Raw genomic sequence first — 111,268 nt, 5'->3', positions numbered from 1 at the left:
TTCATTGGAATTGTTTTCAATGATTTGGTTGCTAGTTCTTTTAGAGGTTTCTTGTAGATCAATGGTGTGTCACAACCAAGCTGTGTTTAGCTTTACGTTGTTTTTCTCGTATAGTGGAAATCGTAGTAACGCCTTCAGTGCACGCATTATTAATGATGGGCGTACAAGACCACATAGGTAGCTGTGATTGTACTCTAGCCTTCGCTTTATGGAAACCATCACTGTTGCACTATCATCAATGAAGCAAGGCAGTACTATTTGCGCCCTATCCATGTCCGCAAACACATTCACAATGCTGCCCCATAAGCCATATTGCCCCTCATACGATAGCTTTCGTATTTAGGAGAAGGGAATCCTGATGGCTATAAGGTGAGCCTCGATGTTGTTTAATAATGAGACATACTGTGTTTGTGTGGACATAGCCATGCTTCTAGTATTAAATGTTAGAGCCTTTCGGCTTCTAATTTTCCTGTTACAAAATTGATAGGAAATGCCCTGTATTGTTCATGCTAGAAGAAAAGATTTGTTTTGCTTTTAGGAATTCTCTCTTACTATTTGTTAATGCTCTTAATTTCCCCTTGAAAGTCAATGTTTTGCAATAAACACAGTGAAATTGAGGGGTGTCGCCGACTTTAATTTTGTATATTTCAATCGCACTTTCAATCGCACAGCATCGTCTTAGACCTTTCTTTGGAGTTGCGCTTTGTTGCAAAAGAAGTTGCTGTGATATTTCGTTCTATTGGCCTACTTCCATAGCATGTTTTCTTTTTTTAGCTAGTCTTGGTCTCGCCTCCATGATGTTTGAGGCTGTAGTCATACCGATGCCTTTAAGCATATGCACTTTATTCATTATTACGGCAAGCGTATGGCTCATTGAATGGGACGTTGATAAGAAGTTTTTTGCTATGTCCCTTACTAAACTATCTGCGTATGTGAGCACTATTTACCTTAGTTGTTGTTGGTCTTCAGTTGTCCATAGCACATATTTCCTTGTCTTAGTTCTCATAGATGGAATGGACTGTCTCATCAACTAAGATTGTATGTGTTTGCATTAGTGGCAGCCCTCCCACCTCGAAAAGTTTGACTACCTTGTTGTCATTAAAGTAGTAGTACTTCAAAGTGAAGTTGAAGTTCCTATGAAAAATGAAGAAGTGAATCATGTAGTAAGAATCAAGAGGATGATTCAATGCAAACAAATAGAGCAATATCATTTGGTGTTACTGAGGTGGGTTGTGGTTCACATAAGAGTCTGCTAAAGAAAAGCCATGGAGTTTTCTCTAAGGTCCCCGACGTTGCAATTGATGAGGTCAACAAGTCGAGTAATTGTTTGTGCGTACTGTGTGGGAGAAATTGTTGCACACACTTGATGATATCTATGTTAAATTGATTATGATCATTAAATGCCTCTCATTGTTTCAAGATCAAATTTATGTAGTTTCTTTGGAAATTCATTGCGATCAAAAAAATTATTTTACATTTGCAACTTTAAAATGTTTGGAAAAAGACACTAGAAAGATTTGAGCGAGATGGACAATGCTGTAAAGTTTCTTTCCCTTGGAAACTCAAATAGTGGCACTCAAAACTTCTTTATTCAAACTTGCAAGTACAACAACCCAAAATGAGGGCACCAATGCCTCTCGCACTCAATGGTAAGCAATAAGCCAAAAAAAAGATAGTTTTTGTAACTAATGTCACTCTGCATCAAAGGCTATGATGTGGCCAGAACTATTTATGGTAAAAAACCCAGTTGGCTTTAGCTCCAGCAGCATTGAGTGGACACGTAAAATGTTGTCATCATATAGTGCTATAAACGGGACCTCCAAGCAAAGCACATCGTCAACATGTGAACCTCAGACTTGACTACAATATCTGAGCCATTTTTAGTGAGAATTCTGCCCTTGAGGGAGGGTGTGCATACAACTGTGTGTGGATGGTCACATGTGAAACAAAATGGCCTACCTGGGTCCCTACTGCTGACACGGCTTCTAGAGTAAACAAAGGAGATGTAATTTAGCAGTTGCCCATTCAGACTAGTGAAATGCAAAATACCCTAGATGTGTAAAGCAGCGATTGTCGATTATGTTTTGGTGGATAAAATTTCAAGAGCATTTTCAAAAAATGAAGGAAAACTTACCCTTCGATCATATCCTAGACTAGAGACTTGGTTGATGAAGACCTACTGTAACTCCTCCCTCTGATCTCCTTCAAGAATGTCTCCCAAGATTGTAAAGTCAAAGACACACAATGAATCACGAGCACACATATATGACACGTTCCTGAGGGTGTGCATAGCTATGCCATTGTCATGGAATTCTTGGATAAGCTGTGCTTGGATACTCTTGTGCTCGTTGACAAAGGTTAACTATTCATACAAAATATATTAGCAAATTCAATATGCAACAAGATCTTGACCCTAAGAAAGAAGGTCACTGCTACATACGGATCCTATTGCGATGTTTAAGTACCAACGTTTAGCGCACGCAGGATGCTAATCGTCGATATGGGAAGCGCGTCTCATAAAGCATCGCTATATAGCGACTTTAAGTAAACGTCGCTATATACGAACGATTTCTAAAGTCGCTATATAGCGATGTTTATCAAAAATGTAAGTTGCTATATAGCGACATTGAGATAATATTTTATAGCGACATTTTCTAGAGAGCTTTTTCTCATATAGGCCTTAAAAGTTAGTTTTTTCCAATGACAAAATTGTTTAAATTTTCATACATGTTTGATCTTTTGAGAGGATAAAAGTATGAGAGCATGTATATCAAGCCTTTGAAGCTCATATATTCATGTCCAAGTTTGAGATGAAAAAAATCAATGAAGAGCATTTACATCAACTGTTTCATCTTGAGCCAAGTCTAACGTGCCAAACAAGTCTATCTCTAACTCTATACCGAGTTGATCTCCTATATCATCATCATACTCTAGCATCGTACGTTCACCTAAAAGTACTTGATCATCTTCTTCAATAAAGTGTGGTGATTCTTGATGATCGTTGTCTTCTTCCTCAATATCGTGATCTCCATCTTCCTTTCGTGCGATGTCATTATGTGCATCTTCCTCTTGGCTTATATTGTGATCTTCATCTTCTTCGCTAGATTCATCGGGATCAATTAGATCTGGCATTGGTAGTGGCATCTCCATATCCACATCTCTATCTTTAAAAATTTGCTTACTTCGTGGTGCAACTTGGATCACGTACCACCATCTTGGATCAGAACGATCCGGATGAAAAACCACCTATATTGAAGATGGGTGCCAGACATCGTCAATTATATATATGAAATTATACTTAAGTACATGTATCAATGGATCTTTAAAAATGAAAGCTTCGATTAATTAAATCATTAGTATGCACCTGCTCACAGTGCTCCGGAAGAACAAAAGTATCACTTTTATCGTTCCAATGTTGGTGGAGTCTATTGCAAAGAAACAGTTACTATCTTTTCTCACTGTCGCATGGGGACCATTGTAAATAGTTCTAAACCATTTTACATCAAGAATGAAAATACTAAATCATCTGAAATCAACTTCATACATTTCGCGTATGGTTCCACAATAATCAGACTGTGAGGAGAGAAGATTGGTATCCGAAGCACTTGCTCAGCTATCTTGTGTGAAGTTAGCCATGACTCCACAATCATACGTGACTCTCTTTGAATCGATGCGTTTCACGTGAAAATATCGTCCATATGACCATAATGCAATGTACTTTTTGTACTGTAAAAGAGCATAATTAAAACAATGAAGATGCATCTATTTTATAGCGTATATTGCCACAAATAATTACTTAATTACATCAAGAGGTAAGAAACTTACATGCATCATACATTCGAATGATAACTCTTGCTCGCACTCGTTTATTGTCTCTCCATCGTGTTCAGCTTTACGCGTAGAGCCAGTTGTAGCCAATTAAGTGACATGTGAGTGGGGAGAAGAGCCAGATCCTGTGGATATGGTTGCGATCGCCTATACATTACTCTAAATCTCGTCCTTGCATTTATTCTTTCTGCTTTGGCCACTTCATATCTCTCAATCCACTTCTACATCTCAAGGCTATTGAGGATACAAAACTTATTGAATTTCTCCATTTCCTCTTCGCTTATCTTTCTTTCAATCCCTTTTCCTTGAGAAATCTCGCCAATGATGCGATTATCATCCTTGTTATGCCAAGCTTGCGGCATATCGGGATCCGTGGATGCAAAAAACTCCGTGATATATACTAATGACTCTTGCACAAGCCATCCCTCTGCCATGTCATCAACTCTGCTATGGATTTGCATCGGAACATGTGCTGTATTCTTGTAATGATGGGAAAGTGTCTCAAGACCTTTATCGGTATCTACTCACCCTACAAGTTATCTCTATATCATTGTTTCCCATACTTCGGACAACCAACCAAATCTCCATGCTCACAACGAAAGAGAATACAATCATTACGATAAGCATGGATGGTATCATAATCCATACCCGCTGTTGTTAGCATCTTTTTCGCTTCATCTCTTGATGCAGGTATGGTATTTGGTGCAGGCAACATCTTCTGGAGCAACCTATCATAATTCAAACATACATAGGCTTCGAATAATAATGATTCAGTACATTAATCTATATATGATGATTCTCAAAACAAACAATATCCAAATAATGAGTCAAATTAATGCGAGATCTAACCTCATTAAGGCCGAGACACTTGTATCTAATCACCCATACTTTACTTACAGATTCAAGATTGAGAGACAAGCACGTAGTTTAGACATCCTAGTACCCTCGTACAATTGTGTTGATTGCAACTCTCGCATTTTGAACTCAGACTCTGACATCACGTGTATATGGGATGTAGTTCCCCTAAAAATAAAATCCATCATGTCGACCAGAATCCATCATGTCGACCATACCCTCTCATCATCCAGGAGACTATAGTCTTGCTCAAAGTGTGAAGGTATATGCGTACCCTCATTAGTCTCCTCATCCTGTTTTAAGATTTCATATAAATATAAGATCTTGTCTCAAGGTTTCGTAACATAATGGTATCCAATATTAATCGTGAACTTAAATAGCTTTGACTTACTGATAATCCATCAACACGTGCAACACCAATGGTAGATATTGGTTTGGGCTCCTCCCCATACATCCGCAAGTGGTGCATGATAATATGACCTTGATATCGTACTTCTCGCTTGTAATGAGTGCAATGATAATATAACCTCTCCATAAGTCACTTTGTGCTCCCGGGCATTGGCGCATCATCAGGCGAGCTTTCACTCATCCCTTCCATCTGCACTTATAAAATCACAATATAAGTTGTAAGGAAATATATTAACAGCTATAAAATAGCATCTATGAGCTCATGCATAAGCATAAGCATAAGCTTATGCTTATGCATGAGCATAAGAGAAGGAGACATATGCTCATGCATAAGCATGAGCATATGTCTCTTTTTCCCTCTTTCCTTTCTCTCTTCTTCTCTCTTTCCCCCTCTCTTTCCCCTCTTCCAATCTCTCTTCCTTTTTCTCTTCTTCCTCTCTTTCCCTCTTTCCCTCCTCTTTCCCCTTTTTCATGCTCATGCTCTTATGCTCATGCATAAGCATAAGCATAATGAGCATAAGCATAAGCATAAGCATGAGCATATGTCTCTTTCTCTTATGCTCATGCATAAGCATAAGCATGAGCATATGTCTCCTCTTATGCATGAGCATAAGAGAAAGAGACATATGCTCATGCTTATGCTTATGCATGAGCATAAGGGAAGGAGACATATGCTCATGCATAAGCATGAGCATATGTCTCTTTTTCCCTCTTTCCTTTCCCTCTTCTTCTTTCTTTTCCCCCTCTTTTCCCTCTTCCAATCTCTCTTCCTTTCCCTCTTTTCCCCCCTCTTTTCCCTTTTTCATGCTCATGCTCTTATGCTCATGCATAAGCATAAGCATAAGCATGAGCATATGTCTCTTTCTCTTATGCTCATGCATAATCATAAGCATGAGCATATGTCTCCTTCTCTTATGCTTATGCATAAGAGAAGACATATGCTCATGCATAAGCATAAGCATAAGCATAAGAGAAGGAGACATATGCTCATGCTTATGCTTATGCATGAGCATAATAGAAGGAGACATATGCTCATGCATAACTTCTCCTTCTCCTTGTCCTCTTTTCCTCTTTCCCCTCTTTGAATCTCTTTTTCTCTTTTCCCACCTCTTTCCCCTCTTTCATGCTCATGCTCTTATGCTCATGCATAAGCATAAGCATGAGCATGAGCATATGTCTCCTTCACTTATGCTCATGCATAAGCATAAGCATGAGCATTTGTTTCATTCTCTTATGCTTATGCATGAGATATGTCTCTTTTTCCCTCTTTCCTTTCCCTCTTCTTCTCTCTTTCCCCCCCTCTTTCCCCTCTTCCAATCTCTTTTCCTTTTCTTTTCTCTTTTCTCCCCTCTTTCCTCTCTTTCATGCTCATGCTCTTATGCTCATGCATAAGTATAAGCATAAGCATAAGCATATGTCTCTTTCTCTTATGCTCATGCATAAGCATATGTATTTGCCTTTCAATCTCTTTTTCACTTTCCCTCCCTCTTTTTCCTCTTTTCTTTCTCTCATGAGCGTGTCTCATTTTCGTCTTTCGATCATAAGCATATGTATTTGCCTATGCCTATGCCTATGCTTTATGTTTGTTTTTTGTTTTTTGTTTTCGTGTTCATGTCTATGTTAGACATGGGATCACGTCGCACGTCCGACGAGTATGGACAACCTCGCAAGAGGAGACATCATGATCTCTATGCTCCAGAGAACTTTGATTCCTCTCAAAAGGGTCAGGCGACACCTAAGGGAACTACCCCTGGTCCAACTCCTCTCGGACGAAGCACTGTGACTACCCCTACTCCGACTTCTCTTGGACCTAGCATTGCGACTTCCCCTGGTCCGACTCCTCTCGGATGTAGCACTGTGACTACTCTCGGGGAACTCTTTTGCTAGTAGCACATGGCTTTGTCGGGAGTCCTGATGAGTTTGTAGTGCAGATGATCGATGAGGAGGTAGTGAGATTCTTCTCTCTACTATCTCAGAGGACCTCAACCATTCCCTCTCCTACACCGACGGCTATACCTACTGCCCAACCGTCCCCTCATGCCCCTTTGACCGAGGGTCATTACGTGTGTGTGCCTATCGTAAGGGAAGGAAGAGTAGAAGAGGCCGCTTATGTTGTCCTGACTCGGGAGATGTAGACGAGTCAGCACACTCACATCCCTACAGGTCTCCACTTGGTCCCGAGACACAGTATCAGTCAGGTCCCTTGTCCTCTCCCACTCCCACTGCTACTTCTCGCTCCATAAGTGCTCGTACAGCTTCCACTCACTCTGATCAGCCGCTACCATCAGTCCTTCTTACCTAGACGAGGACCTCTCCTATCAAATCATGGCTACCGGAGAGATAATAGAAGATAGAAAGGGCAAAGCAGTGATGGCTACCATGAGGCAGTTGATGAGCCATCACTTCAAGAGCGGCATTGCTACCGATTGGCAATATCAAGATGACCAAAAGAAGTAGGCGGTCATTGATGAATTAAAACAAAAATACCCTAACCGACCAAATTGGGAGTTTAATGAGAATTATATGCGAGAGTGCATGGGTTTAGTCTTGAAGCATCATAGATTAACCTTGCGTACTTCCATCGCAAAGGGGATGGCTAAACCCAGCTGGGCAGACAAAGTTGATTGGAAGTTCTTCAAGAAGCAGAATAGGGACCATCCCGAAATATTCGAGGGTCAGAGGAGGGCTGCGAGGAGACGGCTGGACACCGTAGGTACTTCGCACTTTGGTACAGGCGGATGGTTGGCGTTCGAGGCAACCGTGGTAAGTCTACTTCTTCTCATTTAATGTATTGTTTTATTTTGTTTTACTACATATTACATGCACTTTATCTAACTCTAACTCTCGTAAATTGGATCTACAGCAAGCTGCGACGGGTCGTCTTCCTACAGATGCAAAGACGCGACACGCGTTTCGCATAGGAATAAAGCTATGGTTTATTGAGCAAGAGGCAATGGGAGCGATGGTCGATTGGGCTGAGGTGGCTGCTCGCACGGTATAAGTCTATTCCTACTTGTAATCTCACTTTTTAAATTGTTTTATTCTTTAAGTTCCAATCTATTTTTCAATTTTTATGGTTCACTCTTAGGGTCAAAGCTCAAGCATCCCATCACCAGGGCCAGGGATCAAACGCATGTAACGAGGGTCAGAGAGAAGGCGCAGCTCACGAGAACCAAGGATCAGGCCAACAAGACAAGGACAAGGACGATTCGAATGAGTAGTAGTAGTAGTAGTAGTAGTAGTAGTAGCAGTTTGCATATACTTCGCCATATATGTCATTTTGTGTATCCGCTCGTTTGAGCAATTTTGTATCACCCTTTTAGAAAGGGTAATTTTGTAACAAACAATGTTGGATATGTTCGACATGTATATGCTTTTGTTGCTCGATCATTTCATTTGAGCGATTTTGTATCACCCTTTTCGCAAGGGAATTTTTATAATAAAAACCTTTTTTTTGTAATTATTAAAAAAAAACATTAGTGGAGCAAAACAGGGCTTGCTATGGCCTTATTTAGTCCCACTAATGCTTTTTTTTTAATTATGTTAATCGTTGCTATATAGTGGCGTTTACTAGTGTCACTATATAGCGACGATTATCAGTGTCGCTATATAGTAACATTTATCAGCATCGCTATATAGCGACGCTTTATAACAACTGTTCTTTTCCGACGCTTTTAACAACTTTAATAACGATGTTTGCGCTCGTAAAAGAAATTTAATGAAAAATGCGTTGGTATTTTCATCGAAAAAGGGCCTATGCCTTGTAGTGGATGAAAGTATTAATGAAAAAGTTAAAATTATTTAATCAACTTACAACTACTCTATCCTTGTTGCGAGGTCCATCGGCAATAATAATTTGACTATTTCGACCGCCCTTGGAGTCGACCTTGATTACGACAAATGCAATCGTGCCAGCGACACTGGATATGTTGCTGGAACCGGACTTTATAGTTGATAAAGCTCGAGGGAAATATAACGCAATAGTCGTCTCTGGAAGAAAGGCAATAGTACCCTCAAAATGATCTGCACAGATCACTGCAATCGTGGCATTAATATGTAGGGAGTAGCTTGTTGTCCCACCCTCCCCAGTTGCCTTTGGCAGCACGGTCGCTCCCTTTATGCGATAGAAGCAGTCAACCTCTAAGCGCTCCCTATATTGTTCCACAAAAGCATGAGGAACAACTAGAGTTATGGTATCGCAATTGCGACGATCCGTGAGATCGGCACGAATGCATACTAGGTAATTTGGGTTTCATGCTCTAAAAGTGCCATACTTAGCCAACAGCTTACACCACTCAAAGGCAAAACAGTGCTGTATGAATTCAGATAGTAAGTCTATAGATAGTATCAGAAGTGAGTTTCCTTCGACTCTGAAGTTCTCACCTAAAGGAATAATTAGACTAGCACTATATTAGGTACTATGTAAAAAAGGTGTATTGGATAATCTATCTCTAAGTGGGGGTTTGAAGTTACTTCATCATTGGAGTCTACTTTCATGCATGATCTTTTGGATGCTGAAAATGAGCACAAAACATTAAAGTAAGAAGTTGTAAAGAATTTTATTAGAACAACAATTTACTTCAAAAAAGGTAATGTAATAGTTAAGTACAAAATTCTAGAGTTTTATTGTTGTGCTTGATAGGAGATATTTAAGATGCATAGGCATTAACAAGAACTAAATGTAAGAAATCACTTGGTATGGAGCAATACGGAGTGGAAAATGAAGTGTAGCGATTAATGATAAGTAAATGGAACTAATCGTGTGATATGGAGCACAACGCAATGGAGAAATATCTCATTTGCTACAAATGTTTCTATTATTTCCAGCACATTCAAAAAACTCAATACAACACACGATATATGTACAAAAACTGTGCTTGCACTGCATTCTAGGGGAAACACTATATCAAACTCTGTTGAACTCGATGTGGATTTGCAACCACTTTAAATATGGTGAGTACGTGAGAACATCCATAATGCTTGGTACAATAAGCAGAGAGGCGAGGATTTTTAAAGAAATACCTTGTAGGTCCAACATCAACAATGACTTGCTATGTGCAGTTTCTAAACCAACAACTGTATAATAGAATTTTTGGAAAGAATATATATTATAACTAGAGTGCTTGGCCAGCTGGGCTCTTGATGAATACTTCTCTCTTTTGCTATCTTGTTGAGGTTCACATGAGTCACGTTGTCAGAAATGATGCAAAAGATTGATGTTCAATTGCATGCAACCTTTTCTAGAGATTTCGTTATCATCCAGTCCTGCTTGCACTTGATGTTGTTCATGTCGACAGTAAAACGTAGTTTTTCTTTTTTTCGGAGGAAGACTAATTCCTATTCTTTGCACTGTAAGCAAATCTATTGTCATTCCACTTCGAGCGAACGACGGGGAGATATATTTCAGAAATGTATAAATAATAAATCAAAACCAAATTGAGCCAGAAGCATGCAACTATGACAGGAATAATCCAAACCCAAAGCTGCATTGCATGTACGACAAAAGTTCCAGCACCATTTGCAACTTCATTGGATCCCTTTTTTCGAAGGCACAAATGTTTATTTTTTGGGTCAAATTATGTTCCTACGCTTTAGGAAATAGTACTTCCGCACTCTAGCCAGATGGCCCTCGAGCATGTTGTAACCTAATGGACCTACTGTGTTGTGGCTCCTTATATATTACTGCTCTAAAGTTTCTGCTTTGTCTACAGTGTCTGTTGTTTCCAAAACTTTGATTTCGAAATTTTCTTTGAAGGGCTTGTAACGCTACAAGTCCTCCTTCATTTTCGCCGGTGGTTTTTTATTGTGCTGTTTGATCCTCCGCGGCAGGTCCGTCGTGCTCCCTATGTATTTTCTATTGTTGGGCTTACACGTGATGCAGTAGACGACGAGGCTCGCGCGATTCCCTTGCGCGGGCGCTTCAGTGGAGGCTCCTCCTTCATCTCGAGGCTCGCATCTTTCAATGTCGTACCTGCGTAAACATTGACAATTACACTAGTCATCGAGGTTTTCGGTCTTTTTTTTTCTGTTTGAGGTCCATAATAGAATGCATTTATTTACTTGCCCTGGTTTTTCTCTGTTGGCGTGAAAGGATCGTTTCCAATACTGAAGCGCTCCTCGTATAAGTCCCTGTCGAAAATATACGTAAGCTTCTCCATTGTCGTCACCGGGTGCGTCGCGTCGTGCGTCCCTCCAAATTGTTCCATGAATTGTTCGAGTATAGCTGTTCCTTGATCGCGCGTCGTGTCCCTCAACAACTCCAAGGATACGTTGTACCCGTAGTGTAGCAGCTCGCACGCATACGTTATGATCCCTTTCGTCTTCGTGTCTAGTAGCTTCTGCCCCTCCAAACTTTCCATCATCCTATCGGTCTCATCGAACTCAATGTCAAGCTCGACAAGGATCTCTTTGAGGAGTCCTGCAGGAGAAGTGCAATCCATGATGAGTTTGTTGTTCTTGCAACTCGTTAATTATTTTTCTCAATTGTTGCGGTTTTTTTTAATTTTCGGAAGCATTACGCACCATTTGCGAATCTCAAGCCTCCCGGCTCTCTTTTAGCTGGCAAACGCCTATTGCAGTTGTCAATGAAGTCGCGTAGTTCTACATACGTGTTGAAGTCGTTGATGTAAGCTCCCGGACGTTCTCCTGCATTGTTTGCTAGCCGGAATTGCTTTGTGGTTAGGAAGAACCTCCTCTTTGCTGGTGGAGGTTTTGTTGCCTTCGCGTTGCTTTTGTATAGCTCAAATAGCTGCTTGCAGGCACGACTTATTACACCGTCTTTTCAAATGAGCCGTCTTTTTAAATCTTCAAGAAAAAAAGATTCTTTCATGCTGGTGGAATTTACCTTGTCTGCGTCCATGTCTTATGCTGCAATGTCCCGAGCTTTCTGATTCTCTGCACCTGTTCTCGACAACAGACAAGATATTAAAACCATTTTCCTTGCACGCATGTTTGATGTAACATATTCATGACCTGTCTCTGCCTTGTTCAATCTCTGGTAGTGAATACCTTTATCCGCGTGGTTGTGTTGTCGGCTGTGAGAACTCTCGTGGAATTGGTCTGAATATGTCTGGATGTGGGCAATGTAGTATGCGCAGCCTCGTTCTCTCAGTCACTCTGGACAACATCACGTATGCTAGGCCAGGGGCAAACACTCCTCGGAATATGAGCAGCGCTTTGTTGGATATGGTTGCGCCTTGGGATTTGTGTCCCGTGATAGCGTATGCTAGGGTTAGTGAAAATGTGGACTTGTGGAACCATTTTCCATTTATTGCCTTTCGCTGATGCTTCGAGCGTCGTGATGTGAGCACGGCCGCTGTTGTGTCCACGACGACAGTGATACCGTTGATTTCTCCCCTGCTAGTTGCATTGATGCTCTTGATTTTGCACATTGCTCCATTTGCGGCACCTATTACAAGGTCGATGTTTTCCGTTATCATTGCCTTCGCCCCCACGTAAATTTTTCCTATCTCGTTGAAGCTTTTGTCCTCCAACCATTCTTTAAGAGCTGGTTCGCTCGCGGTGTTACTGTGTATTTGAACATGCACAATCATCTCGGGAGTGTTGAATTTCTCCACAAGCTCATCGTTGAAGGTAGCGACATCGACTCTGTGCGTGCAAATGATGGTTGTTTCGGCATCGATGAAGTGGCATGCACCTTCCTTGTCGACAATGCACTGCCCCAAACAGTCGTTAATCTCATCAGTTGTGGGCGTCCTGAGTCTTATGGTATGCAAGAATGCCAGGAACGGCATGTCTCGTGCATGTCGCACCGAGAATTGCATGTGGTACATTTTCGCTTGAGCCCAGTGCGCGGAGGACGTGATGTGGCACGGCTCGCAGAGATCCTCGCGGTGTTTGCAGACTGACGGTAATTGCGCCAGGTCACCAAAAATTATGAGCATTTTGTGTCTGAATGGCTCATGCAATGTGCCATTAGTCACATTGACGATTTGTCTTACCACGAGATCGAAAGTCATCCTTGTTAGCATGGACATCTCGTCAATGATGATCGCGTTGGCTTCCTTGATTGCGAGGTGTCGCTCATCCGTCTCATGGATGTTCAGTGGGTACTGACTGCTGCACACAGGGATCTTGAATTGGTAGTGTACAGTGGTTGCAATCCCGCTTAGCCGCGTCGCAGTTGAATAGCTCGACCTCTGGCTGCTTTGAGCGTTGACGAATGGTCATGTTCGAAGGAGTTTCGGTGGTCATTTCTACATTGTGACATGAATTGATGTCTTATGTTCGGGTTTAAACACCTATAGGGATTAATAATAAAAACCATCCGAAACTTTGCTACAATTTCACTCACGTGGTTTTGTCTAAACGCAACAGGAAAAACAAATGGACTGAACCTCTATCTTTAGAAGGTGAAAGAATTGATAAAATAACTTGAATCAACCAAATACATTTTGTTGTGCGTACCTTTAGGAGAAGACACTCGTTTGGAGGCTGCAAACATCTCGAAAACAGAAGTATTGCAGACATGATTAGTATGTTGGTCGAACTAAGCAAATGTAATGTTCCCTTGCGAAAACAGAATGTGCGAAGAAGTGTGCGTGCTGAAGATGAGGTGTTTAAAAAAAAAAACCATACGTAATGTATGGTGGAGAGCCGGCACATGTCTCTCCAAAAATTATATATCATAGGGGAACGTGCCATCCCCCCGTTTCGAATAGTCACCTCCAGTGTTGGAGGTGTAGCGCATTAATGCGGACCAGAGCAACAGACGGTGCAGAAACATTTTAGAATTGAAATGACCGTACATTCTACTTACGTGGAGTATCCTTTGTGACGTCCACAGCTCGACGAGAAGTCGCCTATTTCTTTGCTGGAATGTTGGAATCTGAAAAACAATCATGATTAGTCAATATGCATTCCTCATGTTCTGCATGTTTGGATATGTTGGTTAGCATATGTGCAATTTCCTAAAGATGAAAAATTCAAGCAGAAAAGCTATACACAATCCAACGATCAAAGATGTTGAAACCATCAAGGTAATCATCTTCGCACATCTTCGAGCAGTTGTAGTTACAATTTTTGCCTTTGCAAGATTCCAAAAAATTACGACTATGGAAAAATAAAAGTGCGTTCTCAAATCCAAGAGAAGGTTTGCGATAGGTGGAGGCTCCTCTCGTGCCCATCCAACAATGAGCTCCTGTCGAACTTGTCGACCCTACCAAAGATAAAATGTTCAGATAGCTTGCTATGTGCTCTTGCCCAGCTCTCTGACCTTCCCTCCCCCTCTCACCATTCCCTTCTCCTCCCTCGTATCCTCCCCTTCCACCTCAAATTCTTCTCCTAATTCACAAGTAATTTACTCCTCTCAACCACGCTTTTCGTGGTCTTTCCATCGCTTGTGGATACCACTAGCTCTAACGTCTCACTCCTTTGGCTATGCCAGCTGACACTTTCGTGTTCTGGTTGGGTACTCAACCCACTCTCGTCGTTGGCAACCCTGAGTACGTCAAAACTCTCCTATCTGCCGATGTGAAGCACTTTCAGAAACCTGATTCCATCTCCAAGTCCTTTCAAAGGTTGCTCGGCCATGGCCTTCTTCAAGCCAATGGTGAAGATTGGCACAACCAACGCAACATCCTTCGTCCTGCGTTCTTTGCCGAAAAACTCAAGGTTAGCCTCTACATTGCCTACAGACGTCAATATTGAACAACCAAATCCCTGTCACGAAACCGAGACCAGTTTCTCTAGTTTCTAAGCACGACGTGTTACCCACAAGAAATGGTTGCGGACATGTCCTCCAGTTCACTAGAAATGGTTCGATCCTAGGAGAAGCAGATCGGCAAACATGGAGGGAACTCGGCTGAGATTGAAGTTGCACGTGACATCAAGAATGCCACGGCGGACATTCTTGCTCGCACATCCTTCGGCTCCAGCTATCAGAAAGGGAAAGCTGTATTTGAAAAACAAGTGCTGCTTCTTCATCTCTTGTCAAAACTTAATGTTTGGAACACGTTGATTCCAGGGTATCGGTATGTCTTTCCGCCACGACCTAGCTTAGCTTCAATCTCGTGAATCCATTACTTGCAGCTCTTTTTAGTCATGAAGAGCTAATTTATACGGATGCCCGGTTATGCGACAGGCTTCTCCCGATTGCAAGGAATCGCGAGTGCATGAAGCTGGAGAGAAGCATCAACAAAGATCTTCGTGATATAGTGGAGTCGCGCCGCAAGTCTCGGCAAACATGGAGGGAACTCGGCTGAGATTGAAGTTGCACGTGACATCAAGAATGCCACGGCGGACATTCTTGCTCGCACATCCTTCGGCTCCAGCTATCAGAAAGGGAAAGCTGTGTTTGAAAAACAAGTGCTGCTTCTTCATCTCTTGTCAAAACTTAATGTTTGGAACACGTTGATTCCAGGGTATCGGTATGTCTTTCCGCCACGACCTAGCTTAGCTTCAATCTCGTGAATCCATTACTTGCAGCTCTTTTTAGTCATGAAGAGCTAATTTATACGGATGCCCGGTTATGCGACAGGCTTCTCCCGATTGCAAGGAATCGCGAGTGCATGAAGCTGGAGAGAAGCATCAACGAAGATCTTCGTGATATAGTGGAGTCGCGCCGCAAGTCTGCCTTTGATGGCGGTGCGTTATCATATGGGAGCGATCTTTTGGGTTTGATATTAGCTGCACAGGATCAAGAGCTGAAGGACAACAGCAAGCACAAACAACGATTGATGATCTAATAAATGAGTTGAAGGCAAGTAAGGAAGTAGAAGCAAACCTGATGGTGATGATGAACAAACAGCAACACACTTGAAATTACAATGTTTTTTTATGTATTTACCCTATATTTAAAGGTTTTTCCTTGGCTTTTTACGCAGCTTTTCAAAAGCTTTCAAAGCTTTTGGGCTTTCAGAATTTAAAAAATCTAAGGGTGTACATTGTGCCATGTGGAAGCACAGGATTTCAGAATTTGAAAAAACGTCCTAGTGCTGGCCAAGTAAAAATGTGCAACAAAAACAGAATACCTTCTTCGTAAGCAAACTTTGCTGCGCTCTGATATGCCCGCTTTAATGTTTTCCTATCCTTCTTCTTGTCCACAACTTTTGGTTGCTTAGCTCTCACATGTGTAGAACCACCACCTCCACTTTGGCGACCTCCAATAAGATGCTGACAGTCCAGGGGGCGGAAATATGCAGGGGAAGCTGCGTCAAAAATTAAAGAGATGTGAATAACTAGAGAAGGGGGCACGTAGTATAATCCTGGAGCAGCCACTGGAACGTGGACAAGGCGTGAATATAGAAACAGCAGCAAAGCTGCATCAAAAATAGGGAGATGTAAACAACTACAGAGGAGTGTGGATAATCCTGGAGCAGCCACTGGAACATACAAAAAGCAGCTACAGCTAGAAACGCGCGAACAAAACACAAAGAACAAAGACGGAGTAGACAGAAGAACTTTCCACCTCGGATGGTTTGCTTGCCACACACTGCATTAAATCGAATAAAGCCACGATTGGAATTTATAAACAGCAAAAAACAGAGGAGGCTAACCAACAATTACTTACGAGTCTTGCACATCTCTTGCATCACCTCGCTGAACTTATTCTGATTAGATGCTTCACGATCGGTGACACCAAAGTCAGAATTGTGGACCTCCTTCTTCACCTCGAATTCACTGTCCTCAACTTCCTCTTTTACCACCAAGCTCTCTTCATCTGCCAAATCGGTCATACGAAAATCGGAATCCTGTACTTCCTCCTTGACTTCGACTAAGCATTCTCTACCTGCAGAATCACAAAAGGATTTGTTAATCAACTGTCACCAGTGATTTACTAATCTAATCTTGTCGCAAGAATACAACTACAGTAAGTGCTACCAATGTTGTCTTCGACTTCTTCTTCAACAGTGACTATGTTACCACAGTCCAAATACTTTTCCAATTCTGCAAGCAAAGAAAGGAAATAGTTTATGAAACTCTGCAGTGAGAGATATATCTGAACGAAGGAAGAAAGCATAAGATGAAGCAGAAGGACAGAGTATCCTCTTCAAACTTCAGACTGTCACTCTCCATGGATTCGGTAGGGATAGCTGAATCGAAGGCCATTGTAAGGATGGTGGATAGATTTTGTAAGATGAGAGGGGTGCTGTGACGCAACGTAAGAAGTCCACAGCGAGTAGAGACAACGAATCCGTCAGGGAACGAACCGGTTTTATAGATCTTCTGCTGGAGAGAGCCAGGAAATAGCGCTTTGAAATTGGAAACGAACAACTACAGACCTTGAGCAACGTTGGTAGATCCATAGCTCTGACAACAGGTGTATTTCCGTCACTTCCATCGTGCAAAGGTCGAATTTGTGCATCACCTCTGTTGCCCAAAGGTCAAGTACACATGCAGATGCGTGAAACAGCGTTGGCGCATCGAACGAGCGATGGACATGTTTAACATCCCTTCCCCGGGTCATTCCATCTATGACGCTTGAGCTCCAGCAACCGTTGCGAGCTATGTGACGAAGAGCATCCATATCGTGCCCTCTGGAGGAAGAAAACCTTTGGAAGGTGCGTTGCTGGCATATCCAATGAGAGAAGCTGCATGCAGCTGATTCTCGGATTACAAGACGTAGCAATTCTGACATCAGACGCCACGTGCATAAAGTTGGAGAATTTCGCGACACGTATACATGTCAATCTCCCCATGTGAATCGTGGCCGTCCGATGTGCAAGACGAACTCAGGGTTACTAGAACATGAGCCCGATTAGGTGCCAATAGGACTCCTGTGAGAATGGATGGAAGGTAACGGGAAGCCAATTGTCGGGACCTCATCAAGTGCGAGGGTTAGTTAATTGACCTAACGTAGGCTTGATCGAGGTAAAGTAATTAAAATAAAGCGGGGCCACATGCGGGGTAGATGAAATTGCGGGGTTGGGAATATAAAATGTGAGAATTTTATTATTAACATCATGAACGTGGGGAGGCCATGATGCGAGGTCCTGGGCGGTCGGAGGTGCAAGGATGTACAGCGGAGGGAGGGCCAATGAGGCTGGACAAGCCGTGGCCAAGAGGGAACGGGGTGGAAGACCGCCACGTGGAGGGAAAGGAGGTGGAAGGCCAACAAGTGGTGGGAGCAGCCCGGTATAGTTGCCCTTCTACAAAGGCCACGTGAAGAAACCACCTTGGGGTTGGAAAGAAAGCATGCCACATCAGCGACATGGGGGTCCAAGTGGGGAGCACGACACGTGGTGGAAGGGGATAGGGATAGGCGGAGGAGCCACGTGGGAGGATGGGTCGACCAGGAAGGACGAGGGGAAAGAGGAGGGAAGCCACATGACTTTTTGGTTTGCCAAGGCGCTCGTTACCAATGATGGCAATAGTAGCCCCCTTGGGCGCAAAAATCCACCTCCTACAAGAGCTCCTATTTATCAGCGGAGTTCTTGGAAGTTCTAGTGTAGTTCGCAGCCGCATACCAATATATGTGTGCCACGTGGCAAATATCAACGGAGTTCTTGGAAATACGCTGCAAGTTCTAGTGCAGTTCGCAGCCGCATACCAATATTTGTGTGCCGCATCGCAGATTAAATGCCTGGGTCCATGATGTCGGACATCACACCAATGGGATATCTAATGGTCTGTCGCCAAATGCGCAACTCCGCAAACAAGACTGGCCACGTGGAGGGATGCCAAAATTAGAATCTTTATCATCTTTTTGGCCACAAAACGGACTCATCCCTATAGCCTTTTCTCCCGGGCAGGCCAAAAAGACAAGGCAAGAACATAAATTTCCTTCATGTGGCCTTGCCCAAGATGGTGCATGGAAAAGGGGCTACAAATAGTAAGATGGGGATACAAATAGAAAGTCCAACTTAGCCCAATCATAGAAAGTGAAACTCAGCCCAAAGGGGAGAGAGAGAGAGAGAGAGGGGGGGGGGGTGAGAGATGGAGGATTTCAAGGGATACAAATAGCAAGCTGGAGGATTTCAAGGGATACAAATAGCAATTGCAATGTAGCCCAATCATAAAAATAAAAGCCTGCATTTTCTCTTTTGGAAAACAAGCACCTGATCACCATACCCTACCCCTTCTAGGCAGGCTAAAAATTCAAAATTTTAGCTTCTTAGAGCATCACCTTCACTTACACCTACCCAAAGGGCAGGCCAAAAAACTTGCATGAAATATGAAAGCAAATTGAATTAGGGAAATTTGTTGGAATGTTAGCTATGCACAAATGCAAGTAATGGAGTGGTCACTATGCATATGAGGTTCCAAATGCTCTTTGGGAGTAATCTAGAACCTCGTATGCATATTGGAGAGACCACTCCATTACTTGCATTTGTGCATAGCCGTGCGAATTTTTGGCAATTGCTGAGACTGCCTTGGGGAGCACGACACCAAGTGACAGTGTCATCCGTGCGGGTAACACAACAAGAGTTTGAGGCTCCCTCTTATGTGGATGTGCTAGCTAAGTAGGTGTGAAGCAACTTCTCTATTCTAGATGATGAAATAGGGCTAAGCTACTTCATGCAAAAGCAGAGAGGAGATCGAGAAGGGTTGCTGAGAAACCGTGGTTTGAATCAGGGAAAAAGCATTCAGTATCTTGCAAGATCGAGCTTGGAGATGTTAAATCCAAACTTACTAGCTTGGCTAAAGGAGAAGGGTTTCTTCTCTGGTTGAGCTTGAAGAACTTATTTTCTTCAAGTGTGATACTCCGTCGATTGAGTTCTCTGCGAGATTTCTTGCAAAGCATTTTTTCTTATTGAGAACAACTCAAGGATAAGTTCGTGAGTAAGTCGTTTATGTTCTATGGAGCCACTTTTTTTGTCATTCCCTACACTCCCTCTTTCAGTATCAATGAGTTTCTATTTCGTGAATGCCTGATTTGGATTGACATCACTATGTCCCCTTCCAACCTCAGGAGAGCATGGATTATTTGGGACAGATCGTAGGAGGTATCGGATTACATGGAGATTGTTACCTCAGATGGTGTGGTCATTGCCCAATAGGTTAGATTTGGAACTTTCCCGTATTCATGTTTAATCTGCCGTGAGACTACTCATTTTGCATGCAACTTCCCTAAGAAGTTAGCCAATACTCGTCTGGCTATGGGTGAAAAGACTAACATGCCTTTTATGTGATGCTAAGAATGACTATTGAAGCGAGACCTGTCGCCCATGGGTGACATGCAAGAGGATTCTCCCCTCTAAATTGGTCTATTCAGATAAGGAGATCTCCCTCACGAATGTTATAGATGAAGACTCTAGGAAAGTGGTATATTGCAAGGGGAAGGTCAAGGTGTCACAATCCGGAAAGATTTCTCCCTTGTCCCGAGTCTCTAGTGTAGATGCTATGGCTGATAAGCTTGAGATGTCGAAGACACGCAAGGTCCGTGAGCAGTCTATTCAAAGCTTGTCTAAAGAATCTCTCAAGCAAAGTTCTAAAGGCCTAGAAAGGTTGAAGCTGGACATGCAGATCGAAGATGAAGGTATTCACAGTGATAATACCTCTAACGCTTCTGAGGAAGAGCTTCCTTCGAAGAAAAACAAGTTGAGGGAAAGACCCTTGGCGAGACTCGACAAAGTACCGCTAGATCGATGTCTAAGCATGTCAAAGATGCAGCACACTCAATGGGGCAAGGTTAGGTGAATAGGTTTCATTTTCTAGAGATGTCTATCAAGCATTGGCAACCAATCAATAAGGTGTGCACGTCAAGATCGGGTGGTGATCTTCATTGTGTCATGGAATTTACATGGGTGTTAAGCAAACGGGTTGTATAGCGGGTCTAAGAAAGATTAAGGCTCATATTTTTCTTCTAGAGATGACCCATTTTTGTTGGCAATTAGGAGTGTAGGGTTTAAGATCCTATGCAATTGTCTAGTAGGAGGTTGTGCTATTCTTTTTAGGGTTTGAGGTCGTATGCAATTGTCTAGTTAGAGGTCGAGGAGGTAGTGCTATTCTTTTGGGTCGTGCTCTCTCATAGAACTTTGTAGACATCCCCTAGGTTGGTTCTTAGGTGCCACTATGTTAGTCAAAAGGCTTCAATATAGCAAACCTATATGCCTCTAGGGATCGTGTTCAGTTTTGGGAGGATCTTATGTTTCAGATTTCTAATGGATTGGAATTTCAATGCGAGGTTATTAGGAGAGATATGGGGTCTCAAAAGGGCCTCCAATTAGTGTTTCCCAATTTTAAGGGATTAGAGAGGGATTTGAGGTATACCAATGAGAGTGCTCCTTTGTGTGGGGCAATGGTATGTTGAGCCCCCTTAACCCATGCTTGACGCTCCTCCCATGTGCACCTACACCAAATCAGTCCCAAATCTCATTTAAGTCTTTGTGGGCCCTTGTGGGTGGATTTCCCTTCTCCTTGGTTGTACCGTAGGTCCACCCCCTCTTTCTCTACTCCTCTGCTCTGGTCCAACTATCCTCTCCCTCCATTGTGGGCCCTTTTGGACGAATTTCCTTTGACCTCTAGCCTATTGAGAGCTTGCCCCCTCTTTCTCTTCTCCTTTGCTTTGATCCAACTACTCTCTTGACCTCTTACAATTGGTCTTCTCTCTCCTGCTCTTCCCCCTCTTTCTCCGCCTCCTCCTACTCTATCCTCTCATGCTTTACCTCTACCTTCTCTTTCCTCTCTTGATCTGCCCTCTGTTGCTCTATGCCCTCTTGCTCAGCCCCTATGCCCTCTTGCTCAGCCCTCTTGTACAAGTGCTCTTTCCCCTCCAATATTTGCTTTGTCCCCTCTTACTTTGCAATCTGCTACAGCCTACATCAACTCTTTGCCGTCCTATAGGTGCTTTTACCCTCTTATAGGCGCTTTCACCCTCTTGCTTATCCCTCTCATATAGGATACAACTGCTCTTTCCCCTCCTACAACTATTGTTTTCCCAACAAGCATGGTCTAGAACAAAGTGACACAAGCTGGCAATGTTGTGAGCTGTAGTGTGTTCTAGAGGCATGGTCAGGAATAAAGTGACACAATCTGGCAATATTATAACCTCTAATGTATTCTAGAGGCATGATCAGGAACAAAGTGAGTGTGTTCTAGAGGCATGGTCAGGAAGAAAGTGACAATAATTGGCAATATGGTGAGCTCCAATGTGTTCTAGAACACTAAAAAAGCATTGGATGACTTGAATTATAGTTTGACTAACTAGATAATCATGGATGGTTTTGCTAAGGGTCCACATAAGCTTCCCAACAGGAAGGATGTCTTGGCACATCTTGAACTTCAAGGCGAGGAAGGATCTCTTGCCAAGTTGCAACATGAGTACAAGGCAAAGGACACATGCCTTGCTTCTAGGATACCATCACATTGTCAGTCATTATTTCTATGTACCTTCCTTGCCTATCTTATTTACAAGTGTGGGTGTCAAGAACCTATTTTAATGTAGGAGTGGGAAGTAGTGGAATCTTTAATAGGTAAGTCCATTGCTCTTTGTGAGGGTTTAGATATTACTGGCAATGAACTCTCTCTAAATTATGTGCAGGAAGACCTTTTAGTCATGGATAATGAAATGTGAAGTCCTCAATTAAGCATGGTTGCTTGGAATATGGTGTATTTGTAAGAGAACCCGTAGCTATTTGACACCACGCAGAATCTAATGGGTGTAATCCCATAATCATAAGTGTATATTGGGGGGCCTTGGATATAAAGGCCTCATTTCCCCACTCTCTATCATCCCTCCCGAGATTTTTTGGGAGGAGAGAGGGGCATTGCATGTCTAGGGGGCGGGGTTTGAGACCCCCCGTACCCGATGCACATGTGGTGCCTTCTGTGCATACCAACAAGGATGCCTCTATATGGGCAGTGGTATTAGGGGCTAAAGATTGGGCCAAGAAGGACTGAGTTTCTAAGTGGAGGAGTGAGGATCTTATTGCTATCTAGTGTTCTCTGAGACATGCAGTGGTCCTCAGTCCAAAACATGCAGCCACTCTTTTGACCAAAGCTGAGCAAGAATTACAAGCTAGAGAATTGAAAGATGCTAATCACACTAGAGTACTTAGCTGGCGGACTTGGCTGGAGTTGGCCATCCAAGTTTTTTTTCCAAGTGGTAGAAGGAAACACCAGCAGGATACAATCGATAGAACCCTAAATCTAGATGGTAAAATAGAAACTGAGTTAAATTGGCATATTGCTAAAACTTTTAAATCTCATCTTTTTGACCTTTTAGGAGCTCTGGTGGTTCAAGATGCTGAATGGTATGATGTTATTTCCACTATACTTAGCTGGCGGACTTGGCTGGAGTTGGCCATCCAAGTTTTTCTTCCAAGTGGTAGAAGGAAACACCAGCAGGATACAATCGATAGAACCCTAAATCTAGATGGTAAAATAGAAACTGAGTTAAATTGGCATATTGCTAAAACTTTTAAATCTCATCTTTTTGACCTTTTAGGAGCTCTGGTGGTTCAAGATGCTGAATGGTCTGATGCTATTTCCACTATGCTTGATGGGTTAATGCCTCAGGTATCGTATTCCAAGAGAAGACAACTTGCCCACCCTTTCTCCCTTGTGGAGCTTGAGGTAGTCTCAGGTTAAATGAAGAAAGACAAAGTCCTGGGATCAGATGTGTTAGTTGTGGATTTCTTCTTGGCCTTTTGGGACATGATGCCTCAAATGTGGCAAATGATGGGAGCCCTCATCTCAGGGTGACTATGAAGGACCCTAAGACTCTTTTGGACGAAATTCTCCTCAAGACCCTTGATCGAGGAGAGCGCATATGGTAATACTACCTCAGGAAAAACATCATTCATCTTGAGATGCAAAGTGGAATCCTTTTGGGCAAGTTAGTGGCACTCAGCCTCACCCCAAGCTACGAGATCTAGAAGCTCTTGCTTCGATAAGTGAATCTCAGAAGCACCCCCACATAGAACATTAATGGCCACAATACCATTAGGTGATCTTTTCATAGGCTCCCTCATAGGGAACAAATCCCCCCCAATGAGGAGAATTCGCACTTTTGGAAAACATTTATATGGAGGACTCATTGGATCAACCCATGCACTTGGAGGATTTTTCAAGACAACCACTCTGTAGGTTGGGACTCATACTTGGGCAATGAACACACATTGGTTGGCTAAGTGAAACAATGGTCTATTGGGACTTGGAGCCACCTTCCCATGGAGGCAAAGTCATGAGGGAAATAGCCTCTCATCTAAGAGTTGTGGAGATTGATGCAATGATCCCTGAGGCATGGTGGGAGATACTATATAGTGCCTCATACACCTTTCATGGTACAAACAATTTTTGATGATAAAGGTTCCTCTCAAGAAGTAGTTTTTGTGGCATACCCTTGGTTGCTACTATTGATGCAAACTTTATCAATTGGGATGTAAAAGCCTTCTTCAGCACTGTGAGGGAAAATGACTAGTTTTTGGAATCACTCGAGTGGCAGAGGGACTAGACCATTGACCCCATTCCAGTCTCAACATGACATGAGGGATTTGGGAGGGCTGTCCTCTTTGGGAGATTCAATGGTATCTGAGTAAGTGGTTTTGGCACATTCATGTAGGAAACTTGGATAGGGTGGATGAGGTTCCCTTATTCACATACAGACTCAAATAGTCAGCGTCTTTAGATGGAGGTGGCAGCCTAGGCCTCCTTGAGAGAGTGTCATTGGATGGAGCAACAAGCTCCCTCGAATGTTATCTCCTACTTTTGGTCATGCCTTTGGACCAACCATAGGACACAAAAGATCTCCTGTTTCTTTTGAATGGTGGCACATGGAGGCTTGCCCATCAGCTCTTAGTTGGAGTAGATGAGGGTAGATGATAGTTGTTAGTATTGAATAGGTAGTGTTTTGGAGACCTTCCCACATTTTCTTTGTGGCTACTCAATTGCATAGAGGATTTGGATGGGAGCCCTCCAGATTGTGGCTAGCACACATAGGATGCAATAAGACTTCACTTGGAAGATGTTGACGGAGGTAGGCCACACATTTTCCATTGATTTAGGCTCCCTAGCCTATAAGATACAGGGCCAACAAGTTTTAAGATAGAGGCACAGGATGCAATGCCTCCTTCTCGCCTATTCCCAACATCACTGCCTAGAATGTATGGATCGATAGATATAGTTTGGTGATGAAAGGACAGTAGAATCCCTAACAACCACCATGGTAGCCACTTGGCAAGATAGCCTCTGCATCTTGCATGCCATTCGAGAGCAAGGGACTTTAAGTTTAGGGTGACCACTAAAGGTGGGAGCATTCTGCAAGGCTTGGCATACATGCATCTTTTATGTTTTTATTAAGCGAGGTATTTTTGGGATGTACATAGACCTCCAACTTGGTGGTTAGCCCCTATTCCAAAGATACCCTAGGCAATGAGATAGACTCTTTGGAACCAAGTTGGTTTCCCATGATTAGCGCCATAATTAGCCCCCCCTATTCCAAAGACACCCAAAGCAATGAGATAGGTTCTTTGGAAACAAGTTGGTTCCCATGATTAGTGCCACGTGGAGTGCTATGGTTAGTACAAAGGTCTTTTCTTTAGAAAAAAAATGCTAGCACATTGCAATAGATGGGAAAGTGCCATCTAAGGAATGGCATATATCTTTCACATGACCATTACGTCTCACCATAGTGCTTGAAATCCTTTTTAAGTGTGAGTACAAGTAGACCCTTCACATCCAATTCACCTTGATTAAATAAACCTAAGCAAGTCAAATTAGGTCAACCAAGGTCAATTAGGTCAAGCCAACCAAAGGTCCCATGCCACATCATCATGTAATATTTTGGAGAAGACTCCTCATCTTAAATCTATTCTCAAGATACTTTAGGTTCAACCTTAATTCAAATTTGAATCAAAAGGGATCAACATTCAAGAGATCATAACTTTTGAACCATAAGTCAAAGTTGCTTGAAATTGATTCCATTGCAATAGGCATAACATTAACTATGCATTCAAGTGTCAAACGATGATTTTTCTAGCACCAATCCTAGATGAAATCTGCAAAAAATAGAGAGAGGAAAATATAAGGTTTTATAGTAACAATGCAGATCCATCAAGTCCAACTAACCCTCATTAAATAAACCTATCTCAAGTCAAGTTATCTCAACCCAAGAGTCAAGCCAACCAAAGGTTCCATGATACATCATCATGTAATATTTTAGAGAACTCATCATTTTAAGTCTATTCACACTATACTTTAGGTCCATCCTTAAGTTAAGTTTGACAACAAAGGGATCAAAGTTCAAGGGATCATAAATTTTGAGGCATAAGTTAAAATTGGATGAAACTTATCCATTGCAATTGGATAACATAACTACACACTCAAATGTCAAACCATTCTTTTGCTACTAGCACTAATACTAAATGAGATTTGCAAAAAAAAGAGGGGAAAATAAAAGGTTATATAGCAAATTCAATATAAAGATCCCTCAATTCCAACCAACCCTAGGTCAAGTTTAGTTAGCTCAACTTAAGGTCAATTAGTTTAGTCTAACCAAAGGACCCATGCCACATGATCATATAATATTTTAGAGAATATTCTTCATCTTAAGTTATTCATACAATACTTTAGGTCCAACCTTAGGTCAAATTGAACCAGGAGGGAACAAATTACAAGAGATTGTAACTATTGAACCATAAGTTAAATTGATGGAAATCATGCCATTGTAATTGCATAACACCAACTACGCATGCAAATGTGAAAGCATACCTTTGCTAGTCCTAGTACTAAATGAAATTTACAAAAAATAGAGGGAGAAAATTTGAAGGTTTTATAGAAAATTCAAATGCAAAAGTTAATGTAGATTAGCTCTAGACCACTACAAGTCATAATGAGAAATAGTTAAGTGGTAGAATTTAGAAACAACAACCTTAAAAGCATCAAACAAATGCACAAATGGTAGAATGATCAATTGAGTCCCTATCAAAAAATAAATTGGCAAATGGAGATACAAATTAAGCAAAGAACTCAACATAGTGGAGACCATCAATGATAGCAAAGTGGAAAATACACTCCAAAGAAGGTAAAAATATTTGGACAAGGACTAGAGTCAGCACTTGAATAAAGTGGCAAGCACATTGACAATCAAGTCCATTTGAACTCAAAGCATTGTAGAATATGATAAGCAAAGTCTATGGCACAAGGAACATCCTACAAGATAAAGAATAATCCATCAAGACAAGAGTATTTTAGAAGGAAGAAGACTAGTAAAAGGAATCCAAAAGAGCAATTCATAAGATAAAGGAGAAATAGTTTGGATAATACTCCAATAGTGAGCACCATGATAGAAAACATGGATAAGGATATATGAAGAAGCATCACCAAATTTGGTAAGCCTCTAGTAGAGAACCACCATGAGAGACTAAGAAATATCATCAAAAGAGATACCAAAAGTAAGAGATTTTTAAAAACCATGCCAAAACACATGGCACATGATGAGTTGGTCAATACTACCACCAAAAACTTAAAAATTAGTGAGAAGAAACTTCTAAGATAATCCAAGGCTATTTTTGAAGAGTAAGAAGCAATGCAAAGGTAGTGACAAATCATAGCAAGTAATAAACAATGGAACATAGTACACTTTAAGTATAAATTAATCTTCAAATGCAAAAGTTTAGAACATGTAGAATGTGAGAAAGTTATAGCACAAGAGAACAAGACAAGTAGAATTTTTGTTTGCAACAAACACTATATGTGAGATGACACCAGTCATCTGTTCCACCATATGCACATACTACAAAGTAGTACAAAGAGAACAATTGTAAGCAAATATTAGAGAAGAACACCAAAATTATTGCCATAGCTAGAAGCATTGCCATAATTAGAAGTAGGCCAAAGACTAGAGAAGCACAGGAAAAGCAATGCCATAGTTAGAAGCAAGTCAACAAAGACAACAAAGTCATCATGGAAATTGGAAATTGCACTTATTTAGCAATTTATTTGAAATTCTTATTTTGTTCTCAGATGTACAAACCTTCAAATATAATCAAAGGCATACATAACATGCATAAACATTCTTAGTGAGATGAATCCAAAGATCTTACAGACATTGATATATACTTACGTTATGCAGATATGCAAACTGCATCGAAACAATCGATTACATGGTCAAATTCAAGAACAAGTAGGCAAACTAATAATGATGGTTTACCATAGGTCACCAATGGAAGGCCAACCATGGACTATTGCTAGAAGGAGCACAATCATTGCAATAGAAGAACCTACACCTATCAAGCATAAAAACATATTTGTTGATGGAATAACAACATATGGTTATTTTGTATGATGCATATAATTGAAATTAAAGAAGATTCATTAGGCATCCAATCACAACATGGATATTTTATGTAGCACAATAAACTAAACATTCAATAGCAGCACAAGTCATTTGATATCTAAACCACCAACTTCTATCGATCTGTGATCATTGTAGGGATCAAATAACCAAAAGAATTAATCCCAAATACACATCCAAATTACCAACGTCCATCAATATATAATGATTATGGTGACAATCAACAAGTAGTAGAAGTACTACCAATTACCAACTTCCATTGACCTAGTGATGATTATGATGATGATCAAATAACAAAGATGCCACAAGAAGAAGAAGACCAATAATATTTCTTCTTACTCAATGAGGACATCTCTCATGTCCAAGAAGAAGGCATTGACATTTGCAAACCTTGAACAACCAACAAAGGTAAGCATATCGTATGCAAAGGCAAAGTGCACAGCTCCTACATAAGAAATTCATCAAATAATGACAACCCGAAGAATGCAAAGATTAATATGAAAATCATAAAAATAATGACAATCCAAAGAATTCAAAGATACATAAGAAAGTCATCAAAATGACAATCCAAAGAATGCAAAGGTACATATGAATATACATATGAAAATTATTAGAAATCAAGTCTGACATAGTAACATAGAGAGATGTTACCATATTTCATGCTAACGTGAAAAGGCATACAATGTATTTTTCAACACATGTATACCATATATATCAAGATGATGATACTACTGATTTGGGGAATGAAATCACCCCAAACATAGTCAATGAATCTAAAATGGAAATTTTATGTCTTAGTATCATAATGACACATTGAACAAGATGCAAATGTAAGCAGCCTTGATAGCATATCAAGACACAAAGCCTTCTCGATGAGTATGCTAGATTATTCAAAGGTAAAAAGGTACATGCACATGCACAAGCACAAGCACAAGAAGGTGTAGAGGTTGGAATGTATGCCAAAAAATTTGGCATGACTTCCTTGTGCAGTTTAGAAGGAATAATCATTATGTCAACATTTACAACTACGATAACAATCATGCAAAGGCAGTGGAGAAACGTACAATTCTTTCTAATCTAGTAAAATATTGTAGACAAACAAGGTAGAAAGACAAGCAACATTTAGAAATTAATGTTTAGTTTTAATAAAAACAAGCATTGTGGACAATGCAATGCAAACAAAGTCAAAAGAGATTGACACTATTCACATTGATCAAGACAATCTGAACTTATGCAAATATGATAGAATGATAGATGAGACCAAATACACAAGCATAGGTGCAAAAGCCTTATGCAAAACACGATACAAAGCACATCAAGCAAGTGCTCAAAGAGATGGCAAATCCTCCAAATCCAAAAAATCTAAAGGAAATAAGATTTGAGATGCCAACCCATGATTTTGTAGCACATTTCCTTTATGAAGCAATATTTATGGATCATCCACCAGATTGCAAGATATCTTATTTTGGTGATACACTCATGTGTTCAACCATCTAGTGTACAAAACTAACTTAATAGGGATTAAAGCAAAAATCTCATATAGAACAAAAGATTAATAGGGATTGAAGCAAAAATACCATATAGTACGATTCTCAGGATGAGCTATAATTTTCCTTTTTATAGTACAAGATGAGCTATAATTTTCCTTTTTATAGTACATCAATCTAAGCTACCTAGCTCAATATATCAGACTTCAAAGCATTCGACTTCTTTGTTCCGTCACTTTAACAATCTCGTTAAACACTTCAGGAGAGAGTTCCTTTTCTAATATCTATAAGGACCTCACATGTAGATTCCCCTTTTACACTCTTATTATCATGCCTTGTGCCTTGAAGCTTTTAGATCTTTCTCGAATGAGCCTCAATTTTTGTCATTACGAGCTCTATCAAACCCATATTTGGGATAGTGCTATTGTGCATTATCAGCCTCCATGATGCTACTTGTAGTTGGACCCCACTGCTTGATTCATGCTTCTACATCACTCTAAAGCCTTGCATGCACTTTGTAGCCTTATTATAGGCTTAATTGGTCTCCTCAACTTCAACATCCACTTGTGTTGTGATTTCCACTGCAATTTCCCCCCTTTTGTCTGCCCCACACCTCTTGGCCTTGACATCCACTTCCACCCTAGACTTCCATGCCCTTATTCATTTCCCATTAGTCACTATGCCACCCTATTCTGTGCTCTCCAAAATCCTCTATGCATGCCATCTTGGCTATTGAGCCCTCTAGCCATGCAATTCTTGGACTTTCAAGCTTCTTGCCTTGTGAATCTTGCTGCCTACCTCTATTTCCTATTATCTTTGTGGAACCTACCTCCACTACCCATTGGCCGCATTGCTCAACTATGGAAATTCCATGACGATGTTTACTCTGCATTTGTGTCTGGTGAACATGACTTTGTTGTCCATGTGGTGCAGTGCTTTGCTCTACCCATTCTCTTGTGAAAGAACAATCCCTGCTCTTCCCTTCTATCCCCATCAATCACCTAAGCAACAGTAGCCATGTGGCATCGAACTGCCATGCAACAGTAGCCATGTGGCATCCAACTGGCACATGGCACATCTGATCACTCGTAGTTTGACCCTAGAGACATGCTACCCACTGGCACATTTGATCAATCATAGTCCATCCCTAGAGACATGATACCCACTAGAACATCTGTCCCTAAAGACATGCTACCCAGTGTTAGTGAACAATCTGTCTTGCAAAATCATCCAAACTGATAATCAAATAGTCAGACATAGACTAGTTGAATAGCTACCACTCTACTACATTATCATTACCATGTCAACACTCTAGCATGTCATTGTTACCATGCCAGCACTCTACCACATCAATTACCATGTCATTGGCTTCCACATCAACTACCATGTCATCACTACCATGTGATTGAGCACATGGGAAATTGCCATCTCACAGTGCCACCACACTACATAGGCACTTTCTCTCTATATAGCACATGCACACACTGTGCCACATTATCATATTTTGAGCATTCCTTTGGACAAAGTTTGGTAATTCTCAAACAACCATAACTTTTGATCCTTAAGGAATTTGGAGGATCTATAAAAAGTAAAAATGATCAACAACTCATGCTCTACACATATATTATCTCACTTTTGACCCTTAACATCCACACAATGAAGATTCACATAGCTTCATCATCAAAACCACTCTTGATTCATTTGCAACTTCTCCAAACCAACACATAAAGGGAAATTTATTTTCCTATATTTCTTGTATCGGTGTGTAGTCTGATTGTAACTAGCACATCCTTAGATGATATTGAACTACACAAAGGCAAGTTAGACCTTCCTTAAACAACTTGATTAGCTCACTATAACCTATCATCAGTATTGACAATTACACATCTAATTCCAAATCACCTTGGTAGTGGGCAATATCAAAGATTTTATTACTTAATTGGTAGTTTGAGCCTTGATTTAGACAGTTGCACTCATTTTTAGTCTACATACCACCCTTGTGAAGTCACTAGTTGGATATTTGGCATTGGTTCCTACACTTACTTACATCAGGTTTGTAAAGCCTTTTGCCAATACATAATACAAGTTTGATCTTTTTCGCATAGGTGTTTGATTATGGAAAAATGAGATTATCTATCTAGATCAACACAAGAAGCTATATGAGAATAATTTTGGCAAGTGGAAATATAAGATAGTGAATATCTTCTAGTCAAAGAACTTGTGGGATATTATCACAAAGATAGAGAAGAGACCTAAGCCTACAACAAAGACTTTCACAATTCCACTCATCCTTGACTAGCTTCAAGAAACAACAAAGCAATAGATGCATTAGGATGAGAAGACATGGTCAGCATTGTATAACATCCATTTCAATGTTAAAGATCTTATGATTAAATATCATTAGTTTCATTGTTAACATTAAATATAATCAATTTCAATGTTAAAGATGTTATGATTCCCATTCTCAAAGGTCAAACATCTATTGTGAGTGCATGGAAATCTCATAGCTTCTCTTACATTTCTAAAGGAGGCTATTCAAAATGGAGGTACGTGGGGGTTTAGAGGAGTGCCTTGGTCCTCCAGTGGAGCTCGCTGGAGGTTTGAAAGGTCTTGCAGCTGCACCCCGCTAGATTTGGATCTTGGAGAGGTTCTAGAGCTTGCACACCATTCGCATGTCATAGCGCAGATTGTGCACACATGGCCTGCTTCGGTGAAGATCTGATGATGTAGTGTTGCACAAACACAGACTGTACAAAGATGATGTGGTGTGATGCAGACCAGATGACGTACTATAATGTAGAATATAATATATAATATATATCATATAATACAATATATTATATTGTAAATATACAATATATATTGTATATTATATTATATTATAATATGTTATATATTATATTATACAATATTATATATTGTATAATATAGTATAATATATATATATATATATATAGAGAGAGAGAGAGAGAGAGAGGAGGAGAAGATACAACCATAGAAGAGTGTGAGCCTTCAGGTGAAAGAGTAGGGAGTTGAGTGGTGGATGCAGTGAGACAAGAAGCAATATGTGGGGGTGTCTTTTGCAGGTGGAGCAATGTGCCCATGCCAATGGTGTTGATGGCATCTCGAAAGGTAATGAAGGTGGGATATGTGATTCTGGCCTAACTATATGTAGACAGCATGTTAGTGGGCAATTTTATATGGTGTGTGGTTGGCGGCTTCCGTCACCTTATATCGGACCTTTTTGGTCCCAAAATATTTGAGATCATCTACAACCTCCTCATCCTCAACTTTCTGTTGGGCTCCTTCCTCTTCCTCCTAGCAAGCTTCTTGTATGACCAACAAGTTGCTAAGGACGACTCTAGGAGTTGCCTCCACACCCGTTGATACCGTTTTGTCTTTATCATCATATAGTTGCCATCTTTGCCTTGGGCTTCCTATAACTCAACTACATGTTGGTGCTCACGAGGAGAAACCTCAACTAGAGCATTCAATAGGCCAAGCTTGCCATGCAATGGTGCCTTTCCTCCTCCTCCTCTTTTTCGTGCAGTCACCCAAACTCCCCTTAAACAAAATGTGGAAAAGCTTCCTTATCTTTCTATGCTATTAATCAATTTCAGAAAAGCTCTCGAGAGCTTTGTCTTTCCCTAACTTTCTCTTGTCTTCTAGAAATCGTACCACTACAATGCACAAGTTCAATGAATGCATTGGGCCTCCATTGGGGTCCAAGAAATAAAAAGAATGGAATTCAAGGTAGCAAAACAAGAATTGGTCAAATAAGAAGCATGAAATTGTACCACTCCAATGCACAAGTTCAATGAATGCATTGGGGTCCAAGAAACAAAAAGAGTGGAATCCAAGGCAATAGAACAAGAATTGGTCAAACAGGAAGCATGAAAATTGGTACTACATGGAATTAAAAAATATGACATGTTGCTTGAGCTTAGAGGTTGTGATTGAATGTTAGAGGTTGTGGTTGTGGTTGAATGTTAGAGGTTGAATGTTAGAGCTTAGAGGTTGTGGTTGAATATTATAAAGAAATGAAAGAGTTGACTTTGATGCGGAGCTCTAGATAAGGGGCAAGGAACAGGGAAAAGGGAGTGCCTTGGGTCCAAGGAACAAAAAGGTGACTCCAAGGATAGAATATATTAGTAGTTGAAAAATTAGGCACAAAGATCGGCACTATTGAAATTTGAAAGATGGAGAAGGGCATGCTTTAATAGGGGATTTTTTTCAATATAGCATTGAGAGTTAGGAATTGAGATCACTTATGCTTGAGCTTTTTTCCAAGCTACATCTTGACAAGAGGTAGTTTAATTCTCTAGGTATGATTGAAATCTCCAAGAGCACTAGAGCACACAAGTTTGACTCTACCACATTATTTTTTATCCCTTAAAGGTGGGTCTAAGTTCATTGACAATCCCCAATTGACCTCCCTTCCGCTGTCCTCACCGTAGTGCAATCCAAGCGTACTAGATAAGCCCCTTGAGATGTTTCTTGTTGACAATGGTATTGATCCCACAAATGGTTCAGGGGTCAAAACCCACTTAAAATCAAGGAGACTTGTAGAAAAAACATCTAAGAAAGGTATTAAGGCATTGGCTAGCTAAGTGCTTGCTTGACTCAACACCTTTTAGGAGGCTATTCTGAAATCCTCAAGCCATCAACGGTTCATTGATACATTCCAAACTAAAAGCAATGGGGCATCACCTCACTACCACCAAAGATGCTTGGTCTCCGCCTTCTCAAGACGTCCATGAGGGGTTAGTAAAAAAGGTGTGATTACCTACAAGTCATTGACATCCACATGCTTCAACTTAGGGCCCATTTCCCTACATACCCACCAAAAGGAATATCTGACACTAGGTGAGTGGATCAATATTGTAGGGTGAAAAATTATAGCCATAATGCTTATGGGGCATGACATGCTCATATGAGATGAAACTAGTAATGATGGTAGGGTCGCTGCCCTTGGCCCTCACTACGTTTTGCCACCATTCAGTTACCCCTGAACGCTCTTTGGTGTGTAGCCAAAGGGCATTGATGGCAAATCTTTTTATGCGACACCTTTAGGCCTTGCAAATTGTTTTGGAGCTGGGGCATGGAGAACTTAGTATACATAACAAGAGTTTAAGCATGCAAGGATTGGCCATTCACCCATCGATATTCATAGAGTTTGTTGTTAGGTGTTGCATAAATTATGTGGTGCCAATTGGTCATTCTAGACCTTAGGCTCTCTAAGCAAGAACATATTAGGTTAAGCATTGCCTTGATTTGTGCAACCTCCCACTCACCCTTAGAACGAGTCACTTTTTAATTGGCCTCAATTAGGCTAAAATCAAGGGATATGAATGATCATAGAACTTTGAATCGAGTGGGCATCCCTTCTCTCTTGGGTTGTGCAATATTGGTTCACATGAAGTGAAATGGAATGGTCTTCCATGAGGTTGACACTCACATCGTAATTGCGTATACACTACAATCATAGAGACTTGCGCATTCATTGACACTTTTGTTAAAAACTCTACTCACCCTTCAATTCAAGCTTTCATTCCCTTATTTGCCACATGGTTATCCACTTTCTATGACTATCTAAGGCAATGCTCCTTGCAATTACTTGTACTCCCTTATTTGGTCCTACTACGTAAGGCATCGAATACATGTCTGATGAGTGTTTGTGCCTACATAGAAAGCTGGCTCTCAAAACAAGACATGAATCTATTAGGTTACTGAGTGAAAGATCTCCATTAACACTTAGGATTATTATTGAACCCTTGGAGTTTGAAAACCTCCCCTCCTTCCCTCTTTCTCCCCCGCCCCACCCTTCCCCCCTCTGTTGCAACTCATTGAATCCAAAGAGCTCTGTGAGTAGACTCTTGGGTTCCCTCATCGCAATTTTAATGTTAGTTGCAGGGAAATGGGCCTTTCTAACCTAAGCATGTAGCCAACAAACACACATGTCGCAGAGATGTAGGCATGTAGCCAAAACAACACACACACACACACACTTTTTTTGTGTGGTGATGCACACACTTTTTTTGTTGTTGTAAAACTACTGGAATTATATTATGAATTTAGAAGAGCTGGCTTCAGTGTGGAGTCCAAACTCAACAAGTTGAATAAACTCAGGCCTGCCCTGGAAGCTGAGAGAGAGAAGAAGAAGAAGAAGAAGAGAGAGAGAGAGAGAGAGAGAGAGAGAGAGAGAAAGGGGCAGAAAAAAAAAGGGGACAAAAATAGCAATCATAAAACATCCACGTCATTTTCCTTTCTAAAGGGAAGTAGCCTTTACTAAAGCCTTCCCTCCTCAGGGCCACGCCATTTTCCATTCCAAAGGGAAGTAGCCTTTACTAAAGGCTTCCCTCCTCAGGGCAGGCCAAAAACAGCGGAAAAACAAGTGTAAGCAAGAGACCATGACAAGCATCATATATCGATCACCGCAAGGAGGCCCGAAAAAACTCATATGGCTGTGTGTCTGACCCAAAACAACACACACACACACAGTTTACACATACACACAATCACAGAGATGCACATTGCACACACGAGTGCGCCGTGCACGTGTGCATGAACTCGTGCAAAGGGGCCACACACGTGTGTGGGACTCAATCCACACGCTTGGAAGTGCTGGACAAAAAGCAAAGCTTTTGATACTTCTCTTGTTCTTCCAGAGATCTGCTTCATTTTTTCTTCCTCCGACCAAAATTCCGTCAAGATTTCATTCCGTTCATTGTTCGGAGTATCAATCATCACAAGATTTCCGGCTCTTTTTTCTTGTTCGGTGCTGCAATTCTCTGGTGCTTCTGTGTTTCATTCCTTCCTCCGACCAAATTGTCTCAAAACAGCCCCTTTTCTCTTCCGGAGGATCACAAGATTTCCGGATTTTTTCTTGTTCGTGGTGCAATTCTCCGGTGCTTCTGTGTTTTTGGCGTGCTGGAAGCTTTGCAGGCTTGGCTTTCGAGTATATTTCTGCTGCCGTTGTCTTCCGTTTGCTTTGCGACCGCCAACAATTCCGTCCGTCTCTCTTTGAATCAGCAGAGAAACATTCGCTTGGGACTTAGCTCTGGAATGTCCCTTGCTTTGTCCTCAATCTGTTGCGTATCCATAGTCAATTCTAATTGAAGGGACGTACCTAGAGTTTCCCCCGATTCGGAAGCTCCTGCCACCCCTGCTCTGCTGAATGTGCTTTCTATGGGAAGATACTCGCCGATCTTATACAAAGGCATCCTAAATTGTGACGGTTGGAAAACTCATTTTGTACGGCGACCTTAGATAACGTCGAGAATGAGCTCGGGAACGCTGCGGAGGAGAGTTCGTCACGAGGATGTTGGAGGCTCGAGGTATGAAAGAATCGATTCAGGAGGATCGAGCGATCTCCAAGAGCCACTGCTGGGCCGCGATGACGACAATCCATCTAGAACTCCGGATGTATGTTGCCTCTATCCCAGTTTCTGAGCGTCCGCGTTGTGCGCGGTGGCGAAATTCTTTTGTTCCCGTAGTTCTACAGCACAATGAGGTTGAATGCCACGTAAATTTGTTCCGTCTATTCCTTCTTATGTTTTCTAAGATAAGAAATTCGACAATTGAACTTCGTAATTTTGACTACTACATGTTGTTGGTTGTCAACCAAGGAATCCCCAGCACGGCTGTATGGATTCAAGTCCAAAGCACGGTTAAGATAGCTGTGTTCCTTATTGCTTCTTTATTCTCGTGCACTGTTTCTTTCTGTGGGTTGCAAAGCTTTCCAGAAAGAGAATATGGGGGGTGTAGAGGAATTGTAGCCAACAGCGGCCAGTTATTTCTCTCTTGGTCAATACCTGTGGGTCGTACTATTGTCATGTGAATGGTCGTTGTCACTTAAATTCTTAATTTTTTGAATGCCAGCTTACGTGTTTTCCGCTGGCGTGCTTAGTTTGATGAATTGGACGATGAATGGATGGACAAGGGGCGGCAAGCACAGCTGGTTTGGAGCCAAATCTTCCTGCGATTGCTGGCACAATGGGCACAATTCTTCGGTCAGTACATGGCTGAAATCAGAATGCTTAAATTATCAATCTTAGATTTTACATGTAGACCAACCTTCTAAGTGATAGTCATATATTGGTGATTAACACGGTTGCTGCCACAGCTATTGTCTTTGGTCATGGATCGTGGCCTAGGAGCATGCTTTTTCGAACCACAACAAGAAATGAAGAACCTGTCAATACCCCTGTTCTGACGCCCACACAGGTTTATCTTCTCTCCTCTTGATCCATGGCGTGTTGAAACTTTCATAGGTGAATATGGACTCTGGAAAATAACACGTATGATATTTCGAGATATCTTGACATCTCTCCTGCATCCCTCAACTGAGGGGATCAGTTTCTTCCTCATGACCACCTTTATGTGCAGAGGCTCTGAAAGGCTGGCGCTGTAAGACAATGAGGATTCTTTCTCTTATTTTCTCAGTCTCTTATGTTATCCAAGCCGAAGTTATTCCTCCAAGTCAATCGCTGGATTCCTCAAATTGTGCAAGCACACAATTTCTGCTTGTGCGTCCGCTAGCTACATCCCTTTACTATCGTTTCCATTGCCTTCCATTCCTACATGTTTCATGGTAGCAAGTTGCCGTGCAGTTCTCATTGTTGCAAACCAAAAGAGCAGTACATCTACGCCGTCACAAATTTTCCTGTTTCTTGTGCATTGCCGTCATCACACATAGTAGAGTCATTCATAGTGTACGTGATTTTTTATGTCATTCATTAAAGGAATTAAATACAATATAAGGCAGAGGCGATGCCAGACAGTTTGATCCATCACAAGGATTAAGGACGTCTTGAACAGAACTGAGACATGCTGCACAAAGAGATCTTAAGACAAACTTTCAGTGGTTTGCCATAAGGGTCGTTGATAGCTGTCTGGACGTCTTGAACAGAACTGAGACATGCTGCACAAAGAGATCTTAACACAAACTTTCAGTGGTATGCCGTAAGGGTCGTTGATAGCTGTTACTGTTATGCCATAAGGGTCATTGATAGCTGTTACTGTTGTGAGTTGCTTCGTGATTACTGTGGTTCTGTGGTAGGCACACATTTGACTCTGGAGACACTTCCATGATCAGCACAGGGTATTGGGGGAAGATGTTGATTACAAAATGTTTCCACCTTGGTGGACAGTTTCATCTATCTCCCTTCTGCCCATTTGGAGACACTATCTTCAGAGTCTTCATCTTGTTATTTCGGTGGAGCTACAAGAGTGGTGATCTTTCTGGCTTGGTGACTTCGGCAACTAAGGGCAAACTGGAATAGTTATTTAAGGGCCTTCCAAGTATGGTGCCAGCAGTGTGGAAAAATTTTAAGTTGGAATGTCCCACCTACCAAAGCACAAGATGAAGATCCTTGTCAAAAAGTTTTTTTTTTTTCAAAGAATCCTTGTCAAAACGTTAAATACCATGGATGCCATTGAACAAATGCATGATGGTTAGTTAAATCACTCAATGCAACCTTGGGATAGCTAAATTTTATCCGCCTCCAAACGTGGACAAAACATGTTGATGGGTTGAACAGGAATAAATTGACAATCTAGATATGCCACTAGTGCAACTGATCCAGTTGCAAAAATCACAATGCATCCCCTCAGCACACCTAAAAATCCCTGAAGAGGTGACTCATGGAAGCCCAACACAATTACCAAAATCTTATCTAGATCAGAGCACTTCCATGTATTGCGCATCAAGCAGTGGATCTCTACTTTGACGTGGCTCAAAGGGGACGGATTGAGTTTGCCTAACTACCCACCTCTCCTGTTCAAGTTGCCCTATCATTGTCCCAGAGTGTCCTTCCACTTATAAGCACTCTCCCACAACAAATGGCAGCACCACCATCTCAAAAAAAGCATGCTGACCTCAATTTTGAGCATAAGCATCCTGGCCTAGAGAACAAAATTCAGCAAATGAAAGGTAGTTTGTGAAGAGCCCACAACTCGAAGGTGTCAAAGAACAATACACATTGCACATAGTTGTATGAGATTAGAGCCCAAACAGGAGCAAAAGCTGAAACTCAGCGAGCCGACAGCCCGTGGCTATCTGTAATATCCGAAGCATATATGGGAACATGGACAGGAAAACATAGAAGCATTAAAGTACAGCAGAAGCAGCAGCTCAAACAGATTAAAATGTACAGCAAAGAGCCTTTTAGACTATCCACATAGCCCCCATGTTCTTCATATGGCAAAGAACTGCTCTCATCAAATAGAGGCTAGACTGAGCGGGAATGTGTTGCTCTGCTCTAGGCACCACTGAAGCCTAGATTTAACCTTGCATTGCTGAGATCTAAAAGAACCTTGACCCAGAAGCCACACTGATATGTACATTGGAGCTTTAAGGATGCACTAGACTATCCAAGAGATGTATAATGATGCTCAAGGCCAGGAAGGCATACCTTAACAATACACAGAAAAGCAATTGCCCAGCTTGACACTCGGATGCCAAGAAGAGTGACATCATCAATCCTAATGACCAGCGGCCACCATGGCACCAATGCCACATAAGTGATGGCTTGTCCTTCTAATTCTCCACATAGTGTTTGATCCTCAGCTTGGATTTTCCTGGTAATTTACAGGTAATTATCCTGGTAATTTACAGGTTTTGCTAGTGGTTGGTTAGCTTTTTTGTGGTGCTAAATACAAATTCACATCTAAACATACATGTGGTATTGAGTTTATAGAGTGGCATTCTTGATATTGTGGTTTGGCTTGGTTTTGTTGTGGCCATTGCTTTGGCCATCAACCTCTAGCAGTCCATTGTGGTTTACCAAAACTACCATTTTAGCTTCAAAGTCTCCTATCTAATTATCACATTCCCCTAATGTGTGTTTAATCGAGCCTAGGCTGCCAAGATTCAACTAAGGTTATGCTTGCCTTTAAAATTATGGAGTTCGTGAACAAATGTAACATGCAACGATTGATGAGGTGTAATGCGCAGCAAGACCTTCTTTAAACCTTTGTGGGAAGGGTATGCGTATGCACCATAGAGAGTTTAGGTTTAGAGAGAGAGAGAGGGAGAATGTAGACAACACTAGATTGGGTCTGTGTACCCACTGAGGGCGCCCTTCCCAAAATAGGGAAGAATTTACTTTATACTTGGAGAACTGCAAAACATACAAATAACACTCCTTCAAAGAGCACTCGAGGCAACATTGAGGATGACCCTTCGACATTGAAAGCTGACCCACGAATGCCTGAGAAGCAAATCAAGCTCGACCAAGGCCAACACTGCCCACACAGAAGATGTGGACCATTGTGCAAGGCTATTGAAGAGGCCTGTGCTGTCCCCAGGCATGCAGCGGAGCTGCGTGAGTGAGAGAGATGAAGGGAAGACGGAAATCTGAGATATGGAGCTTGAGAGATCTATATGAAAGCTGAGAGAGATGGAGCTAAAGAGAGCTGCGAAAGAACTATGAAAAGAGCTGAAAACTGTAAAAGAAAGCTGCTGACAGGAACCCCAAACCTCTACTCTGAGCTGGGCTGTGGTGCTGTGTGGACACCTTCCTGGATCACCTTTAGGGACTGCTGAACTGATGGCTGTCTTGCAGGGGATTTTTGGAAGGGCTAGGAGCTGCACCGGGCTGAAGAAAGGAGGCTAACTGGAGGGGAGCTGAATGAGGAAAGAGGCCAGCAGGCCCCCCTTTAAATAGGGGGCTGTGGGGTGAGCCAATCAGCCCCAAATGAACCAAACAGCCAGTCGGCTGGTTGGGCTCACATCCCCACTCTTTGCTGCCTAGGGAGGGCCACAAGGCAGCCCTTCCCCAGCTCACTTTCCCCGGATGGGGAGCTCACTTTGTCCAGCCTTTTGGGGGCCCTTCTGGGCTCCTAACCTAGGCTGAGACCTAGACCTAGCTAAAACCCTAAGATGGAAACACTAACCTACTGTTTTCCAGTGGGTACTAGGTGAACAAGGACTTGACTTCTGACTTGACCTAAGGCTGAGAGACTGGCTTACATAGCTTGTGCCTGACTGTCCTTGGACAAGGGATCACAATGGGGTCACGGCATACAACAAAATATCCTATCATAGGAACTATTTGCACTTTGTCGATGAATTCAGTTGTCACCTTGCACCCAAGTGCAAGGGTGCATGTGACATTCCCTCTTCTTAACTTGGCAGTAATTGCAATGCCTCCAAGTAGTCCACCAATATTGTAGGAACTCCTGGAAGAAACTTCCGTCTGGTCACACTGCTTCATGGGTTCCTCGATCTCGAAACTTTGTGTAGAATTCGCGGATTTGGCATCCTGACCCATGCTTCCATTTGTGGAGGAGAATCTGCTCCAGCTGTTCTCCATCGTCGATCACCTCGGGCTGCTGCTCATCGGTAACATTGCTGAGTGCTGGGCCAATATAGGGCTTCAACCACGCCACGTGAAAGACAATATGCATCGTCCAACTGTCTGGTAACCACAGCTTCATAGAGACGTCGTTGATCTCCTTAATGATGGGGAATGGTACAAAACTTCTGAAGGATAACTTAGGACCTGTTTTAGTCTTTGCTTGATAATTCTCAGATAAACCCAATCACCCTCTTTATAATTGACATCTCGTCGGGACTTATTGGCTTGGCGCATGTACGTTGCTTGTGCTATGGCGAGGCCGTCTTTAATTGACTTTGTGATTTCAGCCATGGATTCTGTAGCTTTGAGAGATGGGGATATGATCTTGGTGAGGAGTGAAGAGAACCTCCTCTCGAAAGCGGCTTCATACGAGGGACGAGCAATACTTGAAGAATAGGTATCATTCAATATGTCTTGTACTAATGGAAGGTACTGCTCCCACTTGAACTGCGCATCATGACAATACGATTTTAGTACATCAAAAGCCAATTGATTGTATACCTCTAATTGCTGGTCAGTTTGCGGATGAAAAGCACTGGACATTTGGAGCTTGGTGCCAACGTTTTCGAACCAAGCCCTTCATAGATGTGACATGATTTTGGAATCTCTGTCCGTGGTAATGGTCCATGGCAATCCTCCAATCGAATACCAATACCTGATAAATAAGCGGGCTACATCTTCTGCATTGGCTGTCTGCTTGCACGAACTAAGCATACAAAGTTTGCTAATACGTTCAAATAATGGTTAGACATTGAGTGTTTTGCGTACCTACAGATGCAGGAAGGTGTCCCACAAAATCCATCGTTGTTCTGGATAGGACCTTCGGGGATCGGCAAGGGCTGAAGCAATCCTGCCACCTTCTGATGGGACACTTTTATCTTTTGGCAGATTTGGCATCTTTGTGCATAGCTATATACATCCTTTTTGGGCCAGTAAACATATCGCTGTGGATTCTCCAATGTACTATTGATACCCCTATGGCCACCTGTGAGAGGGGATCATGGGCATCATGGAGTAGAGATTGCCGCTTGTCTTTGAGTACATAGTGTCTTTGCTTGTAGAATAACCATCCATCTTGAATTGAATAATGGCCGGGCGCAACAGTCAAGGCAAAGTGATATTGGGTGCCAAAGTTTGCGGAGTCCGAATACTGAGTTTTCATAAAGTCAAGGTCCTTCCCTTGAATCTATAGTATAGTGGCCTTTTCTATTGTGTGAATGGAGGCTTTCCTGCTAAAAGCCTTTTGCAACGGGGTTTTTCTTTCCAGCGACATATTCAATCATGTCCCCCCCGCCCCCAAATTGCTGGAAGATCTGACAGTCATCTTGGGCTTAGACTCCTTTTTTTGAACTAGCTGACTGCTAGATGTCCTTCTTCTAGAAGCTATTGTCTTTTGGTCGAGGGCCTTTACCCGTTGGGGTTGTGGATTGTTGCGGGGCTTTGGCTCGTGGTGGACCTGCTTAGGCTTGCTCCCATTCAGCATTATTTCCTAATTTTGAGCCAAGGTAAGCGCACACCCTAAGTGAGTGGGTTGAAATTTCTGACGGGGAAGCGAGTGTTCGAGTCCAACCCTCTAATGAACTGCTTGAGCTTATTGGTCTTGGACACGCCTAACTACTTGGCCAAGGTAATAACCTTATTATTGTAGGTTAACACCGGTAGAGCATTCTTGGCGAGATGAGAAAACTCATATTTCGGATTCAGCAAGTACTAAGGTCGTAGAAACCGAGCTTTGAGGTCAGTCACAAACGTATCTTAATTGAAACTTGTGACCTGTGTGGTCGGATTAATATAATTTCTAGACCAATGTTGCCACTAGGTCACCATCTCACCGGTCAGATGAGGGGTGGCTAGATGGACTTTGTCTTGTTCGTCCTGAATACGAGCTAGCGAAAAATGAGCCACAAATTGATAAATAAACTGCAAAATGGTTGAGTGGTTGCACTTACCGTCATATTTCGTGAAATTCGAAGTGGATCAAGTGAGTGGAGTAACCTTTGGTGTTATCGAACCCGAGGAGGATTGTAGTGCTCATGCTAGCCTGCATAGTGGCCAACATCTGTTTGCGTTCGAGCAACATGGTTTCCTGGTCAAGTCGGTGCTGCTTCTCGGCTGTCTCGCCGAAGTGCAGCCTCCTGTTTGTGCTCCTCGTGCATCAGCAAGAGCAGTTTTTTGAATTCGGAGTGTCCCCTGCGTGCTTCACGTTTTTCCTCCTCTTTAGTTTTTTTCTTCTTCGAGCTGTTTGCGCGTCTCTTCCAGCTGCTTGTCTTTTTCACCCAGCTGCCATGGAGTCTCTTCAAGCTGGGCTAGGAGGAGTCAACTCTGTTCCATGAGCTTCTCTAGTATTGCTTGAGTGCTTGGCTGTAAACTACTCGGTGCTTTCTATCAATTCAAACAACGGATTTTGCAGAGGCATTTGAATGAGATGATTGCGAGTTGCCAAACACATATACTTGAACTTAAGAGTTTGCAATTAAGCTGGAATTAAGACTTATACAGCTTAAACACAAAGTGACATCATTGGAGAATGCAATATGATTGAGGGGCCAAGACGGGGCCCCCCCCTTATCCAGGCTCACTTTATTCTTGAAAATGGAGATACAAGACCAAGGTGCAATGCACCTTCCAAACTGATGAACTCAGTGAAAACCTAGGACCTAGATACAAGACTCAAGAGCATATGTACAAGGTAGACAACAAAAAGGAGGACTCCAAGCTCAGGTTTCAGCTCTTGGCTTGCCCAATCCACAAGGAAGAAGCCTGCAACAATCACCACTTACATCCAACATTAGAGACAAACACTAGTTTCTAGAAAGATAGTAGAAACAACATGAAATAGTGCTGTAAATGAGATAAACTTGACAGTACAGGCTCCCTTCGTGACTTGGCCCTTTTGTAGATGAAGTCCTTGATGCCTCTGAAGCTACCTTGGGTGAGGAGAGTGTGGAAATGGGGCTGGAATGAGAACAGCTTAGAAAAACAGCCTGTAGGCTAGAGAGAGAAAGCTTTTATGGAGTGATAGCTGTAGAGAGAGAGTGCCTATGCTGATCCCAAGGGAGGAGATGTAAGAGAGGAGCTGCTGCTGTTCCAGAGGTGCACAGAAAGGCAGATTTCTGCAAGGGAAATGGGCTGGAACAGTAGAGAGAGAAATTTTGCAGTAGAGAGAGAAAGACTGCAGCAGGAGAGAGAAAGGGGCTGTGGCTGCTCCAGGCTAGGTGAAGGAGAGAGGATGCTGCTGCTGTTCCAGAAGAGCTGAGAGGGGGCAGATTTCTGGAGAGGAGGGGCTGGAACTGTAGAGAGAGAATGTGCTGTTGTAGAGAGAGAAAGTGCTGCTGAGGTGAGAGAATGGCCTGTGGAGAAGCTGGCTGCACCCAAGGAGCTGGAGAGGTTCTGCTGCATCATCTAAAAGGAGGGAGAAGAAAAGTGACGAAATTTTCATGTGTGGAATGAAGGGGAGAGGTCTTCTTTTATAGGCTCAGCCCCCCTCCTAGGCCTAGAGTGGAAGGTGGACACTTGTCCCAGATTTTTGGTGGGCTGCAGTCCCAAAGAGGACAGCCCACCACTTGCCCTAAATCTACCAGATTTGGGGCCAAACACTTGGCCTGCATGCCCTGCCACTTGCCATGCATGCTGCCACATGTGTGGGACAGGTGGACTGACCTGCCAGCTCAGATTCCATGTGGCAGTCTGCCACGTGTCAGCTGCCACGTCACTCCCAAAAACCCTAAAATTTCAAAGTTGTCAGAATTTAATTCTGATCGCACACACGGGTTCCTAACAGCTTAGACTATCTATTGACGTACTCTAAGGTCATAATTGAGCCATACTGAGCTCATTTGTTTGTCGTCTTATCTTGTATCTCCATTACTCTTGGCATGCTGCCAGGCCCACACCCAAAGCTCAGGGAACATTCTCTTGAATGGTTCCTAGGTCGGTATGCAATCTGTGCATTTGATTGGTCCCATGTTTGGGTACTCGGGTGGGGTGTGGTTTCTAGATGTCCCTCTCAAAGAGAGGCCATCACTCTTGTGGGTCACTAATGCCCATAACCCCAAGCAAGGGGGTCCACCCTCAAATGCTAGACCTAGTCCCCATTGTCCGTAACTGAACAGAAGGAAAACATTTCATTTCTTAATAAGCATACTATTGAAAAACAAAAAGAAATAGTACCAAGCAAGTGGATACATGTTGAAGCAGGATGACATTCCCTCCGTCTTTCATTCGGTTGTCCGCAACTGAAATGCTTCCTCATAAGCATCCAGGATTTCAGGACACTCCTGAAATGTAGCTCTGTCCACCCATTGGGCATCGGTGGATGGGAGCCCTCTGAACTTCAAAAGATACATTTTGCGAGTCGTGCCTCGACGTCCCGTAGTGAAGTTATGCAAAATAATTTGCTCTGGGATCAACAAGATCTCAGTGTCCTCTACTTCAGGTGCATCGTCCAGTGTAGGCTCTTGAGGTGGTTCCCCAATGAAGGGTTTCACCAAGCTTACGTGGAAGACATTGTGGATCTTCCAATGCTCTGGAAGTCTCAATCGGACCGAGACATCATTTATTACCTGCAACACCTGAAAAGGACCATAATATCGAAAGGATAGCTTGAAGTAGATGCGCTTTTTGCCCACTTTGGTTTTTAACCGGGCTTTCTCAAATTTCAATAAGACCCATTGGCCTTCTTTCACTGCAAACGCCCTCCGTCTTTTATTTGCAGCTGCTCTTTGTTTCTCCTGTGCCTTTTGAATGGCTGCTCGAACCGTGGCATAAGCAGAGTCATAATCCTCCACGAATTGATCAGCGGCAAAGATTTTCTCTTTTGTTTGCATGAGTGGAGTTGGTAAAGATCTACCATATACAATTTCGAAAGGAGCTTTTCCAGTGGAGGAATGAATTGTGTTGTTATAAGCAAACTCCACAAGAGGAAGGAATTTCTCCCAAAAGGTTTGCTGGTCATGCACATAAAATTTCAGCAAATCCAAGAGTGTACTATTCGTAACTTCAGTTTGGCCATCCGTTTGAGGATGAAAAGCTGAGGAGAAACTTAGAAGAGTTCCAAGGTTCTCAAACAAAGCCTGCCAGAAGTTACTAGTGAACTTTGAGTCTCTATCTGATACTATAGACTTGGGCATGCCGTGGTGTCTAAAGATGTGTCTAATAAATAAATGGGCAGCTTCAGGTGCCTTGAGATTCTTTCTGCAAGGAATGAAGTGGGCTTGCTTGCTGAATCGATCTACTATCACCCAAATCATGTCATGATTTTGATTGGTCCTAGGAATTCCTGTAATGAAGTCCATGGTGATGTGTTCCCATGGTCTCTCAGGAATGGGTAGGGGCTGAAGTAAACCCTTGGGTTTTCCTCTCTCATACTTAGCTTTTTGACATGCGAGACAAGCTAAAATGTAGGCAGCAGTGTCCTTTTTCATGTTAGGCCAGTAGAAAAATTTATCCATGGCTGAAAAGGTGGCCACAATACCCCTATGACCAGCATAGGGTGGGTTATGGCTTTCCTCCATCACTTTAGATCTAAGCTGCTTTGTGATACATAGTTTGTTCTCCATGAATAAATAGCCATCCCTGATGTGGTAGGCATGATGGGTGCCTCCATCTTTCAAATGTGCCCATGGCTGAGCAAAATCAGCATCTCCCTCATAGAATTCTTTGAGGGCTGTTAGCTCATCATGATAGGGAACTGAAATATGGTGAAGCCGTGGTCTACGAGAAAGGGCATCAGCCACTACATTCTCTTTTCCAGGAGTATATTGTATCTGAAAATGAAATGATTGCAGAAAGGTAGACCATTTCATATGTCTCTCTCTGATCAGAGGTTGAGTTAGAAAATATTTAAGACTTTCATGATCAGTTTTTACAAGAAAATCTATCCCTAAAAGATAATGTTTCCAAAGTTTGAGAGCATGAATTACAGCTAAGAGTTCTTTTTCATAGATATCATAATGAAGTTCAGCATCTCTTAGTCGTCGGCTTTCAAAGGCCACAGCATGACCATCCTGGGTAAGAGAAGCCCCAAGGCAATCGCCACTGGCATCAGCTGCTACTAGGAATGGTTTCCTTAAGTCAGGAATGATAAGTACAGGAGCTGTAGTCAGGGCATGCTTTAGAGCATTAAAAGAGTCCTTTTCTTTTTGGGTCCATCTGAACTTTAGATTTTTCTTAGTGAGATCATGTAGAGGGGCTGCAAGTTCAGCAAAATGCCAAATAAACCTTCGGTAATATGAGCATAGGCCTAGAAAAGACCTTACCTCATGGGCATTCTTCAAGTCAGGCCACTCTACAATTGTCTGTATCTTGGCTGGGTCCATACGGACACCTTCTCGTGAGATAATGTGACCAAGATAGTGAATCTCAGGAAGAAAGAACTCACTTTTCTTCTCATTGATGTAAAGAGCATTTTCAGCTAAGATTTGAAATACAATCTTTAGATGTTCCTTATGCTCTTCCTCATTCTTGCTGAAAATGAGGATGTCATCAAAGAAGACAGCAGTGAACTGTCTATAGTTCCTGAACAACCGTTCCATCAGTCGATTGAACGTGGCTGGGGCATTAGTAAGGCCAAATGGCATTACCATATATTCATACAGCCCAAATGTGGTTCGGAAGGCTGTTTTATGAATGTCCTCAGGTACAACTCGTACCTGATGGTAGCCACTCTTAAGATCTATGCGGCTGAAAATTTCAAATCCTCCTAAACGATCAAAGATATCGTCTATACGAGGAATTGGGAAACGATTCTTAACCGTCTGTTTGTTTAAGGCTCTATAGTCTATGCACATCCTGAAGGTTTTATCCTTCTTTTGGACTAGTAAGACAGGAGAGCAAAAAGAAGAACTACTGGGTTGGATCAATCCCTTGTCCAAGAGTTCTTGGACTTGCTTGAAGATTTCATCTTGTTGAGATTGACTAACTCTATATGGGGGTCTATTTGGAGGTGAAGACCCTGGAACTATGTCAATTTTGTGATCCTCTGGTCTCTCAGGAGGGAGGTGACTAGGAAGTTCCTGAGAGAAGCAACTAGAGAATTCCTGAAGGAAATCTAATCTTTCTTTTGTGAGAGAATCTAACTTTTCTTCACTTGGTTGCTTATCGCGTACGAACACTAGAAAAGAACATACTCCTTTCTTAAGCAAATTGGGAGATCGTGCATGACTTACCATAGGAATGGTGTTTCCTGAAACTCCCGCTGTAATGCTCACATCTCTACCCTTATGTTGGAGGGTTAGAATATTCTTCACATAATCGATTCGGGGGTTGACTTGCTTATGCCAGGGCATGCCGAGAATTACATCTGATCCTTGAAGTGGTGCCACCATGAAGGGTAGATGATCCAAGTACCCCTGGATGTGTACCCGAAGCTTGCCGATGATGGGGTACACCTTCTCTTCTTGGTTCTTGAAGGCTGCAGTTGCCTCCAAGGCTTCTCCTTTATCCTCTGGGGCTATCCCCAAGTTCTGTGCCATCTCATGAGAAATAAAGTTGTGAGTAGCTCCACTATCGAACAAAAACAAAGCGGATTGATCCTTTACCTGACCCCATGTTTTCAACAAACTATGGGTGTCGTTTATAGCTCCCTTTTCCGGAGGTGCTTCCACCTTGTTGACTACCAAAACTGGCTTTTTGAGGGCTGCTTCTTTGTTGCTGTTGTTTTTGGCAGCTTGAGGGCATTCGTAGAAGTTGTGGCCTCGATCGCCACACTTGAAACACCGCCCTTCGGAGTAATACTTTTGCTTCTGTTGTGGAGACAATGAGCTGAAAGTGCGGGCTGCTTTCTTCGAAGGAGGCTGGCTGGCTGACTTTTGCTCTTTTGGTGCGTCCTTTGCTGTCTCCTTACCCTTTTGTTCCTTGGAAGAGGTTCCCTGGGACTTCCGCTTGTTGTTGCTGCCATTTCGCTTGTTAGAGAAAGATTGTTTCTTCTCCACCTTCAAGGCGATGTTGACGGTGTCTTCGAGAGAAGTAGGAGTGGCAATGTCCACCTCATGCTGAACGATATACCGTAGGCCAGCAAAGAACTTCCTTTGCTGCTCTTTTTTATCCTTCCTACTGAATGCTTGAACTTTTAACAAAGTATCCCAAAAACGATCAACATACTCACTGACTTTCTCTTCTTGGCGTTGGCGGAGGATGTCCCACTGCACCATTGTATCTCTCTTAAACTCCTTAGGCAGGGAAGTGCCTCATCAAGTTCTTCTTGAAGTGCTTCCAGGTATGGGCTTGCTGTCCAGTGTTGACCATAGCTGCCCACCAGAGTGAAGCACGGTCTTGCATGTGCAGGACGGCAAACCGGATCTTCGCCTTGTCTTCGTACTCGTCCCCCTCAAAGAAATACTCGAGGTCTCGGATCCAGGCCAGCAAGACCTCGGGCTTGTCCTCTCCCTTGTACTTGGTAAACTTGAAGAGCTTATCTCCAAGAGGTACCTTATGCTTTGCATACCTTCGTCTCCGTGCACGTCTCGAAGGAGATGGACTCCGATGACGCCGTCTACCTCGAGGAGGGGAAGAAGAGGATGATCTTCCCTCCTTGTTGGAGTTGGTGTTGTCCGCACGGCCTCTTCCTTGGGATTGGGGCCCTATGTCATGAGTTCCTGCTTGGCTGCTTTCCAGCACTTGAACCTGTTGAGCAATGTTTGCCAAGAGAGCACTCAACTCATGCAGGTTAGGAGGAGGGTCAGGTCCATTGGCTGCCATGATGACAAGATAACTCAATGAAGGAGAGACTCAACAAGAGAAAGCACAGAGTACAGGACCACTGCCTAAGCTCTGATACCAATGTAAACTACTCGGTGCTTTCTATCAATTCAAACAACGGATTTTGCAGAGGCATTTGAATGAGATGATTGCGAGTTGCCAAACACATATACTTGAACTTAAGAGTTTGCAATTAAGCTGGAATTAAGACTTATACAGCTTAAACACAAAGTGACATCATTGGAGAATGCAATATGATTGAGGGGCCAAGACGGGGCCCCCCCCTTATCCAGGCTCACTTTATTCTTGAAAATGGAGATACAAGACCAAGGTGCAATGCACCTTCCAAACTGATGAACTCAGTGAAAACCTAGGACCTAGATACAAGACTCAAGAGCATATGTACAAGGTAGACAACAAAAAGGAGGACTCCAAGCTCAGGTTTCAGCTCTTGGCTTGCCCAATCCACAAGTTCTCAAAGCTACTCCTTTTGATACCCAGAGGGATCTGCTCATCGTTGTTTTTCTCTTACGATCACACGCTGCTGTTCGCAGACATTTTCTGCCTTTTACCAGGAACTTTGTCCCTTGGCAGCTGGTCTTGACGGGTTCTTTTCCAGCAACAAGGTATTGCCGGGAATTCTAATAGTGTTTGAAGGCTGTTGTAATAGCTCCCCGTTGCTAGGCACTGCTGTTCAATATCTCAGCAACATCTTTTGTCATTTGTCCGCCTATTCTCCCTTGCTGCTATTTTATGATGCAACTGTTCAGTAGTAGTTTTAAGGGCCTTATATTCAAGGCTTGTTTGAAGGAAGCTACTGCCATAAGCTACTGGATGCTGATTCATATTCTACCTGCTACTGCCGTTGACGGATCTACGGATCTCAGAAGCAGCCTGGGTTTGTTTTGTAGCACTGGAGCTTCTTTTCTTCATATCTTCTGCAAGTTTATTTCACTCTGCAGCTCCATCGCCAGTTGCCTCAGCCAGTGGTTCTCAAAAGAGTGCTCATCAACATTTTTTTAGAATGTCTTGCTGCTGCTCTGTCACGGTTCCTCAATAACCACGGCTGAGCGTCTGCTGCAGCCCGCACATTTGTATTATATCCCAAGCCTTGTAATAAGCTTGTCACACTGATAAAGGCTTCTCCCATTTTATATCGCCTGATGATAGTGCAATACTCTACCTGTTTCATATTGAGGAGTGTTGAGATTTGAGCTTCTAGGTGATTGAAATGGTTGGATCCATGGATTGATAAGCTTATGGAGATGTGGTTGCCTTTTTATAGGTAGTAACCTCCTTGTATGGTGCTGATCATTCTAGCCTCCCATCTTGGAAGGTGATCATTAATACAATCCATTTATGTGTTGACTTAGTGTGGTCCCCCATCCTCTCCTTCCCATGTTGTGCTTTGGGTTGGATTCATGGATAGTATTTTTGATAAGCTTATGGAGATGTGGTCGCCGACTTAATAGGTGGTCACCTCCTTGGATGGTGTGGATAGTGTGGCGACTATCACCTTCATAGCTGGAAGGCTAGAATGATCCACACCATACAAGGAGGTGACCACCTATTACGTCGGTGACCACATCTCCATAAGCTTATCCGAAATACTATCCATAGTGTGGGGACTATCACCTTCATAGCTGGAAGGCTAGAATGATCCACACCATACAAGGAGGTGACCACCTATTAAGTCGGCGACCACATCTCCATAAGCTTATCTGAAATACTATCCATGAATCCAACCCGAAGCACAATGTGGCACAACATGGGAAGGGGAGGATGGAGGATTACAATCCATTATGTGTTGACTCTACTTAGTGTGGTCCTCCATCCTCTCCTTCCCACGTTCTGCAGTTCTTCTTCTTAAGGACTCCCTCTTGCATTTGTAACACTTTCCCTCTCTTCCACTCTACTATAAGCTTGATTGAAGCCCACATATAAGTGATGGTCTTGTTTAGGTCCAAGATTGCCAAAATGGCTATGTCCCCACTCATATTTAATGGTCCAAACCCTTTTCTCTTCTGTTTAGTGAATGCTAATCAGGTCCTCTTCTATGGCACTTGCAGCAGGGGGAGATCAGAGGTGTTGGTATGCACGCACAGAGAGATGGTTTGCAGGATTAGGGCTCCACATGGACAGACTACCCCCTTTCCAGTACAGCATGGATGCTCCTTTCTCTCCCCTCCTATCACACGAGGTCAACCAAGTTATTCGTGAGGATCTACTACAGCTACACACATTTTGGACTTGGTTGGGCCCGAGTGATCTTCCAATGAAGCTAGGATTCTACATAGATCACTTCTTACATTTCACAACGGAGGGTTTCATTGATCCACCATGATACACGCAGATTCACCTACCCCACTCGTTGCGGATCTCCCTTGGGCAATTCCGGGTCTCTTCACACAGACTTTGTATCGAGAGCGGCCGAGTAGAGCGGTTACCTAAGGAGAGGCGCATATGCACACGGTGTGACATGCAGGAGGTTGAGACAGAGGGGCATTTCATGTCCAGATGTCCTGTTTACTATGAGATCCGAGGGCATTTCTACTGCCTCTTCAGAGATAGTTCTAGGATGTTGGATCGTGTCCTCTCCTAGAGACAGGAGCAGACTTCTCCCTTTACTGATACCTCTCAGAGCTCTATCACGGAGTTCTTTCAGCCAGATCACATAGACCCCCATGAGGCGGGGACTCGACATGACTGCGACCCGGAGCCTATGACCCAACAGCTCAGACGGAGGGTTGACTCACAGATCACACTTGGGGACATCCCCTCCTTGTTTAGGGTCGGAGCCCGATTGACGGGGGTCACAGTGGCCTTGGTTAGACGCAGAGCTACGACCAGGAGATGTACCAGGACTGCACCCTTGAGGGGGCGAGAGCGCTCTATTGCTGACCTCATGCCTCCGCTTCCATAGCCTCATCCATCCTAATGTTGTGTTGCTAACGATGATGATGATGATGGATATGATGGTGATGCCGACGATGATGCTGAGATTGATATATATATATATATATATATATATATATAGCCGGGATATGATTATGCTGTACTGAGGACTTAGTACTGCCATTTTGCATTTTATTGCATTCTACATTGGTGTGGACGCTCGTTTAGTAGCTCCACTACCAGAGCTCATTGTATTCAGATTTTTTCGCAGTCTCATAGACCCATCGGTCTTCCTAAGACTGTAATAAACTTTTGTTTTTTCTTTCTTTCTCCTCTCCACTCATCTACCTTTCCCCATATTCATTCACCTTCACTTGCTTTTTCTCTTTCCTTTTCCTATTAATTTACACCTTCATTTCCCTTTTACAAGTTCTTGGAAATATTTATCGAGCTACTTTACACTTACACCTACAATAACAATCCAAAAGGCAGGGCCTTAGTGGCATTCCCACCTTGTTTATCACTTAGGCTTGAGTTCACTCGGTCTTGTAGGCCTTTGTATCTAGGAAGAAAAGAGGTTGAGGAAGAAGCAAGTGACATATCTTCTTTAGCTTTGGATCTATTTGCAAATGGAATGAATTGACAAAGGAAGAGTGAAAAAAAATATCACACGTTATTTGGAAATGGTCTCTTTTTACCCATGGTACCGATGATATAAGTAAGACCGCAGGTTGATTCATTCTAGTATTGCTTCAGATGTGTCAGCTAGATGGCCGAATAGGTTTAACGAACTCACATAAATAGATTTAACAAACCCCTGTGATTGGTAGAGATTTATAAACCTTAATATGATATGAAATCAGCCCTGAAATCCTAAAAAAAACACAAGGGAAAGGTCGAATTTTAGAGAAAACAGGGGAAAACTTGTATCTGATAACTTCTTCTAGGAGGGAACAGCATCAAATTTCTTTTGGGCTTCCGATCCAACTTAAAGAGGGGGAGAAAGAACAGAGAACACACACACTAGGGGCCAAAAATAAGGGCTGCCCCCTTGTCCCCCCCCTCCCCCCCACCAAAAGGTTTTTATTTTATAATTTTAATAGTTTGCTACAAAGATCAGCTCTCACGGAGCACACAGAAGAACCTACAGCAAGATCATTGTCACAACTGAGCAACCAGCTTCAAAATTCGTCTTTCCTAGTAGAGGTGAGCTGATTGCTAATGGTGGAAATTTTTGCTTAAAATAGCAATCTTGAACGTAGCACTTGGATGTCCAATTTGCATGCCTTTTCCCCTTAAAATGTGGGGATTTTAGCCCTCTCCAAGCACTTGCACGTAAAAATAAAACACACCACCAAGCGCATTACACCCGTTAAAGGTTATTAACTGCATGCATTCTAAATCTCTGGACTATATCCTAGCCCTTCGTGGGCATCCCCACCATGTAACTAAGTAAACATAAAAAAAGATAGAAACTTTTCTAGTTGACAGAAGTCAACTCATTTGACCAAAGTCTATATTCTTTGACCGGAGTCAATAACCTTTGACCAAAGCAAAATAGAATAATTTCTCTTATTTCTAGCCATAAATATGGCTTTGTGACATCCCCTTGGCTTCTATTCAGGTGTCCCCAACTGAAAGGCTTCCTTATACATCTGTAGGATCTGTGGCTATCCTGAGAACCCACTTGGCATCAAGCACCGAATAATTCTTGAACTTAACAAGGTAGCGGCGGAAAACTTTGCCTCTAGGTCCTCTCTTTTCCATGTGATAGACAATCTGCTCTGGTTGAAGGATTTTTTCCAACTCATCCACTTCTGGTGGTTTAGGACCCTTATACTTCTTGAGAAGACTCACATGAAATGCATTATGAATCTTCCAATGATTAAGTAAATCCAGCCTATAAGCAACCTCATTGATTTCATCTGTGGCCCATAATACATGGTGGACAGATTTGGATATACATATTCCTTACCTTTCAGTACTCAATCGCAAATTTGAAGGTCCAGCTACCTCCAATGCTTATGTGCAGCTTTTTTTTTGTTTTTCTAGGATCTGTCAATTGCTGTCTTAACCGGCTCAAAAGCTGTTTCCAGGTCTCGAACATACTGGTCAGCAGCAAAAAGTTTATCTTTTGATGAGGATGGGTGGGAGATTAACCTTACCATAAATTACCTCAAAAGGGGCCCTTCCCGTGGAGCTGTGTATGGTATTATTGTAAGCAAACTCCACCAATGGGAGATATCTTTCCCACTCAGCACTTGGGGCCTACGAGATAGGGCATCTGCCACTCTGTTTTGCACTCCTGGCATATGAACAATCTGAAAATGAAACATAGATAATGTTTTCAGATGGTCATAGCATGACTAACAACCAACAATTGTTTTTGCAAGGGCTTTTCAGCATCTCACAACCTTGTACTTTAGTAGGCCACCACATGCCCCTCCTGATGCAAAGCAGCTCCCATACAATCTCCACATGCATCACAATCCACATCAAACGTTTTACAAAAATCTGGAATGACAAGAATGGATTCAATGGTTAGCTTTTCCATAAGAGTATTGAAGGCTGTCTTTTGATGTTCCCCCCGCCTGAAAACTGTATTTTTCTTAGTCAGATCATGGAGTACTGCTGCAATATCAGCAAAATGTTGAATAGACCGCCTGTAGTAAGAACATAACCCTAGAAAACTGCATAATTCATGTACGGTTTTCAGCTGAGGCCTTCCTCTATAGCTTGGATCTTTGCAGGATCCATCTGCACACCATCCTTAGAAATGATATGGCCAAGATAATGAATCTTGTCCAAGAAAATTTCACTTTTTTGACCATTTACACAAAGCTTATGGTTGCGAAGTTCTTGGGAAAATATGCTCATTGATTGATTTAGAGAACACAATGATATCATATAAAAAAGTGCCCGTAAAGTGTCTGTGTGGCTTGAAAATGTGCATTAGTCAATCCAAAGGGCATGACCAGAAATTCGTACAACCTAGAAGTGCTACGGAAGGCCGTCTTATGTATATCCTGTGGATGTACGTGGATCTGATGATACCTTCTTTTGAGGTCAATCCTGCTAGAAACTGTAGCACCTCCCAGACGGTCCATAACATCGTTAATACAAGGAATGGGGAGCGGGTTCTTAACGTTCATCCTATTCAACGGACGGTAATCAACACACATGCGGAAAGAAACATCCTTTTTTAAACCAACAAGACTAGCGAACAAAATGGTGATGAGCTGAGCTAAATAAGCCCTTTTGATAAAAGATTCTGCTCCTGAGCCATTATTTCCTTCCTTTGCAATCCACTCACCCTAATCCACTCACCCTATAAGGTGGTCGATTGAGCGGTGCCCTTCCCAGAATAAGATCAATAGTATGATCTTGTCATGTGCATGGATTTTATCTAACGTGTGCTTAGGTGCACGAGACTAGCTTTGATAGCCTGGGGAGGCTAGGGGTTAGGCATGCAATTCTCAGGTTGGGTTGCAAGGGCAATGGACGAGTTAGGGTTCCATCTATTTTTAGCAGCACTAGGCCAGAGCCTATATAAGGGGACCAGGGGTCCAGTTTTCATTCACGCAAGTGAGAGCAGGTCTAGCTCTTCCTACTTTCTAGCGTGTTGGATCCTGGATCGTGTTGCGGACATGCACCTGCTTTCTAGCGTAGTGCGGATTCCCAGTGCAATCCTGAGGCCTATGGGTGCCTTTTGGTGGTATGGGACACCAGGAGTTGGATGTAGATGTTCGTGCCAACAGCCTAGGTTGTGGCTCGGGGGGATGCTCAGATTCTACGGGTCCTAGACCCGTGAGCCCCAACATAAAGGTGCGGCCACTGACAAGAAGAACAACTCCAGCACAAAAGGACTTTATACCATCTGTACAGGCGACCATAGATGGTTCGATTGTCCCAAGCGACCAAAGCAAAATTCCAATATGGAACCTAGCACTTCCCAAACAGAAGATGCTACCCCAGCACAAGGCAAGAAAGGCAAAGCTGTTCGAATGGCAAATACCATCCACATGAGCCTTGCCAGCAACCCCGAACCTTCCCTGGCCACTCAAGTACTTTGTGTTCAAGGATCAATTCGTGGAACAACGGTCACTATCCTCATCGATAGTGGCTGCTCTCATAACTTCCTAGCTAGTTCTATGGTCGACAAACTTCGGTTGACCACCAGTCCTAGTCCCATGGACTATCAAATTGAACTCGCAAATGGAACTATCTTCTTGTGCAACACTAGGATCAAAAACTTGTCTTTTCACATCCAACATTATATGGACAAGTTGAACTTCGACATCATGCCTCTTTCTCGGTACGATGTCATACTCAGACAACAGTGGCTCTACGACTATGATCCATCAATCAGTTTTCGCAGTCATACTATCCAGTTTGTCCATCAGGGAAAACTTATTGAGCTAACTGGTTCTAGGGACTCTCCTTCAACCCCAGTTGCCTCTGCCTTACAAGTAAAGAAGTGGGTTCGTAAACGTCAAGTAAAGACTTCACTTCTGTTGGTTACGGCAGTGGAGGAGACACCAATAAGGGATCCTCTTGAATACCTCAACTAATCTTTTTTCTAGCCCTACCTGGATTTTTTTCCATTCCATTTGAGGTCATGACCGACACTTCCGACATCGCTACAGGAGCACTCTTGATGCAAGAAGACAGAGTTATTGCTTTTGACAGCCATAAACATTTCGATATCCAAACCCGATACCCAGTTTATGATAAGGAGTTTCTTGCCGTTGTACATGCTTATCGCTCTTGGAAACATTATCTCATGGGAGCCGACTCGGTGGTCAAGACAAACCATCACTCTCTAAAGTATATCTTTACTCAGCCAATCATGAACGCTCGACAAGCACGCTGGGTTGATTTCTGGCCAACTTTCACATGACCATTGAGTACATTCCAGGACTACGCAATGTACCTGCAGATGCTCTCGGTAGGTTGACTCTAGCATCAGCTATGGTAATCTCTACATTATCTGTGGATGTTTCGAATTCATTCAAAGGGAAGTATTTCAATGATAAAGACTTCGGCACAGCAGTACAAGTTCTTTCAAAAGATCAACCTTTGACTTCCGAACAGAAGATTTTCTCATCCTATTCTTATACGGACGACCTTCTGTATTATCAAGATCGCGTCTGTGTACCACATGACAAGGATGTTTGACGTCTTTTGTTAAAAGAGCATCATGTAGTTCCTTATGCTGCCCATCCAGGCATCAACAAGACTTATAGGTTACTCAGTGCAACATACTACTGGCCTCAGATGAAAAGCGACGTCATCGAAATGGTTACATCTTGCTTATCTTGTCAACAAATGAAAGCAAGCCGACGACTTCCAGCAGGACTTCTTCAGCCTCTTCCAGTTCCAATTGAAAGGTGGGAAAGTATTTCCATGGATTTCATTACCACACTACCACGATCCTCCCGAGGTAACACTCAGATTATGGTAATTGTTGATCGATTGTCCAAAATGGCACACTTTGTTGCTTGCAAAAGAAGAGCCCAGGCTCCGGACATCGCCAAACTCTTCACAACACATCTTCCGACACCATGGATTGCCCAAGAATATCGTATCCGACAGAGATCCTAAGTTTACCAGTCACTTTTGGATTTCACTGTTCGAATCTTTGGGTACAACTCTACTGTTCAGTTCAGCCTACCACCCAGAATTAGATGGTCAGACTGAAAGAGTCAACCAAGTTCTGGAAGAAATGCTTCGACATTATATTTAGTCACACCTAGCAGCTTGGGAAGAGTATCTACCACTCCTTAAGTTTGCTTATAATAACTCTTCCCATAGTGCCATCAGCATGACTCCATTCCAAGCAGCTTATGGACACACTCTGATTGTACCAACGAATTTTATACTTCAACATCGAGTGGCCCTAGCTGATCAACTGGTTCAGTCACCTAGAATTTGACATTGGTGACATGGTGCTATTATTTGTAGCCCCACATCGCTATAAGACGGTTAAGTCTGTGTTTCCTAAGTTGCGACCAAGATACTATGGACCTTTCCGGATCGTCAAGAAAAATTCACCTTTAAGTTACAAATTGGAATTACCACCATCATGGGGTAAAATCCATCTGACATTTCATATTTCTTGGCTAAAGACGTACATTCCAGGCGATGAAGTAGTTCCTCTTGCAGGTGATTATGTCCCAAAAATCGAAGACGATTATGTTCTCCTTATTCCTGAGCGTATTCTAGACCATCGACAGCGAGAGACTCGACATCGACTTATCACGGAATTCCTTGTTCTTTGGCGAGATCTGGACGACTCCGATGCTACTTGGCAATCTGATGAAGACTTACAGCAGTACCCTGACATTTTACAGCAGTATTTTCAGAATTTACCGTGATATTTTCTACATCAGTTCATTATCTCCACCAGGGTCTTATTTTGAGTGGGAGGGGATGTCACGATCTGTGACGTATTCCCTTCTCTATATCTTAGACTTATGGATGGTTTGATGAATGGACACTTGTGGAAGGGTATGCCCTTTCGACGGGACACTTCCTATGAGGCACAACCCTTCACAAGAGACATTCTATTGAAGAGACACTCCCATTGTAATGTACCCTCTCATCAAGGGTCACACCCTTCACAAGGGGTACACACCTCTTCATGCACATACACTTGGAGTACACACCTTTTCATGTGTGACTCTTCACTCTCTATATAAGAGAGGCCCAACTGTATGGATGACACACTACAGACACTCAAGCAATACAAATATTCCTTGTTCTCTTTTATTTTCAGTCTTCTTTCTGTTCCTTAGCACATTTCTAAATATACTAAATCTAGGATTTCTTACAAAATGGAGCTATCCGCAAATATGCATCCCAAAATCTTTGATTAAAGGGCTTTGCCATTTCTCCCTTCTTCATGCGAAGGCCATCCCATGCAATATGGACCTTATGTGCAGATTGTTTCGTTAGCTAGAAATACTTTTTAAATTTCTTCTAGGTCTTGGGAGCAGTCCCATCTAGCAGTTTGGCACTCCACCAGGCACTGGCTGTACCTATAAGATGCAAGCTCACCATCCGAAGTTTAGATGATTCCTGATAATTCTTTGTTCTAAAAGCCACATCAAATTGACGGATAAACTGTGTGGCCTTCTCTGTCTTCCCAAATGCCCCGCCATAGGTAGCAAATCGAATAGGCTTACCTCCCTCTTTGAATTTCTTAGCCTCAATATTTTTTTGCTTCTACCTCTATGCCTGTCTCGTGAAGAGTTGGAAGAAGAAGAAGAAGAAGAAGAAGAAGAAGAGGAAGAGCTATAAGATGAACTTGAGCTGCCACTGGGGGTCCGTCAGCTTTTCCTGTGCTTGGGAATTAGGGATTTGTTCCTTGGTATTGCACTTCTCCCCTATGCTGAGATTTATGGTGTCTTCTAGATGAACTTGCTGAAGAGAATGATGAGGGATTGGCAGAATGCTTGCCTTTGAATTTCTTGGGGAAAGTAAGAGGTGGATTTCTCAAGAGTATCTGCTTTGAAAAGATGCTGGAATCAAGGATTCCGCCTCAATAATTCATACTCCTGGATTTTGGCTTTGACAAAATCATCGTGAAGATCACCAGCTTGTACCTCAGGTCCCTTCTTGCTAGGCAGCCTAGTGTTTGAACTTCCATGTTCTCTTGATCCTGCCTCTTGATAGGCTGTTCTGAATTTCGAGTGTCCTTCTAGATAGCTAAAACCCAATCTGTTCCCACACCTGAATAGGTCAAATCACTATCCAACTTTGCTGGCTGCACAGGATCAATGCAAAAACTGATTCGAAAATTGTGCCAAAAGCTCTCTCCTCACAAAAACAGAAGCGAATTGAATTTGCTACATCCTGGGTGCATCGGCTGCTCTTTTGAATTGCGATTTTGCCTGCATGCAACAGTTCTCAGCAAGGAATCATCACAACCAGGGAAAGCGATGAAGCTGAGCTCTGATACCACCGAAATCAGCCCTGAAACCCTACAAATTAATTTGTAATTAACTTGGAAACCCTAATGCAGCACTTCCAAGAGAATATACAGCCAGAGATCTCAATTCGCAGCAGATAGAAGCAAATCGTAGCTGTGGAACATAATTCATAGCAGCCTGCTGCAATTCGCAGCAAATAAACATCATGGAAAATTTGAATTTCAGAGAAAACAGGAGAAACCTTGTATCTGATCACTTCTTCTGGGAGGGAACAGCAACGAATTTCTTTTGGGAATCCAATGCAACTGAAAGAGGGGGAGAAACAACCGAGAACACACCCTAGGAGCCAGAAATAAGCCCCCCCCCTGGCGGACCTGTTGAAGATTTTTATTTCAGAATTTCAAAAGTTTGCTACAAAGATCAGCTCTCATGGAGCGCACAGAAGAAGCTACAGCAAGATCACTGTCACAACTGAGCAACCATCTTCAAAATTCATCCTTCTCGCTAGCAGAGGTGAGCTGATTGCTAATCGTGGCAATTCTTGCTAAAAATAGCAATCTTAAACGTGGAACTTCCTTGAGCACTTTGGACGTCTAGTTTGCATGCCTTTTCCCCTTAAAATGTGGGGATTTTAGCCCTCTCTCCAAGCACTTGCACATAAAAATAAAACACCACCTAGCACATTGCACCAATTAAAGGTTAGCCAATGCATGCATTCTACATCTCTAGACTAATCCTAGTCCTCCGTGGGCGTCACCACCAAGTAAACATAATAAAAAAGATAGAAACTTTTCTAGTTGACAAAAGTCAACTCACTTTGACCGAAGTCAATACTCTTTGACGGAAATCAATAACCTTTGACCAAAGTCAAAAAATAATAGTTTCTCTTTATTTTTTTCAGATAAAATATGACTTTGTGACATGAGATGGCTCCACCATCAAGAAAAAACCCAATCGCCATACCTTTTATTGGAGGATGTCTCTATCATTGAGCAAAATCCTAAAGATGAAGTATGGCAAACTCAATGTTTGGTGTTCACCCCATGATCTTGAGGAATGTATAATAATTTCTTAGTAGCCCTAAAGAGGATTTTCCTTTGAATTTGGAAAGGATAACATCATACTTAACGTCTTTTTCACTAGAGGATAACATCATATTTAATGTCAATGTCCCTATTTCTTTTGAATCCGCAGATTTCAATTTTGTAGATACTATTTGAAAGTAAGAGCTGCCCTAAAATCAGGGGGTACATCTCTAAAATGGCGGGGTACATCTTGTACTTAGTAAATGTTTGACAATGCATTAGTTCCAAAACTGCTAGTAGAAATTGAGTATTGTGGACGGATATTTTCCTATTGAGTGCCTTCTTTAAATTGTTGTATCCTTTTCTAGCAGAGGCTTTGAATCCCGGAGGTTCAGATTTGTACATTGGAAGTTCCTTTTTGAATCAATATTTTTGTAAGGGTAGAAATAAAATGCTTCTTGTCCTCACCACTCTAATTTTTTGACAAGATTCAAGGCCATTGTGCATATTGAAGAGAATTACTGAAGTGGGAGGTGGATTGCTGATTGTTGATTGTTGACCTTGATTTCATTGGCAAAACCACTGAGCGGAGGATTAAAATAAGCATTCAAGGACTTCTCTTAATTCCATTCCTAATGACATCCTCATATGCGACAGAGACAATACCACCATGAACTCGCTATCCGAGGATCTTAGAGGAGGGAAAAAAAGAACAATGTTTTCATTGTGTGTAAAACTGGTCATTAGAGCACAAAAATGTTTGTCGAGCCAAATTAGGAGCTTCGTTGAGTATGATACTTGAGTATGATACTTGAGATTGATGATGAGACAGATGTGATAGCAACTGCCATTAGTAGCTTCAGAGTTAGCATAATCTAGAAAAGTGCCATATTTTGGTGACAGAGGTATCATGGTTCTTATGTGGGCTTGGTGAATCTTTCTTTGGTCCAACTACCATTATCTTGCAAAGCATCTCTCTCTTGCCGCTGTGTTTCCTGTTTATGAGATGTTTCAATTTGAACATTTTTGTAATAACAAAGAAAAAGGAAAATGGTATGCATCTTTTTTTTGTTCGTCTTTTCAATTCCATAAGGAATTTGGTTTGTACCTATCGTGGCATATAAGAGAGGACATGCATATTCATATTTATGACCTTTTTTGGAGAAGAGGGGCTTCATTATCAAGTTTATTGTTATGGTGGAGTTATATTGAAAAGAGTGAGTTTAATAGGTATACATTTAATACAGGAAGAGAGGCTGCAAATTCTCCAACATCGATTAGAGATTCCTTTTGATGGTACATGTCTAGAACATCAGGTATTCCCCCCCTTCCCACCCCGCCTTTTGGGTGATCAGTTCATGAAGTCTTTTGTTCCTTGTTTTTTCATTGGAAACCATGGTGTTTTGCACTAAAGGTAATAGTGACCATGTTTAAATGCATTGGAACCATGATTGCTTTATTAAGCTCTCATTTTTCCTATCAGCTAGGTTTATTCTAGGAAATTACGGCAATGTTTATCATGGTTAGTAGACATTTGGAGCCCGAAGTGTGCATGCATGTTTCTAAACATTCAAGAATGTTTGGATAAAATCCCGAATGCTTTTGGAATTGAAAATTCTTCTCGCTTGCCTAAAACACATGCATATACCAGACTTCAAAAAAAGCAAACATGTTATGGACTTCATAAACATCTAACGTATCTACATGCTTCATGATTCATTATTTAGCATTGAATTTGCTCCTTCATACTGAGACATTTATATTTAAATATAGACAGAGTTAAAATCTGACTTGATTGTATTGAAATTTTATGTATAACATTGAGATTATCTATGGTACATAATTAATAAACAAGTAGAAATTGGCCTAAAGCATAGCAAATCGAGGAAGCCAAAGCAATAGATCCGTTCCTTCAGTCCCTACTGTCCCTTAGTCTCTGCCACTCCCACCCCTCACCCTTTGGATTGTTTAAGATTCAATGATTGGCCATACAAGTTCAAACATATGGAATCTAGACATGACATTGTTTACCCAACATGGATCAGTCCCTGCCATTGCCACCCCTCACCCTTCAGATTGTTTCAAGTTCAACGATTGGCCAGACAAGTTCACACATATGGAATCTAGACATGACATTGTTTACATATCATGAATCACTGATCATTGATTGCCATTAAAGACTTAAAATTGTTGACTAAGAGGTAAGTGATACTCTCAAAATCCAAGTATGCAATGTATTGTAGTCTGTGAAGAGTGCATTGTGAGTCAATCCTTAATCTAAACCAAATTACAAGAACACTCCTATAAAGTCTAGACTCTGGAATAAAGAGCATAGGAACTGGTCAAGAGCCAGTAATAAGAACTAGTAACTACATAGAGCCTATATTATGATCCATCATCAATGATCATCTTGAGTCCTATGCAAGCAAGGCCTTTGTCGCCGCATCCACATTGATGCCCCTCTCTTCTCTTCCTCTTACTCCTCGTAGTGTGAGATCCAATAATCAATGATTTTTGAACACATGTACAAAATTGACCTTCACATTGCACAAACTGCAACTTACAGATAGGAAACTTGAAAGTTGAAGCGTTACTTGCATAGGTGAAACGATCTTACCTTTTAGAGGTCAGTGTTGTTGAGGCTCCTTTTAAGACGATCCATAAACTTGTACATGAGCCAATTGTGGGGTCCTCTCAATCTTTCAACCTCAACACACAAAAAATTGGCTTCCAAGTAATAGTGAGAAGTGCAGCCTCCTTCCAAAAGCTCAGCCCCTGGAGGAGGGTCACTTGGTGGAAGCATTGAGTAGATCCACTATTCTTTTTGGGGCTTCATGTACACAACTTTGAGGCAAAGTTTTTGTGCTATTCAAAGTAGGCAATAAAGAAAATGTTATTAAAAAAAAACTTCCACCAAAGAGCATTGCATTGATCCCCTTTAAAGAATCTTGACCATGGTCAAGGAGGGTTGACCATGATCAACCAGAGAATTAAAGAGATGACTTCGGTCAGAGAATTTGGCCCAGTCAAAGTGGCTTGGCTCCGCGTAAGAAGTTGATTATGGTCAATAGGTTGACCATGGTCTCCCAGAGTATTTGATTGCATTTTGGTTTGCATGGTGGGGATGCCCACAGAGACTAGATATAAGTCTAGAGATTTTCTTTGCATGTGAAAGGCTAACAATTAATGGGTGCCATGGTGATGTGCTTTCAATTAATTGTTGTAGGTTCTTGAGAGTGATTTATTGTCTTAGTTTGTGAGGGGCTGGCGCTACCTTCCAGGAGGGGTTCACCTTTGCATGTGACCATAGGTGGGGAAGGCCTCTGAAGATGTTCATATGAAGATTGTATTAGTTTTAGAAAGTATGGGACAGGAAACGGGTTGCCGAATTTGGAGCACCCTTGGCCTCCCACTCTTATAATCAGTTCTGGAATTTTCCCTCGTGAGCAGCAGAAGCTGTAAACAAAATCTTGTCTATAAATTTTTACTCAAAGCAATGAAATTCCTACGGGGGTTTAGTCGGTTGGTTCTTGGCCCTTGTGCTGTGTACAGTGGAAATGCTTGTGAATTTTTTCCAACCGACGTTCGTCTTTGCTCCTCAGAGTAGCATAATGTTTAAGAGTGGTATCAAATCAAAGGTCCATTCGCTACCTTCTGAGGAAGCAACGATTCTAGCATCAGGAGAACTCTGGGAATTAGCGCGCATACCAAGATGCATGCCGCTGAAAGGGAGAATGGCACATGGGTAGACCCAGAGCTCAGGCACAAAGCCTTCCTAGGCTCTGGTGATTCAAGCTTTAATCACACAAAGGGAGTACACTGATTTGGCCGACCGATGGGAGCATGCAGCAAGACCCTAGCTTCTGACGATCTGTGCACTCAAGATCGGCGAAAATTAGCTCGTTGATGGCACCCCGATCCCATTCCTGTACACCAATTCAATGTGGTTTGCTTTGTTCAATAGAGCCAAATCTGTCTCGCTCCACCCTCCTGCCTCGCTCCTTGCTGCTCCGGCTCCCCTGTAGCAACTCCCTCCCGCCACCCTGCAACTCCACCCTCCCGATTAACTTCTCCTCCCTTCCGCCTCCCCTCCTTGCTGCTCTGCCACCCCTCTGTGCTCCCCGGTTCGCCTACAGCTCCCTCCCGCTGCCTTGCAGCTCCGCGTAGCTCCTCCCTCCTTGTGGCATGCTGGTTTTACCAAGGTTGACCTTCAAATCATGAGACTCACAAAAGGAGTGTAGTGCGTCAAGGTATCTCTGGAGCCCCTCTGTTGAAGGAGACAAAAGTGCCACATCATTTGCATATAACAATATCTGGATCAGAGTGCTAGCAAGAGAGCATCCATCCCCCCCCGTGTCTGCATCACTGTCTCGAGCCCGTCAATGTAGAGGCCAAACAGGGTAGGTGATAAAGGACACCCTTGTTTGACCCCAATAGTGCTCATGATCTCGTTTGTCCACCTCGACCCTACCCAGACTCTTCCTGAGACACTCTCGTAAAGTGCCATGACAACCCAAATGATCTCCTAGCCATAACCCAAATCCTGTAGGCCGGAGGAGGCAGGCTCTCAGGACTATATCAAATGCTTTGCAGAAGTCCACAAAGCAACATTAAACCCTCTGCTTTCGTGCCCTCACCTCCTCGATGATACACTTCAGCGTGAGAATGTGATCCATGGTCCCATGATCCTGCCGGAATCCATCTTGTCCTGTTGCTCTAAGTCCTCGACACTCTGCAAATCGATTGATCTTGGAATCAAGCATTGATGCATAAATCTTAGACATGACATGTCCAATCATAATGGTCCTGTAGTTTTCCGGGCTCATGGGATCCCCTTCCTTGTGGATGGGTGAGAGTGTGTTAATGGTCTAGGTGGGTGGAAACCCCAAGCAAACCGCTTCATTAAAGAGTTGCTTTGCTAAGATCGAGGCGAGGAGATTAATCCCATATGCAATGAACTCAGTGCATAGTCCCTCATGATCCTTCACTCGGCCGTTATGAAGTTTCATTACGGCATCCTTCACTCCCCCCTTAGTGAAGAGGGTGCAGCAAGTGGGGTGTGATATATGTGAGAGGTCAGGGACTAGCTGATTTGGGATGTCATATAGTGTGTGTGCATAATTATGCCAAACCTAGGTGTCTGTGAGAGGTGAGGGGGACCGTCTTTCTATAAATCTCCGCCAAAAGTCCTTAGAGTTGTTACTAAACAAAATATTCAATAGTTCCTCCTCGTTGCAGCAAACGAAATCTAGTTTCTTCCTACGTACCAGTCGACGATACTCGAGTAGCGTCTCTGGTTCGCTCATAAGATTGTTTTTTGCTGTGAATCTGAGCTGACGTCGTAAAGCCTTACACTCATCATCATACCAACTATTACAAGGTACGGTCCGGGGTGGTGGTGAGCAAGTGGAGCGAGTGGTGTGAGGGAAAGCGTGAAGCGCAGCCTCGTGTAGTGAGTGGGTGATCAGGGTAGCGCGATCCTCTAATAGGGGTATGAAGTCAATATAAGCGAGAAGTATGTACAGACGGCCCGCATAAATAGCTGAGTGATTGCAGTCAAAGTGTATGTCATGATATGTGGAGTAAGAAATCAGTGGGATGGGACGTGCTGTGCAACGGGGAATGGAAATACTAAAGAATAAGTGGTATGATCAGCTCCTGGGGGGAGAGGTGCTATAGTAAAATCAATGATGCGAGATGTGAAGGCGGGGGATCCCATGATATAATCAACATCGCTAGAGCCTCCCCCATGTGGAAGCATGTGAGACCACCTGAGGCAGGCCATTTGTTAAGACCATTATAGATAATGAGATCATGCATCCTGCCAAGATCTAGAAGGACCTACCCATAAGATGTGACCCTCAAGGTCAATGTTTGGCAATAGAATGGAATCATCCCTGAAATCGAGGAGTGGTACCCGACGGAGGCGCCTGTCCTCGCTCTGAAGTCACCAACTAGGAGGACTTCTCCGTCGCTCGAGAAGTCGACAATGGACTGATAGAGGGCTGCAAATGGAGATGTCTCGGCCTCATCTCGGATGTCTCTAGCAAAGTGAGAGGTCTCGGGAGGGAAGTAGCATACTGCAACAAACAGATCCCGGCTGTCCATGTGTCGATCTGGATCCAAAGAAACCTAGAATGTGCATCTCTCTGCTCTACTGGAATGGTCCCTAAAAGGGTGGATTTGTAAAGAAATGCAACTCCTCTTGATCCTCATACTCCCCCTGTGTCCCTAGTCTCATCTCTGTAGGCAGACTCCCATGTGTATCCGCTAACTACTAGCAGTGGGCGCTCTGGACTCTGATGTGTCTCTATGTAGAAGAATATGTCGCGACCCGCATAGGATTCCGAGAAATTCCTTGGTTCTGGCCATAAGGTACCATTACAGTTCCAAATGGTACAGGATAGGGTCTTGGAGATATGAGTCTCATAGACCCCCCTATGTGGGAGGGGGGGCTAATGCCCGACGGGGGCCTATAAGACGTCGTCCATCTCGTACTACTGCCCACTTCCCATCCTTATGGGCTTGATCTCGCTGTTGCAACAAGGAGCACCTCTCCTCAACCTGTAGGGGGGTGGGATCCTTATCCATGGAGATCGTTGGTTGGTCTCGTAGAATTGACCTACGTCGTAAAGCCGAAAGTCGTGCCTAAGCGTCGTGAAACCGTATGATCAGGGGCTGCTCTCGGTTGGGATCTCTCCCCACCCGCCACACCCTCTCGATCCTGTGCTCAACTACTCTCATGCTAAGAGCCTTACTGGCTCTCTGCTACTACTCCATGAGGGTAGCCGAAACGGTTGCCTTCGCATGTTCTCGTTTGGCCACGTCGACCCATCTGGAAGTCTCCTCAATTACAGATTCCATGCTCGCAATATGTGCCTCAACAACTGGAGTGCCCCTGGGGCTGTGTGTATGGCGGTGACCTCCTTCCGGAGCTGTGAGATATCCTGTCTGAGTCTCTAAATGAGATCAGCTTGGTCTTGAATGGCCCGATCCTGCTCCTGTATGACACGGCCCTGCTCCTGGGTGAAGCAGATCTGCTCCTATGCGAAGCGTGTTAGCTCCATCTCGTGCTCACGGATACTGTGTACCTCCATAAGCAAGGTCTCCCAAGCCTCTGGTGAGTCAGCCTATCCGTGTCCTAGCTGAGACTGGAAGGACTGTGTCATGAAAGTTTGGGGATGGGGCGGAAGCTAGGTGAGCTGGGTAGAAAATGGAGATGACAGTGGCATGGATGAGGAGATCCCAACGGGGTATGGGAGCATAGGCTGACTGAGAGGGAGAGGGGAGAGGAAGGTCGAGGCGTAATGCGGAGTAGTGTATGACACCTCCGAAGTAGGTGTCATAATCGGTGTGAGAGCTATAACGGGAGAGGAAGGGAGGGATGAAATCTTTAACAACCCCGAGGAGGTCGATGTCAGAGGTATGTCGTTGGCAGTAACTGTAGCTGTGGATGTAGGGGCTACAACTGAAACTGGGACTGAAGCTGAGGATGAGGATGTAGCGGGGGCTGAAACTGAGACTGAAGCTGAAGCGGGGGCTGAAGTAGAGGTGGAGGCAGCAACTGAAGCTGAAGCTGAGGCTGAGGTGGATCCCGCCTTTGCTTTGCCGTCAACCCCAAGTCCGCTTCGATTGTAGCGCATGTTCACATCCTCAAGTTTCAGTTGTGTTTGCTGTTTTTTGTTGTTGTTGTTGTCGTCCTTCTTGTTTTTCTCCGTCTCTTTATCTCGTTCTCCCTTTCTCATTTCTGTGTTTTCTTTGTACTGGTTCCAGTGCAGGGGCAAAGGTGGGAACCGGAGCAAAAACGGGAGAGCAAGGACCCCCTCCATGGCACTCCTAGGGGGTTCAGTGAAGAGGCTGGGTGGGGGGGCTGCTGCACAAAAGGCAGCACAGCAGCACGGAGGGAGAGGCACATAGACGGGGGCAGAGGGGGGGGGGGGGGGTTGTTTAGCTACGGGGGTTAGGTTAGCTACCGAGGGGTAGGCTTGCTTCACAGGTTAGGTTAACTGCCGGGGGGGGGAGGGGGGTGTGGCAGGAGCAGACAGGGTAGAGGCGGAGTGGCGAAGCAGGCAGGGGGGCTGTGCAAGTGGGAGCAAAGGGGGTGTAGAATCCCATAGGATAGAATAGATGCATCTTGGAAGAGGAGTGAGAGCACAATGAAACCAAAATGTAGTTCTCTATTATGGATTGTGAGAGAGAGGACTCTCTCTTATAGAAAGGGGGAGAAGGTAGTACCTTCCCTACATAAGTGGCAATCAGCCCCTACATCAGTGGGAATCAGTCCCTACATTAGTGGGACTGGCCTAAATCAAAGGAACCTCCCATGTGGGGGCCTTTGGCTTACATCATCACTTAGGTCACACACTAGACACATCATAGCACTTGATGTGCCTTTACAACACACACAAACACACATGTGACTTCCCTAGATGCACATATGCACCATAGAGCAAGCCCTTGATCACACTTATCCCAACATACCCTCCCTCAAGGGTTTACCTCTTGCAGTGTCAAGGATACATCTAGTCTCATAGTTTCTCATGCCATCTCATGGTGGTCAAGGATAAATCTATGGCTAGGATCTCATGCTAGCAAGGGTTCCCAAGGGTGTGAGGTTCACAGAAATGGGATAGACAAAAAACATATCACATGGTCTACATCATATGGTGACCAGAGGTGATTTACAAAATACATAACATTTGATATTATTTTTGGAGTACTACTCCAGGCAGAGAACCTCAAATTTTGACCAAGTGATGATAAACAAAAATTCAAAAGACAAAGTGCTTAAAAAGATGCCCGTGTAGGTGATCTATTCAGCACATAGTTGGCACACATTACTGCATCAAGCCAAAATTTATTGGGTAAAGACTTGGCCTTAAGCATGCATCTGGCCATCTCCATTGTGGACCTGTTTTTCCTTTCAGAAACAGGATTCTGCTGAGGAGTGTAAGGAGTAGTGCATGAGTGAATAATGCCCCGTAAAGACAGAAATGCATCAAACTCCTTTGACATATACTCACCCCCCCTATCTGTGTTGAGGGTGACAAGCTTGCTTCGTGATTTGTTCTCAACCATATTCAGCCATCTCTGAAAGCATAAGAAAACTTCAGATTTGGCCTTTAAAGGATATACCCAGCAATATCTTGTGAAATCATCAATGAGAGTCATGAAATACTTATACCTCCCAATGGCATTTGTCCTCATTGGGCCACAGACATCAGTGTGTACTAGCTGCAATTTCCTTTGTGAGAGTTTTGGACAATTCTTTTGAAAAGGAAATCGATGCATCTTACCCAAAAGACAACCCTCACACACATGTTTGGAAAGTGTGTGAGTCTGAGGTACATCATTTGCCATCTGCTGTGAATGTAGCTTTGCAAGAGCTCTATAATTGAGATGGCCCATTCTCTCATGCCAAAGATGAGTTTCAGCAAGCTGTGAATCTGAAATAGCCAATGCTTCAATAGAAAGTGCAGCTGAATGATGATCAAGGTGATAAAGCTCTTTTTGCAAAGTGCCAGTGAGAACTATGGCATTGTCATCACGAAGATCATAAACTAGACATCTGTAGCCATAAAAAATTACTCTGAAACCTGAAGTAGCAATTGCTGAAATTGAAATCAAGTTGACTTCAATGCCAGGCATAAAAATAACATATGTCAGAGTGACAGGATGGCTTGAATTGGATGTGAGCTGCACATCTCCAACTCCTTTTACAGCATATGAAGCATTATTAGCACATGTAATAGTCCCCCCTCAAGGTGCATGAGCTAAAGAATGAAACAACTGTCTGCAAGATGTGACATGCTTGGAAGCACCACTATCAAAGTACCAGGACTTAGCGTCATTAGCAGTAAAGAATGCATCAGCTTTGGAGGGATCAAATGAGCAATGGACAGCCCATGCCCAATCATCTTGAAGAGCATGTGCATGTGAAGCATCTTCTGGCTCATGGGATTCAATAGCATGTGAGGCATTAACTGCTTTCTTTTTCTTCGAAGCAATGCGCTTTCTGCATTCTAAAATGTCATATCCAGGCTTGCGACAATTGTTGCATCTTTTCTTCTTTGACTTATCTGCTGTATTTTTAGATGCATGGGAGGAATTGTAGCTGCTATGCGCAGATTTTGGCTTGCCCATAGGCTTGGAAGCCTTGCCTCTTCCTGTCTACTATGAAGCAAATGCATGATCAGGAATAATGGCTTGTCTATTAGCTCTACTTTGCTCTTCTTGCAAAAGCAAAGTAACCAGCTGATCAAAAGAATAGTGGTCTGGATTACCCATGGCCACTAATCGAAGGGTTGTAGCAAACCCTTGATATGTATCTGGCAGTCCATTCAATGTGGTACTGACAAGTTGTGAATTCGGCACCACCTCATCAATGTTGGCAAGCTGTTCCATGAGGTCCTTGACCTTTGTTAGGTATGCATCCATAGAGTCACCTTCATTCATACTGACTTCCTGTAATTGCCTTCTCAAATATGCAACACGAGCTTCATTGCGAATCTGATAGAGAGAATTATCCCAAGCATCCTTTACTGTCCTGCAAGACTGGATGTGTGGAATAATGATTCTCTTGCATGATAAAGCAATGCATGAATGTGCATTTGCATCTCTTGCATCCCATCTTGACTGTTCTTGAGTTGGAAGAGCAGTAGCAGGAGTACTAGAGGAAGAGGCATCAGGAGGAGTACCCCTTGCAGAAGGACCAGCGGTAGAGGCAACCACTATAGCATTGGCTGGCCTCAGATCAGCCCTAGAAACAATATTCCACAAATGCTTTGCAACAAGAATATGTTTCATGAGATAAGACCACATCGGATAGTTGGTGCCATCCAACTTATCATCTTCACGAAGAACTCCCAATAAATCTTGATTGTTCCCAGCCATAGCAAATGTGATACCCTGAAAAAGACCTGAAAACCCAAAAGCCTCAAGGCTATCACTGCAAAAAGCTGGTTGTCCAAAAATGACAGCAAATATCTGCAAATTTCTGACCCAAATCAAAGGGCAAATGCAGATCTGACCCAAATGTGACTGTGACAGGCAATGTTCACTGCAAAAACAGCAAATCTGGCAAAAGCCCCAAATTTAATGAGGGCAAATAGGCCAAAAAGAGGGCAAATGTAGAAAAGCCCCAAATTTTACTGAAATTTTCGCAAATGTGACCCAATGTATGATAATCTGACTCAATGTCCTGCAAAATGTGTTTCAATGACCTGCAACTTGACCCAATGTACTGCAATCAAAAAGAGATTGCACACCAAATCCCAAAAAATAGCCTCAAGGCTTGCAACTGCAGAAATAGGACTTGCTGTCCACAAATTGACTGCAAAAGTGCATATGTCCCAGAGTATAGACCTCAAGATGTAGGCTTTCCAAACTGTTGAAATGGCTTGGGAAGATTTCAAACAGTAGAAGGAGGATGAGGAAAGCAAAAGTCCTCAAAAAGCCCAAAATTTTTAGAATATATTGCAAATAATTCACCCGTGTCAAACCTGTACTGAAATCCCGCGATCTGTACTAACAGAATGTATGGCTCTACGGTAGTTGTACAGATCAGGTACAACTGTACGGAGGCTGTACGGATCAGGTGTGCTGAATCCAACGTACGGCTATACGGTACGAATAGTACGGTTGTACTGATGCATGTACGAGGATGGTACGCTTGTACGGAGAGTGTACGGATGCAAGTACGAGGCTGGTTTGCAGGTACAGTGCCTGTATGGAGACGTATGTAGTGCAGTACAGAGCAAGACAAATGTACGGGTGACTGTATGCAACGTAGGTACGTACGGCGACTGTAGTTGGCTAAAAAGAATATGCAGGATGCCCAAGCCAAGCAGAAGAAATATGCGGATGAACGCAAGAGATATATATCTTCCAACGAGGGAGATTATGTGCATTTGTGTCTCCATGAGAACCTTTATGCCTCGCTGAAAGGTAATACCAACACAAAGCTTGCTCATAGGTATTACAGTCCTTACAGAATCATCCGCAAGGTTGGAGAGGTAGCATATCAGTTGGAGCTACCCCATACCTCCAAGAAGCTGTTCCATGATGTTTTCCATGTGTCTTTGTTGAAACCACATGTGGGACAGCATGTCCATGTTCTTCCTGAGTTGCCACCTATGGATGAGGAGGGCCACATCCTCTATGTTCCGGATCGCATCATGGGTTTCAGAGACTATGTACTCCAAAACAAGGTCTACATAGAGTATCTTATCAAGTGGCGGGGACTTCCTGAGGATGAAAATTCATGGCAGCCACAAAGCATTGTCCAAGACCACCCTGATCTCCTACCGGGCTGATTAGTAGTTGCTGTTTGCTGCACTTTTTTGGACAGCCATGCTGTGAAATTTTGAGGGAAAATTTGGGAAGGGATGGCTATAATGAACGAGAGAGGACCTTTAGAGGCCTCTTAGGTGGGAAATGTGGAGGGACTATATAAGTCCCCATCCACCCCTTATTGTGCACTTTTTGATGTGACATCTAATCCTATCTAATCCCACCTCCTTCCTCCTACGTGCTCCCTACACTCTCTCTCTCTCCCAATCTCTCTCTATCTCTCTTCCCCTCACCCCTTTTCTCTCTCTTCCTCTCCCTCTACCCCTTTCCCTCCTATCCCTCTCTCTCTCTCCTCCTTCCTCCCCCCTATCCTCTTCCCCTTTTCTGCCATCTCGGGCCCTTCACCAAATCTGTGCCTGCCCCCTTCATTGCACCCATTCACTGACTTCATATCAAACACCTCTAGCCAACAGTGATGTGAACACTGTGCAAGCCCAGAATGAAGAGGAAACAGAAGGTGATGCAAGTGGCCAAGCCAATCTTGAGCCAATGATAGAAAAAGAGTCAACCTAGGACAAGAAGGAATAGGGTACCGCAGAAATTGAATGGGAAGTGGCCGAGAGTCGCTAAATGCTAGTGGTGAGACAATACAGACCACTCCCGGGGAGCCACTGCAAAATACAAACCAATATGGAGACCAAGCAAGTGGCGCTCAGAGTAAACACAAAGGCTACATGAGAAACGAGAAAGACTATTCTTGAGGGCCCAGAGACCACCACAATAGCCACAGAGGAGGCCATTACAGAGTTAGAGAAGGCCGTGGCAAACTTCACATGCAGGTCATAATTTCACTCACCCACGCTTGCATGAGATCTGCTTTCCACGCTTTAGCCTATACCTCTCACTAGAATACGACCCAAGGACCTATGCTACACTTATGCTACAACAAGCAACGACACGACTGTAGGTGACCAACACTCTCGGAACCTGGAAATGGGAGAGACAGTTAACAATAATGATGATTTGGTGAGTTGATCCATGATCACTCAAATTGCATCATGCTCATGAGATGCCCATGAGAGGTTCATGGTAATCCTACTACAAAAGCAATGAAAATACTTTGCTATTTCTTTTCATGTATCTCCAAACCATGTTACAAGGCACCACATCTCAGATATTCAGCTTTGTTGACTTGGCACTGTTGACAATTTTGAACAAATTGTTCGACATCAACCTTAAGCTTAGGCCAAAAGAAGGTTTCTCTTTACTACCCTGGGTACACTTGTCTTACCTTCAATTTCTTGAAACATGTGTCAGGCTCATCCTTCCACACAATGGGCTTGTGCTTCTTGTACTTCCATTTTTCCATCCCTTTAGACAAGTATGATAAAGGTAATGCTAACTTACCATAATTCCAGATCAAGATCAAGAACTTAGAAAGGATTTGACTTCGGTAATTGTTCTTAAAATGGGTTACTTACATACCTTTTTTGCCTTTCTCAAAGTCAACATAGACATCATGTTTGGGAATAACACCTCCTAGGCATGCGAGTTCTTGTTTCAGAGGTTCACACTTGCTCCCATTAAAAAAGAGTTGCTCTTTTCCAAGTATGGACATCGCTCTCTTAGATTGGATCCTTGCTCTAAACAAGGCTTGCTATTGATCAAGATGTCCTCGAGAAGGATTACAATAATGTTTCCCAGATATGGATGAAAGAGATCGTTCGTGATCTGTTTATGACCAAGAAATCATAATGGTCAAATTGCATACGAAACTTAGTCTTATAGACATCCTTGTAAAATTTTCTTATTTGGTTAGTGCTCATTCTGAAATTGAATGTTGTGAAAGTCTTTTTCTCAAAGATACATCTCCACAAGGGTAGCCTAAATATGGTTAAGATAGTTGATTATGGCGGAATGGGCCTCTCACCCTAAGCCAAGAGCACACATAATCAAGTGCATGCTCCTTCTCCCCTGAATAGACCTTATGAGAAGAGAATGGCTCCCATTGTTAATTGGCACTCATGACACTGAATAAGATTTGCAGCACCTCAGAGTCTATCTATACAACTTACACATTTGGTCGTGGATAAGGTCTAGGAGCATCTAAGGGCTGAGCTCCCTCACAAGGATTCATAACGGTAGGTTATGAGCTATTCAAAACATACATAAAACAGAAAATAATTAATCATTACTGAATGACAAGCTTCAAAGCACGCATCGAAAACTAAAGTAATCCGACTGCATGTCTGTGCAACATATGCCTCTCAATTTAGAGATCTCATCTAGAAAACATGCAATTAAAATATCTCAGTGAGAGAAAGGATGAGAAAAGGAGAGCATGAACTGGTAGCGCTTCTAGGTTATTTTGACCTCCATAACACTAGCCGCGTTATGTCCAATTGTGGACACAACACTAAAGAAGTAGTTTGCCCTATCCAAACAAGGCCATCCGCAAGGAATGTGCAAGTGCCCATCTTCTCATACACTACTGACGATTGTAACTAGCAACCACCCTTTGGTTCCCATCATGCGAGAGACATTATCACATACTTCTCCTGGTTAGTGTCACATGGTGGACTCCCCATTCGGCCATGGGGGGAGCAGATGAGGAGGGATGACTCTTACCGTTGTTGCACGGTAGGCTGCTGCCAATGGGCATAGGGGATCTTTCAGTTCCACTCAAAATTATTGTGCGGGTGAGGAATATTTGACAAGTGTTCACTTAGGGGGAGGTATCCCCGAGGGATGCATGCTTTTCCCATCAAGCTTTCTGGAGTCATTGTCTAGGAGACCGTTGCTAGTGCAGTAGTGAGTTGGGACCAAGGAAGAAGGTTGCAAGATCACGATTTTTTTTAAAATTAGCATCTTGCGATAGCTGACTTTGGTATCATTTTTCAAAGCATATAACTAAAAGTAATTTTCCTAGGAAAAACATCTCTCATTCACCTCTTGATGTCTTTTGATCTCCACATACTCTGTATGAGTCTCCATATCTAGTTTAGGCAAATTGAACCCTCTTCAATCTCTTTGGTAAGAGGGCTGTAGATCATCATTGCTATCATGCATGCATGTGCTATACTTTTGTTGATGCCATTCCTACATAAGAAGATGCTATTTCATCATTCATGTGCGGTTTAATTGCATAGCTTGTCACGGGGGTGTGAAATTCTAAGTACTTTAATGTACTACAAGACTGTGACAACTTTGGTTTTAAAAGTCAAAGTGTGGGCTTAATAATGTGTAATTAAACGCGGCATGGTGCCTAGCACATAAGCATAATTAATCCTTAGGCCCAAAGGCATTCCAAGGAATTAAAAGAGTGGTTGTTGGAAAATGATGACGTGGCATTTTTAATGGGCCCCCTAGAGGGCCATGTACCTTCAGTGGCCCCCCTAGAGTTCCAAGTGGCTCTAGTGCCTTCTATATGCTCCTTTGCCATTCCTGGACCTTCTTGGGCCTTCTAAACTTCACATGTGTGGTTTCCTCTCTCATCTTCTCCCTTTGTTGAGATTTTGGACTGGTTTTTCAGCCTCCTTCAGCTGAATTTCGTTTTTCTTCATAACTCCTCACCCGTTTGGATTCCTTGACTTCCGTTTAGCCCGATGGCTTCCTTTCTGCCTCCCCTTCGCAATGATATGCTTTTCCCTCCGTGCCGTTGGTAGAACGGGCAGAGCTGAGCACTTCTTTTGTTGGTCGAATTTGCAAAAGTGGTTTTTTCTGGACCTTTTTACTTCTACAGCCTCCTGGGCCTCTCCTCTTGCAAAGCTACAGCTTTCTGTTGAATTTCGAGTGGTCCCATGCGCTGGTTGGCTGGTTTTTTACGGAGGACTTTCCGGTGATGAAATTTCTCCAAAACCTTCTCAATGCATTCTTCTCTGAAGCACGCTTCTTTTGAGCCCAAGAACTCCCACTTCTTCGCGAACAACAGAAGTGCTTCTTTTCGCATTTTTCAGTGGAATTCTTGCTGGTCGGCACTTGTAAATGCTCTTTCTTCATGCCTTTGCACTCCTCTTTGGCTGAGAATGCAATTGGACATTGGCTACTATGTCCTCTTGGCGATTGAGGACTTGGTTCGAGTTTTCAAGGCTTGGTGAGTTGTGATTTTGCTGTTACAATTTCTTTTTGCCATAAGCTATTGGTTGGCCTCGTGTGCCACCTCTTTCTTGGTTCACAGGTGCCCAGGCAGTGCTACATGAATCATTCTTTGGTTGGGTACTTTGCTGATTTTATTTTGGAGCTTTGAAAAGCTTTGTGAATGCCATCTGGAAACCACTCAAAGAGAGTGCAGCTGGGGTGCAATGTGATTATATCTGGACAGCCAATGGAATTGCACTCGGAAAAGAGAATGCCTTTGGATTGAGCCTATGGGTTAAGTGCACTTATGTGATGGTGTTCTATGCTTGAAAGCCTTGCGAAGGCTCAGTGAATTAGGGCTGTGTGCTCAGTTGCAGGGAAGGTCTCCCAAATGCAGCTCGTAATCATTTCACTGTGAAATATAAAGAAATACCGAAAGGGGCGCCACGGTGTTTGGGGCCAATCGGGTACACTTGTCTATGTTTGTTGAGCAGGGGGCATTCTAGCCTCCATCCCTTTTTTAGTGGTTTTGTTTGTGAACAAATGGGTAAATGCCAAATGGTGATTATGCAATGGTTGATGGTTGTGATATATGCTTTGTGAGTTGTAAATAAGTGCTGAAGTGATTAAAGGTTTAGTTCCACTGCCCTCTGAGTGATTAGAGGCTGGTTTCATAGCTCAACCCTTTTGGGTTGAAGCCTCCCAATTGTGCCTACCCACCCACCCCCTCCCTTTCCAAATTGCGGGTGCTTGTTCCAAATTTCGAGCATAGTAGTTGCATGTCAAACTGTATATCCGTATTATTGGCATACATATATGAAATATGTATGTATGTATGTATGTATGTATGTATAAGAAAGTGTACACAACACAATATGTGCCTATTCCAACAATAGCCACACTATTGAGAGTAGATTTTAGATTAATCTGACATAGTAGGTTGCAATGTGATCTACGTTGAAAAGCATGAGGATTTAGGGTGAGCAGATATAGGAATGTTATGCTTCACACATACATACAGTGAGCAAGTATTTGAGAGCACCTACTCAAGCACCAGCCAGATTGTACAAAGTAGCCCGTTTGGAAAAACATGGGTGGAGTAGGATTTGCAAGTGCTTGGCAATGGAATGTAGGAGCACTTTATGATGAAGAGAGACCTTTGTAAGGAAATCAATGTATTTGCCTATTTTGATGTGCCCAGGGATATGATAAGTAAACTTGACATTTGGTTGATTCCAAGCATTAACACATTTACTTCTTTACATGTTAGCAAACATCATTTTATTTTGAGGTTTGCTCCTTTATTCTATAATTATTTAGTCTTGTGTCTTTTCATACTTCTAAATCTCGATGACTGTTTTGTAGGAAGCTCTTAGAGAGTTATGGAAACGTTCATTTCCAGATCACCATCTGTCTGGGCTTGTCTCTGAGCAATGGAAAGAGATGGGTTGGCAAGGCAAGGATCCATCGACAGACTTCAGGTTTACCTCTACACGATTTATTATTGCTCTCACAGAAAGTGGGTTGTATTCATTAATATATCCTGTTAAGCCCATGCAAATTTTCTTTTTAGTTATGGATCACGGTGGGTACTCCAGGGTCTGTAAGGGATACATGTATGTATCATACAAAGCATTTGCCTGCTGAGACCTTTATGCAAGTCTGGTGATGCGGAAACAGTATGTACACATACAAAAGTTGGAAGGCTTGATACCCGTGTAAGAAATTTACTTGGAATGGTTTTACCAGGGTGTTTTTTATTAGGGATGAAATCTGGTTCAGGTAAGGATGGATGCCAAAGCAATTTTCCTGGACCAGCTAACAGATTAGGCATGCAGCCCTTTCCATAGGAAGGTCAGCAGACACGCAAGCATGCAGGCATGGAGGCCAAGGCACTTGTAGCAGCAGGCAGGTGAAACAGGGCACCCATCAAGTAGGATACAAACACCCATACTTCCAAATGCCTTATCATATTTCCTGTTTCCACCTTTCTTCCTGTCCCCACCCACCACTTCATATGAAGGTCGTATGATTTCATAGGAGAGGATAGATGGCAGGGGCTTGCAGCCAGACACTTGGCATTGTGTGGAAGCGTCTAGTAAAACGTACTTTGTTTTTTGTGATTGCTTTTGTGCAGGTCAAGAAGGGGAATAAGCAATCATAGGGTCCGGATTATCATTGCTATCAAAATTGTGTGTTATGGAAAGACTTGTATTTAAAAAATAGTTCTGCATGGGTATAATTTTTGGTGAGTAAAGATACATGCATGCGTGTATTAACAAAACATTGTTGGCGATGATGATGATCACAAGGCTTACAAAATTTGGAAGCCTGAAGCAAGAAAGATCATTACGAGCCAGAATGTAATTTTTAATGGAGTTATTGGTTATGCTTTACAACATGGCATACCATTCTATTTGATGGAAATGGAGAGAGAGAGAGAGCAGGAAGCAAGAGAGTGTAAGCTGAACGTCGAATATGCAATAGAATAGAGTAAGCAATACAAAGGGGGGATAAGGTTTTGTCTAAGTGACAAACCTTATCCTTCACTAACCGTAGTTAGTGAACTAACTATGGTTAGGGGGAAAAACCTCTAAATGAGGGAAAAGTGCCCCTAACCCACTTATTGACTTTACATTGGTCACTGCCTAGAATTTATCAATAATTCTAACACCCCTCTGCAGTGCCAATGTCATGTACAAGGAAATGATCAATCACCAAAAGGAAATAAGTTCAGGGCACTGCAAAATGCCTCAAACTTCTCACATGGAAGTGCTTTGGTGAAGATGTCTACAACATTGTCATGTGTTGACACATAGATCATACTGATCTCTCCTGCATGCAACTTCTCTCTGACATAGTGATAGTGAACCTCAATGTGCTTCGTGCGAGCAGGAAACACATGATTCTTTGCCACTGCTATAGCACTCCGACTATTAATGAGAATCGGAGAAGAAACCTCCAATGAAAGATGAAGATCAGCAAGCAAATGACACAGCCAAACACATTCAACTATCGCTGTGAAAACTGCCCTGTACTCAGCTTCACATGAGGAAGTAGCCACAGTAGATTGCTTCTTGCTCAGCCAAGAAATGCAAGCTTTGGCAAAAAAGAAACAGTTACCACTTGTGGACTGCCTAGTGTCATGGTCTCCAGCCCAATCTGAATCACTGTAAGCATGCATCTGCAAGTCACCCCCCCTGGGAAACATCAAGCCATAAGACTTTGTGCCTTGCAAGTAACGAAAGATGTGTTTTACAGCGTGCCAATGTGTAGTCTTTGGATTGTGCATATACTTGCGCACTTGAGATATTGCAAATTGAATATCGGGCCGTGTATTGCACAGATATATGAGGCATCCAACCACTTGACTGTAGAGTGTGGCATCTACAGATTCTCTAGTATCATACATTGTAAGCCTCAGCCCTGGCTCCATGGGAGTAGCTATAGGCTTGCAATCTTGCATCCTGAGTCTATCCAAGAGTTTTTTAACATACTTGGATTGAGACATAATGATACCATGTCTCTCTTGAATGGATTGGATCCCCAAATAATAATGTAACATGCCCAAATCTGACATGTCAAAAGTGGCTCTCATTTCAGCCTTGAAATCTGCAATTTTATCACCATTTGGCCCTGTGAGCAGTAGGTCATCAACATAAAGAATGATGACCAAGATTTCCCCCCCATCCTTCTTGATGTAGAGGGTGCTTTCAGTTGGACTATTGTTGAAACCCTTGCTAGACAGAAAGGCATCTATCTTTGCATACCAAGCACGGGGAGCCTGTTTCAGCCCATATAAAGCTTTATTCAGCTTACATACCTTACGCGCATTATCAGATACCGCAAAGCCTAGAGGTGGTTTCACATACACCTCTTCCAACAAGTCTCCATTTAAAAATGCTGTTTTTATGTCCAATCCAATCCAAATGTGCAGCCATGCCAATAACAGTTTTGATGGTTGTCATCCTGGATGTAGGAGCAAATGTCTCCTCATAATCAATGTTCTTTTTCTGAGCATATCCTTTGGCAACCAGCCTGCTTTGTACCTGTCAATGGACCCATCAGGGTTCCGTTTGACCTTGAAAACCCATTTTGTACCAATGGTATGCTTACCCGGTGGCAAATCCATAACAGCCCAAGTTTGATTTTTCTCTATGGACTGCAACTCATTGTGCATGGCTTGCATCCAATGCACATTATCCTTTGCTTCTTCAAAAGAGTCAGGCTCCTCTTCATCAAGAAGAGTCCTTGCATAAGCTGTCTCAACGGAAAGAGCCCCCCCTACGTGCCTTACCGCACTACGAGTCCTGCCAGGCAATGGAGCCTCAAGCCTACTCTCCCTGAGAGTCTGAAGCAACCAATTCAGGACTGTTTTGGCTGCGTGGATCTCTTGAATCTCTTGCCTGACAACTTCATCCACATTCTGAGGTGGTACTAAATCAGCCGGTGGCTGAACTGGGGCATGTGGATCTGGAGGAGGTTGCTGTAAATTCTGAGTTTCAGCGGGGGAACCAAATGCTATAGGAAGCATCCCCTTAAACACATCATCTGAAGAAGCTGGAATCTGAAATTCAGCATGTGTATGTGCTGAATTTTCAGAGAATATAACATCTCTACTAACAAAAATCTTGCGTGTAGCAGGATTGTAGAGACGATAGCCTTTGCTTTGTGAACTATATCCCACAAAAATGCATTTGAGTGCCGTATCTGACAACTTGTGTCTGAACTCCACAGGCATGTGGGCATATGCAACACAACCAAAAACTCTAAAATGGTCCACTGAAGGCTTTCTCCCATGCCATGCCTCATAATAATCAGCAAACCAGTAGTGCAATCCCAACAAGTCATCAACTGGGTGCCTCTGATGTGGACGGCCACTTGTGAACCATCACGTAATAAAATACGCCCCTTCAACGATGGAACACGCACAATATCCTGGATGCTATTGCATGTGTAGAAAAATGGAGGCGTTGAATCACCGTTGAATCTCATTACTCCACAAGATCCACAAATGTGCTCGAGAAGTGGGGCATTGAGATTGAGGAATTGCAAAACACCAGTGACCTATAAGCATCACCAATTATTGCATTAAAAGGTAGTGACTTCTTGTGAACATCGTAACCATAAGGAAAGGACTTTGTGAAACCTGCACAAACTCCCATTCTACCCAAATGTGCGGAAGTGATTGTCTTCAAAGCCTTTGTAGGAGCCCGATTCAAAATATAGTTGGCACACATGAGGCCTTCAAGCCAAAACCTGTGAGGCAACTTCTTACTTGTGAGCATGCATCTATCCATCTCCATGGCAGTGCGATTCTTCCGCTCAGCTTTGCCATTCTGTTGAGGTGTAAGCCTCACTGTAAGCTGATGCGTGATGCCTTTCTCCTTAAAAAATGTCTCAAATTCATGAGACATATACTCTCCCCCTTGATCTGTGCGAAGTGTTTGCACCTTGAGTCCTGTCTCATTCTCAACCATAGCCATGAAGTATTTGAAATGCATAAACACTTGTGATTTTGCCTTGAGACCATATGGCATAGACCCAAGTGTAGTTGGTGAAGTCATCTATGAATGCAACAAAATAGAGATAACCCCCAAAAGCAGGTGTCCTCATGGGACCGTAGACATCACTGTGAATAAGCTGTAATTTCTGTGTAGCTTTCACTGCACCATCCTTCTTGAAGGAAAGTCTATGCATCTTGCCAAGATGCAACCTTCACATGCATGTGGAGGAGGCGACTCCAAAGGAGGCAATGCATCAACCATATCATGTCTCTGAAGTGTCATTAAGCTGCCATAGCTCATGTGCCCATACCTGGCATGCCATAACTCCACATTCTGCATTGCATCAGTGAGAGTGCTAACTGATAATGCAAGATCGGATCTTTTTTCATATAGATCAAGCTGAAAAAGACCCCGATACAAAGTGCCAGACAACAATAAAGCATAGTCGTTATCTTTGTCTCTGACTGCGCACTTGTCATCATAAAAAACAACCTGAAATCCTCCTCTATTGAGTGAGGACACTGAAAGCAAAATTTTCTTTATCCCTGGCACATAGAGAACATCTAAAATTCTGAAATCTGTGCCATCAGTGGATGTGAGAATAATGTCTCCCACTCCACACACTGAATAAGAAGAATTACTCGCACAAGTCAACTTCTTTTTTGTGGGTGGAGGATGCAGAGATACAAGCAGACTCTTCTTGGAAGTGATGTGCTTTGAAGCACCACTGTCAAAATACCAAGTATGAAGTGTCTCATTGACACTGAGAGAGCATGCATCCTTTGAAGGATCATAACTGCAAGTCAAGAAAGCATATGGGTCATCATCATTAGTGGCGGTAGCATCTGAACTACCCACTGAAAAATCCGAAGTGCAAGACAGAAAAGCATAGTGCTCTTCCACAAAGTTGGCTGCAACATCTCCCCCATCATGAGAATGTGGAGCTGATGCATCTAACACAGCCATACCAGGATCCCTTTTCTTTTCTTTGGCTATGTGCTTCTTGCATTCTCCAATATAATGACCTGGCTTCTTGTAATAATGATGGATGCCCTTCTTTTTCTGCTTATTTGTATCACCCTTTGCCTTATTAGAGGGTTGTCCTGAATCAGCTTTATGCTGATTGGCATGTGGCTTTTGCTGCTCTTTACCCTTGGGCTTGAACTTTGAGAGCATAGCATGCTCGCCAGCCCGGGTTGCCATATTTCTGCGAGTCTGCTCCTCCTGCAACAGAATTCCTACCAACTCGTGAAAAGAGAGAGGATTGCTGCCCCCCCTCAATGACAAATTCAGCGAGGTGTGAAAACCGAGATAGGACTCAGGAAGAGAGTTTAGAGTGGTGGTGATCATCTCTAAATCTGGAATGACTTCATCAATATTAAGCAATTGTTCCCTCAAGTCCTGAAGCTTTGTGAGGTGAGAATTCATGGAATCTCCTTTCTTCATATGCATATGGGAAAGTTCTCGCTTCAGAAAGGAAACCCTGGCATCATTTCTTGCTACAAACAGACTCTCTAGTATCTCTCAAGCTGCCATAGATGTCTTGCATGACCGAATATGAGGTATAATGAACCTCTTGACAGAAAGAGAAATTACTGAAAGAGCTTGTGCATCTCTAGAGTCCCATCTTTTCTGCTCTACTGTGGGAGCTTCTACCTCTGCTGTGGGAGCTTCTACAACGGCTGCTCCAACTACTTTGCTGCATTTGTACCTCTACCCCTGCCTCCAGCTGTAGGAGTGACAGGTGTAGCCACTGTATCTGGTCTTGCTTCATCTCCATTGACATAATCCCAAAGATCTCTGCCAACCAAGATATTGCGAACCATGAAACTCCACAAGGAGTAGTTGGTGCCATCCAACTTATCCTCCTGTGTGAGAACTCTGAACACCTCATTGGGGTTGTTCTGAGCCATTTTCACCAGATAATCTCAAAAAATACAGCAAACGGACCAAGTCAAATCCCTTCTTGGGATGTAAAATGCACAAGTAAAATTTGCAAAGAAAATCTGCCCACAGTGATAAATACTATCACAGCCTATTAAAGGCTCAAAATGCACTTCAATTATCCTGCAAATGCTCTCAATCTGCCAAAAAAACACTGCAAAATTTGCCAATGTCTACAATGTCACTCAAAATGAGTCCAAAATTGCCTGCAACAGTCCCAAAATACTTGTACACTGCCAAATTGCATCAGATTGCCAAAAGCCTCAATTTCTTCAGGGAAATTGCATCCGAAAGAGGGAAAACTGTCTGAAAGCCTAAAAAATGCATGAAATTGCAGTGTAAAGCAAAAAGCCCCAAATTTTTGCAAGACATAGCAACTCTAAAAGGGGCAAATCAAGTGAAAGCCCCAATTTGCAATTTTTCTGCAAAAGAACCAAATTCTACTGCCAATGTGTGCAAATGAGCACACCCACAATCCCAAAATGCACCTGCTGGAATCCATAGCCAATCAATGGCTCCCTGCAAAATGTACCTGTAAAGAAAATAACCTGCACAGAGAGTCTTCTCCACCACAACACTTGCAAACGAAGCAGTCCCGTACTAGTTGTATGGACTGTTGCAGGGAGATGTGTACGTACACCGTACACCGTACACCGTACGGTTGTACGGTCACACGTGCGCATATAAGGTGTAGGTACACCGTACGTTGTACGGATGCAGAAGGTGAGGTGCACAGATGGCAAGTGTACAGTCATCGTACATTGTACGATGTACAGGCGTTGCTCACAGGTACGGAAGTCTATGCTATACGGATTGCCTACAGGTACGGCAGATATGCAACTGACGCAGGTACGATAGATATGCACAGTATGGTTAGTAGCATGTATAGATAGGTGACATAGCTGTACGGACGTCAGCTCTGGTATGGACGGCGCTAGTATGAAAGTCGTATGGAACAACGAACTATGGCTGTACGAAAAGATGCGCTGGTAGGGAGCTTCTCACACTTGGGCTGAAGCTTGTGGGTGAGAGCAGGTCCGGGAGTTCTAGCTGCTCTGATACCAAATGATGGAAATGGAGAGAGAGAGCAGGAAGCAAGAGAGTGCAAGTTGAACATCGAATATGCAATAGAATAGAGTAAAGCAATACAAAGGGGCGATAAGGTTTTGTCTAAGTGACAAACCTTATCCTTCACTAACCGTAGTTAGTGAACTAACTGTGGTTAGGGGGGAAAAACCTCTAAATGAGGGAAAAGTGCCCCTAACCCACTTATTGACTTTACATTGGTCACTGCCTAGAATTTATCAATAATTCTAACACTATTGTATTCGTGAATCAATGGAGGACAAGAAAGATCAACCCATTCATGGTGAAGAGCATTCATCCAAAACTAGTATAGAAGATCTAAGCTTGGTAACTTGCGTTGATGGTATAATGTTAAAGAAAGTCGAGTTATACATGGACCCTCTATAGGTGAGGATTGACGTATGAAATCTACTAGAATAAGAAGGGCTTGAAAGACACTTTAATGATGACCATAAGAGATATATCTAAGCAAGGAAATAGGAAGAAACAGAAAAGAATGTGAAGTGGCGGAAGGCCATGAAGGAAGAGTATGATAGTATCATACAGAAGAAGACTTGGGAACAAGTAGACTTACCTCCAGGCCATGTTTTCTTGACGTACTCGCAATGTCGATGTGTTTAATGATGTCCCAGGATGATTTGAAGTTTTTTCTTTGAAACTTTGCGAATTGAACCTTGTAAAGGCCGCATGCATTTCTGCTCAGTTGTTTTGGGTAGTGGGCAGTAACCTGGGCTTTATATTCTTACATTAAAGTGTCACTGCAATTGCAGACATGTTATGGTTCAAGGAAACATGCTTCTAAAATTTTCACCCTGACCATGTCATTGGTTCTTGCAGAGGTGGTGGGCTCATCTCACTGGAAAACTTGATATTTTTTGCCAAAGAGTATCCTGTATGTACTACAACTCGAAACTAGTTCTATTGTTTTATGCCTCCTCTATGTTAATATAGGGAATAAGCATCAGTCTTTAGAAACACAGTATAGCTGCTTATGCTTGGGCACTGATGACGACATAAGTGTTGCTTTGCTTGCTAAGTATGTCTTCCTTTTGTTTTTCATAAAAGTTTTTGTTTACCTCTTTTTTCTTCTCTTTCATTTTCTCTTTTATTTTCTTTGTAGATTTTTTATCTTTAGAACAACAAAAATTCTAAATTTGTATGATTGGACTTAGTCTAGTCTTACAAAGGTATAAATAAGCATCAGTATAGATCATCGGACTAATTTTGTGATGCTGAAAATCAAGAATATTCTGAGGTTGAATCATCAACAGATTGACTGTCTTCAAGAGGCCTGCTTTGAGAAATATTCAATGGATTTGCAATGCAGAGATCTTTTCAGAAGTTGCTTCATAAAGAAGAAGGCCGTAGGGCTGCCTGGGAGTACCCCTTTGCTGTGGCGGGAATAAATGTTTCATTTATGTTGATCCAGATGCTGGATTTGCGTTCAGGTTAGGGTTTCATTCTGTGCAGTGAATGATGCAATTTCAAGGCTCTAGATTGATTTGAAACCGTAGCATTATCTAGATTCTATCCTTTGTAAACAAATGAAAGTGGAGTATGTTTTTGATTATTGAGTTGCATTTGATATGGTGTTGATATATCTTTCTAAGGGAATCATTACTATATAATATATGAAAGGGTTGTTACAATAGCTAGATCTTGTTTTAACGCTGAATCGGAGATGGCTGAGGTGTATGCCTCCTATTGGTTGTGGCCTCCATACCTATACACGCTTGCATGCGCGCATAGGATCTCTTCTATATGATTTTTGAGTATCAATCATGTCCCTTCTTAGTTGCTAAGAGGCCACGCCTGTTAAAAGTCAAAAGGAACAAATTTTGATGAACTCGAGGCCCTTACACTGCTGTAAAGTTTGTACCCTCTCATCGTGAGTCTCTTGAATTTTTGTATCATATAATGTTGTTCGCCTTTTGACTCTTCGGTTCTTGTCATTTCTGTATACCAGATTCTCTTAGATAGAGGCTCCGCAGTAATCTACAGAAAGTCGTATGTGAGGCTAACTAGAACTTAAGTCAACGTGAGCTCTACCCATCAACAATGATGAGATCAAAAGATCCGCGTGATCTACTGGTTCTGACTTCTCTTGTTGCATAGGATCAAATTTTTTTTTTCTTATGTATATATATATATATAAATATATATATGTTTTTTTTTTCTTTTTTAACTTCATTAAGTATGAATGAAAATAGCAAGAGCAAGCTCTAATGTGGGAGTACATCATGCCATGCACGAGAAAAAAAACCCAGCTAAAAGAGCTATCAAAACTCCAAGGAGGAGGCTGAAAATGCCACCTCAACCCTGAAGGAGACTCAGAGAAGAAAGGAGATCCTCTCCAAACTCTGAAAAAAGTCTCTCTCCTGGCTGTAGCTGCTCTGGATGATCCCTGTATGCTTGTTGTCACGTGGGCATGAGTTTGATGCTCACATCTGACCTCGACCTTGGTAATCAAATGGCGAGGTCACAGGATGTGGGTGTGCAAGTTTCTCCTAGGCAATTGTGCCTTGGGGGCAATTGAAAGGTTTAGGGGCAAACAGGGGGCCCGAAAACCTTAGGCGTCAAGTTGGTCATTGGCCCCACTAGAGGGGGCCTAGGGGCAAATGAAGCCCTTGGGGGCAACCCAAGGCATGGGCTCCCACGTGGCAAGCCCATGCAGGCCCTCTTTGGAAAGGAAGGCTTGAGAAGAGAAACGTCGACGGGTGCATGTAACCGGCCTTAGATCACTAAGGGTAGTGTATCTATCTCTAATATCTCACAAGGATGAAAATATAGCCAACTTAATTGATTGCCTTTGCTCACAAACAAAACTCAAAGTATAGAACTTCACCGCACATCATCATGTAACCATTCAAGACAAGGGAGGCTAGAATGCCCCTACTCAGAAACATTGAGAGTGACACCTATTGGCCCCAACACTTGGCGCCCCTTGCGGTATTTATTTAAACTGGTTAGCTCAAAGATACAAAGGGACTCCCTTCAAGAGCTCACCCGCAGGTGCAACCCAGTACAACGCCAACCCGCGGCTGTGCTAGTGACCAACTCCCAGTGCTATTACCTTGGTTTCTTTTAACAGACATGCATAATCACAAGTAGACCAGTCTGACAGCATGCCAAGCAATGCATTTCCCATTTCCAAGCCATTATCGAGAGTCCAAGGCCAACCACTGCACCCCCAGGAAGAGAGTATCACAACCAGTGCCCCAATCCTCTCCTGGGCCAACGGCAGGGCATCCAACCTAGTAGGAACTCAGTAGGAATGGCTGTAGCAAAGAGTGTAGAAGGAAGATGAGAATTCAGCCAATAGAAAGAGCCTGTTTCAGTCCGAAACAGCTCCAGAAGTAGGATGAGAAGCGAACAGTAGACTCTGGTAGGAGGAAGCTGCCTAGGAGTGTCTTCCAGCACCAGAAAAGATCAAAGAAGAGTGTGTCCAGCAAGCTGTAGCAGATCAGCCAAGAATGCACCCACCAGAACAGAGTTTACAGCCCACAAACAGCTCTGTTTTCAGTGCGCCTTGCACCAGTCAGGAGCAGGAAGAGAGGCGCCCATGAATATGGCTTCAGATGCTTTAAAGAAGAACTTCTGTCGTGAAGAAAGTCGAAAACAGCTTCAAAAGTGGCCCAGAATGAAGGCGTCCAGGTCCCAGAAGCATGCCAGCAATAGAGGGCACCAAGGGGGAGGAGAACTGTCGCGAAGGAAGCATGAAATTCCAGCTCAGCAAGCAAAGGGAGAGTTGCAGAAATCTGCCATGAAGAGAATGAGGCTGCTCTGGTAGGGGAGAAGTCTCAAATCAGCAAGGAAGGGAAAGGAAGGGCTCCAGGGCCTTCCAGGTACTTCCAAAGGTGACACAAGGCAAGCAGATAGGCCACCAGCAGAGACCTAAGCAAAATGAGGCGTGGGATTTTTAATGCCCCTAGGGGGTCAGATGGCACACCATGACCCTAGTGCAAAGGAACCAATGACCCTATTTTGAAGGATCTCTATGGGGTCAGTTTTTAAAGGATGACCCCATTGAACCAAACCAATGACCTTAGAAAATGAAACCACTCTAATAGCACTAGGAGTTGCACTTGTTGCACATAAAATCATAGGTACCTTTTAGGCATTAACTAAGGCCCCTAGCCTGGTACCCTAGTCCAAATTCAGTGACAGTTAGTTTAGACACTTCACCATCACCACCACGTCCCCGTGACATACCCCCCTTTTGAAACTGTTTGCTGTCCCAAAATTACAGCAAATAGAAAAGGGTGTCACAATAGGCATAAAACAGCCCATAATCAATAGTACAACATCACATGAAGTACCAAAAATACAATGTACATACAACAGGACTGCAGATCCATCTGTATGTCAGTGTATCAACCAACTGGAGTGTCATGATCACTCATCATAGAAGTCTCATGGCAGAAATACTGTCAGCATTAGTGCCTCGGGTGAAGAAACCGCAGTGTCACCAAGCGACCTCTAGGTATCTTGTGAGCCTGCCTGCACTGTGGGTGTGGAGGTGCTACTGCCCCCATGAGCATCCGGTAATGCTCTAGACATATGCTTTGCTGAACCGGCATGAGAGACTATCGCAGTGGGCTCGAGACCAAATGCCTCCAGATAGAGCTGTAAAATCTGAGGTGAATCTGCCAATTCACTCTCTTCCATCCAGATCGCATCGTTTGCAATATCCACAATCTGCTCTCAAGAATCAAGACCTCATCTTGCTCATCAACTTCAGGTTGCTCTTCGACTGGCATATCCTGTGGCACTTCTCCATGAAAAGGCTTCAACAAGATAACATGGAAAGCATTGTGGATGGTCCACTGCTTAGGTAGCTTCAGCCTGTAAGCTACCTCATTGATCTTCTCAAGAACTTGAAAGGGGTCGTAGTACCTCATATTCAGCTTAGTGTACAGATTTACCTTCCCTTTATTGCTCCTGAGGCGTGCTTTAAGAAAACGCAGCAACACCCAATCACCTTCAGTGAAAACCAAGTCCCTGCGATGCTTATCCGCAGCTCTTTGCTGTTTATCTTGGCTGTGTTGGAGGGCATACGTACCCTTTTCATAGCCTGCCCGCAAATCCTCCACATATTCATCTGCCACAAAAATTTTCTCCTTTGTATACAAGATAGGAGGAACCTTCCTCGCTCCTTCCACTATTTCAAACGGTGCCTTACCCGTGGAAGAGTGCACTGTATTGTTGTATGCATACTCAATCAGTGGCAAGTATTGTTCCCACTTTGTTTTGTGCTCAGACACATAGCATCGGAGCAAATCCAAAGCTGTAGAATTTGCCTCTTCTGATTGACCATCAGACTGTGGATGATAAGAAGATGAAAACAGCAATGGGGTTTCCATGTCTTCAAACAAACCTCTCCAGAACATGCTGGTCATCCGTGGATCTCTATCGCTCACGATAGACTCAGGCATCCCATGATACTTGAAAACAGATTTTAAGAACTCCTTTGCTATCTGCTCTGAAGTAATCTTCTTCCTTACTGGAATGAAATGAGCCATCTTGCTAAATCTGCAAATTATGGTCCAAATGCCATCATGACCAGAAGGAGTGCGAGGGAGATCAAAAACAAAATCCATGGCGATACTCTGCCATGGTCTATCTGATATAGGCAAAGGCTGAAGTAAACCAGGCTGTTTCTGCCTGTCATACTTCACCTTTTGACAAGTGATGTATGTCCTGACAGAAGCCTCAACATCCTTCCGTAGTGAAGACCAATAAAAGTAGTGCTCTACTGCTTTGACTGTAGCCTCAATCTAATCGATCCAAGATATCATCAATGCATGGAATAGGAAATCGATTCTTGATAGAGATCTTATTCAAAGCCCTGTAGTCAATACACATTCTCCAAGATCCATCCTTCTTTTGTAGAAGTAGGACGGGAGAACAATATGGAGAAGAGCTTGGCTTAATCAGCCCCTTCTATAACAATTCTTTCACCTAACACATGATCTCCTCTTGCTGTGCCGCACTCACCCTGTATGGTGGTCGGTTAGGTGGAGAACTGCCAGGAATGATATCAATGGTATGATCTTCTGGCCTGTCAAGAGGTAACTCCTCTGGAAATTCATTTGAAAAACAATCTTGGAAACTGAAATAAAAACTCAGTTTGCTGTTTTTCTGGCTTGGAAAAATCAGAGTTATCCTCATCAAGTTCTTTTTCTTTGACAAAAATCAAATACGCAAAAAGATGCTTTTTCATTATAGAGGAAATCGCCGAAGCGGATACAATTGGGACTGATTCTCCCTTCGAGTTTACATCAATGACTTGGGTTTTACCCCTATAAGTCAAGGTAAGCTTCTTGTCATGTGTATCTATGATAGCATGCACACGGTACATCCAAGGCATCCCTAGCAAAACATCACACTCAGGTGAAGGCATCACATAGAAATCCTCATAGTGCACATATCCCTGACTGTGAATCCGTAGCTTCCTTATGATAGGAGTGATAGGGGTACTAAGCTCCGGATTAGCCATGTTGGCCTCACAAAGAGGACCAATCTCCTCTGGTCGAAGACCCAATTGAGCTGCAAGTTCGGGAGTAATGAAATTTGCTTTGGCTCCTAAATCAAAGAAGTACAGACAATGCTGTAGCTTGCCCCATGCTGTGCACATCTCTGTCTTCTTCTCATCATGCTCACCTCCAATAATGTTAGGTATATGGCCAGCACTTGGGCTTCTTGCCTCTAGGGTCCTCTCTATTGCCTTGATTAGTGTCAGCCTGAGTTGCTGCAGGTTCTTTCCTCTTCTTGTTAGGACACAATCTGCTGCCCTATGACCCGTCTCTTTGCAGAGGAAACACCTCCCTTCAGTAAACAACTTGTTCCTCTCCTCAGGAGTGAGAGAAGAGGGCTGCTGTTTTCTCCTTTGTCCTGCCACAAACTTTGATTAAAGAGGGACTTTTCCAGCTTGCTGTGGTTTCTTTGGCTCCTCCTTGAAGTTGCTCTTGAAACCTGAGACTCTGCCCTGCCCTGCATGAGTGAGTAAGTTGTGTTGGCATTCTCTATCAACTGTGACATGCTGGAGATATGTGTCTTGGTGCAATAGTCCCTCAACTCTTTGGGAAGACCACAACAATACTTTTCAGCTTGCTCTGCTGCTCTGGGTTAGTCTCTGAGCCTGCATCATAACCAAGCCAGATATTATCCATATCCAAAAGCAATGGATGGCTGTACCAAAATCAGCAAAGGCTTTCTCTATCCAAGCTGCCCAGGGACTCCTCTGGATGATTTGATGAGGGTCCTGGCAACAGAACCACTGTAACCGGCCTTAGATCACTAAGGGCAGTGTATCTATCTCTAATATCTCACAAGGATGAAAATACAGCCAACTTAATTGATTTCCTTTGCTCACAAACAAAACTCAAAGCATACAACTTCACTGCATAGCATCATGTAACCATTCAAGACAAGAGAGGCTAGAATGCCCCTGCTCAGAAACATCGAGAGTGACACTCGTTGGCCCCAACACTTGGCGCCCCTTGTGGTATTTATTTAAACTGGTTAGCTCAAAGATACAAAGGGACTCCCTTCAAGAGCTCACCCGCAGGTGCAACCCAGTACAACGCCAACCCGTGGCTGTGCTAGTGACCAACTCCCAGTGCTATTACCTTGGTTCCTTTCAACAGACATGCATAATCACAAGTAGACCAGTCTGACAGCATGCCAAGCAATGCATTTCCCATTTCCAAGCCATTATCGAGCCCAAGGCCAACCACTGCACCCCTAGGAAGAGAGTATCACAACCAGTGCCCCAATCCTCTCCCGGGCCAACGGCAAGGCATCCAACCTAGTAGGAACTCAGTAGGAATGGCATGAATATGGCTTCAGATGCAGAAAAGAAGAACTTCTGTCATGAAGAAAGTCGAAAACAGCTTCAAAAGTGGCCCAAAATGAAAGCGTCCAGGTCCCAGAAGCATGCCAGCAACAGAGGGCACGAAGGGGAGGAGAACTGTCGTGAAGGAAGCATGAAATTCCAGTTCAGCTGCAATTCACTAGCTCTCTCTCTACAGATCCTCACGCTCTGAATTTGCTGCAGAAATACGCAGTTGAGCTCTCTCTCTCTCTCTCTCTCTCTCTCTCTCTCTCCACACTGCTAGGGCCCAGGACAACATGTCGGGCTGGACCCCCCCGAAGGTATTTTATTTCTTGAAGAGAATCTGTTACAAGAGTTCAGCGTAGAGCTGTCTGATACATCCCAAAAATCCAAAACGTGAATCATTCAGCTTCAAGCTCATTTCAAATTGGCAACATGCCACTTGTCTAAAATCTATACTAAGTCCTATTACATGCCACTAAGGGCCACTCTGGAGTCTTCAAAGCACTTGGTCACACGAACCGCCTCCTAGATGCTTGTTAGGCTCCTGTAGCACTTAGGAAAAATAACTCTTCCTAGTACCTGCAACAATTAATTAAAGCGCACCACCATGGCACCCATTAATTGTTAGCGCTTTGCATGCAAATAATACACTGTGGACTAATTCTAGTCACTGTGGGCGTCCCCACTGAATACATGTGCATACCTAAACAAATATAAAATATATTTATTTATTTTCTGGTTGACCGGAGTCAACACTCTTGATCATAATTAAGGAGCTTTGACCAAGGGTTGAGGCGCCTTAATTATAGCCAAGTCTCTCCAACCGAACTTGGCACAACTCTCCAACCGAAGTTGGCACATCTTGGTTAACCATGGTTAACCCTCTTGGCGCATGCCAAGTCTTGTTGACCGAAGTCAACACTCTCTGACCGTAGTCGGCTCTGTAGTTCTCTGGTTAACCGCAGTTAACCCTCTTGGTAAACCAAGTCTCCCCGACCGAAGTCAGGTTTACTTGACTAGAGTCAAGTATCTTTGACCGTAGTCAATCCTTTGACCATTAAAAGAATTCTTTGACCATAATTAACACATATAAAACTCTTTAATTATGATCAAATAAATGGTCAACTGTACTTTGACTTAGGATATTTACATTGTGGTGACATCCCCTCGGCTTCTATTCAGTTGACCTCAACTGAAAAGCTTCCTTGTAAACATCCAAAAGCTGTGGATGATCGGATAACATGTCTTCGTCCATTTACTTGGCATCTAATGCCGTATAATTCTTGAATTTTACAAGATACCTGTAAAACTCCTTACCCTGAGGGCCTTTGCGTACAGTATGGTACACAATTTGCTCTAGCTGAAGGACCTCCTCCAGCTCATCCACTTCTAGTAGATCCTCTGATACTGGTTCTGTAGGCTCTGGCCCCTGGAATTTCTTTAGAAGACTCACATGGAATGCATTGTGAATCCTCCAATGCTCTGGCAATGCTAACCTGTATGCAACCTCATTTATTCTTTTTGTAACCCTGAAAGGGCCATAGTATCTGGGAGATAACTTTGCATACAATTTTTGTTTGCCTTTAAACTTGCGGAGCCTAGCTTTTTCAAACTTTAAAAGTACCCAATCCCCTTCCTTGAGATCTAACTGTCTCCTATGCTTATCTGCAGCTCTTTTATGTTTCTCTTGAGACCTTTCGATTGCTGTCCGGACTTGGCTGTAAGTTGTCTGGAGGTCTCTCACAAACTGATCAGCTGCAAATATTTCATCTTTGGTCCTCAATATAGGTGGCAAAATCACCTTCCCATAAATGACCTCAAAGGGGGCTTTCCCTGTAGAGCTGTGTATTGTATTATTCTAAGCAAACTCTACGAGTGGTAGGTACTTTTCCCAGTCTGAACCTTGGTCACCCATGTAGCATTTTAGCATATATAATGCTGTAGAATTTTCTACTTCACTTTGACCATCTGTCTGGGGATGGAAAGAATAAGAAAAATTCAAATTCGTCCCCATGTTATCAAATAAAGCTCTCCAGAATAGACTGGTCATTCTGGGATCCCGATCACTAACAATGGACTTAGGCATACCATGATGCTTAAAGATCTGTGCCATGAAAAGCTTAGCCATATGATCTGCCTTTATGGTTTTGCGAACCGGAATGAAATGAGCTTGCTTGGTGAATCTATCAATGATAGTCCAAATCCCATCATTCCCTGACTTTGATCTTGGCAAATCAAAAATAAAGTCCATTGTAATACTTTCCCATGGTGCCTGAGGCACGGGAAGAGGCATAAGTAGGCCAGGTGCCTTTCGTCTGTCATACTTCACTTTCTGACACGTAAGGCATTCAGTAACAAACTGATGTATATCTTTCCGCATCCCTGGCCAAAAGAAATCTCTCTCTAGTGCTAGAGTTGTTGCTGTAATTTCTCTATGTCCAGCATAGGGAGGTGCATGGCATTCCTCCAAAATCTTTTTCCTCATCTCCTGGGTGATGCATAGGCAATCATCTTTCATTAGATACCCATCTTTCAAGGAATAGTGACTGGTGGATTGCCCCTCTTGCATTTGCTGTAAAATCTCATCAAAATCTGCATCACTAGCATATTGCTCCCTCATGCCTTCTAGGTCCTGATGATAAGCAATAGTAACATTATTGACCTGGGGTCTTCGGGACAAGTCATCTGCCACTCTATTTTTAATTCGTGGGGTATGGACAATCTGAAAATGATACATTGACAGCATATTTGCCCATTTCATATGCTTCTCGGAAAGCTTAGTCTGAGTCAAAAAGTATCTCAGACTTTAGTGATCTGTTTTAACAGTAAAATCTGCACCCAAAAGATAATGCTTCCATGTATGGATGGCATGATTTACAGCCAATAACTCTTTCTCATAGATTCCCAGATATCTTTCTGCATCACGCAATCTTCGGCTCTCGTAGGCTACTACATGTCCATTCTGATGTAATGCAGCCCCAACACACTCTCCACAAGCATCGCAATCAACATCAAAAGATTGATAAAGATCCTAGACTACAAGAATAGGCTCTGTAGTCAACTTCTCCTTGAGTGTATTGAATGCTTTCTTTTGTGATATTCCCCATGTGAAGGCTGCATTTTTCTTAGTAAGGTCATGTAATGGAGCTGCAATATCAGCAAAATGCCTGATAAACCTTCTGTAGTAAGAACACAGGCCTAGGAAACTTCGAACTTCATGCACAGTTTTTAGCTCTGGCCATTCCTGAATGGCACGGATCTTTGCTGGATCCATCTGTATCCCATTCTTGGATATTATATGCCCCAGATAATGCATTTCTTCCAAGAAGAATTCACGTTTCTTGCTGTTTGCATAGAGCTGATGATTTCTCAGCTCTTGAAACACTATAGCAAGATCTTCCTTGTGCTCTTCTTCTGTCTTTGAAAATACTAGGATATCATCAAAGAAAGTACTCGTGAAATGCCTGTACTTTCGAAAGATGCGATCCATCATTCTATTAAATGTGGCTGGAGCCTTTGTCAACCCAAAAGGCATCACTAAGTATTCATACAACCCGAATGTAGTGCGGAACGCTGTCTTGTGCACATCCTGAGGCTGTATCCTCACTTGGTGATAGCCACTCTTTAAGTCTATCTTGCTGAAAACTGAAGCTCCATTTAACTGATCCAGCACATCATCAATGCGCGGAATAGGGAATTTATTCTTGATGGCCATTTTGTTCAGTGCGCGGTAATCGATGCACATACGGAATGAACCATCTTTCTTCTGTACTAGCAGTACAGGGGAACAAAAAGGAGACGAGCTAGGCTGAATCAACCCTTTGGACAGCAAGTCCTGTACCTGAGCCATAATCTCCTCTCTCTGAGTCGCACTGACTCTATAAGGTGGTCTGTTTGGTGGCTCACTACCAGGCATTAACTCTATCTGATGATCTTATGGTCTCTCCAAGGGTAACTCCCCTGGCAAAGCATCGGAAAAGCAGTCTTTAAAGTTTACAAGAAACTGAAACCTATCTTTGTCTGCATCATTCATTTCAGCATGCATATCATTCTCTTTTTCTTTTACAAAGACCATGTACGCAGAAATTGCAGACTTTATTGCTTTACCACATGTAACATCAGATACAATGGGGATAGTGTCCCCTTTATTCCTGGCAACTAAACGCTGATTTTTTTCCCTATGCACAAACTCTAGCACTCTTTCAAGAAGAGTCAACTTCACTGCCTTGCGATGAAACCAAGGCATTCCCAAGACTACATCATGATGTTTCAGTGGAGAAATGAAGAAGTCTTCCTGATCCACATAACTCTGTACATGAAGACGGAGCTTCCCTATCAAGGGAGTGACTAGCACAGGATTCGCACAGAACATCTGATCGGCATCCAAAGCCCTGCCCAACTCCTCCGTCTTTATTCCCAGCCTCAGGGCTAGGTCCTCTGATATGAAATTATCAGTAGCCCCTGGATCAAATAAAATCAGCGCTTGCTGGTCTCTGACTTTTCCCCAAGATAGCAACAATTCTCGTTCCTCTGGGTTTGAAACATGACCCAGTATGTTAGGAATTCCTCGTGCCATTGGCTTTTGCGGTCCCTGTGGCTTCTCTGCCTCTTTTCCCTTCGAAGTTGAAGGCTTTTCTGGGCACTGGGCAGCCACATGCCCCTCTTTGCCGCACTTGAAGCATTTCCCATCTCTACGGAATTCAGCTATCTGTTCAGGGGTGAATGGAGATTCTTTCTTTCGGCACGTCCTGCATGCAAGGATAGCACCGTGGATGGATCTTGTAACGGCACAAGACTAGCTATTGAAGCTGAATGCATAAGGTTTTGAATGTTCTTTGCCCCCAAAGCATTCACTACTGCCTGGATTCTTGGAGTGAGACCTGCTCTATACTTTCTCATTTGGGTTCCTTTGGAGATCTTTTTGAAAGGTGCAACCTGCAAATAAGCATCCCAAAACTTTTGGTTGTACACATCCACTGTATCTCCTGCATCCATATGCAAACTGTCCCAATCATGAAGAACATGGTCTCTAAACTGTTTAGGCATAAACTGCTGGTAGAAGGCTTTCTTGAAGTCCTTCCACTTCTTTGGGGCTGACCCATCTGTGGTCTGTGCACTCCACCATACACTAGCTATCACTGTCAAGTGCAAACTGACCATTCTTAACTTGGAGGATTCTGAAAACTTTTATGTACCGAATGCAGCATCAAACTGCCTGATGAACTGCAATGCTTTGTCTGTATGACCATACTGTCCATTGTAGGCCATAAACTTGACAGATTTACCTCCCTCTTTGAATTCCTTGGTCTCTCTGGAAGACTTTCTCTTCCTAGACTTCTTGTGTTTCCTTCTTTTCCTTGATGGTTTATCTGATGAAGAAGAAGATACAGAAGTCGAACTCGAGGTAGACGGTGATGGACTAGGAGTTGGTGATGATGCCTCGATCTCTTCCTGCTATGGGACCGTCCCCTATGATATCTCTCTTTCTCTCGCTGTACACGAGAGTGTGCCTCTGGCATTGGCACATCATATACTGCATTAGGCATAGCTTTTGCTTGAAACAAATGCTGAGCCCTTGGATCCTTTCTGAGATTTTCCATCTCTTGTATACGAGTGCGTACCATCTGCTCAAATTCTTGCTAAGTTTGTTGCACACTTCTCTGATTTGGATGTGCATCCCTATCTTGTGAATCCCACTGGATAGGTGATTGAGCCATCTTCTTACAACTTGTCTGAGATCTGCAAGTTTCTCACACACACTATGTATGCAACTGATGCACGCTGCCTTTGCTTTTCAGAAAGAAAGTACCTCAACAAGAGGTGCCTTGCATTCACAACTTGTGCCAGTAATGGGCTGTCAATTCAAAGCATAAACCCACAAAGTTGCTAAAGCATCAACAACTGTATTGCCCCTTTTCAGGCTGCTGCAAAAAGCACTCAGAATGCATCTAATTCATCTTTCCAGTGCACAAAGGCATACATTTTCTCTTTTCTGCAAATCTCTGATTTCTCTACTTTTCTGCTGCTTTTCTGACAGTAAAAGTTAGGCAAAAACTGCTAGCAGAAACAGTCTCTGCAACTGTCCTTTAAAAAAAATAAAATAAAACAGTAACCAGATGGGTAACTGCTGGTTACTCTAACCAGATTGACTGGTTCTGGTTAGGTTAGTCTGCAACTAGACTAACTGGACTGGTCAGTCTGGTTACAGTGACCAGACTGGTCTGGTTGGGTCAACTAACTGGACCTCTAACCAGTCCACTAACCAAGGTGAGGTTAGCCTAACCTCAAGTCTGCCACATCAGCCCCCTGTCTGCCATGTGTCAGTGCCACATCAGCATCTGATCTGGCTGCCACATGTACTGCCACGTCAGCACCCCTCAGGCCTGCATGCCACGTCAGCAACTTGCCACGTCAGTTTGTCTGATTGCGTGTGTGACACGTGTCAACTGTGAGCCTCCTGCACGGAAATGGAACGATGGCGCGACTTGTGCCTAGCCAGCAATAGTGTCTCGGCGCCAATTAATCATCTGCACGCACATACATCCAAAACTCTTTACGAGGCACGTAAATTCCCATCGGAAAGTCTTCCGTCAGACGTCAGCAGACGACGACTCAGAATTTACAGGGTTTGGCGTCGAAATCAGGATGGAGCCATGACTGCGTACGCCAGAGCGTGTTTCTCCTATGATCGACAATTTCTTCCTCTCCCCTGGAACGAAGCAGTACATCTCCGACACTATTCGAAATGATGGTGCAAGAATAGGATACGCAGGTTACACCTTTGGCTGGCCTGCGGAATTATCAAGCTCAACGCAATGCCAAGCACCTCTCGATACAATTGTCTGGGAGTCCTAGAAATCGGTTAGCAGCCAACATCCATCGAAATGGTAGTATTGATGTCTTCAATCCTGGACCATTACAAGGATATCTCTGACGCCATCTCTTGGGTTTGGGGTACGCTATGCGTGCAACTCCAGAATTAACGCTACCCTCAAGGCTTCAACATCAGGATTCAAAACCTGCGCTACAATTTGGCGTCCAATTCTCTCAGACCGTCATCTCCAAGGAAAGAGACAAGCCAATAGCTCTGATACCAATGCAATTCACTACCTCTCTCTCTACAGATCCTCACGCGGGCCCAGGACAACATGTCGGGCTCGACCCCCCCGAAGGTATTTTATTTCTTGAAGAGAATCTGTTACAAGAGTTCAGCGTAAAGCTGTCTGATATATTCCAAAAATCCAAAACGTGAATCATTCATTACAAGAGCTTCAAGCTCATTTCAAATTGGCAACATGCCACTTGTCTAAAATTTAGACTAAGTCCTATTACATGCCACTAAGGGCCACTCTAGAGTCTTCAAAGCACTTGGTCACACAAACCGCCTCCTAGATGCTTGTTAGGCTCCTGTAGCACTTAGGAAAAATAACTCTTCCTAGTACTTGCAACAATTAATTAAAGCGCACCACCATGGCACCCATTAATTGTTAGCGCTTTGCATGCAAATAACACACTGTGGACTAATTCTAGTCACTGTGGGCGTCCCCACTGAATACATGTGCACACCTAAACAAATATAAAAAAAATATATTTATTTTCTGGTTGACCGGAGTCAACACTTTTGATCATAATTAAGGAGCTTTGACCAAGGGTCGAGGCGCCTTAATTATAGCCAAGTCTCTCCAACCGAAGTTGGCACAACTCTCCAACCGAAGTTGGCACATCTTGGTTAACCGTGGTTAACCCTCTTGGCGCATGCCAAGTCTTGTTGACCGAAGTCAACACTCCCTGACCGTAGTCAGCTCTGTAGTTCTGTGGTTAACCGCAGTTAACCCTCTTGGTAATAAACCAAGTCTCCCCGACCGAAGTCAGGTTTACTTGACTAGAGTCAAGTATCTTTGACCGTAGTCAATCCTTTGACCATTAAAAGAATTCTTTGACCATAATTAACACATATAAAACTCTTTAATTATGATCAAATAAATGGTCAACTGTACTTTGACTTAGGATATTTACATTGTGGTGACATCAGCAAGCAAAGGGAGAGTTGCAAAAATCCGCCATGAAGAGGATGAGGCTGCTCTGGTAGGGGAGAAGTCTCAAATCAGCAAGGAAGGGAAAGGAAGGGCTCCAGGGCCTTCCAGGTAACCCTAGTGCAAAGGAACCAATGACCCTATTTTGAAGGATCTCTAGGGGATCAGTTTTTAAAGGATGACCCCATTGAACCAAACCAATGACCTTAGAAAATGAAACCACTCTAATAGCACCAGGAGTTGCACTTGTTGCACATGAAATCATAGGTACCTTTTGGGCATTAACTAAGGCCCCTAGCTTGGTACCCTAGGCCAAATTCAGTGACAGTTAGTTTAGACACTTCACCATCACCACCACGTCCCCGTGACATACCCACGTAAGGTTGTGGGAGCAAAAGGAAGATGAGAGAGCGGTGTTACGGGAGCACTAAGGCTTGGAGAAAGACTGCACGCGGGGGTGTATGCGAATGGTCGTACGGAAGATGCATAAGGGTGGCCTTGCATCGGGCGACATGCATTGGCTGAGGGCTGGAAAGAGCCGTACGGGCTTTGTACGGGCTGATGCATGGGATCGTGTACGGAGGGCATGGTTGCTAGGTACGGATCATTTACGGACTGCCTATGAACTGTTGCAAAGATTCCGTATGGATGCTGAGGACTGCGTACAGTCAGTTCATTGACTGTATAAGCTTCCTAAAAGCCTTCCAGGCACGTACTATGGAAGCAGGTCCCCTCTTCTATCTTGACCACTGCATATAAAGTGACACTCCTAGTGATTTGCCATGATGGAAAATGCAATGCCGTGCACTTAGATATAGTTCAAGACCATCTAGACAAGGAGATGTAGATTAACTGGATCATCTTCTCACCATTGTCTCATTGCTCTCTACGGAGGAAGCAATAGGACTGTTCTTATGTCAGGACCTTACGTGCTGATAGAAGACTTGTTAAGGTGTTTTGGCATCATCTCTCATATTCTATATTCAACTCCAAAAGGGGGAATGGATTGAGGATAGAGGAATTATGTCTCAGGTTTGGTGGTAGATCAAACACACCCTGCGGCAGTGCATATGTTCAGGAGACTTTTGCTAGGGATGGAGCAGTGAGGTTCACTTGGGCGTGATTGTGGCATTTTGGCTTTTTTCTCCTCATGGTTTAATCATGGATTCGCTCAGAATAACAGCTCACCTGTTTTGTATATTTTGAAAAAGTGATGTTCAGTGGTCTACTGTCATTAGTGCTTTGAGTGGATAGGGAGCTGCCTTAAAAGAAATCATCACTCTGAAGGTTTTCTGTGCTGCCCTAACACATGTGCATCCTTTTATGGCCTGCAGTGAAGCCGAAAACTATCTGTGGAGTCAACTTTCTCAAGATCCTTGAAGGTACTTTTTCCGAATGTTCTCGGATGATTTATCTTAGGATGCAGTGAAATAATTCAATTTTTGAAGAATATGCATCCAAGCATACAACCTTTATGAGCGTTTTCATTTATAGTGATTTTGAGTGGCCAATATCTTTTCTACTCACACCTATACTTTCCCGTTAACACTGTGCAAAAAAATAAATGCATGCATATGCGCATTGTATAGACATGAACATGCAACTATATACCTAGTGAGGATCTCGGTGTATGTACATAGGCCTGTATTGCATGTATGGATTTTCATTTACATTCTTTTGTATGCAAAGAATTATGCCCAAATTTGATTGTTTGAAAGGCTCAAATGGATCCTTCTGAATGTAGACCAGTGCATAGCTTTTAGTTCGCACTATAGACATTATTGGTGTGGTGTTTTTCCAAACAACTATTGTCAAGATATTTGGTTCTGGAATAACAGAGACTAGCATTCATCTTGGCTAGATCTTCTTACACCTTTATCGAACTGATTGAAATTCCACATTTCTCCTGAAACAAAGTGTAGATGGCCTTAGTTGTATTTTCGGTATTTACTTTCTACTTCTAGCAAGTTTGTTTCACTGTGCTTGAAAGTAGACTTGATTTTCCAAGTACAGCTATGGGCCTATGGATTGCCATGTCATGGGCACGGTTTGGCCTTCTCAGCGAGGGAGGTCAGTTGAGATCATCAGCTGCTGTGCATTGTAGATTTGTGTTTACAAGTGTCTTTGCAAATGGGAATGCAATTTTTAATGGATATTGTGGTTGAATAATCCTTGTGTATATGTGCTTGGAAAACACTATTGTCAAATGTCCTTCATGATAGAAGTGTGCTTTAACTCCTAATTTTTGACAGAAATTCAACAAAAAAACTCCTAGGAATGGATGCTCGTGTGTGTTGGTATGTGCATGTGTTTATGATTTGATATACACCCGCCATTGGGTGCTTACAATATCAGGATCTCATACAAGCTAGTCCTTGCCATGCATTGGGTACTGTTTAGGATTGATCTGCTCCTGAATCTTTTTTACTTTAAGCTTTGTTTTGCACCTCTTCTTTCCTTTGTCTCTTTTTCTTTCTTCTTACCCTCTTGTTCTATGGTTGGGGGTTTTGAAAATTTTAGTTTTTAAGTTTGGATATATTTCTAACTCTTATGAAGATATATATATATATATATATATATATATATATGCACCATTAAAGCTGAACAAAACCTTTAGTGAAATTTGCATGTCCATTAATATACATACATACATATATATATATATACATATATATATATATATATATATATATATATCATTGTAAGCTATGTTTTCTAAGATTTTTTGGGAGAGGCTAGAATGCAATAACCAAAATTTCACAAATTTGTGAAAATCATGTGGATAGCTTTCTCCTTCAGTGCTAGCCTCCTTCTATGACTAAGTCCGCTCTTCATATCTGGAGTTCTAACAGAGACTAAGGCTCGAATAGTGTTTTAGAAATGAATGCTCGTGTGTGGTTGTGTGGAATGTGTGCACGTTTGTATACAGTGGTTTAGACCAACCATTGGGCACTGATGACATCAGTGGGTACTAGTCCTTGCTATGCAGGAGAGAGTTCTTATTTACCTTGTTGGTGGCTTTTTATGAGATAAAAAATGCGCTGCTGTTTTTGTATATACACGATGAGTTTGGGCATTTTTTTGGATCACATAGATTTAATATACTTTTATTTTCTGTCAAATCTTGTTGTTACCCATTTATAAATAGACAGTACGAATTGTTCATGTAAAAGGGAAAGTTTTTGGAAATTTTTTACAAAAATGGGAAAGCACTAACATTATACAATCTTTGCAGAGGATGAGTCTGCATTTGACAGGCTCTACTGTGTAGCCTTTGAGATGATGGATGCTCAGTGGCTTGCAATGAAGGCTTCATACATGGAATTTAATGTATGTGTTTTGTTTAGATGTCTTATTACGCCTTTTCCAATGGAAGGACATGCATTTTGTAAAGTTGCTGCTAACGAGACATTTCGATTGCCACCTTTTTTGGGAGAAAGCTCAGAAAAAGATTCAAACAGAACCAATTTGTCAAAAGAGTTTGTTTTTGTGGTGTAGCATCTCGTTTTTCTTGCTCAAATATGTCTAGGAAAGCTTAATTTAAGAAGGCGCAATGATAATCTTGTCACTTCTGACAGGCGGTTTTGAAGGCTACACGAGCCCAGCTTGAAAGAGAGATCTCATTGGATGACGTGAATCGTGTGCATGATCTACCTGCATTCAATTTGATCTGCTCTTAAAGACGGATTGTTGTGCTCAATGAAAACAAATTTCTAGGGATTCTATAAGCTCTGAGCTTTCTCACAGCATCTTTTATTTTGGCAGCAGACATGGAAGACCTCAGCATGTAAGTCGTCGATTTCAATGTATTGCACTACAATCACCAAACACATCTATGCAGGAAAGGGCAGGCGATACTCTCTACCTTTAGGAATTTCTTACATGTAATATTGCGTTTGGTCATTTTATGTCAGGGCCATCAAATGTACATTTAGTTTATTTTTTATTGCGAGTGTATCAGTCCATGAGCAATCTTTGACTTTTGAATTTACATTCAGAATTTTTTTCTTATGGAAGCCCAAGTTCGTCTAATCAAATTCCAATAATAACCTCCTTATATGTAGAGCGCAAAAATACTCTGCAAAGCAAAAGTCAAATGCATAAGAGGTGCTTACATCAGATATTTAAATCAAGCAGAGGGCCAGCTTTTTTATTGCAGCATTATGGGCCCTTCTGAAAGTTGGGGAGTAGCAAGCATTCCCTGAGTGGGGGTTCTGATTCGTTCTAGACAGGAAATTACTGTTGGAGGGGGCAAGGGAATGACATGGAGCGAATCTGTTGAAGAAAACTCTTGCCATGCTCTCTCTCTCTCTCTCTCTCTCTCTCTCTCTCTCTCTCTCTCTGTACATTGCCTGTTATTGTGTCCTATTATGGTGGCCAAGCATGTGGATCTAGGTCTAGTTGTCAAAGAATCATGGAAATGGTTGAAATAAGTTAAAGAGAGGTAGGAATACAGGGTTCACTCGTAAATCCTGTTAGTATAAGCACAGATTCTGCCTATCAAAATTGAAGCGTGATGTCAGTAGTTAAGTAGGTCAACAAGATAAAAAGTGAAGCGGGATGTCAATAGTTAACTAGGTCAACAAGATAACAAGCATGGATTCATATTGCTTTAGTGTATGGGATAAAAAAGTTGTCCATGATCCGCAGTGCCAAGACCTGGCTGCTCCCGCTGCCCACCATCGCCACCCTGCCTCTAGCCTCCCCTCCGCCTCCTCGTCGCCTCACCCCTGCCTCGCCATCTCTCCCCGCCTGCGCCTCCCCTTCTGCCTTCCGCTCCACCTCCCCACTCGCCTCCTCCTTCCCTCCCCCTCCTCCTCTTCACCGCCCTCCCGTCCCTTCACTCCCTCACCCCCACCTCCCCCCCTTTTTCCCCCCCTCCCGCCTCCTCTGTGCCCCTCCCGGGCTTCCTTCCCCCTCCACCTCCCTTCCGCCCTCTTCCTGACCACCTCCGCTGCTTCATCCCCCCCCCTCCGCTTCTCCCTTTCTTCCCCCTTCTTCGCCTCCGTCCTCCCGCATTGTCTGTTCCCCCTCGCCCCACCTCCCCTTTTCCCTCCTTTCTTCTCCAGCAGTAGGAGCATCTGTGTCTGTCAGAACGAAGAGGATCTTGGTGGCGACCTTTGGTCTGGCTAGAGTGGCTCTATTGCAGCACCCTCGAATCCCACAGTTGTTAAGGTCCTTCTTTCTCTAGCCGACAAACAACAGGTTCAGCAAGCAGTTCAGTCCCTTCAGGACAAGGCGATTGTGGGCAAAATTATGGGCCTCACCCACAAGGCGACGAGTGTGAGAGTGGATCCAGGCGAGCTTGGCACTAGAGGGCGATCACATTCAGGAGGTCACCATCTATGGGAGAGGCGCTTTCCTCATCCAGCTAAGCTCCCCCGATACAGCCTTGACACTGGTGGAGCAGAGACCCATCCTTCTTGGCCCGCATCTGGTGTACTTGTTTCCGTGGTACCATGGCTTTACAGTGGACATGGACACGACACGCCATGTTCCCCGCTTCTCGGTTATGCTTCGCTTCCTAGGGCTCTCAAAGGAGTACAGAGCCATCCTCCCCTCCATTGGTCGGGCGTTTGACACAGTGCTCGAGTCTCCGTCAGATTCGGCTGCAACGGTGGTAGCAGATGACGGGGTCCCTAAGATCAGACTAGTGGTTGAGATCCTAGAGTCCCTCCGAGAGGTGATTCTTCTAGAGACCCTTGAAGGGGGTACACTTCGCCAGTGAGTGGAGATTTTTGGGTTACCAGGCCAGTGTCTCCGTTGCAGACTGATGGGTCACTTTGCCAGAGGTTGCCCCTGTGGCCATGGTCGAGTGCCTCCTCCCCCACCCCCGCAGGAGCAGGCAGAGTCGGCAGGCCCGAGTCCAGTGTCCTCTCAGGCAGTCCTCTCAGGCAGGAGCAACAGGAGTCTCAGACCCTGTGGGTTACCTTCTCAGAAGGGGATTTAATCCAAGTTAAAAAGAAAAAGAAACCAAGCAAACATGCCCGCAAGTGCCACCACCTACTTTCTCATCGCAGTGGTTGGTTTGTTCAGGGAGGGGCCTTGAGGGACGGGGCTCGTCGTCCCTCCGGTCAGCAGCTCCCAACCTCCAGCTTGGGCGTCCCATACCCCGGGACTTCTGGATGTTAGGACCGTGAAACTATATGGAGATTCCAGACTCATATCCTCTACCACTGGAGGTAACGCTTATGGTCCTTTAGCCCCGGAAGGGGGGTTTGATCAGTGTAGTGGGATCTCAGACACATCTTGTTTGGAGATTCCAGTTTGCCTCCACAGGGTTGGAGAAGTGGTCCCCAGAGGTGTTCGATGTTATTATGGGAGATCAGATTTCACGTATGATAGACCAGTGGATGGGGTCACAGGGGTTGGACCTTTGGCACGCCCATGGCGTAGAGGTGAACTTTCAGCTGAGCTTCACGCGCGAGGAGCCGGTATGTGGTTTGGCGGTAGGAGTTATTGGAGGCAAAGGTGGAGCAGGCATACTTTTGGCCCCTCTAGAAGTATGCGGAGCTGTTCGGGGTGGAAGTCTTCTTCATGATGAAGTGGGCATAGAAGATCAGTATTGAGTTGGTATCCACCCTAGAACATCTCTGCACAGACACAGACTATCGCCCTCCAAACTCCCGACAAAGTCACACAAGGCAGTCTTTCTGAAACAGGCACCCACTCACAGGAGAGCTTTGTTTCCAACACCCCCGTCCTCATGAGTTGGACCATAGTGAGTTGGAACGTGCACGGGCTTTACGATCGTGTTTGTAGCCAGTCGCTGTACCTGATACTCCGGCAGGAGTTATAGAGGGTAGTGGTAGGCGGGCAGTGGACATCCTTTTGATTCAGGAGCACATGTTTTCAGCCTCAGACATCAGACGACGTCATTACACCTTCTCCCAGGGAGAGGTAAGGAGTGGTCCCCCACAGTTGGACGGAGCGGAGGGGTCTGCATCTTAGTCTCTCAGTCTTTGGCTCCATAGGTCTACGATCACGGCGAGCTCATTCCAGGACAGGCAGTTTGGATGGGAGTTCGAACAGGAGAGTCTAGGATTGGGATCCTGAATGTGTATGCCCCAGCGTGCAGACAGTACCGCCCGACCTTTTGGAGGAGGCTGTCAAAGTGTTTTTTGGATGTAGATTCCTGGATTGTTGGAGGTGACTTCAATAACCTGGAGTTCGGGGAAGACAAGTAGGGTGGCTCCTCTTTCTCTGAGATGCTAGCAGCAGAGCGTAGCACCTGGGAGTAGTTCATTTTCATGATCAGTGGCAGAGACCCATGGAGAGAGCTAGATTTCAGCAGGACACCTGGCAGCCTCCTCTCCTCCTCTGGACAGAGGAGACACGATGGATTGCTTGAGAGACTAGTTGTTGGGGATTGGACACTACACAGAGACGGCTCTACCATGATTCTGGTAGGTACCACGATGTCAGACCACTCCAGTAGTACTTCACTTGGATCAGCCCCGTCGAGGTCTCTCCCAGAAGGGGGTCCGCATTCCAGAGGACCTGCAAGACGACGAGATCCAGCCCTGGTGGATGCAGCAGGGGGACAGGATGACGAAGCAGTTCTTTCAGACCATTAGGTCCCGATCAGTAGGCACACAGCTGCAGCGTCTCCGGGATTCACAGGGCATCATGCACACTGACTCGCAGGAGATTCTAGACCTGACCATGGGTTTTTTTAGCCAGCTCTTTCAGACGGAGGATGACCCCAGCTGGTCTTGTGACTTGAGATGTAGTCTGGGATCACGTTTCGACAGTAGTCTCACAGGATTTATGCAACAGACTTGAGGAGCCTTTCACAGATG

General features: G+C 43.2%; 2 protein-coding genes and 1 long non-coding RNA gene across 4 annotated transcripts; 2 read left to right on the top strand and 1 right to left on the bottom strand.

The window, feature by feature from the left end:
- Positions 1 to 14,490: 14,490 nt before the first annotated feature.
- Positions 14,491 to 15,797, top strand: LOC147891973 (cytokinin hydroxylase-like). The gene is made up of 4 exons (XM_087388547.1): positions 14,491 to 14,724; positions 14,881 to 15,006; positions 15,268 to 15,479; positions 15,590 to 15,797. The coding sequence occupies exons 1-4, from the start codon at positions 14,491 to 14,493 to the stop codon at positions 15,795 to 15,797; spliced, it is 780 nt and encodes a 259-aa protein (XP_087244673.1).
- Positions 15,798 to 16,800: 1,003 nt separating this feature from the next.
- Positions 16,801 to 17,355, bottom strand: LOC147891972 (uncharacterized). The gene is made up of 3 exons (XR_015542456.1): positions 17,334 to 17,355; positions 16,933 to 16,998; positions 16,801 to 16,840 (listed from the first exon to the last, which is right to left on the bottom strand). It is a non-coding gene; the product is annotated as an uncharacterized LOC147891972 (long non-coding RNA).
- A 19,039-nt stretch (positions 17,356 to 36,394) lies between these two features.
- Positions 36,395 to 107,487, top strand: LOC147891971 (uncharacterized). Of its 2 annotated transcripts, none has more exons than XM_087387855.1 (10): positions 36,395 to 37,200; positions 37,685 to 37,787; positions 37,901 to 38,001; positions 63,936 to 64,004; positions 80,422 to 80,537; positions 88,431 to 88,485; positions 88,921 to 89,041; positions 104,801 to 104,848; positions 106,702 to 106,796; positions 107,045 to 107,485. In XM_087387855.1, the coding sequence occupies exons 1-10, from the start codon at positions 37,057 to 37,059 to the stop codon at positions 107,144 to 107,146; spliced, it is 954 nt and encodes a 317-aa protein (XP_087243981.1). In that variant the 5' UTR covers positions 36,395 to 37,056; the 3' UTR covers positions 107,147 to 107,485. The 2 variants fall into 2 exon arrangements, with proteins under 2 accessions (XP_087243981.1, XP_087243982.1); XM_087387856.1 differs by having other exon boundaries at positions 37,079 to 37,200; positions 37,657 to 37,787; positions 107,045 to 107,487.
- The last annotated feature ends 3,781 nt before the right edge of the window (positions 107,488 to 111,268 follow it).

Source organism: Dipteris shenzhenensis, chromosome 17 (genome assembly GCF_047967505.1).
Source record: "Dipteris shenzhenensis isolate YYH24624 ecotype China chromosome 17, Dip_SZ_1.0, whole genome shotgun sequence".
NCBI classification, from domain to species: Eukaryota; Viridiplantae; Streptophyta; class Polypodiopsida; order Gleicheniales; family Dipteridaceae; genus Dipteris; species Dipteris shenzhenensis.
The sequence above is the reverse complement of the archived record's forward strand: the minus strand, read 5'-3'. Positions and strand labels throughout refer to the sequence as shown.

Excerpts from the sequence above, each read along its gene's own strand:
- LOC147891973 (XM_087388547.1), top strand. The coding sequence starts at position 14,491 with ATGCCAGCTGACACTTTCGTGTTCTGGTTGGGTACTCAACCCACTCTC. Across the intron at positions 15,007-15,267 it reads GCTATCAGAAAGGGAAAGCT|TGGAGTCGCGCCGCAAGTCT; the intron begins GTATTTGAAAAA and ends TTCGTGATATAG. Across the intron at positions 15,480-15,589 it reads ACGTTGATTCCAGGGTATCG|GCTTCTCCCGATTGCAAGGA; the intron begins GTATGTCTTTCC and ends GTTATGCGACAG.
- LOC147891971 (XM_087387855.1), top strand. The coding sequence starts at position 37,057 with ATGAGCTCGGGAACGCTGCGGAGGAGAGTTCGTCACGAGGATGTTGGA. Across the intron at positions 37,788-37,900 it reads ACAATGGGCACAATTCTTCG|CTATTGTCTTTGGTCATGGA; the intron begins GTCAGTACATGG and ends TTGCTGCCACAG. Across the intron at positions 106,797-107,044 it reads CTTCATACATGGAATTTAAT|GCGGTTTTGAAGGCTACACG; the intron begins GTATGTGTTTTG and ends CACTTCTGACAG.